The 144,179-nt window shown below is 37.4% G+C and overlaps 3 protein-coding genes, 1 long non-coding RNA gene and 1 other non-coding gene across 6 annotated transcripts; 3 read left to right on the plus strand and 2 right to left on the minus strand.

Annotated features, from left to right (window-relative positions):
* Nucleotides 1-1,533: 1,533 nt before the first annotated feature.
* On the minus strand, nucleotides 1,534-89,167 carry PDE3B (phosphodiesterase 3B). The gene is made up of 16 exons (XM_051804391.1): nucleotides 87,965-89,167; nucleotides 24,032-24,082; nucleotides 23,634-23,879; nucleotides 19,943-20,085; nucleotides 16,987-17,093; nucleotides 16,581-16,791; nucleotides 15,967-16,040; nucleotides 15,348-15,451; nucleotides 14,450-14,584; nucleotides 12,241-12,352; nucleotides 11,379-11,492; nucleotides 9,103-9,302; nucleotides 7,031-7,234; nucleotides 6,473-6,634; nucleotides 4,679-4,928; nucleotides 1,534-4,339 (listed from the first exon to the last, which is right to left on the minus strand). Exons 1-16 carry the CDS (start codon nucleotides 88,937-88,939, stop codon nucleotides 4,113-4,115), a joined length of 3,315 nt encoding a protein of 1,104 aa, XP_051660351.1. The 5' UTR covers nucleotides 88,940-89,167; the 3' UTR covers nucleotides 1,534-4,112.
* Nucleotides 59,056-59,245, minus strand: LOC127478542 (U2 spliceosomal RNA). Its single transcript, XR_007907266.1, has one exon. It is a non-coding gene; the product is annotated as a U2 spliceosomal RNA (small nuclear RNA).
* Nucleotides 89,168-89,340: 173 nt separating the features above from the next.
* On the plus strand, nucleotides 89,341-93,080 carry LOC127478530 (uncharacterized). Its single transcript, XR_007907264.1, has 2 exons — nucleotides 89,341-89,696; nucleotides 92,666-93,080. It is a non-coding gene; the product is annotated as an uncharacterized LOC127478530 (long non-coding RNA).
* Nucleotides 93,081-108,826: 15,746 nt separating this feature from the next.
* On the plus strand, nucleotides 108,827-117,517 carry PSMA1 (proteasome 20S subunit alpha 1). Its single transcript, XM_051803933.1, has 10 exons — nucleotides 108,827-108,936; nucleotides 109,905-109,949; nucleotides 112,224-112,325; nucleotides 112,827-112,930; nucleotides 113,736-113,824; nucleotides 114,074-114,144; nucleotides 114,982-115,111; nucleotides 115,776-115,855; nucleotides 116,572-116,676; nucleotides 117,171-117,517. Exons 1-10 carry the CDS (start codon nucleotides 108,934-108,936, stop codon nucleotides 117,225-117,227), a joined length of 786 nt encoding a protein of 261 aa, XP_051659893.1. The 5' UTR covers nucleotides 108,827-108,933; the 3' UTR covers nucleotides 117,228-117,517.
* Nucleotides 117,518-119,403: 1,886 nt separating this feature from the next.
* On the plus strand, nucleotides 119,404-140,004 carry COPB1 (COPI coat complex subunit beta 1). 2 transcript variants are annotated; one of them, XM_051804251.1, is made up of 22 exons: nucleotides 119,404-119,544; nucleotides 122,622-122,773; nucleotides 123,485-123,714; nucleotides 124,431-124,600; nucleotides 125,238-125,352; nucleotides 125,960-126,052; nucleotides 126,558-126,695; nucleotides 127,669-127,788; nucleotides 128,234-128,341; nucleotides 128,435-128,581; nucleotides 128,996-129,141; nucleotides 130,133-130,229; nucleotides 130,798-130,958; nucleotides 131,632-131,752; nucleotides 132,119-132,346; nucleotides 132,524-132,703; nucleotides 133,764-133,908; nucleotides 135,387-135,506; nucleotides 135,949-136,094; nucleotides 137,379-137,468; nucleotides 138,230-138,385; nucleotides 139,669-140,004. In XM_051804251.1, the coding sequence occupies exons 2-22, from the start codon at nucleotides 122,683-122,685 to the stop codon at nucleotides 139,726-139,728; spliced, it is 2,862 nt and encodes a 953-aa protein (XP_051660211.1). In that variant the 5' UTR covers nucleotides 119,404-119,544; nucleotides 122,622-122,682; the 3' UTR covers nucleotides 139,729-140,004. The 2 variants fall into 2 exon arrangements, with proteins under 2 accessions (XP_051660211.1, XP_051660212.1); XM_051804252.1 differs by lacking the exon at nucleotides 119,404-119,544 and adding an exon at nucleotides 122,235-122,257.
* Nucleotides 140,005-144,179: the final 4,175 nt, after the last annotated feature.

Consider the following 144,179-nt stretch of genomic DNA (forward strand, 5'->3'; position numbering starts at 1 on the left):
TTAATTTAAGACCAGATAGGGAGCAGTTAACAGTTGTGTTCTTTTGACAGTTTTATCTCTGAGAATCTACAGTATATTTTTTATAGCAAGTTAAAAGCTTACTTCAGAAGATATTAAAAGGAAAGTTCTTCATTGCAAAAATGAAAGCAACTCATTACCTCATTTGCCTTAACATCGACATGAATGAAGCAGCGTGTTGTGAAGAACACAATTCTGAAGAAAACTGGAGGAAAAAAAGCAAAATAAATACTGTCTTGATCATACTTTTTGTACCTCATTTAATCAACTTCCTACATTTATTTTATCTCATCTAATCTTTATGGTCCGCAAAAAAAATCAATTTTCTAAAACTTGCACCACTACTTAAGTTCTGATAATTCTATCATTGTTTTTGTTACTATTTTCATTTAATCTTTAACAATCCAAGTATTCTAACTTGCCAAGGATATCCTGTTTCCGTACTATTTTGAATATGAACTGGTTTGAGACAATAAATAGTGTCTCTCATCACAATATCTTTTGTATATCTGTGTGTCTATATCATCCTTACATCCTCTTCTTCTCATGCTCTAAACAAATTCCATCCTTTTGCTCCAAAACATGCCTCTGAGACTGAGATTCCTAATCTCACACTCACCAGTGTATGAGAAACTTCTCAAAAGTATTTTGGACAAATGGGAAAGTTCTGCCATGTAAATGTTAGTGCCACACAGAATCACAGACTGGGTCAGGTTGGAAGGGACCACGGTGAGTCATCTGGTCCAACCTCCTTGCTCAAGCAGGGTCATCCTGGAGCACATGGCACAGGATTGAATCCAGATGAGGATTCAATTCTCCAGTGAGGGAGACTCCAACCTCTCTGAGCAATAACAGACACTGGATTACCTCAAATTCTGTGCCTGCTTTCAGAGGATCCAGAAGCCCAGGCTCGACTACACCTGCCTAGGAGGAAGCACGAAAGCTAAAAGCGAGCTCTTGAATTCTGCTGACTCCTTTTGCTGATTCACCTGCCACAGTTGTGGTTAAAACTGAATGCAAGAAGTAGAAAGAAACAGTTCTATGCACAAAGCAAAGCAGGTGTTACACAAACTTGGTTAGTTTGAACTTACCTTAAGTAATGTTACACAATTCCTTTCATTTTGAACCTTAGACTCACCGTTTAACTTTGTCATGGAGGAAGAACTATGGGAAGAGGATCCAGGTAATTCATCTTGATGGTTCTGTACCTCCATAATATCCAGAGGTCTCCAGAAACACAAGGAGAATTTTGTCCTTATCGAAAACTTTGTAGTCTAGTTCTGTATGCACTGTATGCATGGGAGCAAGTAATCTGACATACATTGCAAAAGAAAGCAATGGGGAGATGGGAGACTCAACTTAAACCTGAAAATATTATGCATAAAACGTGTATCTGCTGCATCAACATAACTTCAGTGTAGGCTAATTTGGTCCACTTCTTGAACAAAGAAAAAGCAATGTTTCATTAGAAAGTGTTTAAAGTGTGTTCTTCAGTGTGTTCTTCATTACCATGAATTGAAGTGCGATCACAGATTTAATTTGGTTGCAATTTCTCAGTGGGTTCCTACCAGAATAAGAGTAGGAACTTACATGGAGAGATGTTCTTTTTGACGACAGCTCAGTCAACATTCAAACACCCTTCCATTACCATTTTTGAAAGATTAAGACACCTTTAGTTAAAGTTACATCCACTTCTGCAAACATGCCCTGAACCAACCTTTGCTGACATTTGTACATTCTTTTCCCCTTCCTCTTAGAGTAATAATTAGTCCCACAATATGCATACATAAATAACAGGCATTTTAAGGTGGATTTTGAATACATTCATAATTAAAAATATCTTTGAATCAAGCTTATGTAACTTGAAAATATCTAATTGGAAAAGCACTGAGGTTTGCTACTTCTTACTGAATTTTAAAATTGCTTCAGTATTTCTACAGAGTTTAAGGGAAATCTGAGATAAGAAAGTTGCTGGGAAAGGTTTCACATGATATAAATGCTGCCAGTGCTTTAGTAAAAAATAAAGTGTTACGTTTACCTTCTTATTATTTTTTTATTTTTTTAATAATAATTTTTAAAGGGAAACTAAAAATGGAAACCTATCATGTCAAATAATAGAAAAACTGTCAAATAATTAGACAAACTAATTTGTATCATGTTTTTAGGTAAAGCAAGATGATACTAAACAGTATTAAAATGGTATTTTATATCTACAAGCACACAGGCTAAATGCAAAATGCTGAGAATACAGCATACTGAAAGGAGTTTCTGTAGTCTTCACATTATCTGTTAGGAAAATATATGACCAAGAGACATACAACTGTATGATCAATAAGTGCCAGCTTCAATAGTGCAACATTTTATTAATGACAGAAATATTTGTTTTTAACACTGCTCATGTTACAAAAAAAAAATGCAGTGATAGTAATAATGGCAGTAAAGGGGGATTTTGCACTGAAGATATAAAATAGCAAAGCATGTTTCAGTGGTCTTTTAAGTGGATCAACAAAAAGTTTATTAGTGAAAAATGGAAAAAAACCCCTTTCATTGATTTAAACTGGCCAATCAAAGAGCAGAATAAAAATTTGTGTAAAATGGTGTAATACAATGTACTCAAGGTTATCTTAGAAATGTTACCCTTTTTTTTCAAGTCAACTGATGTAAATGTAAACACAAATTGCTAAGATACATTTAGCAATGGCACACACGTGCATTTGATTTTTATTGAATTCAACTACACAGCATATAAATGTTTAGTACTAAAAGGTGCACTTTTAAAACTAGGTTTATTTGTGGCTTCCTTACTTACTTATAGCCTAGATTTATGCCTTCTTTTGCTTGTTTGTTTTCAAATTAGACCTACAATGGTAGTGTTCCTAATAATACATTTGTGTGGAATGTCTAAGTTTCCTATTTTAAAACTCAACAATCTAAAATGTAAAACAGTACCGTGTTGTTTTCAAAACTTTACACAAAATTTTCACATTCTGGTTTCCATATGTGTATTTCAGGATGTACATCAAATTTGAAAGGGATATAAGCTGTGTCTGTGATGGAAGAAAAGATGTGGGGCAAATTAAAATAGCCATTTTGAAACAGTAGTTAATGTATTTTTTTTTTTTAAAAACCCTCTTTAATTCTCCTAAAGCTTTACATACAAAGAATAAATGAGATACGATCTTATTTCCTTAAAATTTAATATTGGAAATCGGTGCAAGATAAAAATCTATGATGTAGTTGACTTGTTTTTAAACGTGAACCTGAGTAAGGGCAGGAAATATAACATGACTTCTGACTAAAAGAATAAAATTCCTTCATAATTTAAGTAGCGGAACAGGTTTTTAATGTTCTACCACAAAACAGCAAGGCAACAGATGATAATGGCCTTGTATTCAATGAATTATCATGAACATCCACTGCAAACCTGAATATTTTCTGCAAAAATAAAACATCAGATTATGCACAATAATAAAAAGCATCAGAAATAGATGCACCTGGATCTTCTTTTCTCATTTTAAACCACAAATATCAGAATTCAGCATTTATGTCACAGTCCTTGAACAGTTGCTCTGAGATGACTACATTAAGCACACTACTGCACTAAGTAGACACCCCACAACAGGCTTGCACTGCAACAGTAACATAGTTTTCATATAGGCACAGACCTTTTCTCATTCATGTTCAAAAACAACATGAAATAAGCAACTCAAGACAATATTAGGATTCATCCTGCGTTTCCTGGTTAGCGAAAAGTTCTTGCCACTTTGGTAATTGAAGTCACTGAATGTTTTTAAAAACTGCAGGTACCTCAGGGAAAAGAAGAGTTCCATATTCAGCAAGGCAGCATTATATCAGGATATTTTATACCAACTAAGGCATAAAGAACTTTGCATCAGGGTATACAATATTCAATCTCTGAATAAAGTTTCATATTCTGTGTGGCGAAAGTGCATAGGAGTGGGATTCCACTAGAGTAAAAAGAATCCTCTCACAGTATTAAGGCCTTTCAATTTTATGCAAACTGTTGTCAGGCTAAAGTCAGCACAGTGGAAAAAATGTAGGCTGTCATCATACTGGACACCACTGGAGTTTTCTTAGCACGTCTTGTCTTCTCCTAGTTGTCGTTCATCATCTTCATCAGCTTCCTCAATAACCTGAATTTCGTCTGCTTGAGGTAAAGATGAGATTTCAGTCAGCAGTTTAGCTCCTTCGGTTTTGTTTTTTTCTTCCTCTTCAATGACTTTCTTCCATATTTTGTGATTTTCACTGAGATGGTGTATTAGCTGGCAAAATATTCGTCTACCTTTTTTTCTTTGAACTTCTGCAAAATTATAAGCATATTTGATTGTTTGACATTCAAAGCAATTGTATTTTACACATAGAAAACCAAAGGCACATTGCAGAAGAGATGTAAGTTTGAACAAGACATATGAATGCTTATTATGAGTATTTAAATAGTGGCATGGCAAAGGACATCAATGAGTTTCTGTTTCAAGTTGCAAGTCTTCTGGTAGTAACAAAAATTTTATTGAAAGAGTAAAATTTATGAAGCAGCATAATAGAAAAACCTACAAAATTTGCACTACTCAGTTTCAACTGTCATTGCTGATCTGAATCTATTAAATGACAACTATGCACCAATTGAAATACAGAAACTTACTTAAAATAAGATCATCTTCCATTTCTTCATCATCACTCTCTAACTGTGCACCATCATCATCTTCAGTACTTTCTGCATCCTCCTCCTCTTCAACAACCCACTGCCCAGGAAGCAACCCAGCTGCATTGTAGGAGTTACAAAGGGGACCAACTATGTGAGTGATGAAAGATTCTTGCAGCTTTGCAAGCTGTGGAGAAGAACGATCCATGAAGGGGCTTATAGGTAATCCAAGACTTGCTTCCTCATCACCCTGAAAAAGAAGTGAAAAAAATTATCAGAATTTCTCACAAAATTAACTTTAAATTTTTTTTATTTTAAAAATTACTTGTAAGGAACCAAGGAACTACAGTCTACAGCTTCCTCATAAGGGGAAGAGGAGGGCAGGCACTGATCTCTTCTCTCTGGTGGCCAGTGATGGGACCTCAGGAAACAGCGTGGAGTCAGGGGAGGTTTAGGTTGGATATTAGAGAAAGTTTCTTCACCCAGAGGCTGTTTAGACACTGGAACAGGCTCCCCAGAGAAGTGGTCACAGCACCAAGCCTGACAGAATTCAAAAAGCATTTGGATGATACTCTCAGGCACATGGTGTGATTCTTGGGGATGGTCCTGTACAGGGCCAGGAGTTGGACGTGATGATCCTTGTGGTCCCCTCCAATATCAAACTCAGAATATTCTACAGTTCCCTGAACCATCACATGGATTGTATCTTTTTACTGGAGGCAATAACAGTACAGACTAAGTGAATAAAAATGTAATTAGGTCAATTTCAAATAAAGACACATTACAGCTGAGATTTGCATAGTCCATAATATGTCTTTGCTGTGAGATATCCTTGTGCCTGTTATTCCTCTGCATTTACAGGGCAGCTTTCTTCTCATTTTATAAACTGGAGAAGAAAAAAATTGAACAGCTGTTCATAGAAAAATCTGAGTTATAATCATCTATTTCAGCACTTCCATGGACCTGACAGTTTTATAAGAAAAAGTTTGTTTCATAAAGGAGCAACTTAGAATACTAAAGTCTTACAGTAAGTGTAAACACTTCAGATTATTATTGCTATTACCTAAATCTCCAAAGGACTTTTATTGTTTACTTTTATCTTCCTAGTTTGAAAAAATATTTTTCAGTCCCTGATTGTTGCCTCATAAATAGTTAGCTCCTCAGGAAGGTGACTAGAGAAAAATAATGGAGAATATAGAATATATTTTGGGGGACTTATAGAAGTTGTTAATATAAAAATAGGCAGCAAATTTTCAGACTTTTTCCACTTAATCTTGATAGGATTACTTATCAAAGTTCCCTTTTAAAATTGTTATACACATTTTAATACTGCTAGTTACTCATGTATATTTTTAATATTTCATTTTCAAAGTTTTGAAATATCCTCTGTCTTTGCACTAAGACTTAGCTGAATATACATTTCCAGTCTTGTGCATTTTGTACATATTCTCTGACCTGGAAACATATCTGTGAATTTTACTTCCCACAGAGGAAGAATTAATTTTGGTTTATCAGCATTATGCTATGGAAAGAACCCCTCCCCTCCAAAACAACCCCTAATATCTGAAAAAGGGACGACATTGGCCGGGAACTTGCTTTGTAACACAGTTAATAGAAACTGAAAGATTATGTACGTAAGCTACCTATGAAAAATAAAATTTTTACTATTCCGAATGAGAAGATGGAAATATCTTACCTGAAGATTTAACACAAGAAATTATGCTTAATTTAGTTAAACCATTGGTAAAGCAAAGAATCATTAAAAAAAGAGTGGATTACCCTTTCCACACCCACCTGTTCATAAAATTCATTAACGATGCCTTCTGTCCACTTCAGATGCAGCTCTCTAATTTTGGCTGGGCCATTAATATCTGCCAGTTTGATGCATATTTGACAGGCCAGTAGTCGATCGTTTTCATTGCTCCATTCTATACCATTACTGTTGATATCATTGACCTGGATTAAGCACATACATTTTTAAAAATTAAATTAAAACTATTCATCGGTGGGTTTGGTTTTGGTTTCTTTCAGGTTCTGTACAACAGAGACTTGCAATAGGTTTTCTGTATCACTTTTTGTCTTATATAGGAAAAGAAAAAAAAAGGTTCTTTATTATCTCTCAGAAGATGGAAGTGTGAGACATGATCAGGGTCTCCTGTAAATCCCTATGTCACACCTGCTGGGTTTATTAGGCAATCTACAAACAATCTACAATTTACTTGTACAAAGGAAATATTCTATTTGCATTTTAATAACTTAAATGCAAGTTATTAAAGCTAACAACTACCAAGAAGCAATGATAACATGAGTATATCAGGACCAGAGCAGTGCAGATGCTAAAATGTAACAAACCTTGGCATTAAATTCTGCAAGGAAATCAAAATGCTTCTTGAGGTCTGTGGCAAGGATTGCTTCAATCACTAAGAAGCGAAAACGCTTGAATTCTACGTGATCGAGATTTGATAAAAAGTTGTATTCTGGTCGTGATAAGAAAAGATTCCAGGCAGAAGCAGCGTGGTGATTTTCTAAGACTGATCTGTCATTGTAGAGAACAGCCTACAGAAAAACAAACAAACAAACAAAAAAACCAGAGGGTCATAAATGATGAAGTCAAGTTTTTAAAGTTATAATTAAATATTTTGAAGTTTAAGGGCTAGTTAGAAACAAGTCTTAGGTAAAACAAAACAAAAAAAAAATTGGAAATTATGTTTTACCTTCTAATTTTAGGATTAAGGTGACACAAAACTGGCAGATGAGGGAAAAAACCCAAACCAAACAGTTACCAAAGTTTCTTCCTTCTTTACAAGCTCTTAACAATATCTTGGTGCCAGCTACATTCAGACTGTAGGCACACATATACAAACCACTTAAAATGTAGACTTTGGAATGTGTGTATGTGGACCAAAGAAAGATCTAAGTATATCCCTTTAATTGCTCTTAATTCCAGTCTTCTTTCAAAAAAACCCCCAAACCACAAAAACTAACAAACAACCAAACACAAAAAGAACTCCAAAGCATATAAGAACTGTTGTTAATGGGAAATGGTTATCACTAGTTTTCAAAGTGCTATGTTTAATACTGATGCATACATTTTAACTGTAAATGAGTTAACTAAAATATTAAAACAGTAATAGATTTTACTCACAACTTCCATGTTTATATGAAACAGCCTAGAAATTAATTAATTGAATATAAATTAGATAGAACCTAAAAAAGTCTTTGAAAAACTTCAGAAAGTATGAACAAAATGAATGTTTATATCTTTGAAAATTGAAGATGAATGTCTGTGTTGTTTATTTTTGTTCTGCGTTGTATACTGTTTTCTGCAGAAATACTTAACTACCAATATCCTAAACTCTTTTTGCATAAGAAATTACTAAAAACTTATTGAAAATTACATTTTAAAGTCTCTATCTGCTGACAAGTCATGTCAGTTTCTGATTTAGTGCTATTGATGTTGTGGTTACTATAAGTTTCTTGTCTCTAACTTATAAAAATACATACAAATAGCCATCATAAGTATTCTTCCTCAGACAATATTCCACCCTTAAGATAAAAATATGTCATCATGCAGCTTAGGCATCTTTTCCTCAGTGCTCTTCGTTTCAATTCTTCCCTGCCCTACCCCGATTTTCTATTTGCTGTTTCATTCAGATTTATTCTCCTTTACCTCTTCTTGTCTTTGCCTTTTAGACCCTGAAGTACATAGCATCTCCTTCCTCAGGTTGCTCAGAGTCCCATCCAACCTGGCCTTGAACACTGCCAGGGATGGCACAACCCGTTCCAGTGCCTCACCTCTCTCACAGTGAAGAACTTCCTCCCAATATCAAGCCTAAACCCAATGTCAGTTCGAAGCCATTCCCCCTTGTCCTGCCACTACATGCTCTTTTAAATAATTCTTCTCCATCTTTCTTGTAGGCCCCTTCAGGTAATGGAAGGCCACAATTAGGTCACTCCAGAGCCTTCTCTTCTCTAGGCTGAACAATCCCAATTCTCTTATTAGGTGCTGCAGTTAATTGGATTATTAGAGGAATCTAAGTTTTCACAGTAATTGCAGGTAACATTAGATTTCAGAGGACTCCCAAAATGTAAGATATCCATGAATTAGCTGCTGAGACAGTGCTAGGGTCAGCTCTCTATGAAATAATCCCCTACTCAAACCTGCATTGATTTATGTCATTATTTTCAATTTAGTAAATTGGAAATTGTTTTTACATGCATACACAACCAATAGGTACAAACCACATCAGAATTTATCAGGGAAGAAAAATAAAAACATTACACAAGTACAGTTCAAATTAATTTCTCAATTTCTTGAATTGGGCAAATGATCCTAAGCAGGCTACAGTAGGCATATAGAAGAGAAAAATTTTCTTTATTCTGATTTCAGACACAGTCAATTTTCTGGTTAAAGAATGTCTTACCTGAGGTGCATTTGTGGCCACTAGAAAAGCATTTGTACGACCAGGATGATCATAATCGTGCATGGCAGCCGCTACATATAAAGCCATCAATTCCAAAGCAGGAATGTTTGATGCCAAACAACCATAACTGTCATCAGCAATAGGACAACTTTTTGAAGAAATATAGCTGACTTGAGCAGGGGCAATACCACTGGCTTCCTCTAAAAAAAATTGAAAGTACAAAAATAAAATATTTTTAGAACAGTATTTCATTTGTAATTCATTTTAAATTACTCAACCAGACACTATTGCGAACATAGTATGGTTATCCTTGTAATTAAGGAGCTGAATAATTGGCAGAGAAAGGCTCATACTTTAAAAAAGAAAAAGTCTTACTATTGTTTATAGATAAACCCACACTTTTGAATAAAAGTTGCAAGAGATTTGCCTTGGTCCTCAAAACTGTGCAGTGCCATAGAAGTCATGAGAGGAAGCCACTTCTTTTTCAGCTACACTTGTGCTGCAGAAAAAGCTGTTTCAGAGGAATGTTCCAGCAAGCACAAAAGGCAATCTAGTGGAACAAGGGACACTGGTCCCCTAGGCCATGTCTCTTGACTGCAGTACAGTTGTCTTTTAGATTAGAAAACAACAATAATGATCCAAGACTTTCATTATTAAAATGCACTTGTAGGTATTTGTTCCATGGAAGGGAAAGAAGAGAAGGTGTAAAAACTAGCAGAAGTGTACATCTCAAAGTCCAAACTACAGATCTTGGAAAATCCACATGGGTACCTATGGTTACACATTACTGTTAGGGTCATATTTTTGCCTTCCCCTTATTGTTGTGCTGCTAAAGAGCTCCAGCTGTCAGGCACACCTGGAATTTCATTGCCTTCTTAAAATGACAGCACTAAGAAAGCATTCTACAGTTTGCCTCCAACCAAGGAAAGATCAAACAGCATCTCCCTTAGTATTTCTATAATTTACCCATATCTTGAACTTGCAGGCCTATAGGAAAAGCTTGGGGGACAGTGGAAACTACTGCAAAAGGAACTAAGGGCATTAAGTTAAAAATATTTGCACAATAAGAGATTCAAAGTTTCTAATTTACAAAGTCACTACTTTAAAAAAAAAAAAAAAGAAAAAAATCCAGTAGCTCTTATTTCATCAGCACAAAATAAAAAAGGAACACTTTTGCATTAATAGAATAAGCAAGGATTAAAAATCCTGGTAACATTTAGACTGGAAGAGTTTCAAAGCAATAAGACTATAATTTCTTATTCTAATTTTACTTTTTTTGTAAAAGAGAACAAAAGGATTTTTGCCACTTTACTTTCTTCCAGTCAAGTGTCCAGTCTCAACACATTTAACACTTAGAAAAGGCAATGGGGTGCAATCAGTGGACATGGACAACCTGGGAAAAAAGAAAGGTGACTGCAGAAGGGCTAATTAGTAAGGGAGAAATAACATATTCTGTACAGTTCACAATTTACTCCTTAAAATTCCAGCCCTTTAAAAGCCGTGACTTGCATCTTGTCTCTTTTTACTGTACATATAAAACAGAGCATGCCTGATTTCCTCATTTCATTTTTCTGAATTAGAAACCATTTACCATGAAAGTCTATGTTTAAAATAGTTTACTTACAGGATACATTTCAGTAAAAGCTACAAATTTATATTTAAAAGTTAGTTTCATGAAGTCAGAGGCAACACAAAAGCAAGGTTCATTGGAAGTAACTTCACACAAGATCTGAATTTGGAGTCTATTTCTCTTTCAAGGATGCTTTTATGCAGTTATTGTTAGGATAGCCATGTAATGCCTGAAAGTCTGCATGTGATACCTAATACAGAATTCAAAAATAGTCATTTTTACAATAAAGCCATTAAGGAGAACTTCAATTAAGTTAAATACTTTGGTATCTTTTCTTTGGTCTATTTAACTTTCCAATAAAGTTAAGAAATATTAGTCTAATGTACTTCAAATGCTAAAAATACCCTAACTGTGGCAGAGTACAGAGGTTTCATTCAACACAGAAAATTTATTAAGTGAACCAGTACTCTTGGCTAACAAACTAACCATTATTCATCTAATAATTTTTCTAAAAGTCAACTGCATGATATTTCTGAACGGTGTGTGCTAACTTTGTGATTTTTCTACAGCCTCACATTAAAGTACAAAAAAAAAAATATTAGTGCTAAGAATAATTATTTTCTTCCAGAGTAATTTGGTTTACCTATTATAGTTTCACTGAAACATTCTCCAGCAAAACAGAAAAATAACCTCGGTGAATACATACCCATTTCATTTTCCATGATATGCTCATTGTGAATTTGCTGAAATCCAGGAATGGGCCGTGTGGTGAGATACCACACTGCATGGAGAACATCCGTGGCATGTATACGATTGTGATCTGAAAATTATCAAGATATAATAAAAACATTATGTGAAATATAATCAAAAGGAAGAAAAAAAAATCTAATGTACCAAATGCATGTGAGATTTTAATATAAATTAAGTATAAATGAAAATTTGAATTGAAATCGTTAGTAGGGGCTCTATGTATCACCAAACAATTTTAGGAAGCAAGGTAGACAAACATCAAACATTGTCTATGCACACCTTACCCTACTTAGGAGTCAGGAAGGGATTAAGTGACCTTTTAAATCAATGTGGTAAGTCAGTGGAGTGGCTGGCAATCTGATACCTACAAGCACCTGAGTTGGACAAACATCCACGACATGAGGGAGTGGGAGGGTGTGCAGGGCAAGTGTGTTTTTTGCTTTGTTTTCCCATAAATTTGGCTGCCCTAGACAGCAAGATGGATAATTACCATCAAAATTCTCTATTTTCTTATTATTTTACTAAGGAATTAACCCAAATTTCCATATTCTCCCAGTAAATTCAGTATGTTTGATTCAACTACTCAGTCAGATTCTTTAAGATTATTTTCAACCAACATATTAACAAATTCAGTTTTAGAGTCCACCCATTTTGTCCTGCAGTTCATTCAATCAGTTCTAAATTCTGTCAAGTGTATTCATTAAAAATGTACTAAGCTCAGACACTGACTACTTCTGTATTAAACATTAAACAAATACACACAGTAAAGGAAATACACTGATATATACAAAATCCAAATGTAATTGGATAGTACTTACAGGGAATATCTCTGTAGCCATTTTCTAGTGCACGGAAGTAATTCATGAATTCTTGGGATGGAATTTTGAAAATTTCAAACAAGCCAGTGTCTTGAAACAAGGTATAAGTTACCTAAATACATATTAAAATTAAGTTTAGTCTGAAAAACATACCTATGCATATTCTGCTTTTTTAACTTTAAAAATATTAATGTTTTAAAATTTTTCTTGCCAACAGAGATGGAAATTACTGAAATTCCACTACAGATTATCAGAATGCTACTGTCATAAAGATATATTTAATTATTTTTTTAGCACAAAAATGTGGATTTTTATTATCCTCTCAATGCAGAATGATAATAAAAGTTTTTATTTCCTAACTGATAAATTTATGCACAACTGATTATTTTTAATATTTCTCATTTTTTTTTGTCAGGTAAGTAACTCGAGCTTTTTTTCCATTACTGACCTAAAAAAGAAGAAATCTATATTCTGACTTATTATTCAAAAATTCAAATTACTTAACTGTGGCAGCAGTCATCACTCTTAAAAAACCCAAAACAAACAAACAAACAACTCAACAAAACCACGTCTCAACATTGTGTTTGGTTTTGACACTTCTGGATGTTTTTAACAAAGGTAGCTGGTAAAAGAAAAAATATTTCAAAAATGTACTAAGAACATCCATATATGTATCTAAACCATATATTATGGTTTACATATAGAACTTAGCGAACCACCTCATCTCCCCACAAGGCTGCAAATATTAAGAAAACGTTTTAAAACAAGTGACTGCTGCTCATTTTTACAACTTTTGTCCCAAATACACGAGACAAATAGAGGTTCCAAAGTGTGGGAGGTGCTCAAAGGAACAGGAGAGCAAAATGAGGGGGCATCACTCCTTCTACCCATTCCCCTTTCACAGACCCAATCTCAAAACCTTAAAATAGATGGTAAAATTCAGTTTTTAATTGTCTGTTAAGTAAGACTTGTCTCAGATGCTTGCAGCACAACAGGCAAAAGGACTAGGATGGGAGAGGGAGGAGGAGAAATCATACACATACACACAATATCAAGGAGAAGTGATACACAGATCCTGGTAGAGTCAAAACCTGTACACTAAAGTACTTAGAGGTTTCGACTATCCCCTAGACTGCACAAAAATGGAATGCAAGCCAATGGGGATCACAGAGTACTTGTATCCCGCTGTAAAAACACCACTCAAAAGTGGATTGTGGCATTCTAGTCTGTACCTTAACACTTGAACTAAGTCAGGTGACAAAAGACCTGAAAACATTTGATCAAACAAGGCTAACTGAAGATTCAAAACAATACCCAGAATATTGTGCGCTATGAAAGAAAATACAGTGTCTAATAACAAAAATGAAATTATCCCCATTGTTTTTTCCTGACTTCAGCACAGGTGCAGGCTTGTGGTTCCAACTGCACCGAAGCGTCTCTAACTTGTTTCCTTCCAGCTGGTTATTCCTAACACTGATCTTGAACAAAAATTACATGCATTCTACTCCAGGGTGGAAAACTAAGATACTGGCAATAGAAATATTTTGTAGGCAGATGAGAAGTAAATCCAGCTCTACTATAGCTCCATGGTTGCTAATCCACTATAAAGAAAGAGAGAGAAGCTTCCAGGTGACATTGATAAATGAGAGAAGCTGGGAAAGAGCAAACAGGATCATACTTTGCCAGTAGACTGGCTTCAGCACAACATGAAACTGCACAAAAGAGCTTAATAGTAAGTCAGAAAAGGGATACTACATGCAGAAAGCAGCATGGGAACAAAAATCCCATTGTTTGTAGGATCAAGAGGCAAAAGACTGCCTAAAAGATCACTTCTCTTCCCCCACAGGTGTAGCGCTGGCAGAAATATTTTACTGAAATAAAGAAAAAAGAAATGGTTGACAAACAAGGTAGTAATTCTGAAAGCAGGAGACAATTCTTCACAGGAAATGGCATATTATGACAAAACCTAGTCACTGTGAGTCTAACCTACTTTTACATTGAGAACAAAATTCAGAAAATTTGGAACAAGTTGTCTATAGACAAAACACTTTTTATGGTTTACGAGATGGAGCACACAAGAAATCATACTTCTACTTGTCAAGATAGCATTCATATATATGTTGACTGCAAAACATCTTCATGGTTTAAATAAAATATATAAACACAACAGCTTTACAAACCCTCCCTCATATAATAAAAGACAACAAACCTGGCTAAGGATCCTTCCAGACTGATCTCCCATTTCTTTTACAAGGTCAAAAATTTGGAAATTCCAGTTGCTCATCTTCTCCATTAGTGAATCATGGTCTAATAACATTGTTTCTAATGTATAACTCTGCTCCACCTGTATGAGATTAAGATACTTTATCATCCCTAAAATAACAATGAAAACTAATTTATCAGTTGAGCTGGCAAAAAAAAGCCAGGAAAATGATAAAACTTTAGTGAACTTATTGAATGGTGCCGTAACTACAGCCATGATAAAATCATAAATCAATAGTACAAATAGCACAGTTAAGGGCTTGACTTTTCCCATATTGGGGCAGCAGATTCCAGCGTTTTCTGAGACTGTGTTAAATTTTCCTTCTTACTTCTTTTTAAACAAGATGAGTTAATAAAACAGAGCAAAAATATGCATAGGCTAACCAGATATTTACTGAGCTTTACCAGTTCATTATTTGAACAAGTTTTAAGAGACCTGATATATAAATCCAAAATTTTACTAAAGAATAAATCATTTGTATCCCTGTTTTTCCAATCAACTGCATTGTATCAACGTTCATTTGTAAGTCTTACTGGAACTTCTGAGAGAAAATACTAGTTGATCACTGTTTGAGAATACTCTCAATATTAAATATGCACAAATCAATTTTGATCAGTAAAAACTTCATACAATGACCAGCTTTCTTGTCATTTGCTAGTAAAATTTATGCAAGTTAGAAATAAACAATTGTTAAATAAGAATCTGAATTCCAACAATGCATCATTTCCCTTTAGAAATTACAATTTTAGCAATGCAAAGACCTCTTCACAACAAGTTAGAAATTATAAAGGAATATTGTATTGATTAAAGTTATTGCAAGCTTTTTTTGCAATTACATGCTTACAAGCAGATTATTTTGTGTTTGATCGATCATTTCCTTCCTTTCATCTTTTTTCTTCTCTGTATGGTGGAAAGATTCTTTTGAAACATTAGCACTTCCAATTTCACCTGAAAGAAAACACATAAATACTACATCAATAATTTCTTTGTGAATTACTACTGTCTAATAATTTTTCAACTGATCATACAGATAATTCACAGAAATATAAGTAACAGCTTGTTTCTAAGCCATTTCATTTAAGAATTATACAACAAAAAAGTTGTAACGGGCAAAATGGATTAGACAAAACTTATCTGAAGATTGAGAAAAGCTAAAACTAACTTTTTATTTGCAAAAATCAGTTCAGTGATTAGTTTAGCTGAGTCGGCAGAGAACTTGTGTGATATATGGAGTACAGAACTATAAAGGTATGAGTGGAAGCCTGTTTTAAATCCTTACTATGAAGCAGGCAATATTTTATGTTATCTTGATTATTCTAAATCACAAAATAAAGTAAAATATATGCATATGAGTTAAAATATAGGAAAAATTTTACATAGAAATATAAAAATTTTAAGTTAACTGGCCTAGAAAAAAAAAGGAGCAAGTTGATATCAAATATTTGTCTATTTTGAAATCCCACCTGATTTTCTGTCTCTGTGTTCTGCAGATTCTGGTTCTGGTGTTGGAACAGGCTTGAGTATCTGACGTCCACAGCTTACAGAATACATGAAAAATATTTACAACATTCAGTAATTTTCTTCTTTTGCTACTGATGTCTTCTACTGAAAAATATCTGCAGACTACTTTTCTTAAAAAGGCTTTTGAAGGTTCCTCCAAGTGACCTTAGTATTTTCTCCTAAATTTGGCACACAAAGATTTAGTCTGTGCTACATAATCAACCATCACCTCCCCCGGACTCACCTGCATGCATTAATAAAGTAGACCTCATTACTTAGAAAGTATTCAGAAATACAGAATTCAATTCCCAAGTAAGAAGTCCTTCTTTTCTAAAAATCTATAGAATATTGTTACTCTAAAATTACAGCTGTTATGAGGGATGGGCCATTTCAAATCAATGACATACACAGACCATTCTTTAGTTACCCCTGGATAATACAGTCACAGATTATTATGAGATCATGTGCCCTTTTTCCAAGCCTAGCAGATGCATAGGTGTTGCTATATTTTTTCATTTTAACTCTATTCTTTTCAACACACATGAAGTTACCAAGTATGTAACAGAGTTTACAGTACCTGCTACACATATAACCTACAGGTGTTTTAACTTGCTGCTGAAAATCTGGAGAGCTAGATGTGTATCCTGGAGGCTTATGTATATTAATGCTTGGTTTTGTAAGGAAATCAGCAGTATCAGGAAATTCTACAGGTGACCAGTTGCTGAAAGCCCCGCTGGAGACAGATCCATGACTGGGTGAACCCACAGGACTCAGACCAGGCGAAGCACCTTCCAAAACAAACATTACGTGGGGTTCAGGTCACAATAAAAACGTCTGTTTACAAAGACTAGATTTAAACAACATGAACATGCTGATATTATTTTAGTACTACCTTTACATGAAAAAAACCCAGCTGTAATACATGATGTACTAACTACTGTCTTGTAGCATGTCACCAAGCTGCATAAATTGCATGATCTTACCTGCTCGTCTGGGACCTATATAATGAGTCAACGTCATAGAAGATGATCTTTGCTTTGGTATTGTCAGCAAGTTTGCACCAAAAGACCCACTTGAATGAGATCCTTGGCTGAAAAGAAAACAGTAAGAATTATTTTTTTACTTTCCTAGTTTTTCTTCCATTTTTATTAAATAAAATGCTTTAAAAATAGCTATATTGTCCTGTCACAGATCCGCCACCATTCAAGAAAGACAGAGTATTAGAAACATCAGCTAGACAATATATGTCAATTATAGGGAATAAAAACTGCTGGGTACTGGGTGAAAGCAACAGACAATTTTATACAGTCCTAAAATGACACGATAAATATACTCAGACCAAGTGCAATAGGTTTTACTTCTAACATGCTACTTTTCTCAAACATTTGAACAAAGCAGGCTATTTTCTAACAGATCTGAGAACATTTAGAGGATTGATTACTTTGGAAATACCATCAAAACCTTACACAGCTACAATGATTTTCAAATGAATTTTGAATGCTTAATTATTTGATTTATTACAAACTTAGAACTAAAGCTGGTTTTGACATCAAGTCAGATTGTGCTTCAGTAGCTGAATCGTCCAACTCAATAGTTGAATCCTGCCATCTGCTGTTCTAGGCATGAAATTTCACCCCAAAATTCAAATTTATTCCTTTAGCAAACAAAAATGTAATATGCAATTAAAAATAACTGTATATGTGTACTCAAAGTGAGAACATTTAATGTAAAACTAACTCTTTCTCTTCAGTGGGGGAAAACAGTGTTTACTGAAGCAGATTTAATCTTGTTTAATCAGATTGCAAACAAAAGTCAAACACAGAAAAAATTCTTAATCTCCCATCATTTGTTTAAATATATGAATACAAAAAAATGAGTTAAAGAATAAACATAGATTTATTTCTGAGTATATCCAATTACTGGAGAGGGTCCAGCAGAGGGCCGCAAAGATGATGAGGGGTCTGGAACACCTCTCTTATGTGGAGAAGAGAAGACTGAGAGGGCTTCTCATCAACAGATATTAATATCTCAAAGTGATGCCCAGGGACAGGATGAGGAGCAATGGCCATAAACTAAAACACAAGAAGTTCCACCTCAACATGAAGAAGAACGTCTTTACATTCAGAGTGGCAGAGCACTGGAACAGGCTGCCCAGGGAGGTTTTGGAGTCTCCCTCCCTGTAAACATTCCAAAGCCATCTGGACACCTTCCTGTGTCACCTGCTCTAGGTGAGCCTGCCTTGGCAGCGGGGTTGGACTGGATGATCTCCAGAGGTCCCTTCCAACCTTAACAAATCTGATGCTTGACACGTTGGTCAGATTTCAGAAATGTTTGGGTTGAAAACTAGGATAGATTGATCTTTTGACTGTTTGTACATTGTTTAGCTATCACAGCTCACATGTATTACTTTAAAGCACATAAAAATGCTGCAAGAGTATTTAGTGTAGGAAGACTACATATTAGGGAAGGTCAGTTCATCTTGAGCTAGTGTTTGAATGAGAAGCCAGATCAAGAATTCACATACAAATGAAACAGTAGATATCAAGATTTGCTTTTAAGTACTGTCTGGATGGGTAAAAAAAAATTGTGAAACATTAAATCAAATTTTGCAGCAATATTAATTTATAGTACCACTATGTAATATCTTTTTCAATTCAGCAAGAATTCAGTTCAAAGCAGTCAGCTGTTATTTTTCTGACAATTTAAGCATCTGAGTCAATGGGACAAAGTGCTCCAGGAATGCAGGAATGGCAGGACTGCCTCTTGGCAGCAGGAACAGCTATGCCAATGCATCTATTTCATCTAACCTTATCAAGAAAGTAAACACCCATGGGGGTTTGGGAGATGATTATGTGTTGGAAGTTAAAGGGAACCTGATAAGAACAATTGTTGGAAGGTGCAAAGAGATAGGGACAGAGCAAGTGTTGGCAAGAACTCTGGAGGGCAGGACACCAACCATAAAACAGTGAACATGTCTTCTAGGTGAGGGTGTTTTCCATATTGCTACTTTTAATCAGGTGGGCTTAAGCATATTTTATTAAAGCGGAAAAAGACATTGCAAAGGCCAAATTATTTAAATGGTTCACTTCAAAATTAAATATAATACCCTTGGATGCATGTATCTAAACTGTCATCCACCATTAATAATTATCAATTATCAGAATAACTTATATTTGCTTTTTTAAAAATGCATCTATTATACTTTTCTTATGACCAAAGAAAAAAAAACAAACAAACTAAAAAACAACCAAACAAAAAAAGCAGAACTACACACATTTTTACAGATTTCAGGAGCAAAGCCACACCCATTTACACATTTAAATAAAACTAAATGTGTGAATTTTCACTCATATACAATATTAAACAAAAAGAAAAAAAGCATTTATTTTAATCCTAATTCAAAATGTTATCTTAATTCTGAAAATAAAATTTTATTTGCACTGTATTAACTAACAAGCAAAGAAGAGATGACTACCTTAATTTACCTTACCACTTGCTTGATGGCTGCAGGAATAATAAATGTTGCAACACACAGAACAGTGACTACGAAACACAAGGAAGTTGTATCACCTTTTTAATTATATATGCGTATATGGAAGTTGGAGAGTGACACATATTTTAAATAAAAAGAAGGAGGAAGTCAGTACAAGTTTAGAGACTAAACCAGTTTGTTTTGCAATCATGTATGTTCGGCTTTCTTTTTTTTGTTTCCTACTTAAACTGTTATGCAGGCCTATTTGTAATGACAGAGCACGCCATTTAACCTCAGAATGACCTGATTTCTACTCAAGATCAGAGCCACAAAGCACAGTATGTAATTAACTTTTCAAGTTTATACTGGCAGAATTTGGAGCCTTAATTAACAAGATTTTACACCAAATACTTCTGCTGCCAAGTTCCAGCATTATTATTGCCCTTAAAATGTCATTCATTGCCTACCTTGATGTGCTATACTCCTGATGAGATCTCTTGCTGTTACTCCGTTCCCATCTCGAAGATGCTGATTCTATAGGTGACACGCCAGAAACTCCAGAAGTTCGTCTCAGCTGAGGGGTTGGCAGGCTACTCCTGCTATTCAATCCCTGTTGAGTAATTTAACCACAGTTAAAATCTATGTAATTAAAAACAGATGTTCAAATTTTATTTACGGTTTGTAAGGGCTATTTATTGTTACTTTTTACAGTGAAACAGTAAATATGGTATCTTACATTCACTCTTACTGCTCAAGAAAATAGAAAAGATGCCATCTAATTATTTTATTAAGAATAATTACTTTTCATATCTCTTTTTTCTTTCCCCAAATTAATATAGGTAGTGATAGTAATTTGCTGTAGGATTATGGATTCTTTTTCTACAACCACAAAGCTCTCCAGCTCTCAGGGTAGTCTGAGATTTTGATAACTCAGATGCTGAATATTGAATAGCGCAAGTACTGTGGAACTTGTGGAAAGGGTGATGTAGAATTCACAGGGTCAGTTCTGATTCATCAAGGATCCCTCTCTACTTCTCTAGCAGTCTCATAGCATTCAGGAAGCTTCCAAGGCACCTCACCACTCCCAGCCTGGAAGCTGCAGCTCAAACATTGGGCATCACCACTTTACTTGAACAAAAAGCCCTCTGCAAAGAGGGGCAGTGGCATTCCAACAGTCCTGTGTGGAAATAGCTCAGGACTTATTACCTCTGCCTTACTGAAATACCCCTGAAAAGCATATCTGTGTTTAAATAGCAACTAGTAGAACCTAACTAATAGAAAGGATAGGATCTCTGAACTGAAATTGGAAATGAGGAATAGCATGCCTGTATCCATTGTACAGAGAGCCTATACACTATGTTAAAAAAAAAAATATATGTATATATCTCACTGCATTAAGTCTACAATCCACTTGATAACTCGTGCCTAGATCTGACCATTAAGCAGAGGGAGGGAAGGACGGGCAGGGGAGAGAAGGATGGGCAGAGGAGAGATTCTTCTGCATAATAATGATGTGTGTAATTAGATCCTGCATAGTAAAAAAGATGTCAGGAAAAAATTGTTTAAAACAAAAATCCAAGGCAATATTTGCAGTGTTGAGCAAGGTCAGCAGGTTTGTGTGAGGATAGCTGAACCTTGCATAGTAACACTTCGAAGTCTGTCAGAAATAATGACTTTGCAATTTTAACCTTCATCAGAGATCATATGTGACTCACAAAGTTATTGCATATTTAAATAAAAAAAAAAAAAGGTGAAACTGTGTCAAAACAAATCAGTACAGTTTCTTACCCTGAAAAATCAGACTACTCTGAGTCCTTGATACAGGATATGCCTTGACTCTGTTTGCTTTGCTGCAAAAGTGCAGTCAGAGCCAGAAAGGTGGAAATGCACAGACAGAATAGGACCACCACATCATCCACAGAAACCTACAGCAGTGCTTAACCAGCCCCACCAGAAAGGGAACCAGAGGAGCTTGCCATCACACAGGAAAGTGCTCTCAGGTTGGAATGGACCTCTCTGCCAGTGGACCACAATCCAACCTGTGTGCTCTATGCTGTTTGGAGAGCACAGATGAAAATCCCCAACACTGGAGGAGAAAGGTCCACTCCCAAGTGCGCATGTTAGCACAATATGGAAAGAAGGCCAGAGCACCTGTGCTTACTTTTTCCTCTTCCTGGCTACTCTGAGAATGAAGGAACACTGGGGATATGGCAAACATCCAGAACTTCCCCTACTAGTTACAGAAGCACAGAATAAACAAAACACGGGTAGCAAAGGACTAAGGAATTCCAGATCCCTCTATCCTAGGAAAGTCACTGGTAATCACTATACAAAGGGGAAAAGTTGCTCTGGAAATAAAACTTACACCATGCTAGAAATCAAAGTTATTATGAAAGGACTTTTGGTTACCAGCAACAACAAGAACCATAGAATCATAGAATGACTTTGATTAGGAAGGGACCTCGAAGATCATTTAGTTCCAATCCCCATGGACAGAGACATCTTTCACTAGACCAGGGTGCTCAGAGCCCCATCCAGCCTGGCTTTGAACACTCCCAGGGATGGGGCATCCACAACTTCAATAGGGCTGTCATTATAACTGAATGCACTTTGGAAGCCAATCAGGGAAGAGAAATAAAAATGTACATAATCCTCAGCAAAAAAAAACAACTCATTTGAAATCTGGAAGAGATTTTCCATATTCCAAATCAGAAAGAGAGAATGGGAACCTCTCAGCATAGTTTGAAAGGTACCATTTCGAAGAAATACTCTCTCATTATTTTCTTTGGTGTGTCATAATCTGGAGTTTGTGCTCACTTACTTGGTTTTTGAAAGAAAGAGAAATCTTGTTCTTACAGTAATATACATAGGGGGAGATCTTTTGGCTTACCCTTAAGTCAAACAATCATTAAAACAGTGGTAAACACTGTTTTATCCATCATGTAAATTTCTGTACAGAAACCTCCCCAAACTTAAAGGAAAAGTTACTTTTAGGAAGGAGGAAAAGAAAGTAGCTGTGAAAAAACAGAGTCTTCCAATTTCACATATTCTTCATAACCACTCTTCAGCAAGGAATAGTTTTCCTTTCAAACAATTCTGACTAGTTGCATAGAAATCTTAAAAATTAAAAGATATACTAATCCTTAGTAGTTTTTAAAGAAATCCACAAGAAAAAACATGATGAATGACTTTGATCCCTACCCAGCTGATTTCTGCAGATATCCATGTGACATTCCAAGGAATTTCTTACTGCAATGGTTCAGCAGGATCTTCCAAAGAACAACCCATAGACTGAGTTTTCCCCTTCCAGAAATATGGATCCCAACAGACATTTCACAGGCAGGCTGAATCTGGCTCAAGGTAGTTTGTCTGACTCCAAAGTACTAAGCCAACAAATTGATTAATTTGGGCCCAGCTGCCCACTTCCTGGAAATATAAATCCAGGGCAAGGATATCCCAGACCAGCCTCCACAATAAACAGCCTCAAGCTGCCAATACAGGGCTACCCTAGAATTATTAGCTCTGGTGCCCTGCAGCTGAGTTTCTATATTTTAATGTTTTTCCACCACATTCTTTAACACATTGTATAGTAACTACATTCTTGCTTTCACTTATTTACCCTAGATAATGGAGAAGTGACAGCAGATTTAAACACTGGTCTCATAATGTGATTTGCTGCACAGAAAGAAGCAATATTTTTCCTTTTACATGGCTGATTTGCTTCTGTCTAATGGCTATTTTGCTGTCCACGAGAGTAAATTTCTTGGGGTAAAAAGGTCAGTGAAAAAGCCGCAGTGACAGTAATTGTTAGGTAAAGAATGTGAGAGAATCAAGAACAGCCCTGTTTGTTCCATATCATGAGAATATAACATCTTCAGTTTATATTTGCTGTTATTTTGAGGAATTATGTGTTCAGGGTGCACACCAGTGCTTTTTTTATCTGTCTGTCCACCAACCACTTGAATTTGCATTTTGGTACCTGTCACATTACATTCAATGTGTTTTCACAGCTGCTCTCTTTTGACCTTAAGGTACCACAGGTACTCTGTAAAGAAGCTACTATGCAAACAGGAGCATTCTTTCCTGATGAATTTTCCTTTTTTTTTTTTTTTTTTCTAATTGCAACACACACATGAATGAAAATTAAAATCGTTTGACCTTGAGCAGCTTTCGATCTTTTTCAGCAGGATCCTCTATTTCAGGACAGGGGAAGAAACCAGGAAATGGTGTGAATGGACTAGCCTTTGGCCTGCATGTGCCTGAGAAAGCACCAATCAGACTATTAATGCTTCGAAGGGAAGAAATCACATGTGGTGGAAGAGACGGATCAGCCAGGAGGTCTGTCAGCATGTTCCGAGCCTCATTGAGCACTGAAAGATCAACTCCATTTCCACTGCCAGCATTCTGGAATAGAGGGAAATGTTGCAAATTATTAACATGTCAAAACTTTTCACGGTATTCTCTGTTTTAAATAAGTCTCTTATCCATTGCAAATTTGAAAAATAAATTGAAAAAAATCAATGCAATATTATTAATTAAATGCATAATATACTGACCTGGTAATAGGGCTTGTACCATTGCTTCAAATCCCAATCCCAAAGTATCATCTGCAAAGATTAAAAAAAAAAAAAAGAGTAATAGGTGATATGCTAATATTGAAAAATAGCAATGACACAACTTGATTATGTGATGTAATGAAAAATGTTTCTCCCTTCATGTTTTTGTATGTAACTTGGGCCATTTTCTTAGCTAATGTCACCCAGCAAAAGCCCTATAGAAGAGTCTGAAGAAATTGCATGCAACAGAGATATCTTGATGACAGAGTAATTATATGGCCTTATTTTAATATTTCTGGATTGTTTCTAAATCTTTTAATATGTACACTAAATTAAGTGATGACAGTACTTTCCTACATCTATTCACCTCAGCCTACAAAATCAAACCTAGCCTAAAACCTGCAATATATTTTTTCTTTCCAGAACCATTCGAACAGTAGCAATTTCTGTAAATACCATGCAGAAAGCATTACATCAAATCATTCACTTTTTAAAAAGGCAAAAAGCTCCCCAGTACCTCAGGTTAAAAACTGGTAATTTCAAAAGCATTTTCTTGCAGGAGGTTTCATTAGGTTTTGCTTGAACATGGTTACAAAGCTCCGTGTTCTGAATAACCTCACAAAACCCACCAAACCCGCAAAAGAACGTCAGCAACACGATCTGAAGATACTATCAGCTTCAAGTACGTCAACAGCACTCACTTAATTTGTCTTCTATACTGACAAAAAAATGAAAACAACAGACAAGAAATGAAAGTCAGATGTCTGTTTTGTTTCAAAAGGTTTCAGCCTTCGTGACTTCCTGACAGGTTCTAATTATTCTCTGATGAATTAACCTGTTTGCACAACACGCATTCACAAATTAAACAAATACAAAGATAACCCTTTTTGTCCTTTTTTTCATAGTTACAGAGCACAAATAAAATGCCAATACCCCACTTGGCAGTTCATATTCTGCAGTCCTGGATACTTTTCTGCCTTTGTTTTTTATAGGTGAGAACTATGTATGTTCTTGTTCTTCTGAGACTAATAGTTCTTTCATGGAGAAAACACAATGTTCCAGTCTGGCACTTGTCCAGCAGAAGGTGCAGAAAGTGTCAATTGAAAAAACACAGGTGGACGTGTCAGCATTGCCCAGGCAAGGGCGGCACTTAAAGGCCCTTTTTCTCTTCAGTTATCTTCACTGAGATACCACTAAACCATGTTTAAAGTCAATAGTTATGACATCCACTTGCTATGAAAACTGAAGAGATCTATCATTAGGCATGTGCTTGAACTGGGAGTAAGTTATGCTCTATTAGAAATTCATGCTGGTTAAAGCAAGCAGATCAAAATAAGAATTAAGAATTTAAGTATTTGAAATGTTTAAGTGATTAATCTAGCTCCTGTGTCTCTTTTTTTTCTTTTTTTTATGAGGTGACTGTTAGTCTGTCACTGACAAGCATTAAGGTAATAACCAACATTATCTGGCAATACCCATTTTCCCATGACATATTTGGTTTTAGCAACATCTTCATTCTGAGGTTTCTCTTTCTAGATTGACATTTATTTACTGCATTGGACATCAGTAAATCTTTTGCTTTCATTCTGCTCTCCTAAGCTCGCACACAGAGACTGTATTAATCTGCTTCATTAACTTTTGACTCAATCAGCAACAAAGATCAGCTGTCCACATGAGTTTTGTTAGTTATATTAGTAACCTTTGATACTAATGGTCCACAAAGTTGCGTCAGCTTGCCCGCAATCTTGTAACCTCCTTTAGGGGACAGAACACAGGTTTCCCTCTTCTAATATTTTATTTTTCTTTTAAATGTACGGTGTGTTAGCTAATTTTATTAATTTATTGTAAATGAGCTCTTAATAAAAAGAGCCCCTCTTGCTCCAGGACATTTCTGTACCAAAACTTTAGCTGCAACTACTTTTACTCCTTTATTCACCCTTTAAGCCACTGGGAGCTTTTGTGTACAGGTATGTGTACACACACACATGCTCACATAAGCTATAATTGCAGGGGTCAATCTTCTTGACTAAAAAGGTTCAAAACCTTCCTTTTGACTTTAGACCTGTTATATAAAGAAATAGCCTCAAAGTCACAGAAGCAGAACTTATTCAGTGGAAAGCATTACTGCTCTATCTTGTGTCCCATGCTCACACAGTATACACAAGGCAAAATAATCTTCCAATCTGCTTCCAATGTAAAAAATGGTTTGATGTTTTAGATGGCAGGGCACCATTTTATTCACAAGTTTATTTAGATGAAAAATTTCACCGCTTGGATTCATCACTGAAAATTTTTTGTTGTCAATTAAACCAGAAGATTTAAGCTTTGCCACTGATTCCAATTTTATAGCAAAGGCAGCAAAACAATTTTGAAGTAAACATAAGTTTACCTGTACTTTCCTAACAACTTTTTCTTTAATTCAATATACACCACCATTAATTAGAATTCATATCTTCTGAGAGAAGACAGGTGTATATATTAACACAGCTAGCAGGCTGCCACAGTCTGTCAAATTTTCAGGGCTCGTTCCACGTGCCACACATCAAAGTAATTAAAATGAGCTGACGAAAATTTGAGGCAAAAAGTAGCAATCTTTTCCACTAAGCACAGAGGGGAAAAAAATGCAGATTGCCAAACAAGGAATATTTTTCCAGGGTAATTGCAACTTGGTACATCTCTACACCAAGCAAACCCTTATAGGTTACTAGTGAAAGGGGTGTTACCTTTCCTTAGGTGCTCACAATGCTCCACAAGATGGCACTCAAATCCAGAAAGCCTCCCCCACAAAAACAATTTGGGGAGAAAGGAACAGAAATCAGCAGCATATTCATTAACAGACCTTCTGCAGAACTGACATGGTTAGAAGGACAAGGAGAGTGAGAGTTTTAAAGGTTAACAGCTGATAAATTCTACTTCCGGGCAAAAAAAAATTCTCTGTTTAAAGAATTTACTCCTTACCACTAAAAGAATTGTGGTTCGTCTCTCACTACCCACCTACCTTAGTTTAATTAGCCTAACTCCATGCCTTGCAAGTTAAATTTGGAATACTAAACAAGCAGCATTTCTGGCATTATTTTTTGTTGAGAGTTAGACAGTCAAAGCTTTAATCACTGTGGATCATCAAAAGTTACAAAGTATTCCCAGTGTTGCGTTGATCTTACAATAGAAGTAAAAATTATATCGTTTATTTTGACTTACTGTGAACAGACCAAGAGACCTTAAATTAGGTCTTAGGCAGAGCCTCAGCAATTTTTGATTTTGCAACATGAGACTTGTTGCAGAAAGATCTGTACTCTGTAATACTAAGATTTTGTAATCCATTGCACATAACGTTCTTCCTCACCTCCTCCATCAAGAAACACCTTATCTAGGACTGACTTGAGTCACAAAACTTCCAAGCTACAACTTATACCTCTGCTTAGTAACTCACACACTTCAGCTTTCAGCGTCCATTGTCACTGGATCACATCACAGCAACCGAATATTTGGAAGCTCCTCTGAAAATGAAACTGCTCTGGGCTCTGATAGTGCAGATGAGCTGAAAGGTGAGAAATGTATAGCCCTTTCCCCCCCCGAACCATCTATGCCAAATTACCAGTCAGCTTGGAGGAGTTCTCATATCAGCCTGACTCTAAACCCAGAGTCTTTCCCTTTCACCTGAAGAGCAATGAACACACTTCCCTGGTTTTATACACTTGCCTGTCAAGCTGATAAGGATTTCGAAGAATAGCTAATAAAAAAACCAAACCAAAAAAACCACACGTGCCTTGGTCAATTATAATAATTGCATCTATTTAACATCTGAAATAAATTTCAACATGGCTTAATGAAGACAAGCCAGCTCACAAAGTACAAGTGACCTTTTCTGATCTGGCTGCCATCAGCCATCAATGTCAAAATGAAACATGTCACTCAAGACAGGCCAAGAGTGTCAACAGAAGGAATTTACATCACTGAATACTCATTTTTTTAGAGGCTAAAAAAGTTGCTAAAGCTCAACAAATTCTCCACAAAGTTGCTGTTCCAAAGAATGAACACTGTATTCAGTGACATAGGTGTTGAGTCAAATCTCAGGAGTTTTAAATATGTATCCCTAAGTGGATATTTGCAGGAAAATTGACAGTAGGCATCAGATACTGCCCTTGGCTTATGTTTTCTCAAACAATAAAAACATTTCCAAATATTGCAGATGAATTGCCATGTTATTTGAACACAAGAATATCAGCCAAACCCTTACCAAAACTTAAGGATGGCACTTTTGCAAAGCACATGGTAGCAACATCAGAAACATGTTGAAAAAGTACACAAGGTAACAGCAATAGAGGCCTTCCCTAATACAGCTTATAGCTCTAACAGGAACAGGAACAAAGCAACGTTAATTTTTACAAAGAAAAAGGGAATAAGTGCTCCTCTGAGAAGTTTATAGTCTAAGTAAACTAAAAACAGATGAGAAATGAAAGAAGACAGTCAATGAAAACCAGCAGGGCTTCAGAGGTTTTTGTTTTGTTTTTAATTATTTTTCTATAGAAAAAGTTATCTTTCCTATCACAGCACAGCCAGTGTTTCCAGGGCCTGCAATAGAAGTGTCTTTCAGAAGAGAGTTGATGCCATGGAGGGTGGAGTTCTTTCAGATCTTCTTTATATGAATACCATGACTCCATTTGGCTAAAGACATGCCTTAGGAATATTTTCAACTTCTAAAGGCTTAAGCATGATAAAAGAGTGTGGATTTCACTTTTCTCAAGTTAAAACCCACTAAAATTACTAGAAAAGTGCACTAGGCATTTTTAAACTTTTTTTTTTTTTTTAATTTTAATGCTGAACTCAAACTGTGTTTGGCTAGATAATTGTGGAAATATGTTTTCAGGATATTTTAACTTATAAAATACAAAATCATATCAGCTTAGTTACTCAAGAAATATTTGTGTTGTGCAAACTTATACTAAGGACAATGCTCATGCTTACACAGAGATTTAAAATACACAGCTACAAAAAAAGATGTTTCAGAGCCTAAAAAAAAAATCTAAAAATCAATCTTAAAAGTCAAATATAACTAATACACGCACACTGTCTAAGGCTACACACAATATTAAGATTTGTTGCATTGCTGTATGATTGCCTAAACCTAAACCAGATTTAGTTTCACTGATGATACTTTTCAGGAGATTCAATGTGTGCTTTAATGCTTGTTAAGGAAATAGAACTTGTCCTATTCTAGAATACCCATTACATTCCATGCTCCAAAACTTTAATGGAGAAAAACGAGCACAAAATTGAGTTTCTACTTCTGACTGAGTCTTTCATTGATCAAATATAAAGAATTCCTAGTTGCTAGTAGCATCTGTTTGACACCATTAGGCATTAGCTCCGTAAATAAGTATTTCCATAGCAACCAAGCATAGAATTAACTAAACAATGAAACCAACACCATAGCAACTTGATTCAGAAATCAACTCTGTGCAAATTCACCTCATTCAAAAGCAAAATTCTACAACTAGATGAGAAATTAATTTATTGTAAAGTATGAAAAAGGTTACATTACATATCCATTTCTTTTCATGACTGCCTTTCAAACAAGACTAATGCTCGATTCATTGCTTTTATTTCTAGATTAGTCTTGTGTAACAGCTTACAAGCAATTAGCGTTTTTAATCCATGTAATTTAATGACCCCAAAAACCAAACACTGCACTATACAACCTAGATTCTTAGGGGTTTTATTAATTTATTAGGGTTTTTTTCCCCTCTCTCTGTAGGAAAGGTAGATGTTGAAAAACAGTATGTTGTTAAGTAGTTAAGTTGTATTCGGTGCGAACTAAAGGTGATGCAACCAAAGAATGACTCTCAAAGTAGAGGCAGCATTATTTAGATAACACAGACAACGTTCTGTTGTGAAATCTTGCAGGCCAAAACAGCAGCCACTTGAGTGGATTATTGTAATAAAGACAAAACACAGCACTCACTATGATACTCCAGGCATTTAGAATCATGATGGTATTTCTCCACTCACTAAACCTTCCCATGAAAATAAATGGGACAGGAAAAAAAACTAGGATATTTTTGGAATCCTAATACTTATCACTTCCTGACTCTATATACAATTTATTTATCCAAGGTTGCAAAATGGCCAGTAGGTTGTGAAGTCTGCAGATAGCCACAATCTTTGAATAGAAACTGTGTGTGCTTTCCTGCTTCTGAGGTTTGGATACACGTACTGACGGAAACAGTCACATCCCCTGTCCAACGACTCAGCTGTGGACTCTACTGCACTATGTTATGAAAGGCATTGCTTTTGCTTTTTTAAGAAGTCCAAAATCTTCCTTCAACGAAAAGAGATTTGCTTCTAATTAATTGCTTTAGTTAATACTATTCTCTATACTAAACAGTACCTGCAGTATATTTGGCTGGACACATAAGAACAACACTGGAACACGCAGGTGTCTGGCCACTATAATGTTTTCACCAAACCCCACAGCATTCTGATCTTCCCTGTAAATACAAATCTTTCACAAGAGCTGCACCTAAGTAAACTTTAACAAGTGACTTTAGAGTCTTCATATGTTTAGTTACTATTTTCAGTAACTTTGCCCTCAGCACAGATATAAAAACAGAGCAAAAATGCTCTGCTGTATTCTGAAGTTTCAAATAGGCCTTTGTCAGGCCTATTCTTAAAGCTAACACTACTCACTGAAAGTAGAAAAGATTTTGGTTTTTGTTTGGTTGGGGTTTTGTTTCTTTTTTTATATGTTTGTTTCATTTGCTTACTTTTAAAAAGACATGTTACTTCTGCTTTTGTACCCAGGAGTATCAGCAGGTCAGCTTCTACTTTGTCTGCTGTACAGTTTTATTATTGCTTGATATTTGATCTGATGTGTTTTATATTTTTTTAAGATCTTTAATTGTTTCAAAAAGGTTCTAAAAGGTGTTTTGTCTATCAAGGGAAAGTAGAAGTGTTTTTTTTTTTTCTTATTATGTAGAGAATGAGAAAAAAACTGTCTAAAACCACACTTAGGTCATTTCCTGTTCCTTCTAGGTTTTGTCAGACTTGCACGTCAGAGTAAAGGCCAACCAGCAATTTATGGCAACTGGGGGAGGGAGGGCAGAGGGGAAAAAAAAAAAAAAAAGCCTGCTATGTGCAGATCCTTTAATTGCCCATTATAAGCATTTTCCTTTGGAGCATGTGGTTCTAATCACCATCAAAGAAAAGCAGTAGTGCTAGGTGGATTACTGCTCTGGGCCGGGACAGTTGCTTCCGTGTTCTGGCATTCTGTACGAACTTTTAGTGTCATCCAAAACCTAGAGCCTTTTGATTTTTTTAAAAGTTGTGTTTATTTTACAAAAAGCAAAAGTCCTCCCAAAACATCCTTTCTGCATTTACCTATTGGCATTATTTTACAATTATACACAGTAAAAGCCTTTACTGCTGTGTTGACACACTTGAAACAGATAGAGAGAGCAACCTTAAATTTTCTCTTTCTGTAATAGAAGGATGTGCTTATGCACATCTTATGACGAAATAATTTACTGTATGCTGATGTATTCTTAATGCAGTAATTAAAAACACTTAATAGAGATGAACCAATTTCTCCCTCTAGTGACTTAAAATTTTTCAATTAACTGGTGTTTTTCCACCTATTACACTGGAGATATAGGAATGAATCTCAGATCTTTTTCTTTTCAGCAAAGAGAAACTATTTCATATGACCACAAGTCTGGTGTTTTTTTTTCAGCACTAAGCTAAAAAAAAAGGAGATACTGAATTTTTCTCAAATAGTTTTCTCACAAATTTCACTTTAAAATCTCATAGAAATACTTACATTTTCCTCTCTCCCTTAGTGCCCCTCTAGAACAAGCAGCACAAAATTAAACTGTACAACTTTCTCAGTCAAAAATTAACATGAACTTGAAAATGGTTAGCATCAAATTAATTAGACCAAATGATCAACTAATCCAGTGTCTTGTCGATGGCAAGGGCAGCCACCTCAAGATAAGGATATTCTTAAGTAAGCAGTGCTAATTGTCACATTATTTTTTCAGCCTTAACAACACAGCCCAAGGAGCCATATGTCATATATGCCTTTGTATATTACAAAAGTCAACAGGTTTTTCACCCTCACATTTCTCTGATCACCTTTCCCATAACCGACACAAAATTCCACAATCCACAATCCACGACCCAATACCACACACAAAGGCATTTCACAAGTTCAATACAGATTTTGCAAAGTTCCCTTCCACTCTGTTGATGTTGAAGTTGTACAGTGAGGAAGCAATCAGCAATACTTTCGTGCAGTTCACCCACTGAACAAGTTGTTTTTGCAAAAGTTCATGGTTGTTCTCCATCTGACTTCAGGCACCAGAGAAATTTTTTCAGACTATGAGGATGCATTTTCAAATCCCTCAGTACAGTTCAGAGGCACAGCACCCTCAGAATAAAAAACCCTCTGAACAGCAACATTTTTCATTTGATTGCATTGTCATCTTAAGAATTTTTTATTTACAATATTGCCACAGGGTAAAAGCTTTACACAAATGAGTGTTGTTTTCTTTCAATAACTTGATGGTGATCCAAAAAGAAATGTTACAGGGACTGAAGTTAAGAGAAGTAAGCTGATAGAAGCTGGTCAAGGCACTAAAGATGTTATAAGAGGTAGCAAATATTGCTGCAGTGCTCTGGTTGAAAGTTATACATGGGGAGTGAACTGGCCACATCCTCAGCTGCTCAAGTTAAAGAATTATAAGCAATAATTTAAAAACGGGTGAAAGTATAATTATGAGTCTGATTACAGGAGCAATTGTGTTAGTGAAAGTTAAATCAGTATTAAGAAAAATGTCTTAATGGACAAGTTTCTGGTTGAAGTGCCAGGACATACAAGATGAGATCTCTTCGGGGGAAAAATATTGAAGCTCTGAAGAATGTAATTGCTCTCAGGAACAGAGGGGGATGCAAATTGCTGCATTCTACAGAAAGTGACAATTTACTTTTCTCTCATGTATTCATGATAAGTAGTACTTTATTTGGCAGCTTCATAAGCAGCTGAGAAAATACTCAAACGCAGCAGATTTGAAAGAAAGTAGAATTTTTTTTTTCCATGTAGTAACATTGTGATGCTGTTCTAAATGAAAAAGAAAGAACAATGATGCTTTCCCACTTGTTGTAGCATTAGACGATGACTAAATTAGATCAAACTACTTGGGGAGATCCACTTGTCCCCAAAATGACAAGTCTTTCATATGTTTATGTCATGCTTATCTTGCATGTTCCAACTGAACAAAAGATCACTTTTGATTACCACCACTAGCAGCACAGACAGGGCCACGTACATCATCCCACCTTGCCTCATAAATTCACTCATCTAGGGAGAAAACATGCAGTCAGACACCTCTGGCAGTGGCTACCGCTCACTAATCTGGTGAAAGAGTTCTCTATGAAAAGACTGAGGGATGAATAAACTCAGATTTCATTTAAAAGATGGAAAAAGAACCCCAAATACCTGAAAACTCCAGAAGCTCTTGTGAAATGCTGAGGGCTCAATAAGGTTTAATAGCACATCCTCCTGGATGTGATTCACTTTGTGTAGATGTAAGCTGAATTTCACATTCTGCTAATATGGTAACTAAAGGTGCACTTAAAGGAAAGAAAAATCATCTCTGTACCACAACCAATATCTCCTAAACTAGAGGTTCTTTTCTTCATTGGCCTTTTTGTATATTATGTTCCATTCTGCTGTTCAAACTATCACAGGACTCTTCCACACTTGAAGACATAACTGTACAACCCACTACAAAGGTAGATTGTATGCAAAAGCCTGTTTTCACTAGCCTGTTTTGCTTTACTCTCTAAGCTGCTTTGCTACTCTATTTGTAAAGCAGAAGTTACAATTGCCTACATCATTCTTATTGCAAAGGTTTCTGAATACTGTCAGACAAAATTCTAGTGCAAAAGAGGATTGTGAAAATTAGTGAGGCTGACTTGATCCCTAGTAAAAGTAACCTACCAATTTTTACCAACCCCTCTTTCAAAAAAAAAAAAAAAACAAAACACACTTTTTTTCTAGAACAGATTTTCTTATGATTTTGATGTGTGAAATTGTTATCCAAACACCCTCTCCCCCCCAAAAAAAATCAAAACTTATGATATATCAGGTTGAGTTGATCTTAAAAACACCCAGACAACACAATTTTTTTTCTTTCATTTTGGTAGCATGAGTCAGATGGAGAAACTAATACGAAAGAAGGAGGTCAAGATGGGTCAAGTGTCTTCCAGTGATCATAAGACAATAACTTGCCAGTCTTTTCTATACAAGCAGAAAATCATTGGGATGTTCTTTTAAACTGCAAGACATTTATGGCAAAATTATTACAATAGTGAAAGTTACATAAATGTCTGCAGAGAACAACATTGGCAGTGAGAATATCATTTGCCATTTGGGACAAGTATTACTTACAATAAAGTTGCAGTGTAGCATGCCCCATAAATCCATCAAATATTACAAATGCAGCAAAGTAACTTTTCCTTGGGGAACAGTACTAATTTTTTCATTTCTCGGCCTTTTTCTTACAGCCTTTAATGTGTTTCCTATGAAGTCTCTTTCAGACTGTGTTTTTAAAATAGATGCTAACAAGATGAACCTAAAAAAACAAGTCTACACTCATCTGTGACTAATTCTATGTTCTTATCAACAAATTCAACTCTGAACTAGCATCTCCTAGAACTTGCATATGTTTTGATTTTTTTTTTCTAAAGCAGAAAAAGGGAAAATGCCAAGAATTTTAACCATAGAAAAACAACGGGATGATGAGACTCCCAGCATTATCTGCCTAGAAAAATACTGTCCCAATGAGACAAGCAGAAGAGCTTTGATAACACCTATCAGACCATTGTAATTGGCTATTCCATTTAAAAAAAAGAAACATCAATCTTTATTAAAAAGGCGCAGATTAGGGTTTTTTAACTGAAAGCTATGCAACTTATGATTAAAAACAAACATTTTTTTCCATTATGGAAATTATAGATGGCATTCTAAAATCAAAACATATAACAAACATCTCCTACAGCATTTACTTACAGTCTTTACACTGAAATGTAGTAATTTCAATTTTTTTATCCATTTGAGTATTTTTAACATATCAGTTAACTTACAACATTCAAAATGTATATATTAATCAAATACCCTTGTAAAGCACATAAAATTAAAGTAGGAGATAGACTGGACAAAATAAATAATCCAGTATTTAATTGTTTGATCCAATATATGAAAGAAAAGGTGTTATTCTAGTAACCTTCAAAGGAGTAAAATCTGTACTCCATGTTATAACCAATGACAAGCTGCATCTTGTACCATGGAACCAGAAACTAGCAGCTGTAACATCAGCTTTTAAAGGGATCCAGAAGAACATGGGGAAACTATCAGAGAAAATGGACAGAAACTGGTGGAGATGGGATGGGGACGGGACCCTACAAAATTAATTAATAGTTGCACCATTTAAATGAAATATTGACAAAAATTGGTAGGGTTTTCCTACACCAATACCATGACAGACAAATCTACTGGTCTTTTTCTAACAGACTGCACACACCAATAAAAGCAAACCAGTCAACCAGTGTACTTTGATTAAAAAAAATCAAACAAACAAATCAACCCACAACAAAAATCTGATATGGCCTCCCCTCAACGGTCCTGAAGAAATCACATTTACATAGGAAGAAATGGATGGCTCTTCTCTGAATTAGCAATTTCTTAAAACATAGAAGTAAAGAATAAGAGTAGAAAGTTCACAAAAAGAAAAAAATTGCCAGTAGACGTTTCCTCAAAGATCTTAATCAGCCCACTCAAAATTAATTGAAACGGCAATAGCCATCTGAAGTGTCAACATGCACTGATGATACAAAAGTCCTGAGGATATTCTGAAATAGAGTTGATTGTGAAAAAGTATCAATAGATCTTAATATAGTGAGAATAAATAGAAATAGGACATTGCTGAAATTCAGCACTAACGAGTAAATGCTGAGAGCAAAAATAAATTTTGAACTATTTATATAGAAAGCTGGGCTAATATTACATCAATAGCAACCAGAAAAGAGATCTTGAAGTCCTTTGCATCAGCCCAATTCTCAAAGAGGTTAAATTAAATACTATAAAAGGAACATCAAACAATACAGACAGAGCAGTGTCACTGCCTATATCCATGCAACACCCACAGCCTGAGCTGCATAGAGATACAGAAGTATTGAAGAAATAAAAAAGGATGGGCTAATAAGTGAAATCAAAGATATGGAGCAGCCTCTGCTTTGAGGAGCTACACAGACTAGGATCCCTCCAGCATGAGGAAAACAGAGGGATTATTACAATGCTCTATAGTTACCAGTGTTATGGAATGGTTAGTCTGTGCTGTTCAGAAGCACGTGAATGGGGGCCATGTAATTAGACCATTTGGCAGTAGGCTTAAAACAAGCCAAAGGAGGTATTTCTCACATCCTACATAATTAAATTATTTCAGTCATTACCACAGGTTTTTACAGAAACTGAAAGTAACCATAGATGTTAAAGAACTTCACAGAGACTGATCAGTCCATGGCTGCTCACCACGGCCCAGACATACCCTCTTCCTAAGGATGGTCCAATCCATAATATGACAAAACATGGTAGAGAACCCCAGACAGGAAAGAACCCACTTCTGAAACAAATGCTACTACTGTTATTAAAGATAAAAAACCTGGGTTGGGTGGACCAGTTTGATATCATCTCCATATTAAGGTAAAACAAGTAATTATAAAAATGGGCCCATCTTAGCAATCTTCCTAGTTGCATCAAACCATACCATCCTTTCATATCCTTGGGAAGTTTCCTACTGAGGCCTGCTTATAGAATTGCTCCTCTCACCCATCTTTGAACTACAGGTCCCCAGATTCTTTCTTTAAATCCCACAGAATCACAGAATTGTTAGTGTTGGAAGGGACCTCTGCAGATCTTCTAGTCCAACCTCCCTGCCAAAGCAACATAAAGAAGTTCTTTCTCAGGTTGAGGTGGAACTTCTTGTGTTTTAGCTTGGAAAACCTTCATTACATTTCCTTTTCAGACTGTCTGTATTTTTATATACAGGTATGTGCATGCATATGTATGCACATACATGCCTATATATATAATGTGTATACACACAAATTCTACAGAAAAGGGTATATAAAGTATCTAATGACATTATAAAAGCTTTTAAAAACATATCATTCTATTAAAAATATTGTCACCTTTGTCATACTTGAGCATCAGCAAACTAAGTAACACAACAAAATAAATGAAGAAACATACTAAAACATCATCTTCCATAATGCTTAGAAAATCCATTGGAAAAGCAAGTTACAGAACCTTTGCTTTTTCATGCAATGCATCTCAATTTTATTTCTCTTACACTTTCAAAATGGAAGCATCTGGTTGGCAACTAAAAATGATCAGAAAGGTTCAACAGAGGCAAATAAGGGGAAGAGCAGAGCTTCAAGCAGCACGGATCTCCAAGGAAGAGAATGCAACATAAAATAGTACAATAAACACAAAACTGAAGCCAACAGAGCTGAGAACTTGCTTACAATTATACTTAACTAATCAAACACATGATGGATCTGTTATTAGCACATCCAGCTAGAACCTACTTTTTAAGATCAGAGTAAACTGCAAGTCTAATCTGAAGATGACAGGCACTGTCACAATCATAACTATACCTGCTGTGAAAGGCACAAGGTATATGTCTCTAAACCAAACATTATATGACTCAATAGCTTAAAAGAACCCAAATTCATAAAAGATGTGTAAGAATTCTTGCAGAGATTAGCACTTCCCTTAGAACTAGCTAGAGACCTTCAGAAGCTGCATTTAAAATTTAAATGTGTTTATTACTAATTGCACTTCTAAGTGAAAACAAGTTCAGTTATTTCCACATTCTTTATCCTCCAGTAATTTTTAATATTACTGCTTGGAAAGAAATTAGATGAGCAGCATCTTGAGGGAAGAGAAAGGAGAAACAAGGAAAGAGTAATATTCTGGCAAGATTCTAAATTACCAGTCCTTAACTTATTTTCTTTCAAGAGGATTACTTAATATTTTAAATGCATTTTCCAGACTCCTCAGATTGTCATATAAAATTCTATGACCTGCTCTATCTACATAGGTGCTTATTTTTAAGTTTGACAGTGACAGCTGATGATCACATGAATGCATTCTACTGCACTGAATCAGATAACCTGAAAGAACAGTTTTGAAACATAAGTTTACATGTCCTCTTAAGCAAAGATTATCATATGATAGGGAAGGTGGAGAACAGTAAATCTTCAAGTGAAAGGTATTTATTCTTTTGAACCATGTTGGATTTACTCATGCCTATCACTAACATTTTCCTTATCCAGCTGCAAATAGCATAATGTAAGGTTAAACTGCTTTAATCCTCATAATCAAGCAGGAAATTTTTGAAGAAAGGATAACCAACATAAGCAATGTCTTATCCCCTGAAAAGTAGTGGTAAGTAGATACCAAATATTTGTCTCTTCACTCCAAGTATATTCTAGCAAATAATCTGTAAGAAAGAAGAGAAAAACAAAAAACAGTATATAGAAAAAGTTCTATTTTTATGCTAGTGGAATTGGAAAAAAAAAAATCACAAAAAAATCACTGACATATAAGTTTATATGTCACGGATACCATTGAAAAGAAAGACACAACAAATGAAAAGTTTCAGACAAACAGAAAACGATTTCTTCTACAGTACTTTTTTCACCTCTCTTTTTTTTTTTTTATTCCCTCTTTTCAATCCACCTGTTTATACTGACTAACTTTTTTGTATTTGTTTCTGCCAAGGACAGTCAGCTGGCCTTGATTAGATCAGCAAGACATCACATAATTGCCATGCATACTGCCAGCGATTTTTTCCTAGAGATCGGTCAAGAGGAAGTGGATGGCAGGGAAAAATTAAAAAAAAAAAAAAAAACAAACAAAACAAATGACCAAAAAATCTCTCAAATTTTGAAGAAGACAGATCTTACTTAAAAAAAAAAAAAAAAAAAAAAAAAAAAATCACCTGAAAATTGCCCACTGCCTTTGCTGCTTCTTTTTTTCCTTGCTTTCATATTTTTTCGAGAAAAAAACCTGAACACAGAACAGTCTGCCTTTATTTCAACTGCCTCTCTTCACCAGAGCATTATGATTCAAATCTTTCCAGGTCTACCTGTGCAGTACTTTCTCAGCCTGTGAAGACAGTTATCCTAGAATCACAGAATATCCAGAGTTGGAAGGGACCCACAAGGATTATTGAAGTACAACTCTTGGGCCTGCACAGGACAGCCCCAAGAATCACACCATGTGCCTGAGAGTTTTATCCAAATGCTTCTTGAACTCTGTCAGGCTTGGTGCTGTGACCACTTCCCTGGGGAGACTGTTCCAGTGCCCAACCATCCTTTGGGTGAAGAACCTTTTCCTAATATCCAACCTAAACAACCCCTGGCTCAGCTTCAGGCCATTCCCTCTCCTCACCAGAGAGAAGACATCAGTGCCTGCCCCTCCACTTCCCCTTGTAGAGAAGCTGTAACTGCAACGAAGTCTGCTCTCAGTCTCCCCTAGGCTGTTATGCAGTTATCAGTCAGAAATGGTAAAGCTCACCAATTTAACCTGGAATAGTAAGAGGTCTTTAAACTCTTCTTCCTTGGGAGCTCTGTGATGGCAATTGCCTCTGTTCCCTGTGCTTCAATTATACCACCAACTGCTGAAAGTATGTTTTAACACTTAAGAAGTATGAGCAGTTATATTAAGGTTTAACAGCAGATGATAAAATAGGATACACACAACACACTTATGAAATATTAGGCCCAAAGGGATTCATTTTGCTCTTTAATTACATAGAACAGAAGAGATCATAATTTCTGCACCCGTCCCATAACTACCAGCTGATTTACTCTGGAACCTATTTTTAATGATAATGTCTGGGTCTTATCACAAAAGTTAATTTTAGCTGAAAGAGGGTATGTGTGAATGAATATTTTAAATATTTGCTCTAGCTCATGTCATATGCAGCATAGTTAAGGTTGTGCTAAATCACCTCATCTATACAGAGCACAGAAAACCCATCCTCCAAATATCAATGTTATTTTAAAAACTAATTCTGACTTGAACACGTACAGCAAGAAATCTGTCTTCAAATTCCAATTCCCTACAGTATCTTTTGCACATACAAAGAGGAGTTCTGTAATCAGTTTATCAGAGCAGGAAGGCCATTGTCACACCTCAGCATTTTTCGCCAGGAGTAAAGTGAACAAATCTTGCATTTCAAGAACATTAAAAATATTGTGGGTAGGAGGATCAACAGATATGTCATAACCATAAAAGCTAAACTAATTAAACATTTTAACACCTAAAAATTACTTTATGTATAGTAGTATGACAGAGACAGACAGACTTTGGTTCTCTGGACAGTTTGTAAGCAGAGTTGCTCCCAAGTGCTTTACAGTAAGGCAAGAAAGCAATGAAAGAGAGAATTAACAGCAGTCCATGCACAAAGGCAGCTTGGACCAGTATTACAGATCAAAAGCTCTAACACAGCTCAACTTAAGAGAATTGTCTCCCCAGGGAAGAAGCAAAAACTATTTTCTCCAAGCTAAATTTCGTTAGAGACCAACTCTTTTTCAGATCCTGTCTTCCCCTCATTTACAGCACACCCTAACTGAACCTGAGTTAGATTTAGAAACCTTCCCAGTTTGTCACCAGAGCATGAAAGCTTAGGACTGCACTGAAGAAATTATTAATGTTTCTCCTAATAATCCTTTGTTGTCTGGAGTATGAGTCCAGCTCAAATATCGTATTTCTGAAATACACGCCTTATTGCAAAGGTGTATACAGAGACATGAAACTCCCAAGTAGCCTCTACAGTAAAGATGATTCTTAAAATCCACTGGAGGATTACAGATGTGGTCAACAGTAGGTAAGAACCTCTGTGGTACAAAGCAGAAAAGACTAATTTACTTAAAAAAACCCCACAGCAGTATGGGAACAAAAGAATAAACAGACACAAAAAGAAGAAAGCTGCTCTGGTTTAAAACTGCTGTATAGTTTTAAGAAGTGGTAAATCTGGGATTAGACTTTTGGTTTATGCCAGTAAGAAGACACACAGAAAGGCAAGGTTTGTGTGTGTCCATGGGTCCTGCTCATGCAAGAAATTTTCTAGTCTCCAAGACAGTGTTATGTGTTCACCTATGTATTGACCATACGAATGAAGAAGCGCGATAACAGAATTCTTAACTAGAAGGAAATTGCACAAGTCTCATACTACCCCTTAGAAGTAGTTTTCTATAATTCTAGCTATTAAACTTCTACATGGGAACTGTGAGCATGAAGTCCAGAAGAAAAATGTTATAAACAAATATGTCTCGAACACTTGAGTAGCCCCTCGAAGGTTTTCTGTCATATGCTATTCCATTTCCTCTCTCGCTACTGCCCTTAAAAATGCTCTTACTCTCATTATATAAAGGATATTAAGGTTCTTTCCTCTTTCTGATATGATTTTTTTTCACAACCTTCTTTCATATAGAAGCATCACCAATGGTCCTTAATATAATTTAACATTTTCATGCTGATTACACCATAGTGTCTGCACCATCCTAAAACTCTTTTTAAAAAATAGGAATGACTGTAAAATGTGCTATTTAGACACTTAGAAAGAAATTTATCAGGGTGTACAAGAACCACTTTGAAACATCATCTCATCAGATTCACTCTCATAGAATGGTTTGAAAAAAGTAGCTGTGCCCTAATTTATGGGTGCTCCTCTTACAAGCCATCTGCCTCAAGGAAAACAGCTGCCAGTGATGCAAGCTGGGAAAGTGGCCAATCTGACTCACATGCAACTATATACCCAAGAGAGCAATTAATAAGTCACAAAACAGTACCCAATTATGCAAGCATTTTTGAATCTTGGGGCTCAGAACAGGGCTGAGAGAGAGCATGAGATCGCCTGAAGGAACTCTCAGCATTCAACTACAACATATGGATGCTGCAGCACCATCCAGTCTTTCCTTCTTAGCAAGTGTCTTCGAAAACACCAACCCAGATGCCAATATTTAAATTGCAGGAAAATATCTTAAATAATTTCTTAGGCCCTGAGACTCACATAATGCTACCTTTCATTCAACAAGCACAGGGGACTTATTCAAGAGAAGAGAGTCAATAATTATTTACACAAGTCATATTATTTTGCCTATCCTACCTATGTGAAGGAATTAGAACAAACATTATTTCTATTGTCTTCTTTCAAACATTACTACCTGAGTTTCATATATTTTGTTCTTAATTAATAATTTTAAATGCAATAAATTAATCCCCATCAACCATGAACTGAAATGCAGCCAGGGATACATTTTTTGGCAGGTAGAATGCAAGATTCAAGATGAGCACATTTGAGTAAGTTTTGACAGTTTTATCCTATCAAATTAATTTTTCCATTCTCTTTTGTTCACAGTAAGTTTGACTAATTGTCAAAATATATGAAAATTAAGGTCTACACATGTTTCAGTCTCTGGGGGCCTTCTTCTCATCAGGAAACAGTCAGACTATGTTAGCACTAAAAAGATTAGTCCACACTTGTGTTTTTTTTTCAGATTAACTGGAGGACCTGTGCATTAGGAGACTATCTCCAGGTTTATTAAAAAGAATACACACCTATCCACATGCATAATGTAAAAATCAAAACAGAAAAATTACTAAACACGTAAATATGCCCTATTTGGTAGCAGTTCTCTGTTTTGTTTCTTAACATAGGCAAGAATAGTTTGTTTTTCAAAATATTATTGCAGTATCACTACTTGGCAACCATTATTACAGTAGGAGATAGTCTAAAATGAAGAACACAACTATACCTCTATTACAAGCTCTATCCCAACATTACTTCCACAAATAAGTGTTTAAAAGGCATATTTTAGTTTCAAATGTAGAAAAGCTAAGATGTCTAAATCAGTCAACTCCCTACTTTTTACTTTCTCTATCCCCCCTCAAAATTGACATAATTATTCATAAAACATCGCAATTTGTTTGCACCTGTGAAAAAATTGAAAAATATCCATCATTATGTTCAATAAAGTAGTACATTAGAAATCATAAGATCAAAATTAGTTTGGCAAATTTTAATTCCAAAAGTGTAAACATCTTTAAAGAGCCACATAACGGTCATATACTTACTCAAACAAGCTACTTGATTCTAAACATGATGACATGTTTAGAATAGACAGGGAGCAGCAGGAGGAAGACAGAACCATAAAGAACTTCACATCTTTAGAAACCTCAGGATAGCAAGGCAACAGGGAAACTCCTGCTTGGTTACCTGGTACCTGCAACGTAGTTAAAGATTTACTAGAAGGAACTCTGTTCCTCATAATTTTAGCAAATCTTTTGGAAAGGGCTCATTTAAGATGAGAAAGTTAAGAAACAAAAATTCAATAGCAATGTCTCAAAATTCATATAATGAAATATTGTATGGTAAAAGAGCAAAAGGGAAGAGTCAACAACAACCAAAATTTTAAATTGAAACTAAGGTTGCCATGCACTTATAATGCTTCTGAGGTCTTTCTCCCACAGTAAGTGCTCTCTGGTAGAGCACACATAGAAGTTTGCAATGAAATCATTAATACCTACAATTCCAAAACTCACAGCAACTGGATCATCAGTAAAATAACTACACCTTTATCAGTTTTTTAAAATGATGCAACAAGTTCAAAAGCTAGCAAGCAAGAGGGGACAGATGTACAGGCAAATACAGAGAGCACAAACACTCTCCTGCACCTTTCTGCCTGCAAGGCAGAATCATATAAGCTTCACTTCCTTTGGAAACTCAGTTAAAATATATATTATATCCCCAATACTATTTACTGAATAAACATACTTCTTCCTCTACAGGAATTGTTCTTTCTGCTCTACTAACTTCTAAAAAATTAAGTATAACAGTTTAAATCTACCTGTTGCATGAATCTAGAACGACAAAATTGTGAATGACGTGATAAAGTGTCAGGGAACCTCCCCAGAATATTTAAGGGATGTAAAGGAGCTGTAATCTATCTCCTGCCACTGCACCATCTTTCTATTCCCATATCACACAGAAACACTGAGGCCATGCAATTACCTCTCAGTCTCAGATGAGGTCAGCAGCTATCTCTGACCTCAGCCATAGTACAGTTTGGTTACTTGTACCACCCTAAATTTAGCTTGGGAAGCCATAATACAAAGTGCACTGTCAGTACTTGCAAATGCATTTGTCGCATTTAAGTAATGAAACAAAAACAATCAAAAACTTTACAAAATATTTAAGTAGGTAGTAACTCTACAAACTTTTATGGTGCAAGATTTACCCACCTAACATCTGGCTTTAAAAAACCTCCTGTTACTCATACAAACAGTGTATACACTTGTCAGGAATGGCAAGGAAACCTGACAGGACAGAAGTGCCTGTGTTGAGGCCTGTCATTTACTTGGACCATGGCATGAAGTGTCAGTTGAGGAGTGACCACTTTAGAGCCTCTAACAAACAAGCAGCCATCTGTCAGACACTGACATCCTGCGAGTGCTTGAAGGGCATTATGAACATCTCTAGCCAGCCATACCAGGGCACACTTATGAAATTTTACATTTTGCTTCACAATACTTTTGATTTTACATGCAGTTTAAGCCCATAAATCATCATTTTGTATAATAACTGAAGAAAAGAAAATTCATATTTATGCAATATAAATGTGGTTGGTACAACTTGTAAAGAACGTAAGATTTCAGTTTTTGTAATGAAGTCTGTTTGAGCAAGGATCAAGTTTAACTTGGAAAGTGAGATGAAAGTTACAATTCGCATGTAGCAATAAAATTTAAGTGTATAAAATGACTAAAGAATTATTTTCTAAAATTTTTTATCTATAATAACGCCAAGCTCTTTTTCCTTATACACATATTTATTTTTATTATTTTTACCCATCTCCTCCCCCATGAGTACTTGTGTGTTTAAAGAAATTGAAACAAAGACATTTGCAGGAAAAGCAAAGTGCTACAAACTGAGGAAGGTCAAAAGTATTACATCAGGACTGAACTTTATTCCACAATGACCCATTTTAAGCCTCACTATCATATTTCAACAGAAACCAGTTGAATAAATTTTACCAGTCACAATGTAATGGCCCATAAAGTTTTTTAAAATCTACAGACCTCAACCACTGTGTCATTCTATGAACTGCACCAGTAGGACTGGCACACAGCAAGTCTATAGTTCCAAATGAGATCAAACAGATTTTTGAAATTTTGAGCATTTTCTAATATTTTTTTCCCTTCATCATATCATTTTGTGAAAAACTTATAAGAATTTGATTGTATGTCCTCATCTGGATATATTGAATAACTTTAGACTTTGGACAGAAGTTGATTTCTTAAATATGATCCTTTGGGGAGATAGTGCCATATCACTTCAGAGGTCACACCACTGATACATATATAAATATATATATTTCAATAGGAGCTCTCTGTCTCATTTGCTTTTCTATACTAGGTATTGCATCTTGAAACAAAAAAAGAGAGTATATAATTACTCACTATTAAAACACAAAACAAATACAACCAATAGTTATTTCCAGTGGTATGAAAATATACAGAAAAAGCCTACAGGCTGGTTTTTCAATTGATTTCTTAATTTTAATTAAAAATTCCAATGCCACCTTCCACCATTCCTCTTCCACTTTTATTGCATTGATCCAAAATAGATTTTTAAAATTTACTTGATGGCTTATAGTTATTAGATCTGCATGTGTCACACTACAGTTTTCTTATCCTTGAATGAACCTTTCCAGAAGCAGACTAACGATGCCCTTCCCGATGATGCTCCTGAAAAACTTTCTTACATTCAAAATTGTCAGATATTACTAAGGATAATACCACACTGCAATATCCATGCTGGTCACAATTTTATACTGAGCACTACTGAATTCAACTACTGAACACTAAAATCGAAGAGGGTTATTTGAAACTTCAAAAGGTCTAAGGAAGTAGCCTATTTTCAAGCTACCGTTCTGACAAACTATCTGAGATCCCGAAATTAAGTAACTCAGGAGGCTTAATGCTCTCTCTGAACTCATCAGAAAGGTGCTAAGGCATTGGGCAGATGATGCCCACAGGAAGCTAAGGCTGCTCCTGCCATCAATCAGCTCAGGTAACAGCAGATTGTGAACCACTCCTCATCTGCTGCAGCAGAAAGAACTAAATGCATTTAAAACCTTTTACCACAACTCTGTCATTTCAGACATATATCATCATGGCCATTAGGTAATTTAAAAGTACTTTAGGTTTCCCAAATCTACATGGCACTACACTTTTATACTGAATTGTAACATAAAAGACCTTGAATTTGGAAAGCAGTAAGTCCCGCATCCAAACAGAACTTCAAACCTGTGGGAATGTTTCAGGGGGCCTGAGAACACAATGCTTGGATTATTCATCAGCTGATACCTCGGGGTTGATGATCTCTCTCCTCAAGCATATACTCAGTGATTCCTCTTTATGGAATCATTCCAGGCTGATTATGTACAATGACTGTCAAATACAAAATATTTGTTCAGTGAAACTACAAGATCAGTCAGTAACTACAGAAAAATTTTATGTATTCCATCAGTTTGATACGTTATGGAAAAAAATTTTTAAAAAGGACACTATTTTGGCTGGAAGATACTTTCTACAAAGCACCAGCTCCCTTGTCTATGGGGCAATAATATAAACTTTTGGTCCTCTCGAGTTGTTAATTTAATTTTTTTTTTTAAGACAACCAGTGCCCTCTTTCCCTGAAGATTTTATATTCCCAAAGTAGTTTCCTTAAATCCATTATTAAACTGAGAAACTGCAAAAAGAATCACATAAGCACCACCCCTTTTAGAACTTGTAGACACGCTTTTTTTTTTCCCAGAAAACTTGTTAGTCACATTTTATAATATTATGACAACAGAGACCACTTAAGTGGACAGATTGACAGATAAGAGAAAACCAAAATATTTTTCCTTTGAGAAGACAGCAGTCTGTACTTGGACAATACCGAAAGCCACTGCCAAGCAGAAACAAGTTTAGAGGTCAAAACCAAGTGCCAGTAGTGCTATCTTGAACAATAATCACTGTATGCACAGAATACTTCTGCTGCTGCGTTAATATTTCTTCTGTGATGAAGGGAAAATGCAGACTGAACCTCATAGGATTGCCAGATGTCCAGTGCAATTAAGATGTTGTGTTCTAGTGGTCAAATTCAAAACCTTATGAAAAGCATTTACAGTATGGCTTTTCCTGTATTTCTGTAGTAACAGTTGTTTTTCCAAACACGCAGAAATCAAGGCTATGGAGCATTCAGAAAAGTAGTTGTTGTGCAGATAAATTGTACTTTCCATGCACAGCCAATCTATGTATGTACAGTTTAGTTCTCTGTCATTGTCCCAGATTTTCACATCTAAACTCTGGCAACCCTAAAATACTGCCAAATTTCTACAGACAAAGAAACAGTTTCTTTCAGCTCCAGATGTGATTGTGACTAAGGAGCTACTTCTGACCTCCCTCCTCTCTCCCACTGACCTTGGCAAATTACTTGTAAAATGGGACTATTTATATTCATGAGTTGCCCTCTCAGAACTGGTTCATTACTGCCTCATTACTGTATACAAAACCATTACTTGTGGTAAAAGATGCAAATTTGACTTTTTTTATACTATTAGCTTGCAAATGTTGAACCAAATTGCTACGGGCTTGTAGAAAGGAAAAGAAGTTAAGCTGTTGAGAAATCAGAATATTACATAGTGAGCAGAGACAATCTGTCATTCTGAAGAGCACCTTTACACCGATGGAGGTGGGGAAAGGCTGAGAGACAGTTCTTCACTCACAGTTTAAAAAACTTAGAGGCCAATGGAGTAGATGACAGAAATTGCCTGCCACAGACGTAGAGACAGTTTTTCAACTAGACATTCTCTAGACTTCAGCAATTTTAACCTAAACCTTCAGAATACGTGTAAAATAGTTAATTATAAATTAATTAATTTAGAACATCTCAAGAGAGTTTTGCCATCAGTTTAAAACTGCCAGTCAGCCGTGAAACTATTGGATCAAATAGAAATTGTTAACTGAACCTGTGCTCAAACCAAAGCGAAATGCTGAGATTCCTAACATTAATGTTGCAATAAATTAAATTAACCCATTTAACACTCTTATATGTGCTGTGCAAGCGGTAGCCCAAATTTCTTTGGGGTATTGTAAAGAATGTGCAAAGTAAACTCTCAGAAGTTATGGAAAAAGTAATAAAAACACTAAAATTATAATAAACTTTTGAAGCAACATGATAAATCAAAAACTCTCAATATATATCCATCTTGATTCCAGGAAATGTGAATTACCTGGTTTCTCAAGTGGTAGAAACAGGTTGACAGTGAATGACTCAAATATGAGGGTTGCTGCAGTTTCCTATGGAGGTGACTCTGCCCCACCTCTCTGGGACATTTTTCTCAGCATTAGAGCCTCTCAGACATATCCATTAAGCAATTAGTGTGGTGAGAGCTGCTGTTTTTCAGCTGCTCCATCTGAAGCCTCTCACTCTTTAAAAATCAAAATACTTCACGTTATCACCCCTCAGAGAAAACACACAGGGAACGTATTACTACACTGGAAATAAAAGCAAATCCATCGGCAATTACTGCAGAACAGCTGATGTACCATAAACTAGCCAAGCCATAGCAACATACCCACCCACACAGCTTAATGATCACGGGATAAAAGGTTAACTTGGACCATTTTAGAGTAAGGAAACAATTTAGTGTTTCTTTCTATTCCACACATGTAGTGTGACCTCGTATGTTCTTTACTGTACACCTTCCAAACTGGAAAGAGAATACAAATTAATTTTCTAATGAGTTTTCTATAATGATATTAAAAAAAAAAATCTTCTCCAAGACAGATGAAAGCATTATGATAAATATTTTAAAGACAGACAAAGACAGAAAGACAATTGAAACAGGCTGTTTATCGGTATAACAACGTTTTAGCAGAAAAAGATTTTTTTATAATTGAGCTTTTACAATCAAAAAATGATACTTTCTTGTCTTACTTGCAACCTTGAAACAAAACAAGGCATAGTTTTGTCTCATCAACTACAGAATTTATTTCATATCTTCAATTATTAACACCGATTATTTTCTCTGAACACATCCAGCTTACACCTGGAAAAGAGATAAAGGATTGCTGGAACAGGAAAGGTTTTATCCTGTGCAATGGAAGAGAATTGAGGGCTATAAGTATGGTAACATTTCAGGTAAAACTGTAAAGCATAAATGCAGGTTTCTTAAATGCATCACATGCTTTACTGCACATAAAACTGCAATATTTGAACTGAAATATATAAAAATACACTACGCAGTACAGTATAACATACATGGTATAAAATTCATATATATATTTGTAATAAAGTTGTATGGTATATAATCAACACTCACAATGCCCTAGACATTAAAAATATTGTGGTTAATGTTTTAGAATCACAGTACCACTGCCACGTGCTGATGTACTAGAAACAAAGATTTCAATTCATGACTGAAAGAACTTGCTCTATTGCAGCAGAACAATTAATTAGCTGTCACATTCCTTTTTGGTGATGCGTGTAAGTAGTTCGTCATCACTCATTCAAGCAAATGGAAAGCATTTCTCAAAATTCCGTGTAGAAAACGTGTCTCTGAAATTCTCGGCCTCATAAGGTAGCCTCAAGTTTGATGCAATAATGATGTTTAGAAAACATCATGCTATTGTACCTCTAAAAAGAAAAAGAAGCAAAGGCAGTCAGTGTCAATATGCTAAGTAGACTTAGTTTCAAGGGATGAGCAAATGAAGTAGAAATTTTGCCTGTCAACAAGGAGTGTAGCAAGTGAGAGTTGACACAGTTGAAAAACAATGGATTAGGTCCACAGACAGAGCCCAGTACTCAGCTGCTTTATTGTCCTGTGCACAGCCCCGTAATTGCTGAATGCAGTTCAAAACGCTCTATTTTTCACATCCTCTGTCTTTGGTACAGTGCTTCCCATGATAGCACCTGAATATTCTTATAAAATTAGTAATTAAATGCTTGTAAAATATTGGAGTACTTTACTGATCAGTAACTCAGATTTAAAAAAAAATAATTAAAAATAATCTTGCTAAATTTGAATGCCTGGCTGAATGTTCAGTTTCTTTCACCACAACATAGACTTTAAGTCACTCAAAGTACAGTTGATAGCCCTTGGTTACATCAAGGAGTGGTTACCATTACTGCAAATCAGATCCATAGTCACAAAACACAAACCTAAAACAAATAACAAAAACAAAGTACCCACATGCAACTAAAGAACCACTTGGGAAAAATCAGATTTTAGCGGCTCATCAAGGATCTCACACACACAAAGAATTTTCAATGACAAAGGCAGAATAAAACTCAGTTCTCCGATGGAATGTTCAACTGTCTGCAGCCTAAATCAACCTCTTCTTTTTTTTCTGACCTCCAACTCATTCTTTACACTTACTTAGGGTCACAGAGAACTGGGAACTACAGCGAGAAAACAAAACATCTCATTGCTCACTGTGTTGAACCACAGATTTCAGGATTTGGAGGGCAAAGGTATATGGAATTGTATAATTAGAACTGGCAAAATCACAGACACTTTTATTTTTTTTTAATCCTCCAGAAACACAGGTCACTTTAGCTTTTTATTTCTACTACCTAATTGTTCTCAAGGCAAACCAAAACTCTCAAATTACATCATATGTCATCACATTGATCGAGTGACAAGCCACCAGAAGACCTGTCCCACTGGAGCAAGCAACAGCAGAAGTCAGATTAGTATCTCTTATTCAGGTGACAATTAGAAAGCACTCAAGAGCTTTTTTCAAGTGCTTGTTTGCAGCAGAGGGAGATGGTGTCACTCAGGCTCCGGACTGCCACATTCCTCAGCAGGCACAAATTTCTGCTTGTTCTGTCAAATACAAGATTTACAGCCCTGTCTATTCAGCATCAATGCAGACCCAACCCATAACTCCTTATTCCAGTTTCACTCTTCAGGTGTCTCCAGCTATGTTTACTTCCCAAGCTTCTCACCATAACCTCCTTGTCTAGCATGTCAATCTCATTACTCCAGACATAAAATTATCCCATTCTCATTCAAGCTCAAACCACCGTTTGAACCTCCTTTCCTTCAGTCCCAACTTCTTCCCTTCTGCTTACCAAAACATTGGACTTATTTCCTTCTCCACACCCATATCCAGTTCTTATCCCTACTGCAATCAGGCAAGACAAGGCAAGGGAGAAACAAAGCACAGAGGAAACCATTCTCCTGTTCAGTTCTGGGGCACAGCCCAAACTCAGAGATGAAACTATAGGCCAAGTCCACTTCAGATCAGATTGTACATATTGTGATGAAATCTTCAGACACTGTACTATAAAAATATAGCTAGTCCAAGAGCAGAATTTTAGGAAGACAACATCACAAAGATCCTTGCCATTAAGGCCATTTCTCTTCAACTTTCAGACTTGGCCGACAACAAAGGACTTTGAGACAACATTCAATGAGAGAAATAGAAAGAAATAATAAGGTAGGCTTAATCTATATGTCAACTTAGTAGCTTTCAGTCTGGAAAATAGAGGAGGATATAAGTTAGATTATAATTTAGAAATCAATTTACTAATCAGTTTTGGCTAGACAGGCTAAAAAGAAGCTTGACTTCACTTCAGAACCATGTTTCTAACCTAATAAATGTTCACCTCCTATGTGCAGAGCTAAAAAATAAACCATACAAATACCTACTCAAATACATCCATATTCAGTCCAGGTTTTACATTTTCATGATCTGCAGCATTATGTAAAAACGAGCTTTATGTACTCGTATTTTGAGTTCCTCGAGAGTGACTCCACACATTCATACTAACAAAATACATCAAATAAAAGCAACTCCTCTATCAAGATGTGCTGTCACCTACACCAGCTTCTCCTGTCTTTGGCATTCCAACCAAACCAGATTCTTCCAATTGCTCAAATTCCTAATAACTGGCAATTCAGGTGACAAAGTGAAAGGTGCGCAAACTTTAAGAAATCCAAGCAGACTGTAACAGATGAATCTTTATTATCTACAAGCTTGCTAGTTCCTTCAAAAAATTCTCACAAGCTTGTTTGATGCAAGACTCACAAAAGCAAAGTTGACTCTTCCCCAAAACGTTTTTCTCTGAAGTGAGTCATTCAATGTTTGTTATGATTTCTACCAATTTGCCTGCCATGAAAATTGTGATTATTGGCCAAAAGTTCTTTAGAGCTTTCTTGGAAACTTTCATTAAATGGCATGACATGGGCCAACTTGCAGTCAATGGGGACCTAATTAAATTTAAGTAAAAAGCAATTGGGCTGTTTTTTCCTCAAGTTTCTTGAGAACCTTGGGCATGCATTATCTGGTCCTGAGAATCTGCTGGTTTTCTAGTAACAAAGGTATTTTACAACACTTAAATTTGACTTAAAGTCTCTGAAACATTACCTGTAAATTTCCAGCACAGGCATTTTCTCCAGGTTCTACAACAACAAATGCTATCAAAAAGAATCTTTTCCTACCGTGATCTACTTTCGTATGGATGCTCTTTCTATTTCTGAGAGCTTAGTAGTCCTATAGGCATTCTGTGAGGCTTCAAGCTTCTAATGCATTTGTAAAAATATTATTAAATTTTTAATATATGTTCTACAAGTTGTTCTTCAGGTTATTTTTGATCTGCCTTGAACCATTATGTTTTATCTGTCTGGTTTAGATACAATTTTTTTAAGAATGCTTACTTTTACCTATGAGCATTTTTTAGCATCTTGTTTAATCATGGCATACATATTTTTATCTTTAGATCTTATTCTGAAAAATAGCATGCATTTGTCTCAAGTTTCCAGTGCAATGTCCTGGAACATTCTCTATGCTTTCTGTAGGGATTTTACTTCATTTTTCTTTTCCCTTTTAACAGTTTTTCTGAGCACAAGTTTAACACATCTTTTGCTTTCCATTGCTCCAATATGAATTCTGAATGAACATTGACACTGCAATCATTACTATAGAAATGTTCTCTGATTGCTATTTTGAAGGAGATCCTAAATATTCCTCAGGAAGAAATTAACAGTTATTTTTCCTTTTCTGATTGGCTGCTCCAATAAACAATCATTGATGGTATCTGAGATTTAATCTGAGCACCCCACCCTCATGCAAAATCTGAACAATCTACATAAAGATATATTTAATTAATGTAGTTTTAAAATTAGTAAGGTGCCAAAAAATGCAGGACCTTTGAATGGAGAAAAAATCTTCGGTTAAAATTAATATTGGTATTACCTCCAACTCACTCAATCTCCAACAATTTACAATTATCTGGATTCTTTAGACTAGTGAGATTTTTCACTATTCTAATTAAACATGGAAGTCAACTTGTAAAAAATGGCAGGAGTGTTCTTTGTTTTGTTCAGACCAGTTTTTAAGACAGCTTTCACAAACTATTCTGCTGTTTTATGTCTACCCATGACGCCTCTATTAATTTCTAAGTTTCTTGATAAAGCCTGGTGTAAGGGACTATTTAATTTTTTAAGTCTTGTAACACAAATCCAGTGCACTGCTGATGAAATGGGGAATTACCACAGACTTTAGAAGTACAGCTTTCCATTACAGAATGTTTAGTATTGAATCCTTAGTGGTCCAGTCCATCTAACAGCTGCTTCAACCCATATAATAATGAAGCTACTAAGAAGCATCAGAAAAATTCTGGTCTCAAAAGAGATGGTATTGCCTCAATCAATGGAGGAGAATGACATCTAGCAGGACCTTTGTTTGTGGGGCAAGGTTTTGGTAGTGGGGGGAGAGGGGGTGGCTACTGGGGTGAGAGGCTGCTGGAAGCTTTCCCTGTGTTTGGTGGAGCCAATGCCAGATGGCTTCAAGACTGACCTGCCGCTGGTCAAGGCTGAGCCAGTCAGGGATGGTGGTAGCGCCTCTGGGATAACGTATTTAAGAGAGAATAAAACTTATGGCATGGCAGCAATTGCAGCTGGAGAAGAGAGGAGTGAGAATATGCGAGAGGAGCAGCCCTGCAGACACTGAGATCAGTGTAGAAGGAGGGGGAGGAGGTGCTGCGGGCACTGGAGCTGAGGTTCCCCTGCAGCCCGTGGTGCAGACCAGGGTGAGGCAGCTGTGCCTCTGCAGCCCATGGAAGTCCATGGATGCAGATATCCACCTTCAGCCCATGGAGAATCCCATGCCAAAACAGGTGGATACCCAAAGGAGGCAGTGACCCCATGGTAAGCCCATGCTGGAGCAGGTTTCTGGCAGGACCTGCGGACCCGTGGAGAGAGGAGCCCATACTGGAGCAGGTTTGCTGTTGGGACTTGTGACCCTGTGGGGGACCCATGTTGAAGCAGCCTGTTCCTGAAGGACTGCACCCTGTGGAAGGGACCCGCCTAGAGCAGTTCATGAACAACTGCAGCCTGTAGTAAGGACTCACGTTGGAGTTCATGGAGGACTGTCTCCCATGGGAGGGACCCCATGCTGGTGCAGGGAAAGGAGTCCTCCCTTCGGAGGCAGTGGCAGAAACAATGTGATGACTTGATCACAACCTCAATTCCCTGTTCACCTACACTGCTTGGGGAACGAGGCAGAGAACTGGGAATAAAGTTAAGCCCAGGAAGAAGGGAGGGGAAGGAGAAGGTGTTTTTAAGATTTGGGTTTACCTCTCATTATACTACCCTGATTTGACTATAATAAATTAATTTCCCCAAGTCAAGCCTATTTTGCCCATGGTAGTAACTGATGAGTGATCTCTCCCTGTCCTTATCTCAAGCCACAAGCTCCTGTCCAGCTGAGGAGCAACTTGATGAGCAACTAGGATCTAGCCAAGGTCAACCCACCACAGCCCTATCAGATGCCAACCTGTTCAAGTACTGAAATCTCAGCTTGCTCTGTGATTGAGCACCTTTTCTACTCTGTAGTTCCTCTGCTGCATCATTTTTCACTCACAAAAGCCCTTAAGTTGCACTAATTAATTAGGTAAATGCATCAAACCTTTCTTCAGAACAGGTCTATGGAGGAACTTCAGAAATATTTCTTTAGTTCAAGTACTTGGGTAAACTGAAAATCTACCTGTAATCCTTTATGAAAGAGAACAAAATTTTATATGATTCACAAACTGAGAATTTTAAAATAGATTTTGCACTTACGGAGTAAAACCATTTAAAAATTCTAATGTGACTCATGTATGCAGCTTATTCATTCTCTATTACATACTTAGTGTGTAGTGAAGGACAAGAATCATATGGTATCACTTCTTTCCCCAGTTTAAGATGTGCAAGTTTCTGAGAGTTCTCCTATACTCCTTTAAAGGAAGACACAGACTTATACAGTTAAAAAAAATATGCTTCAAAGCTCATTCTGTTATGAATTACTTCAGCAGCCTCAAATCAACATCCAAAATCAACAAAAGTTTCATACCAGGTGGGGGTAAGAGAACTAAATTAAAAATATCAACAAGAGATTTAATTTTTTAAGAGTTTAGTCATTGACATTAAAGGCAACCAATGCAGCAGTCAGAGGGCATTGTAACACAGAGGTAAAGCATATGAACATTTTCCTTCAGAATTCACAAGATGTAATCAAAATGCTAAGTTAAACATCAGAGCAACTAGGAGTTTCTGTTGTGTTAGGAGAAGTTTTCAGGTTTCAGCGATATTTGAAGGCACATGATTTGAACACACAGTTGCTATGACTGCTGTGCTACAGAGAGAGAATATATTAAAGGCATCTAAAATGCCTGTTTGAAAACACTAAACATTTAGTCTGCTCCTACCACCTTCTGAAACATAAATTTAATACATGTTGATAAGTTTACACTAACACAGTAAGCTAACAGACTGTTTGAGGTACTGGTTAAAGTAATAAGAATCTCTAGTTTTTTGCAAGTTTAATCCAGTGAACAGAAAGATGGGACATATAAAGTTGTATGGCCTATTTCTACAATGACAGAAGAGTTATGAGTAATCAAAGGTACTGAGATGTTCCTAGTTCATTCATACAAACTAACAAGATGTAAGAAAACCAGAGAACTACAAGCTAAAAAGCTTAGGCTGTACTAGCTCAGTAGCCACAGTGGCTGGAGTTCAACATTGACTCAATACTTAAATATTTGCTCAGCTCCTTTCCCAGGATTCACAGCCTGAGAAGAATTATGTGCTACTGCAAACATGCCCTCAGCAGTACCTGCACTAGTTAGCTATGTCTACACAGAATTTCACACCAACAGGTACATAGTCTTCTAGGATAATTCCATTTGAAAGGAACCTCAAGGGGTCACAAAGTCATAATAAGTCAATAGTAGATGTTTTCTATGAAAGAATAAATGCTATTCTGTATCCCCATCTCACCTTTATACCAAAAGGAGTAGTTGACAATTTTATTTCCCCTATTGTGATAAATTCCATTTCAAACCTCATTTGTGCTAGGGTTAGAACTCCAAGTATTAATAAGCAATGAAGTTTTTGCACTACCAATGGAATTTCCTTTGCAGCTTCTGTAACCCAAAGTAGGATGGCAACCACTGGTCGCCCCAGGTAGTTTGGGGACAACTGCTGTACAACGTGTAAGAGAATCAACACTTTGGCAAGTCAGTTGCTAAAATAAGGCAATGAGGCAAAACTACCAAGAGCAGAAAGAGAATAACTAATATTTCAGAAAATATGCTATGAATCCGCTCTACGAAGACCATGTTAAAGTGATTGCATCCAAGAAAAGAATAACTCAAAAGGAAATCTTGAAATAAAACCCATATGTTCAGATTGCCTCCAAGGACTACACTAGGCATTAATACACCAAGTTGAAGCTAATTCTTTCAGATACCATGCCCAGCCTACATACAGACCTTTCTCTTTTTTTGGCAGCCATATGTGAACTATCCCTCTTAGAAGTCTTTATTCTTGGCTACAGACACAAAAAGCATCTTCAGCACTTATGTACAAATATATTTGATTTGTAACTTTCTAAATGCACCCTATTAGCCAACTTTCCTATTAATTGCTGTCTAACACATGGTAACCAAAACCAATGTGTATCTGCTGAAGTCTCCTAGCCTTTCTGAAGACACCAGCTTTATATTCGTTCCACTATATATCTGGGAAAAAAGCAAAAGTCATATGGAAAGCAGGAAGAAGACAGTTACATGATCAAAGACCAAATGGATATTTTCATAATCTTTGTATAAACAAAACAACAAAATCTCACTGTTAGCCAATTATCAGTGAAAGATTACTCCATTTCCAGCATTTCATACTAACATCACACATATTCCAAATCTATTCCACTTCCTTATTGAAAGCATCCAGCAAATAACTAATCAAAAAGTTATAAAGAACCAGCATGGGTATTCCTTGCAAGTCTAGAGACAAATGCTTCTCAGTTTGTCTTTGTAAATTTACAGAGAAAAGGTTTTGGATCAGAACCCAGTTACAGTTTCACGAACTAATAGAACATAAAGGACAGTAACTAAGAAACCTGAGACATAAATTATTTTTATAGGCTGTACTGCAATTAAGAAACATAATAAATGCCTGTTGCTTTGTCTCAATTTAAAATAATTATGGTAAACTCAAGTGTTGTCAAAAATTTCAAAAACAATATTTTACACTCTTAATTTAATAAGAGGTTATAGTAACTGTTTAAACTGTTTAACATATTAAAGAGCTTCATTTAAAAAAAATCGTTATAGAAATTAAATTTATTTTGTATAGCATCCCAGAGCAGCATTTTGAAATAGGACTGTTAAAAGTTCCCAAGTTATAAACAATGAGTTACTTCTAAAAATATTTAATTATTATTTTTACTGTTAACACATGACTTAACAAGGAAACAGTGACCGTCTCTGGCTATAAACGTCTATTTTGGATTCTGTGGTGGCCGCCTTTTGAAGTCAGTGACAATGAAAGAATTAAGTTTAGGAATAATCCATTTATTCACAAAAACATACCAAGTTTGCTCTCTGAAAACAAGAGTAGAACCTGCAAAACAAATATTGGTAAAAACCCAAACTGTGTGTCCAAGTGCACCCATTTCTCTGTAAGTGGGTAAAGACAGTTAAGGTAATTTCAACTGATCTCACAACACCCAATCAACAACTTTCCCCTGCAAAAGGAAACCTGTGTAATAGCGTGGTGTGACATCTCAGTGAGTGTATTTTTCTGCTTTTCACTTGTCTCCAGGTGTTTTGCACAAGCTTTGAGCAGCATCAACCCGAGACAAAAATGTCCTAATGGCAGGTAGTTATTAACCTCCAGGGAACAGAAAAACTACGCATTACTGCAATGTATTCAGCCTGAGAATACACAAACTCGTGAAGTTTGATGCATCAGAGTGGTCTCTAAATCACCTTAAAATAATTTTTAAACAAATTAGTTATTGTCATTGCTAGCTGCCATGCACATTGCCACACAGAACTCCTGATAGTTAGAAATTCTGCCCAAGGAACTGGTCAGCAGAAAGTTAAACACATTAGGCTACCTTTTTACAATAACCAGAAGCCATTAGAATGGACCAGGAACAACTAGTCCAAACCAGAAAGAGACAGTTCTTCCCTAATAGGTAGTAAGTAACCTGCTTTATCAAAGATATGCAAGAAGTTTAAATAGGTTCAAACGAAAACTGGGCAAAGGGAGAAACGTTCATAGGTTGAAAAGGGACTGAACTGCACTTTTAACTATATAGCTAAACCACGTTAGAAAGTCCCCTGAGATGAAAACAGGTGGAAGTTGGGAGAGTGTAGGAAGGTGGTATGGGAAAAAAGAAAGAAGAGTATCATATGTTATCATATTTTTATCCTTCCATCAGCTTCTGATTATGGCTACTTTCTTTTCCCCCATGACCTTAAATGCATTTAATTGCACATTAGGCCCTGCAATGGACGGGAAGATGATAAGCAGCAACTTGTGATTACAGTTTTTATTGATTTTTCCCCTGGTGTACTGCTTCTAAAGACACTGTAATAACAGGCAGATGCATAGGATAGGCAGAAAGAGTTCCAACCCATCTTTTGGCCCTAAAAGTCTGTTTAATATGATATCTTCAAGTCAAAGATGTAAAAGATATTTAACTGTTACTAACAGATGTTAAACTTGACCTTAGACAAAAATCACAGGTTAGAGACAGAATATTAAACTGAATGAACTCTTCATCTGAGCCATTTTTATGCTTTTATATTAATGAAACTCACAAGTAACTTCACCATTTGTTTAAGAGCAGTTTGCTGAATTAAATGTCATCTCCTAACTCTACCTTTCCTATTAGAAGTTAAAATAAAAAAACCTTATAGTAAGAAAATATGGTAAAAGGGAATGAAAATTCAGTAAAGACCCAGAAGAAGAAGCAGTAAGGGCAAATGAGCAGCAGAACCTGCAGCTACTTAACTTTTTTCAACCCGAATTAAATTCCATCATATCGTTCTGCACAGTGGAGGTTTACAAGACATGCTCACACATGAGAGGGGCTGGGCTGCCATCCAGAGGGACCCGGACAAGCTGGAGGAATGAGTGAACAGGAGTCTTATGAAATTCAGCAGTGACATACACAAATCCCTGCATCTGGGAAAGAAGAGTCCCCTGCAACAGAGCAGGTCACCAAGACAACGACACCAGCACCCAGTGATGCATAGTGGGAAGATGAGTGGCAATGCTGAAACAAGAAGTTCAGACTAGGTGCAAGGAAAAAAATGTCTCACTATGAGGACACACAGGCAGTGAGATAAAGTAAAGCAAAATGCCCAGAGAAGCTGTGCAGCCTCCATCCATGAGGGTTCTGAAGGCAAGACTGGATAGCACAATATAACAGTACAGGAAATGTCAAGATTGATAGGACTTCAGGACTAGTATTCGCCACGGCCATATTCAAAGTGGACCTTATTTAGCTTGACCTTTTCACCTTTATGCTTGCTAATATTCTCCTATGTCCCACAGGCATTTACTTTAATGTTAATCTGATTTAAGTTAATTTGGAGCAATTTTTCTCTGTTTTTATTTAGTTCTGAAAGTCGCTGCTTCTATTCTTCAACCTGAAGAAGAGATTCTGGCCATTTTTCTTCCTATCTTATTATGTCATTAAATACTACTACCTCCTATAAACTTCTTAGTTTCACTTTTTGGCCTACCATGACTGCAGTCCCACTACTATCTCCTTTACTTTCATAAAAAGATTTTCATGCAAAAAGTTTTTGCTACAGGTAATTTTTATTCATTGTGGGTGTGCTGCAAGTATAATCAAGGACAAAAAAAAGTTCACAAAGGTCAGTAAGCCAGTTCCACTCCAACTCCATTTGACACAAAGGCATGCAGTAAAATATTCCAAGAGTATCATTCCAGTTTTTCCAAATTTATAGGTTCTGGCCAAAAATCTCTAAGTAAATATGTTTCACTTAAACTGGAAATTGCAAGCCTGCTTTCACTTCTAACCTTGAGATCAGGTATGTGAAAGTTTTATGTTATGGCACATAGAATGAGAGTTTAAATTCTCATCCTAACTGTGCTGTAGGAAAGAAGTAAAACGGCTGCCCCTTTAAAGCAACAGCAAAGAGAATGTATACCCCTCCTTATCGTGCCCTGCAAACGAGATACTGTGGCATATGCAACAGAAGATACAGCTGCTAATCAAAATAAAATACATTTAAAAAAAAAAAAAAAAGAGTAAGGCATTGCAAACAGCATGTATGCTTATTTCAAGCAGCAATCTCTTTGGCCTAATCTAGTTACATACTTTCGTCTTTTCTAAGAGTCTGCCCACAGCAGATAAACACACAAACCTTCTTGTGCTGCACCAACTGACGTCAGCAGTCGCTTAGGAACAGCGTTTGGTGCAAAAGTGGTAGTACCGAAACTATGTTTACAATTGAAAAAGAATGAAGTATGCAGAGCTCGCCATAGCTTCAGGAAAAAAGAGATACAAATTTATAAATGTAAACTACAAAAGACCTTTTTTAAAAATTCGTGGGACTTTCAGGGAATGTTTATCTGCTTAAATATCTTCCGGTGAATACAAAGAGTAATAGATTTATTTTTTTTTTTTATGTTCAACATTTCAATCTTCCCAGAAAAAAAAAAAAAAAGGAGGGGGGGAAAGAAAGAAGTAGTCATTGGTTTCGTCAGTTTTGGAATGTAAGCTTTGAGCTTCTTTCATTTCTGTTTAATCTGTAAATGAAAATTCAAATCCAGTAACAACTTTATTGGGTAACTGTTTAGAGAGACAAAGCCCTGTTGTTCCCACAGCAAGAAAACAAAAGATCTCACAAAACAACCTGCACCAGTAGAAATAATCATCCCATCACTATTTTCTAAGTACTCAAATGTCCAGAAAGTCTAGCATCTAAGGAACTTAGAAGTGCTCTACTTTAAATAACTCAGTGCAAAAATTATTTAGAAGACCCTGAAAAATAAACAGTGTAAAACTGTACAGATGCAAAGCTGTTTGCTACAGCCTCCCAAATAAACTTAATTTTACAATTACAGAATTTTAATTTAGAAAGAATGTGTGTGAAGTCTCTAAGAACAGGCTTACTTATTGGTCCAGCGTATTTTATAAGTAAAGCCCAAATTCTGAGTACCCTGATACTTTCCATTTTTGACAACATATGATAAAGTTTCTAACCACTTGTTGCACTTTTGGAAATCCATTGAATAAGAAAAAAAATTGCATTGTTTACACAAGTTTAAAAAATGTTATTTAAAATATAGATATATATATTAGACCTCTAGTAGGCATTCTCTACCTTAAGTCTATGAAAATGAAGCAGTTCTCTCATCAGAGCTGGGCCTAATAGGAATGCACTGTAATATTGGACATCATAACAGAGGGAGTCTGTACCTTGTGTGCTCACATTCCTCCTGCTGGCTCTGAGAAAACATGAAGGAAGAAGCTAAAACTAGACTGGCCAAAAAAAGGACACTGCAGAGAAGGACACTGAATAATATGGGTCAATATTACAAAAACCAGAGTGCTTATTTACATATTCTTTTGACATATTTCCAATATAAAACCTCACATTCAACAGTCACTCTCAACCCCTCAACAGTAATTAGTTACTCAGAGCTGAGAGGCTGTGCATGCATTTATCACAGTTTTTTGCTGCACACATCTCCAATCAAAAAAAATGCATGGGAAGAGAACACAGCCTGCTTCTCCCATTAAGCTAATATAAGCTTATCTTATAAACTTAATATATAATATAAGCTTAATTCAGGAAGGTTAACTGGAATATATATCAAATGGAAGTGATCAAAATCAGGAACATTCCCCCTTCACTCTACCAAAAGAAACCCACCGCCCATATGCAAAGTGGAAAAACTATATAAAAGACAACAGGGATAATCCTCTTTTTTTTTTTTTTTAAATACTGAATTCCTGACATGCAAACAGTTTTACCAAATGTCTGAAATGAAGACAAGGAAAAGGAGCAGGTAAAACCAACTTATCTGAAGCAGGTAATCTGTGGTTCCATTCATCTCACTATTTTTTGGTCTGCTATGAGGATTGGGAGAAAGCTGTTTCTGTTATTCCAAGGCACCCCTAAAGAATATTGTCTCTGGACAAAGTCCAAATGTAATTTGGGCCAAGAATAGCTATATGATCCCAAACTTAAACATTCCTAGACCATCCAATGGTCTAAGTAGTTTATCTGGAAGTCAAGCAGAGAGATCTGAAGAAAAAATAGTTCGACTAAACGCAGCGAAACCTTACTCATTGATTCAGGCAGAGTTCAGAAATTGCTTCAGCTTGCTTTCTGATTTATATGCCTGTACTTGGCCTCTAAGTCAACTTTTCCAGGATTCTAAATTTACTTCCCATCACACCTCTCATCATGACAGCCGAAAAGCAAGTTTCCAGTCTTCTAATACCCTTGGGAAACAGCATCGCTTTTCTACTGCTGTATCTGGAAACAATCAAGGTGCTGAAGGGAACAACTGGCCCTTCAAACTACTGCTGTACTTTGAGAATTTTTGAGGGGCTAGAACACAACTCAACCATGCTTCAATGGACAGCACCAGCAGGAGACTCTGTTGTCTCAAGTCTCACTCCTGGTAAACCTTTCAAACAGAGACGTCCACCTGGATAATCTTTTAAATATGACTTGGGATAGGAAGTAAAGAGCCAGAAACAAATGTCCAGTTGTTATCAGAACTGCAGCCTATGCACTAAGCACAACCTTCACAGAATTCTAGTTAGAATTATGCTCCTACAATGCCAGTTTTGTGTCCCATAAAGAGGTAAGACTTACTGGGAGATTAATTTTGTTGTTCTAACAACTGGTCTTGAAAACAGCCAAGTTTTAAGCAAGTGTCTTTTTCCTTTTTCACCCTCTCCTTCACAAATGTTAGCTAGTTAATTTTAAAGCTAACAAGAAAATTACTTCACTGCTGATGCAAACATGCATTTGAGCAATGTAATAAACTATAAACATAAAAATCATCTTATCTGCAAAAATAATGTGAACTTGGAGATACATTGAGAAACATACTTCACTCACACATATATTCAATTTCTTAGAGGGGGAAAATAACTCTGAGCATCAGAAAAGACTGAGGAAAATAAGTGGGAATCAACGTTAACAAAACTTCAGGCTCTCTAAAGTCATTTTGAGAAAAGAAAATCTATGAAAACTCATCTTTTCCTTGAAAAGCAAGCTTCTTTGCTTCATCCTGTTATCTGCTGTCCATTTTACTATTCAGGGCTCCACAAGAATAGTCTGTGACCTGTCCTTTTACTTCTTAATAGGCATAACACAAAATAAAATATCAGTGACACAGCTTGCTTTCACATCCAGCAACAGCAGTGAATCAGGCCTCTTGCCAAGTCAAAACTTGTTCGAGCACCTCCTCCAAAAAATGGCCATCACCACTCCTATCTAGTAGGTTGCTACAATGAAAAAGAAGTGATAGTCTCTATGAGAAAGGCTCAGAGCATAAATAAATTAGCCAATAAGTCATCATTTCATTTATCTCAGAGCTGTCATTACTAGACAGCTTGTTTGTGTAACTGGTAAAGACAGAAGAACAATAAATCAAGTCCTACAACATGATAGGAAATAAACTGTCATGTTTCACTGCATAGAAGATCACCTTCCCAAAACTCGAATGAACATCACAACAAGGAATATCAGAACAATAAACACACTTTTTCAGGAAAAGGGGTAAGTAACTCTGTGAGGAGCACAAATGATGAAACCCTTGGACCTTTTGTCGCATGACTAGATTAGCTGGCAACTTGGAGTGACACTTTTATCCTCTGTCAAATTTCACTGAATTAAAAGATATTGGGGATGAATACTTCAGGCTGACAAAGTTGTGGTTGTTCAGCCTAGAAAAGAGAAGGTTGCACAGACACCTCATAGCAGCCATCCAGTATCTGAGGGGGCCTACAATGAATCCAGAGAGTGACTCTAGGGACAGGATGAGGGAGAATGGCTTCAAACTGAAAGAGAGGAGGTTTATATTAGATGTTAGGAAGAAATTCTTTACTGTGAGGATAGTGAGGCACTGGAACAATTTACCCAGAGAAGTTGTGGATGTCCCATCCCTGGAAGTGCTCAAGGCCAGGGTGGATGGGGCCCTGAGCAATCTGATCTAGTGGAAGGTGTCCCTGCTCATGGCAGGGGGGGTGAAACTAGAGCATCTTTAAGGTCCCTTTCAACCCAAACCATCCTATGATTCTATGAAAGACTGCATGACAAAAAAGGTTATTGAATTAAGCTATGACATGTGCACATGTACACTACAGGCACCTACATAAATTTGCTTGTATTTACGGAATGTGAAGGTCGTAATTCAATACAGGGTTATCCACCAAATAAATTACTCTATAGATGTACATCCAAAAAGAAAGTCATAATAGCCACTGCAGAGACAACCTTGAAAACAGGTATCTGTGGTAAGGGAACAAAAATTCTTTACCAAGTCCAGATACAATCATAGAATCACAGAATCATTAAGACAGAAAAAGACCTTTAAGGTCATCAAGTCCAACCATCAAGCCAGAACTACCACCATGTTCACCATTAAGTCATGTCCTCAAGTGCCCTAACCACATGTTTTTTGAACAATTCCAGGGATGATGACTCCATCACTTCCCTGGGCAGCCTGTTCCAGTGCTTTACAACCCTTTCCACGAAAATATTTTTCTTAACATCCAATCTAAAACTCCTCTGGTGCAACCTGAGGCCATTTCCTCTCATTCTGTCACTTGTTACCTGGGAGAAGAGATTACCTCTCACCTGGCTACATCCTCCTTTTAGGTAATTGTAGAGAGCAATACAGTCTCCCCTGAGCCTCCTTTTCTCCAGGTTAAACAAGCCGAGTTCCCTAAGCCACTCCTCATCCGACTTGTGCTCCAGATCCTTCCCCAGCTCCTTGTTCTGGACTCACTCCAGCACCTCAATGTCACAACCTTCTTGAACTGAGGGGCCCAGAACTGGACACAGGATTTGAGGTGTGGCCCCAAATTTGAGGTGTGCCGGGTACAGGGGAACACTCACTTTCCTAGTCCTGCTGGCCACACTATTTCTGATACAGGTCAGGATGCCATTGGCCTTCTTGGCCACCTGGGCACATACTGGCTCATGTTCAGCTGCTGTCAACCAGCACCCTCCAAGGCCTTTCCACCAGACACTTTTCCAGCCACTCATCCCAAAGCCTGGAGCACTGCATGGGGTTGTGACCCAACACGACAGTGTATTTTATTAGTGTTTAACAGGAAAATAAAATAGGAAAAAGGAAGTTATTTCTTCAAGACTTTTTGTCTTGTATTATAAACTTTAGGGATACATTTACATAGCTAAAAAGATGCTTTAGCTTCTTGTAAGGACCATGATTTCAAGAATCTGTGCAGTTCAGCACTAAAGCTTTAACAATGAAAGATGTTTAAAGGAAACTCAGCTTGGGAGATCACAAAAATTAGTTGGTTAAGACTAGAAAAGGCTACTTATAAGAGAAATGCTGATTCATTCACAGAATTGAACAGTTTAATTGATTCACTTTTCAATTAAAAAAAATCATATTGGTCCTTAAAAAGACTGATGTGGAAACTTCAGACTTACAAACACCATAAGACTGAGTCACACTACATGATGTTAAGTCTCACTATCACACTTAAACAGTTTTAATTAATTGCCTCAGGACACAGAAAATGAAGTACTGCTTTGCAAACTAGAAAATGTGGTTTCTCAGTGCATAAAAATGACTACAACTGCTTAAAGAAAAACATACTGTACAGTTCATATAGGTTATCAAACTAGTCAGAATACTAAGCAGTTTTACGTTTCAAATGTCAAAATGCAAAAGCTGTCATTTAACTTCAATTATTTTTGATTATATTTTTGGTATTGACAATAATTTTACACATATAAAAGAAGTTGTGTAGCTGCTTTGAAGACACAAGATTTCAGTGTGAAAATACAGGGCATTTTACAATATTTAGACACATCATAACAGTTCAGTCTTTAAACACACAGATCTGAAAATAGGGTGGGAAAAACACATATGTTCTGTGAATGTCAGGCATTCTAGTTTTCTTTTTTCTTTTTTATAAAATTTTGGCATTCTGGGGCATACGGATATTTTTTCTTTTAAACTTCAAAGTAAATGGTCTAACAATCATTTCTAAGTAACCAGCACAGCAGAATGCAGCAATTCTTCAATCAAATAAAACCAATAAAGCTAGACAAAGCACTTACAAGAAGCTGTGGAATGAATGGTCTTAATTATAATCTCAGTATTCCTAATTTTCATATTGAAAATTTGAAACATTTTGAATACTCAGTTTAAATTTTGTGACAAAATATTGTCGTCTAAAAATGCTATCTTTAAGCATTTTGGAAAAATAAGAATCCTTTACTTTATAAGTGTTCCAAGAAAAAAGAGACTAAAGCTCTCTTTTATATAATGAAACCTAAAAAATACAAATATATTATAGCTTTCTTTAGCATTTGCACATAGAAAAAAAACCTGCAATCTTATTGTGAATCAAGCTATATGTTAAATACCAAAGCAAACACTTAAGAGATTCTGAAATCGCTTCTGTTTGATGCATGTTTCTGATCAATAGATAAAAGGGTAATCTTTAATTTTCCTCAACTCACACAGGACTGTAACCAAGCTAATTAATTAATTAAAATCTGCACACAGGACATTTGCATTGAGAACAAAGCCTGTAACTTACAAAAAAGATAGGTTTTTGTCTGGAGGCCCCCAGACATTGTGGTTTAGAAAATAAAGCAGGGAAATCGGATTAGAATTGCCTGCTCTGGCCTTGGGTTATGTCCCTGAAGGCTTTGACCATTTTAGCAGGAGACATTGGTTAAATTCACAAAGCATTCAACTCTTGACAGTTCATCAGCCACAACAAGGGGTTTTGGCAAAATATTTAAGTCTTGTGGGCTACTTTTCAAAATGTTCAATTTATCAAAAAGATAATTGGCAGAAAGGAATTCAACACAAAATATCCACCCATGTTCACCCAATTTCCTGAGGAGATTTCACAGTATGCTGCAAATTGTCTCAACTGTGCCATTAGCAGCACTAGATGCAGTTGTTTTAGGGGCATCACAAACAGTAGTCACTGTGCCCCTTTTCTCAAGATGTTGTAGGGTCACTGTAATGGATGACTGCTAAGATCCACACTCTTCAAAAGTTCTTGCCAAGCTGTCTCAGTCAATAAATAATTCTCCTCAACTATTTCTTACAATATATTTCTAATAATGTTTTCACTAGCCATATTTACCAAAGATGTTACAGAACACATGGAGCTCTGAGTAACCTGATCTAGTGAAAGGTGTATCTGCCTACACAGCAGGGTGGGAATAAGATGATCTTAATGTCCCTTCCAACCCAAACCATTCTATGATTCTATGATATTCTGGGAATGTCCAGTGACAGAGGACCCTGCACATCCTTCATACTTCACACTGCATTTTCTTGTACAGTCACTAGCAAACAAATAAAGTCCTAAAAAATGTTTATTTGTTATAATAAAAATAAAGTGTTCTAACTCCATCTTCTGGCTAGGAGTAATTGATGTGTGAAGATAAAAAATTATCAAGCGAATTCAGTTTGACATCAGGCTTTACTTATAAACTGTAGGCCTCTAAAGTTTCTTCTTTGTGTGATTAAAGCTTTCTCTCCAGTTTATTTTTCATTTCCCTCTCACTTCTCCCAAGTTTGAGTTTGATCTTTGCAAAGCATCTATGTAATCAACATTTTTGTTAAAGTTTTGGTTAAAAAAATGTGAACTTAATCAAAAGCAAATTTCCTCTCTATCTTCCTGAACATTATTTTAAGAGAAAATAATCATAATAACAAGGTAATGAGAAACTGTCCTTTTGTTAGGAGAGCATCATTAGTTGCACAATGCAAGATTTAACATTTCAGGTTTCATAAAGGAGTAGAGCTAACAACTCAAAACAGCAGGTCTGCAGACGATTTCCTCTTTGATCACAAACCTCCAACAGATGGAGGAAGAAAACACAAAAAAGTTCACAAGAGAAACAGATACCTGAAGTGATTTGTGTGTACTCCCCAGCAGCTGAATTTGTTCAAAATCTTAAGTGTGGTGTGCCTGCTTCCATTTCTCCATTCTCAACATCTCCTGTAAAAGTTATCACAGTGGCTAATGCCTTTCACACTGGTGGTTCTGCTGGGGTGATGGACAGAACATATAAGCAGATAACTCTATAAAATGAACATACCATGGACTAAGAGCTATTATGAAAGGAATAAGTGATACATTATTGAATAGCACAATTCCACATTATGGAAAATGGTAAACTGGAAGGAACAAAGTCATGGGACCTGTTTGTCCCATGAAGTTCAGTCTGGGCTTGAACTGTGAGAAACTGACATTTTGATCACATTTTCCTATTTCTTACCGTCACATATGTGAATTTTTGGCAACATGAAAATTAAGAGCCAAGGAGATTTACTGCCAAGAGCTGGATAGAAGCTTCCTTACCGTAGCAACCTATTTTATCTGAAATTTCAGGTACCAACAAAAGTCAAAAAAAATCATCACATAGAAGTATCAAAGAGGGATAGACATAATTCCTGACCCAGTATGAGAGGACTTCCACTTCTGCAGTTCCAGGTCATAGCTTTTCTTCACCACCACATTACATATTTAGTTTTGCAGATGGAAGCATGGTGAATTGATGAGAGTCCAAGACTCATAAGGTGACTCACAGAAGTGTTGTTACAGTCTTATGTTTTCATCTTACTTCACTCCAAAAATTATGAGGAATTTTCACATAAACAGTAGAGTACTAAAACACTGTTTTAAGGGAGTGTGAAATACTCCGCTATTTGGAAGAATCTGATTCTCATGTGCTCTTTACCAGTTCATCCTGTTCTCACTATGAATGCAAGATAATTCTGTCTCTACCACATGATCTTAAAGTGTTTTTCAAATGAACCCTCTGCCTCATTTCTGTGCAAGTCTCACTTAAATATTTAAATTGCACCTTTCCACTCAAGGTCTTTGTAAAAACTTTGCAGAAAACGTTATATGTTGTAAGCCTGGTACCACAGCTGACTGCAATTGTTTAATATCTTACCTTTTAGGTCCCTGTTTGCCACATATCATCTCTCCAGTGCTGAAGCATTTTTTTCCTTTACTTCAAGTAGACAGTGCAGAATATACGGTTCACTCAAGACACAGAAAAAATATAGAGGTTTTTGGGCATGAGGGGATGATATTTTGACTGATTTATTGGGAAGTTCTAACACATCCATTCTTTACACGGCAGTGCCATTAGTTCCCTTAAATCAGCACAACTTGGCATTGCCACAATAAAGCATCAGTCCTGCCCTCTCTCAGCTGCTCATTCCCATCCCTGGGTCTCTCCCTCCCTTACACAGCAAAAGCATTCATGCAGACACGTGGCAAGGAGCTACAAAAAGAACTGATTACTTTTAACGTGGATTAGTTCCCCAATTTAGTTCACTGTGTAGTCTCATGAATGCTTGTGTCAGCACAATGGGGGATGGTGTTAGGGCAGGAATGAGCAGAAAGGGCTGGGAAGGACCACTCCTTTCAGTGTCAGTGCCATAAAGCACTCAGGGAATTGAAACATTTGAGCAGAGCTGTTCAGATTAGAAACGATATGTCCAAAGGTAAAAAAAAAAAAATTCCCCTTTTGTAACTACATAAAAATTAATCTAAATTGGACATAGTTCTTAGCATCAAAAATTTTTTATGCTCTGACCTCAGAACTCATAATTTTGATCACCACTTGCACTGCAACTGTACCTCCCAGCCTACAAAACCTGCTGTTGCACCACATATTTTACTCAGTTCTGCTGCTGGTATTATGAGAAAAAAAGAGGCAAAAAAAACCCCTAAAGAAAAAACAAAACCAAAAAACAACACACTAATAATATGTGAAGGAACAATGAGGAAGACCTGGGGGGAAAAGTAGAATATAGCAGAGACATATCCAAGAGGTCAGCATTCCAATTTTTTAAAAAAATAAATAAAGGAGAAAAAAAAGAAAGGAGGTATAGAAAGGTTACTGAGAGCACTATATTACTTGATTTTAAAAGCCATTGAAATCTTGACCTCCAACATGCATCTTAGCAAAAACCTTTCCTCTAAATAGGCACAGTATACAGAGGATAACATTTTAAGTCAAAAATGTTTATAAAATTGCTACTGCAGAAGAGAACTGTAGTGAGACATGAAGACTGAGAAAAATCGTCTGCAACTGTAACCTAAGGCAAAGAAAAGGAGAAATGAGCTCTTCATTCCACAAGATTTTAGCAAACTGTTACATTTTATTGATTAGTTAAGGACTCAAATTCTACGTGGACACCAAACACATAAAAAGCCTGACACTGAAGAAACTGGAAACAAGTCAGTCACTTGGACACAGAAAATAAATAAACTGTGAAAATCACAAAAAAATAAACTCATGACATGCCAGGAAAATTTAGAAATGGCTGTGGCATTTCTCTGTTATTCCCCCTAGCTCTTGTTCTCTGAAAATCTAAAACAAAGAAGCCCAATGACAGGTTTACCGCAGGCTGAAGTTGTGATCTCCTGGAGTGGAAATGTAAAGAAACTTCCTATTCCTAGGAAAGAGGAAGACTTTAATATCAGGAGAAAGGGGCTGTTGAACAGAATTAAGTCTACATAATTTCCTCTATTGGTCTTAAGGATCACATGGAAACAAACAAAAAAAACCCCTTACTAACAAAGATAGTTTGAAAATAAAAAGACCTGGAAGAAAGTTACTCAAATTAGACAATTGGAATAATAATATTTTTTAAAAGGCTGCCTATCTTAGGGAATTCTAATGATCACATAGGAACATAACCATATGATGAAGCCATGAAACAAAGAAAACATCCCTTTGTGCTGCTCAGAAAAGCATGGAAACCTTCCCAATGCACAAAACTTTCCACGCAAGGTGATCTGACTGCTGGCCCTTTTAGCTACATACATAAAAAAACCAATGGATTCTCAGTCACTTCCTTCATGTCTTCAGTAGCATTTTCTACAAAAGACTTCATAGCATAAGAGTTGCAAAAACATTTTACTGGTTTGCTTTCCACAGTAAAAATCACAATCAGAAAAACGTGGAAGACACCTTAATCCGTGTTCTCTTTCATAGCACCCACCTATGTGACTGATTCTAAAAGATACAGAATAAACAATATTAGAGAAGTTGACTTATGAAGCTATAAGATTAAAACAAATATAAAGCAAATGTTTCCACAGGAACTGGGCAAAATATCACCAACTCTGCTGAAAAAAAAATTGCAGTCCCTTACTGTAATGCCTGAAAGATGGAATAGCCAAGTAGTATCCAGTTCTATCTGTTATTAGTCTTATCTTCTGAAACATGCATGTGCACCAAACAGTCTGGCTGAGAGTTCAGAAAACAATAACTGAATGTTGTCAGCTCATAAAAACACCTTGAAAATAGCTAACAAGTGGCAGAATAAAGACTAAATTCAGGTAATTAAACAATATTAAAATTTACATAGGAAAAAAATGTAGTACATGATCATGTAACTCCCTTTTCCTTCATTGAAGGAAACTAACAAGGCTTACAGGGTTAAAATACTAAACAAGGATAAACCAAAATATTTGATATGTCTCATGTATTGCATAACCTGCAGGAATTTCCCTAAATAAGTGGCAAAATTACTGGACATACACTCGTGGAACCCACCAGTGACCTGACGACACCTTAGCCTCCATTTTACAGTCCAGAATCAAAGGGTTACAGAAGATTAAGGACAAAATTGTGATCTCCAGATCTTTCTTTGCTAATATCGACATCAGCTGTTTATTGGTCATGCAGATTTAAGTCCTAACACGCATTGATTCCAAGAGTAGAACTTCATAACTTGCAGTTGAGCTGATACGAGCAGGCACCAAACACAGCACTAACTAAGCAGAGGCCACGTGCAACGTCTGAGTGAGGCTGGACAGGTCAGACAAACTACTCTCAACTATCAGCAAAACCGGTTACTCCTCCATTATAAATGGCATTCCAGTGCTTTAGCCACCCTCACACGATTTTCATTTTTATTTCTTTTCACTTATGTAAAATACAGTTGAAGAGAAACCTGTACAAAGATTCCGGGCCACATAGACAATGATCACTGTTTGGAATGCAGCCCCGGGGATCAACTGGCATACGGTCCAAAAAACACCCTAAAAATATGGGCTGCCAGACTCTTGCAGCCAACCTAATTTATCAAAAATATGCAGAAATTAAGATGCTCACTCTTTCTAAGCCTTATATTCAAGAGTTTGGGGCTGGGGGGAGGGGAAATTTGGGGTTGAGGTTGGGTGGTGGTGGTTGGGTTTTTTTGTTTTCAGTGGTGTTCCTTGTTTGGAGTGGTTTTCTTTCAATGGGGTGGGAAGGTTTGTTGATTCGGTTGCTGCCTTTTTTTTTTCTTTATTTTTTTAACACAGAAAAAAATGCAGTGGATTTTATGGAGGCATTCTTCCAAAATAATTTGAAAATCCTACTATTCAAACATTTAAAATATATAGAGGTTTTAAGCTTCATACAAACACAGGAATACATCTATTCTGAATTAACCCTGACATTTTAACAAGTCTGGCCTGCATGCTGTAATTCTAGTTTGTTAAAATCTAAGTTTATTCATGTGTTTGCCTATTAAAAAAAAAGAATAGAAAAATAAAAACACAAACATTTTTGGTTTAAGCTGTTGGTCACCATGTGCTTTTCCCCCAAAAAACTCCAGCCATAGCTAGCCATAAAGCAATACCCATATTAAGAACATACATCAATATTAAAGCAGTTACTGTAAAGTTGTTTACAGTTTCAAAGTGAAATGCAGAAGATATGATGATTTTCTGAGATAAAACACACACTGCTTTCAACACTAGCTGGTTTACATCAGTGGCTAGGTAGCCACTAGGTAACTATTAGAAGTTACTGAATTTTAATCACAACAGAAAAAAAAATATTAGAACAACACAGAATTTAGAGTCCCTTTCTTTAGATGTTAAGCCTCAGGCAACATTAATTTTGAAAACTGTGTTTTAATACGTGGCACCAAAAAACACGTCAGGTTATTTGCCTGAAAAGGTGGTGATATCCAAACTGCTGGTCAGACTTATGTGTACCTAATTTTGGCAACTGGGGAAGATCATTTTCGTACAGATCACCAAAATTTGATTATCCCTCTTTGAGAATCAACCCCAGCTACAACGTTCTTGAGAGAAGTAGGTTCGGAAAGTTTAAATAATTTTTCAATTTATTCGCTTCACAAATCCTCACGAGCGCCGTAGCCGCAGTCACAACCAAACGGTTTGAGGCTAAGCCAGTCCTTTCCTTTGTAACAGGCGAGTTCAGCTTGCAACACTATCAAAAATAAAAGAACTGTAAGCTAATTGCTGGCAAGTATGACGCAAGCGGTTTCCTAGGGAACAGCCCAAGTTGCTGAAGTGCCTGATCCAGCATTTCCTCATCTGTTTGCACTCACACCAGCAGTCTGACAATGTAGTCACTGCATCCTGTTTCACTCAGCAGCCAGAGAAACACACTGAGCTTAACCCTTGAGTAACATCTTTACAGTCAACTCGGCTCATCTCAAACTGACTCTTACAGCGAAGCTTTGTGCTGGCATTTTCATTTTCACACACCTCTGCAGCAGCTGTGTGCGCTGCTTTGCCTATTTTTAATTGAGAAGGAAAGCATGAGAAAGAAAACAATTTAAAATGAAATAAAAAAAAATACGTAACGTATCTTTTAATTTTCATTTGCACTACTGAAAGTTTCTGCCACAAATTAAATTTAAAAAATTAGTCGCCTACAGATTTTACATAAAACATTAAATTATATTTAACTCAGATCTCGAATATATAAACACAGAATCTTCCTGATTTAAACTATACTCAAAGTAAATTAGATAAAAACATCAAGAGTAACTCTTCAACTACTTCACATTGCATTCAAACAAATGTATACTCACATAGAAGTATATATAAGTAAGAAATGTGTTTTCAAAATATATCATTAAACAGTTACTGTATACACTAAGGAATACAAAAACCACATTTTGATCTAAAAAACCCTGTAGAGATCATGAGTCTCATCAGTGAGCTATCTTGCAGGGAAATTGCAAATTTTAGAGAAAAAAAAATTAATAAAAACAAATGCTGACCTATCTGGCCATATATTGCACACACACAATAGATAGATTATTTTACAGTTTATTTTCAAATGTGAATTTGAATTTGGTCATTTCGTGACATGAATAAACATGAAACAAACTATTTTCAGCACAGAGCTTTTATGTGCTGACATCGGTGCTTATCCGGTGCAAAAACCATAACCGCTTTTCTGTGCTCTTGGAATAGTTGTGGGCCACAAAGAAAGCAAGAAGGCAAGATAAAAGTAATTTTTTTATATTTTTTTTTTGGTAAAAAGTTCTGGGCAAAGCTTCACCAGGACAAAATGCACATGAAATTCACTGCTGAAAAAGTCACCCACTTTCACAGACTGATCTACCCAGTGCACTTTTAAATGGGAAATCCCCCTCGAGCATTCTGAAGCAGACAGATGACAGCCAGCCAGAACAACCTGTCACAGCAGCTTCCTGACCACTAAAGAGAACGTGAGGGTGCATGGAGCAGGCAATGGTAGGGACTTTTCAATATTCCTTTCTCAAAAGCTTTACTTGCTCAGGAGACCAGGTTCCCATCACACCACAACTGCTCTACGAGGAAATCTAAGACCTCCCGATTTTTCCAGTAACTGGCAGCCTCATTCTTTCAAATACATCGTGGTTTCTCCAGTTTCTTGGGAAGTTTTCATGGTCAAATCTAGTATCGTAATTTAACCATATTCCACAAAAAAAAAATATCAAGTTTTGGGCCAAAAAGCCCAGGGGTACAGACAGCCTGAAATAAAACTCCAAAGAACAGCATACAAGTATGCACTGGCAACTATACTTATGTAGAAAATAAGAAACCGAAAAGTTTACACTACATAATCAATGCTCTGGCTTAGTCAACAATTAACTATTTGTTAGCATCTCAGAGACATTGCTCTCAAAATACAGATGTTTCCATCAGCAGGCTTTTCTACTCTATTAATATAGTTTTTCTCTGCACCACTTCTTAGTTTCTTCCCATGCACCTGCATTCCTCTTTGTTCTGATGTTGCAGTACCCACATAATATGTGAGAAGGCGGAAGAAAAGAAGCAAGAAATGCTTTCTTCGCACATAGACCCATTTTCCTCAACTGAATGGAAAGTCAGACAAGAAAAAAAAAGTAAAGGAAGTAGTCTGGTATGTGTTATGGAAATTCCATAAAGAAATCAAGAATTTTCAGGCATGAATAGGTAGAAAACCTGGGATGACAAAAGGCATGTTGAAGAACCCAAATATCCCTGTAGGGGAGGGAAGTAAACCAGCACAGACTAGCAAGACTATTGATACAGGGTTATACTGGGATACGAAAGATTCCCACCCTAACTCTATTCACCAATGGATTAGGGAGTCCTGAGAAAAGTCACGAGCCACATGATGACTTTAGGTTATGGGATTCAAGTTTCAGACAAGTTTTCCAAAACAAAAACATAAAATGGTTGCTGAGGACAACTTTGACAAAATGAGTTTTTAAATGCCTGGTTGAGAACCCAGTGGAAGAACATCCACATACGAGATCTGTCAGAGGGCTAAAAAATACTTATATCTAAATATGAACAAAAGCACCAAAGGATTTAACCAATTAAGTTACATAACTGTTACAAAACAAGACCATTTTGCATAGAAGGTGAGCCTCTACAAGGGTCAGAAATCTATCCAAATATTAATGATATAGTACTTTCGCAATACTCAGAATTGTTATCTGCCTTATAACAATCCACAGACTATGGAACCTACCATCACAATATAGTTTTTTCCAGCTCTGTCTCCTGCTATACTCTGGGACACAAGAATTAAAATACAGCTCTGTCCACCAAGCTGGATAACCTCCCAAACGATGCACATGTTGAGACAGGTGTGGGGAACTCGTTGTTCTTTTTAACTTTGGCTTTTCTTGGCTTACCCCTCTTACTGAAATCTGCTGGGGTATCACTGCAGAACATGTCAAAGAGTGAATCAGAGCTAACGGGAAGAAAAGCAGACCTGGGACACAGCTGGGAATCTAACAGACACGCTGAACCAAAGTATTACTCAGAAATTAGAAATAAAGTTCAAAATTTCCTTGAAAAGAAAATAAAGTTCTGCAGAAGTCCAGTTAAATGTGCTTGCCTTGTGGATGTAAACAAAGTTCAAGGCATCAGGACAGAAAATATTGCTCTGCTTCTACTGACCCTGTTACAACCCAAGCTGTAATCAGAATGAAATACCTCAACCGAATTCAACATCAGTATTACAAAGATCAAGCAAAGATTTCTTATATCCCTAAAACATTGCAGGAAGGTACATCAACAAATACAAATCCTCTAATTTTTTCCCTCAATTGTGAAGGGATCCAAGTTGTTCAGTATTTATTTTTTGAGGCCCAGCTATTATCATTAGTCAGTCAGCTACTGTTGCTAAAACTACAGCACTGGAGTCAATACCACTCCTATTTCTCCCTTCTCACTTGCTTATGACAGGAGAGAGCCAGGCAAAACATAAACGAGATGGCTAAAGGTTTAGTCTTCTGAAAGAAAAAGAAAAATAACACACAAAACAAACCCCAAACCAACCTAGAAAACCTTTGTCCCCTCCATCCAGGAAACAAACAAACCTTGGATTGTTTTCAGCTTTGAAACTACCGAAGACATACAGATTCTCTTTGGGCAGCAAAGAAAAACTCACATACTAAGAGCTCAGATGTCACATATAAACTTGCAATTATGTTTACAGAGAATGAAGCAGACGAATGAGCACCTTGTATCTAACCTGCAGAACTAAAAGAACAAAATGAAAAACACAAATAACTTCACCGTATCCTATACTATCAAGGTAAAGGATAAGGTCTGCATGACTATGTAAAAAATAAATCTATGTGCCTTCTTAAATGCAGTCAAGTCATGTCTGATTTTTTAATAATGGGCAGTTCATGTACTGAAGTAAGATAGTCTAGAAATATTTTAATTCTGTAAATGCAAATAAATATTTAATTCTGTTACGTTAAAATCATATGTTACCACGTCTTCTACAATTTTTTTTTTCAAAAAATAATTTGATTGCTAGGTTTCCAAAAAAGTAAAATATTTGGAGTCAGAACATTTTTATGTCTCTGCTGAAAGAGACACTTGTAATTTTGGACCAAGTTATGGTACTGATCTTGTAACACACAGGAAGAGAAAGAACACACCGGTGTTAAAATTATCTCAAAATTTAGAAAAGATAAAGACAGAAAGATAAAGAAAAATGACATTTCAAAAAGGACAAGCAAATAAACAATTTACTATTGAGCATTAAACTCCTGGAAAATTATTTTCCTTGTACTTTCAAGGCCCAAATAATTAAAAATAAAGACGTGTCTTCTAAAGGCACACCAACCCTCTCCATCACCAGACAGGTGAAAGCAACATAGCACTAACAATGTATTTGAGACTGTTAACACTTGCTACTAGAGAGCTAGAGTTATAAATTACACTAAACCCTGTGAATTTTTAAACAAGTAAGGACTATAATCTCAGTCCTTAAACACTGCAAAACACATGTTCTTTTCCACTTGAAGGCTTAAGTACTCTACTGACTCTAGGGAGCTTCCTACTAGAATAAGTGTTAAGGTAAGCACAGAAGACTTACAAATCTTTAGCAATGAGATTTTAACAGCAAATAGTCTCTTAAAAGAAAAATTGCATAAGACTAAATATACCTTTATAAGTTCATCTTTTGCAGATGCCTGAAATGGCATCTTTATTACATGAAACACAGTCTAAACATTTCCTAAGGTTTAAGACAATTTCCTGAACAAGGAATCGATTTCATATTTACATGTACAGTACCAATCTCCAAATCAATTCATCTGGAAATTTTATCCCTAATAATATTAATAATGGGTCCTTTAACTATTTTTGGTTTTTAGTCTTCATAAAAAATTCTTATCCTTCACACATACACTGAAATACTCTTTTCTTCATAAGACGTTTCTGCAGATGTCTCAGATATGACAGTCATCGTCCCAGAGGATTTAAAAACACAAGTCACACTTAAAAGCAATAGCCAGCATCTGCCTCTGCTCATCTACTCCCACTTTTTTATTTTAATCTCAACATCATAGAAGATCACTTGCAAACTTATTACTTGCAAACTTCTTTAAAATTCTTTGGCATCTAATGAACAGTCTGCCAGTTATGAAGAATAAATTAATTAAAAACAATGACAAAAACAGACTGGTCATTAACACAAAAGCTGTTCCAAACTCTTCTTTCTGAACCAAACTTGTTCAAGCAGAGACTGCAAATAGAAGGAAAAATGAGACTTTCGATATTACCAGAGCATGGAAACATCCTGCTATGGTGAATAAAAAGTAGTAAGAAATGCTGATATAAATTCTAATTAATGCTTTCTACAACTACATAAAAATAATTTAACAGATATTTACAATCAAAATACTTCCAACTGTGCTTTACCATAACAGCAAAAAGCTGTTATTTACATCACGGTAATAACTCATTTTAACTGCAGAGAGACATACTACAGCTTTTTAATCATTGAAAAAATCCTAAGTAACATTCTACAGTTTTTTACTATTTAAACAAAAAAAGAAAAACTGGAAGATGCCTAAACATCCGTGTGCATAATCTATGGAAATTCTACCATTGCAAGATTCATTTGAAATCAGCTTGGTAAGCATATTTCAGTGGTCCCCAAAAGGATATTATGCTGCCCTACAAATGCAGTTAGCTGAACAAGGCCAGAAAGGGTGACAAGACAAGCTTGTTTGTGTTTTTTTCAGTTAAGATATGAAATATACTGCTCTATCCTATATTAATATATTAGGAAGAATCAAGTCCCTGTCATCATTAATGATTTCATTACCCCAGTCCATAAGCAGCAATACATAGTAGGTACATCTGTGTTTCAGTGCCCTTTTGTATGGCCAATCTCAATGGAAACAGTATAACTTGGATCAACATTCATCTTTCCCTGAGCAAAATAAAGTCTGTTTCTTGCAGATCCAACTACCCAAGAGGAAAACTGTGCCTTTACTTCTTCCAATCTGAGCCAATTCCCTCAGGGCAGTCAGTGCCAGAGCAGATGGTGTTTCACAGGCACAGCAGGATCTAAACTTTTTCAGCCTGCTAATCACACAGTCAGGTTTGAACACAAATTTCCCTCCCCTACTACCCACACATAAGAACACAAATGCTTGTATCTACATAAAACACAGTTTAAATTAAATGAAATTTAATTTCATGCTATGTAATGAGGATAATTCTAAGGGAGGGAGAATGCAGTGGGTACTATGGAATTGCAAGAGCAGGTAACAAAGAGTTTGTGAGTATATTTACACACTACACTGTCTAGGTGGCAAATCAAACTAAATGAAGGCTACTGTGAACATTAATCAAAACAATAATCACTTCTTAAGACTTCTCTCAAAAACATTCCTTTTTTTTTTTCAAGTTAGCATCATTAAACTACACATATGACACAGGGTTTTATTAACTACTAACGATGTTCTATGAATACAGAGATCAAACCTTGCCTCAGAAAAAGCTCACCAAAAGTCAGTTCACTTTCAAAATTGCAAGCCCAGCTAAGAGGCCATCCCTGCCTGTAAAGCACATGCAGTGTGAGGCTCCTTTCCCACCACACAGCCCTCACACAGAAGATAAGGAGGTATCTGAGGATTACTGTTTAGCAGTAATCTAAAAAACAGTAGATGTATCAGTGATTTCTGTGAAAGGATAGAAACTGTTCTGGAGAGCCAGAAAGTATTAGAAAAACTCACTTATACTTGTTCTTCAAAAACCATCTACTTCTTATCCTGTATTAGTAACTTAGAGTATCCAGAAACTTTCTGGAATTTTTCTAAGAGAATCTACCAGACAGAAGGAATAAAATGATATTCCTGAAGTGGCAAACAGGTGTCACACAACAATGTTTAAGAAGGAAAAGCAATAAATTTAAAAACCCTAAAAATATATTATGATTTAACCTGTAATATCAACTGAATCTGAGGAAATTAAAAAGTCCCCCAATGTAAATACAGGCCTTTAATTTTAGGTCACATTGAAAAAAAAAGTCATGCCAAAGATGTAGATATTTAGCCTAGTGTAAGAATGTCCTTTTTAGCCTTTAGTTTAGCTCCAATCCTTTAAAGGGGGTTAATTAAACAAAAATTAAATGTAACATGACCAATAATGAAGGTTAAAGAGACACTGTAACCCATAGTGCCACAGTTAAGCCATTATTCCAATAAAACTGATGAAACTTCCCTCTGCTAGCTCTAACTTCCACACACTTTCAGAAAGGTTTATTCTGTATTATGAACTTTGCTGATAAAACCATACTGACAATAGATATAAACAGGCAGGTGTGACACAGTCTTGCTGTATCACCACCTATCAGAGGTACAGACAGAGTGAGGTTAGCACTGCTGGTCATCAATGTTCTGCATAACAGCACTGTTTTTCATGAATACTGAACAAACAAATGAACAGATATAAAAAATAGACTTGCATATCTGTGCCCTAGTCTGTCCTCTCCCAATAAATTTGCACTTTGTTTCAAAGGAACGTGCTACGTATAAAAGCTATGTATGAAAAACTAAAGGATGGCCCAACATATAAAATCTTAATCCTGGTCACCAGCTGCCTGTGTTTATATGAACTATGTCCTTTCCCAAAGCTGTATGATCCATTTTCAAATATAAAACTACTCCAGAAACTGTCACTTTGTTTCAGCAGTCACGTGTTGTTGTGCCATCTCTAGTTCCTAGAACAGTTTGGTTTGTCACACTCACCAGTAAGGCCATTCACTTAACTGGCCTTCCTTAAGCACAGATCTCTCTGACCTGTTTCTTTCACACTTCCCTTCCCCAAATGCCATCACTTGTCAGTTTGTTCCTAACCCTGTGAACTCCAATTTACTAACATCCATGGCTCCTGTCTGTTTTGAAGGCTCTAGTACACTTTTACTGCCACTGGATCCTTAAAGTTATTGGTCCTTTTTATGCTTCACTAACAATCAATCATACATTACACAGTCTGCCCTGACTAACCCAAGCTCTAGCTTTACCTTAAATTTTCATTTCTGCTATTGAGTTGCAGGAAAGTCCCTTTTTTGTTTTCACCACTTAAATTTATTCTGTTGGGTCATTCCATCTTCTAAGCATTGTTTTCACTCATTATAAAGGACATGTTGAAATTCAACATTTCCTTTTATTCCCCTTTATTCTCATCTTCAACTATTCTTTCAGCTTGCTCTCCACATAGTGTTAGCCTGGAAAAATCAGTAAGATTCCAGCAAAATATTCTATGTCTGCAGCCTCCTGTGGTCTGTCCTCCCTCCTCATTGGCAGGCAGAAGTTTCTCAACTGTTTTCCTCAACAAGTTTTTGCATCAACAATAGAACAGACTCCATCTCCCAGTTTCCCTACCTGTAATACTTATCTTTACATAAAAGTAAAAGATTTACTCTTTCCCATCTTCAGCAATAAGTATCATCTGATAGTTGCAGTTGGCTTTGTTCAGAGATTTGTTTGAAGGGTGGTAAAGCTACATGAAGTTTTCATTTTTAGGTATTGGAAAAGAAAAACAGGAGGAAAAAGGCTTTTTTAAAAAATATAACTTTCCTATCAAATGTCACCTAAGGCCCAGGCTTTACCAGAATCCCCACCTCACCCCACCTCCATTCTGGTATTCACTCATGACATGAGACACTGTCATGGGGATTCTTAGAGTCCAGCTCACACTGCAGACTTGCTCTGTGTTGGGGCATTTTCCACAGGGTCCCTTCACTTCCCACTCACCTGTTTTTCATAAAACTTGCTGCAATTTGGAACTTCTAAGGCCTCGGTATTCAATCAGTTCTGTTGGTCAAGTTCAACTATTAGGATAGTACTGTCAGGCATATACGTGCTCAGACTTACATTGTGTCAGAAAATGAGTCTTTTTCTCAGGAAGATATACCCAACTCCTTGCAATTCTCTTCCCTTTCATATTTAACCTCACAGAAATATACTGTTTACAAGCCTCAGCATGGAGGCTGTTCGCTTTGTCATTCTAGATTCTTCTGGGAACCTTTTGTTCCTCATCTATACAAGTTTCTTTCATAAATATAAAACATCTTCCTGGTCCAAGCTGAATATTAGTCCAAGCTGAATATTATTCTGCTAGTTTTCTTCAACACAGGCAATCATGCAGTTCTTAAAACCATCTCTCAAAGTTTCTTCCATTTCTTTCCTCCACCAAATTTCTCCAGCATTTGCACTGCAGTTGTCTTTGATCTCCTTCCTTTCTCCATTTACATTTTCTTTCCAGGAAAACACACCTGAAGAAACAGCCAAACTCCTTTGCTACACTGGCAACTTACAGTCATGCTTCCCTGCTTTTTAGTTGTGCAGAATATGAACTGCCACCAAGTCTTGGATATCTGAAAGCCAGCTCAAGGTAAACTTGGCTAACAGAGTTCTTAACTGCACTCGGTTTCCCTAATATACTTTTTTTGTCATTCTCTGTGAGCCACTGCATAATCCTTGGGATCACTTCGCCACAGGATACCATCTTGAACTCTGACCTCTCTATGGACAAACCATACTCAAATCATCCTTTCTTTGTGGTATAATACTTTAAGAATAAAACTATATAACCAATATAAAAAAATGGGGAAAAAAAAAAGGATGTAACTCTTACCAAGAGTCTTCTCATTTCACATTTCATCCAGCACAAAATATTTAGTCAAGGTCAGAGAGAAACAATAGAATCCTACTCATCCAAAATACGGTTGCAGAAAGTTTTCCAAGTCTGCTGCTTTCACCATGTAATCCTTCCCTTTACACATTCCTCACACTCAGCTGCATCCCATTGAAACTAATTACATTCACAGCTCAACACACATTGCTACCTTGATTTTTCCCCATAAGACAAACCTGAGAGACATGAAGATTCTGTTAACAACAGAAACAGATCTTGACATGCAGGTACAACTGTGGTAACAGTCGTTGTAATCTGGAGGGGGAAACTTAAAATATCAAAGAGCTAGTTTGTCAAATACATAGCAAAAAGAATGACATTTTTTGTTATTTGCTGCAATTAACAGGTAAAGGCTGACATGTTTTTGGGCTGCAAACAGTATTTGAATTCAGCAATTATAAGACACTCTAAAATACACATTAACTGACAGCTTCTGTACTAGGAAGTTTATACCCTGAATATTTAAGGACAAAGTATAATTTGTTTCACAAATAGGAAACAGACGCCGATGTAAATTTCCTAAGCAAATAAGGAACTGCATTAATTTCAAGTTACACAAATATTTTAGACTCTTGAAATCAAGCCCTTATCTTCCCAGGGTAATACATCAGAGGTACGAGATAGCTTGGAACAGAAGCTGGGGAGAGGTAGCAGCCAATCCAACAACCTAAACACAAGACAATTCTTCCTGCAATTATCAGAGTGCAACGTGAAGGCAGTCCTTGTCCATGAAATATCACAGCTTTCCTATGAGTTTTAACCTGATCAGGTAACCAGAAAATGTATCAGCTCTGTTTGCAGACTGTTTTGGACACTTATGTGTATTTAATTAGGAAGGCCTATTCTTTACTGGAGGAAAAACATGAATTTTAGAAATCACATATTCTTTCTGGATTCTGAGAAGCTCCTGTGTTTGATTTCCTACACATAGTTGTTTGCTCTCTCATGCAAGCTCACCATCAATTTAAAGGAAAAAAGTTTTACTACCATATTTTTCAGAACAGTATTTACAACATCTGCAACACTGACAATCACCTTTTAGATTCCCAGTTCTGATTTGGCTTTTAGGCAAAAAAGAAATTATGAAATTAAGTGCTAAATATGCAACAGCCAATGAAGATAAACCCTTTGATATCAGTAGCAATAGGTACAGCTAACAGATTAACATCCCATTAACACATGCAATCAAAATATGACCTACACAAAATTTGAAATACCAATCAGTCCTGCAGTCTTACTACAATTCCTCCCTGGGTCCAAGACGAACACTGAAGTAAGAATATAAAAGCTTGTTTACTCCTAAAGTAACATGAATTTCTGGGAGCAGAAGTGTTAATATAGCAGAGTTCAGAAAAGACATTTCAATTGCCTGACTTTTAGACTTAATTTGATTCATATTGTTTCCTTCTATGTGTATTTATATATTTGATAATGGCATTTAAGTATATGTACATAAAAATTTAAAGATATAATTATTCAAATTTCTTTTCTCCCACCTCAAACTACATTGCCAGACATATGTACTGCAGAGAAGTTACACACAGCAGGAATCTGCCGACTTTGATGGCTAAAGTTAATATGGGTGTTCATATAAAAGGTAAGAATAAAGGTAAACTAATTTCTTCAACCCTCCAGTGTTATAGTTGCTGCACCTGTTGAAGTGCAGCAACTAAATCTAAATATTTGTCATGAGGACTGCTCAAATTAGCAAACTTTTACAGGATCGTGCTTACAGGGCCTCTTTCCACTTGTGCCCCAGAAAACAGCAAAAGGTATATCCAGTTTCTGTGTGCACACAGGACTGGTTCCACACACCTGTATTTTCATATTCCATCCTGCCTCCCACTCGATGCACACAAACCCCTTAGAAAATAATTTATTAAAGGGAAAAACCCCAATCAACTAAATATAATTATTTTCTTGTGCATTTAACTAGACAGAGAGCCCACATAATTTCAAATCAACGCATAACTGAAAATTTAAGGTCAATACTAATACTCCCTATTTTCCTCAAAGAATAATTAAAATCTACACAAGAGAAAATTTGTTCACAATGAGAACAATCAGCCATTGGATTAATCTCCCCAGGGAAGTGGTGGATTCTCCAGTTTTAAGATTTAGCTGGACAGGGTGCTGGGCCATCTTGTCTAGACAGTGCTTTTGCCAAGAAAGGTTGAACCAGATGATCCTTGGGATCACCTTCTGACCTGCTATTTATATTTGACCTAAACCTCTACATACAAGAGGTTTGTAACAATCACACAAAATACATCTAATAGAATCACAGTAACAACTAATTTATCAAAGTATTCCTGTCATGACGGACTTGCAGCACGTTCCTTGTACTGATGTTCCTAACAATGCTCATTAAACTCCCTCTTAAAATATTAATACTGGAAAAGAACCACTGTAATATTTTATAAAGATTTGCAAAACATGTAATCAGCCCTTAAAGAAAATTCACACAATAAATTCTCTCTGAAAAGCACTAAGTGCATACATTTCTTCTGTTTAAAGGAAGCAACATAAAAACCTTGTGCTGTTTATTCAAATAAAGTCACACATTATGGGCTTAATTCTCCCTCCTCCTGCTCAAACAATTGATGTTTTATCATCTCTGCTATGTCTGATCTCTCTCCAAGTCAGACAGGAGAAGATTTAACCTGTGTTATCCTTGTAAAATTGCATATAAAATACGGTACAGAACAAGTATCTGTGAATCCCATTTAAGCTGCTCTTAACAAAGTACAAATATTTACTGTAAAGCATAATAGACTATTAGGAAAATGAAGTCCTCCATATCTCTTTGTTGTTCACATCTAGTGATAACAAAGATATCCAATTCTGGAAGTCTACCAAACAGTTACATTTTATTATGAACATGTATGATTTAAGTACCGCCAATAAATTCTACATATTTAGTTACAGTTGACATTTATGATGTTACTTAAAGAATAATGAATGCCCTAACTTGAAATATGCGCATGCCTTTAAGAAGGGAGTTGAACGTCAAAGGAAGCTTTTAGTAACATGCATATGAACAAATATCTTCTATCATCTAGAAAGGTTAATGAAATCACATTTTCTGAGATTTCTGTACTGCAGACCAACGTAACAGAAAAAGGGCGCATTTACTGTCTCGAAGGGAACAGAAAAAGTAAATTGTTATACAATATTCCCTACATATCTTAACTGCTAGTACAATATTTTAATGTATCTTTCATTGTATGCGTTAGATAGTCTACAAGTTACTGAATGAGTTATTTCTGAAGCCTTTTATAGCATACTTGCATTTTGACCTTTCAATACTGCTATATTAATTCTGCTGTGCAAACACAGGGGGGGAAAATGCTCGAAAACTACTCCACCGTTTCAGATTCACCTCGTATTTCCTTAGACCTAATTCACAATCAATCGTAAGAAGTGCATTACAGAATACACGTCAAAGCAAAGTTAGAAAATTTCATTTAGCACCCATGAATTTCAGCCACGACAGTAATAGACAGGGGATTCTACAGCAACAGTCACTTCCCAGAAACTGCTCACTTGCACGTTTATTGAATACACTCCCCTTATTCTGCCTCCTACAACGGGCTGATAATCCACTTGCAGCAGCCTCGGGCCAGTTCCAACACAACTCGATGTTCCTGCAGTTGACGTGCAAGTGCCCAAATAAAAACAAACTCCCCCCCACGCACGGGGGTTTACGCTACAAAAAACAAGACTCATTGAAAAGTTTTCCGGGAGGTAGAAACCAACAGAGTTCCATTCAAGAAAACTGAGCGTTTCGGGCATCCCTCCAGACCCTACTGAACAGCTCTCTCTTCTGTAAAAAGAGGTTTCTTAAAACCCATCAACGCAAAACTAACGTTAACTTAGGTGGAGCGAGGAAGAGAGGGTGAGAGGGAGACAGAGGAACAAGCGAGAGGCAGAAGGACAGCTGCCGCTCAAACAACGCCAACATTTGATAAATAATATCCCTCAAAACCTGGTCTTTCTTTAGCACTTGGCAATCATTTTGTCGGTAGAAAGCGGGAAGGACCAGAACTGCCGAGCAGCTAGAAAGCTGTGGTTTCTTTCTCTCGTAAAATCTGCCAGAAGCGGAGGAGGTGGGGGGTTTTGGAAAAGAAATAATCACAATAACAAGGTAACTGCTAGCTGAAGATGTTTGGTTTGAGGTTTTGTTCTAATCAATAACTACTGTTTAATATTTAAGATCACATAAAAAGCGAGCGAGCCTTCTGTCCTATAGCAAATACATTATTATGATTTAGCTCCCACTCAGAAATAAAGGACTATATCGATTGTACAGAACCGAGCGGAGAAACCCGCTAAGGGACTAACGTTTCCCTCCATTCCTCTAGCAGGAGTTTGCCAGGAAGCAGACATCCAGCACAGACGTACACAGCGGTTAGGAAAAGCGAGTGGCGCTCATTCCTCGGAAAGTTTCTCTCTCAAGTTTCGGAGAAACCTACCTGCTCTCTGGAAATGCAAGGCAACGAGGGTCTCCTAAACATTTTGCAGCTGCCGTAGTAGCTGGCCGAAGTTTCCCCTAAGGACACGCAGCTAGATCTCCTCCTTGGTCTGATCACAGGCACTTTTTCCTCCACGCTGGGGAGCCGTGGGTGGCGATGATGCTGGTGGTGCGCTCCTCGGCTGTGAGCCGAGAAGATGCCGTGCTCCCCGCCACAGAGTGCCAGGAGGCAGCCTGCCACCCCGGCCGTGCCGGCCAGCAGCGGTCTGAGGGCTGGGGGGAGCGAGGGGAAGCTGGCGAGCGGCACCAGCCACACTAGGCTGGAGAAGACCAAGACGAGGAGGCTCCAGCGCAACCTCAGAGAGCTCTGCAGCAGGGTCAGCGCTGTCACCGAGCCCAGCACTGTCAGGAGCCTTCCTAGGAACATCTGCGGCTCCTCTTCGTGCCCCTCCTCGGGCAGCAGCCACTGCAACGCCACGAAGTCCCCCGAGTAGCAGCACACGGGCAGCGCCAGCAGCCACCAGCGGGGAGTGCCGCCGCCGAGCTCCCCGCGCCGGCCGCCGGCCAGGTAGCAGGTGAGGAAGAAGAAGGCACAGGCGATGCTGAAGAGGGGGCTGAGGCAGCGGGACAGGCACAGCAAGGCGTGCAGCGGCCGCGGGCTCTGCCAGCCGCTCCCGTCCTGCCGCTCCCGGACGCTGCCCTGGCCGGGAAAGGCCAGGAGCGAGAGGACAGCGGCGGCCAGGACGCCCAGGGCGAGCCGAGCCCGGGAGGAGGAGGCGGTAGGGAAGAGCAGTAGGGAGAGGAGGCTCTTCGGGGGGTCCTGGCGCAGGGGGGTCGCGCAGCTCTTCACGTATCCGTTCCGCAGGCTCTCCGCGGGGGCCGCCCCGCCGCCGTCCGGCTGCGGGCAGGGCTGCGGGGCTCTGCCGGGGCCGTGGGGGGAGGCGGCCGCCGCGGCAGTTTCTCTCTCTTCCCTCATGGTGGTCGGGGACGCGGGAGGGGGGAGGTCGAGGGAGAGGCGCGGGTCGCGCTAGCTGTGTCCCGGCCGCGCCTCCCGCATCCCTTCTCAGGAGGAGGGCGCCGGGCTGAGCCGCCGCTCGTCCCCCGCGGGCAGCGGCGTCCGCAGCATGGTGGGTGAGGACGGGGGAAAAAAAAAAAAAAAAAAAAAACAAAAAGAAAAATAGAGAGAAAAGGTAAAAGTCTCGCTCGCCCGTCCGCGTTCCCCCAGCGGATCCGGCGGCGGGGACTCGCGGCCGCCTCCCAGCGCTCGGCAGCGGCAGCGGCCGCCGGCGCAGCCCCGGCGGGGGTGGGAGTGGGGCGGGATCAGCCCCCGCCGCCCGCCCCCCTTTCTTCCCTCCCTCTCTGTCTCCCGCCTTCCTTCCCTCCCTTCCCAGGGCCCTGCGAACCGCACTTCCGGCGATCTTTTTTAAAACATAAATACATATGTACATATATATATCGATCTCTATCCCGCCGGCCCCCAGCTGCCCGGGCCACAGCGCATCGCCCTCGCCGGGCGCTCCCGGCTGGAAACGGGAAGGGTCGGCTGGGGAAGCGATGAAGGGGCAGGAACGCTGAGCTGGCGCGACTTTGTGTTTTATCTTGTCCTTTTGCTTTGAGATGCCGAGGAAAAGTTGCTCGTACGGACTGTAAAGCACACGCAGAGTATCGAAGTGTTTCCCCTCTGAGGACCATCCCTTTTTCCCTTTTTTTTTTTTTTTTTAAGCACCCGAGAAGTAAGTATGGATTAGAGTAATTGTCTGCACTCTTTTTTTTCAGTCTTTGTTAGTAATGTTGCAGATTAGACCGCGTTGCGCGACCAGGTTTATTTGCACAGCTAATCCCTTTGGAATGGATCAAAATAATCATTTTGGAACAGACTGTTTGGAAGTGTTTAGACTGCTGGAAGGGCAAATACTAATGGCATTTTTGAGTAACGCCTTTGCTCATTCATGCTGTTTGTTTCTGAAAAACTATTTAGCACTTTAGAAATTTATTATAACTGTTCATCTTTACCTTGTTACTTGAAACAAACGTCTTTTGAGCCATGTTTCCACAAAATATTGTGCTGCTTTACTGAAATTGGTTCAGAAATCAGTTCAGGTAGACCAGTGACTGCACTTTTTGCTTGTTTATTGAAACAAGGAACTCGAACTGATTTGGTGTCATGCTTGTGATTCGCTTCTTTTGGACAGCCTCCGAGTAGCAGCTGGTTTGGGGAAGCTGTGGGGCGGCAGGAAGTGCTGCTGCAGGACACGGGCCTGAAAGTCGAGCATGATTGCTGGCAGAAAATTCAGTATGCAGTGGAAAACGAAGTAACTTGTGTACATAAGATGGAAATAAGTAATGATTTGTTTTTCAAAAGGCAAATCAAACTGATGGATTTGAGTAGTGCAGTACACCTTCTTCTGTTGGAAATACTCCTAGACTCCCAAAAAAGAATACAGTTTTGTCCCGACTTGGTACAATTAACACAGATTCTGTACCATTCTACTGGTACTAAGAAGTTTTTGAAAAGGGGAAAATGTGAAGTTCCTTTGGAGATTATATCCATACATTTACTTGTATTCATGTGTTAATGATCTCAACTGGACCACAATCAAGTGTTTATGTAAATGCTTTCATGGCTGAGATGTATCTTCTATTATGCATATCCTTTATTTTTCAGTTCCTTTGAATTTAGCTATAAATAAATACATTCCAGAAATAATAAGCTGGTGTAGTCTTCATTGAAACATATTTGGGGATATCTGTCTGTAGCAGTGGGCACTAGAAAATGCCTAAGGAAGACTACAGAGATAGGATGTCATATGATCCCTTATAGCACAAATGCAACCATCTGTGGCTTTAGCACTTTCTGAATCAGAAGTGGTGTCTTATTCTTAACAGTTCTCAGTAGGTTTTTATTCCACAAATTTCCCTGCTGTTTTTTCTTTTGAATCCACATAGGTTTTTAACATCTGCAGAGCAGTGCAAGAAAAAAATCCTTGCTCAATTCCTATCTATCTTAACTTATATTCTTCTCATTTTGATAGAAACAATGAACAGTTCCTTTTTAGTCACTTTCTCTCCTCAATTTATTATTTTATATCTTTCCTCAGTCTTGTATTTATTTTCTAAGCTGACGAGTTTTGATATACTTGATTTTTTTCATGTCAGTACTATTTTTTTTTGAACACTACTATATGCTTTTAGAGAAGAGGAGACCAGGAGTTATACCCAGTATTCAAGACACAAGCACAATTGAAATAATTATTTTCATGTCATTATTCAGTTCTTTGCTTATAATTCTCGTCACTCATTTGTTTTGCTTTGCTAGGGAAGTGAGAAAGCAGATAAACTAGGTATTGTTGAAAGTTGTTCTGTTGAACATTGAACACTGTTTTCACAACGTTAACTATGTATGTCCCAGGCTCTATTTTCTGATTGTTAATATCTACATCCACTAGATAATTCTATAGGTAAGATTAGGATTTTTTCTGTGTTTACATACAGTTATCTGCAGTAAATTTCACCTGCCTTTGAACTCAGGATTCTGAGGCTTTAAGCAGATTCCTTTAGCCAGCTCTAGCTTTACTACCCTCAGTAACTTTGCATTAACAGCATACTTCACCACCTTACTATTTGTTTTCACATAATTTATCATTAATTAATTAGCTTTTATTTAGTGGTATGTGTGTGCAAAAACACCCTGAAGAAATGTATACACCAAACAACAAACAAGAGAACTATTATGCCTCCAGAAAACCCATACAAGTGTGGTCCACTTAGGGAAATCAAAAGTCTTAACCAAACTTGAGTGAATATTTGGAGAAACACCAGCACTGTACCTTCTCTTTAAAGTTTGTATCGTGGCAAACACCATGGCTGTTCTGTAGAAACACGTGCTGCAGCCAGCAGCTGGAGCTGCTTGGATCATCCTGTGCTTATCTGTGTGCAGTGTGCTCTCCTTTAAATACCAACTGCCGAGATGTTTGTATGTCTGCAGGGCTGAAGGCCTAGAGAAACCTGTGTTGGTTTGTAGCCAACCAGATGTAACGGGAACAAGTGACTGAAGGATATACCAAGGTGCAGTTACTAAGGGAATTACAAATGCTCAGGTGAAAGAGGCTTCTCGTGCCAGTGTATTCACAATGCATGATGTCAGTATCCTTGCAACGAGGTGTTGTGAATCCATTTGTCGTGTCTAAGGCTGGGAAAGAGAGATCCAGTTGCCTTCCACATAAAGCGATGTTAAGTCACAACATTTTGATCAGTTTGGCAGCAAAGACCAAGTTGCTACGAGTTTTATCTTTTACTTTTATTTGTCAAAAACAGGCCAGCCCACTGCAAAGAAAACTGGAAAGGAGTAACGAAAAGTAACTTGTTTATTGTATGATAAGGCGTTTCTAGTGGATGTAGTGCTTGTCAGTTTAAAAAGCATGGGTGATAGCACTGGAAAGATGGAGCTGCTGTGATAGGCCACAGTTAGATGAGATTTCCCGTTTCTTGTGTAGAAAGTTACTTCTACGATAATCTTTGACAAACTATCAGTGAATAGCAGAAATATTGTATCAAGCTAATGAAACACTAACTCTGTTTAGAAAAGACAGGGACACAAAGGTTTTCCTCCCCCCATAATTTTGTTTTTATGGAGAGAAGCAGCAGCTTGCTGGCTTCTAGTATTTTATCTAGATGCTTCTACTATTGTATTTTTTAAATCTAGGAGATCAGCCTCCTTGTCTGAACAAGCTTGGACTCTTCAGCAATGGACTAACATCTACATCTCCAGATAAGCACATAATGATGTGGACCTCTACAGCTGAAAAGTGTTTTAATCATACACAGGCTTACTTTAGAGGTGAAATTGTCAATGGTTTTTAATGATTTATAAACAGAATTTAATGATATGGATGTGATTTCAGTAGTCAGGCCACGTGTAATCTGCATATTTGTTCATGTAAAATTAATGGTCTAATGCTTCATATTGGCTTTATGGAAAGTTTTAATGGAATTGCATAACTTTTTAAAACACATTTTTATGTAATATATTATGTATAAATTTTAAAAATGTTTGAGAAGTTGTTCAGAAATTACAATTTTAAATAAATTAAGATGTCTTCGGCTATTTTTCCCCCTGAGTTTGGATGTTTATTTCCTAATAAAAATAAAGATGATGGGCTATCAAGTTCAACAAATAAGGGTCAAAGTTCTGGCTTTAAGGTATTTGAGAACTGTGTAATTATATATGATACTTGTTTTTTTACATGAGCTTATTTGGAGAATAGTGGTATAGTTTGGGGGAGGGGGTGAAAATAAAAATGCAGTAATTCATCAATTGTCAGATTTAGTTTTTTTCACAGCTAATTATTCAAGTACAATTTGTCATCCTATATTATAAGCAAAACTGATGGTTAATAATAAAATAGAAGATAAGAGACTTTCTTCATATGTAGCATCTCTATAAAAAGTTTATTTTATGCTGAATCATGTTTTATCATAAAAGCTACACCTTCAGTGAAATAGCATTAAAGTTCAGAATACATACTAATATTTCAATGGCAATTCAGTCCTTAACTTGCTAATTGAAATTTCTGTCTTGAATTGAAATAGAGGCATTTTATGGACTCTGCTTATTAATAGAGCTAAAGATTAAAATCTAACTAGGTTAAATCTAACCATGGTTTGGTTTTTCAGAGAAATCTGACTTAATGCATGAGCATTAGATGCTTAAATATATTCTGAAAAAAAAAAGACCAAAATTAGTCCAAGTCAAGTCATTTATTGGGAAGGAGAGGGGAGAGAAAAATGAGCTGAATCATTTAGTCAGCTTCTCTCATTTCCAGATCTTTCAGATACCCATTTTATTGACCCTAAATCATTAAGACAGGTCCTTGTTAATAAACATTCATTTAAATTCTGTTAAATTGCTAAAATTACATTATATTGTCAGCAGGCATAAAATAACCCAGTAAAGAAATTGTGCTGAGTTATACCTCTTCAGTGTCTGGCCTGTTTCAGCACATGCTTGAGTATAATCTCAACAGTTGTGTTTGGCTGTATTATTCCATTCAGTTTTGTGTATGAAGCTCTTATAGGCCTTAATGCATTCAGAAATTCATCATACTTAATTCTTTCTTATGTCAAGTGTTGGAAAAACTTGGACCTTGAAGAAAATAGTATAAACATAGTCAGTAATTGTTCTTTTCATAGTTAAACAAAACTGAAAACTTTGACTTGAAGTATCAGGCTGCAGATGTCTGAATAAGAGTGGAAATACGTAAAATATCTTACCTCCTAAATAAAAAAAGAAATCTGGACTCTTAAGCCTTCTTCTCTTCTGTGATGTTTGGATATGAATTTTACTTTATCATTCAAAATAATGGTGGCCTAATAAGACAGTCTGTGTAAGCAAATCTCCAGACCAAAACATCTAATTCCCTCACTACAAAGAAGGAGAAATGTAACATAATCCTGTAATTGGTGACTTAGTAACAATTTCTGCTGGAGATTCAACATGAGATTAAAAAACAGCAAAATTATGCAATTAAGCTGATTAGCTCATTAATGTGGAAGTGTTTTGTCATTCTAACCACAGAAGGAATTCATCTGAGTGGAAAAGTAGACAGGAATAAATTTTGGTGGGAGCCAGAAATTGTCTGGGTTTTATGTGATAAATTTATGTGGTTTATGTCTGTCCTCTAAAACCTAAGCACAGCACCAGCATTTCTCAGGCTAATTTTATTTTTATTGCTTGTTAAGACCAAGTTCATCATGCATTACCTGAGCTGTTTATGTTTTTCAGGAAGACATGACACGCAGTGGAAGTGTTCCAGTTTCAAACAACTTGCCTCAATAATCTTTCCTTTTAAAGTCTACTTTTGTGGCTAAAAATTACTTTCGTTCCTCATATAGTGCAATGGGACTGTTTAGCATTTGTAATCAATACTGTGTACAATTGCAGTAATTTATCAGCCTGCCTTTAGCATGTTAGCTGAAGATCCTGTTTGCCATTCATTCACAAAGTTGTGTTGGGCAAGGATTAGGTTGGATATTAGAAAAAAGCCCTCCACCCAGAGCGTGGCTGAGCACTGGAACAGGCTCCCCAGGGAAGTGGTCACAGCACCAAGCCTGACAGAATTCAAGAAGCATTTGGACAATGTTGTCAGGCACATGGTGTGGTTCTTGGGGCTGTCCTGTGCAGGGCCAGGAGTTGGACTTTGATGATCCTTGTGGGTCTCTTCCAACTCAAGGTATTCTATGATTCTGTGAATCACAGTTTGTTGAAAGCAGTACCCATTAAGACAACTCAGAGCCTGAATTTACCATGTGAGAAACCGCACACCAACTGAAGTGAAATGTGTTTGTAATTCTGGTGGGTTTGCTGCTTTTGTCTCCTCTGTATGGTACAATGACACATCAGGATTATTTACAAACATTGAGGGATAGTATTTAGTTGTCAAAGGCAAACAAATTCGGGTAAAGCAGACAGCAGTGTCACAAGATCAAGTAATGAGTAAGTGACTTGATCATTTACCTCAACTATTTTTGTGCTCAAAACTAGCACTTGTTACCCTGAGGCATGATGTTACAGTAAGAGGAGGAGCAGTTGGATGTGAAAATGTGTCTAAACATATCCAAGATGTGTATTTTTTGTCAGGTGATATTCTTTACAAGTAAGAATAAACAGGATATTTTAGAAAATATTGCTGACCTCTTTGGTGTTGCCCAAGTAGCAAACACTAGTCTATCATAAAAAAAACCTGTCCCCCTATTGTTAACAACGTCTGAATTGACTACCTAAGCCAAAATGAGGGTACATTATGGAAATTTTACAAATTCTGAATCTAGATAATTCAAGTGTATTTAATTTCAGTTGATTAGATTTTATGTGCTTATTTATAGCTAAAATGCACCCAGCACAAAGGTGCGCAAAGTAATGATGTAGAAACAATCAGCCACGCGCACCTGTTGGATCTTTCTTGCGATGAAAGAATAATAATTGACCCACAATAGCAAAAGCAACACATTTAGAAGGGTTTTTCCATTGCTTTGGAGTTTTTGTTTTTGAATTAACGAAAGCCTTAGAGGAAAGGACCTTGAAAGGGAGCAAACTGGACGCAGCAACAGATTTTAAAAAAGCTGATTAGGGAAACCCAGAAGCTGACATTATGATATCTTTGCATTTATGCTCAATTAGTAATAACTAGCTGGCAGTGACTAATGTTTAATATAACAAACTCAAACACTGTATCAGCAGAGAACTGTGTTTCAGTCATTAACTGAGTTATTATTTATCATGTATTTGCAATGTCATTTATACCGTTCTGTAATGTTTCCTGTTGTGATTGTTTAAACTATGGGTGACCTAATTGCCCTTACAACTACTTGAAAGGAGGTTGTACTAGGTTTGGGTTGGCCTATTCTCCCAGGCAACTAGTGACAGGATGAGAGGACGTAGCCTCAGGCTGTGCCAGGGGAGGTTCAGATGGGACATCAGGAAGAATTTCTTCACAGAAGAGGTGATTAGACATTGGAAGGGGCTACCCAGGGAGGTGGTGGAGTCACCATCCCCAGAGGTGTTCAAGAAATGACTGGACATGGCACTTAGTGCCATGGTCTGGTTGACAAGGTGGTGATCGGTCAAAGGTTAGACTTGGTGGTCTCACAGGTCTTTTCCAACCTAAATGATTCTGTACTTATGTAAGAATTTATGAAAGCATGGGAAAAATCTCAAGGGTTTTTTTTGACCTGAAATCTATCTAGTTCAACCTTGATGGAATTTTGGTTACATTTGGAAAAAAATTTATATCAATTGCAAGTTATATGAAACACATGTATCTTATTTTCTTATAACTATTAGCATAACATGGACTATGAACTGACTTACAGAGGTTTTTATTTAGTTTACATTCAAATATTTTTTCCAGAGCAATAGACATTGCATAATAAATTTCACTGATCCGGTATTCACTAGCACTGACCTACAACAAACTGCAGTGCTACGTTTACTTGATTATTTTTTATTACTATATTACAAATGCCATCTTTACTGGAATTGGCATGTTTATTAAATATGAATATTATACTATGCCAATATATTTCTAGAGAAAAAGTAGAGTGAACAAACAGTACAATTAGTAAATGAAGTGAACATGTACCTGTTATTATCCTTTATTATTGTTTACTTACTTACTGATTTGTAAAAGCTGCTGGTTTGTAATCCATTTCTCTGTGACTGCTGTTAGTTACAAGGACTCTAAAATTCATAATAATTACTGTTTAGTACCAACATGTACTAATGGTAATGGTTTGAAAGTTTGTGATTCCTGGCCACTTTAGTTTTTAGTACTTAATTATTGTAAGGCTTATTGTAATGTAGTAGTTTCCTAAATGTTGGTCTCCTAGACACATGCAACCTTTGGGATTTAAAACACTGCACACTGTTTTCATTAACTGATGTACTAAAATTACAAAAAAGCTACATACCAGGAGGTTATCCAGATGCCAAAGACACTGAGTGACACACTTCAGCTGAAGTTACTCACATCATGTACTCAAACTGTTAATTCTGAGGCACTTCTATATTAAAAAGTGAACATCAGGTGTCAGTTGGTATTGTTGAAGTTGGATTTATACAAGATTTTATGACCTTCAGTTTTGGCCTTGATTTCTTACTGTGAAGTCACTTAAATAGCTCTGATCATTAAAATATTACAGACTTGGCATGTTTGCTTCCATTAATGTTGAAAGTGAAGAATATATCTGTTACATATAAATTTAGTTTTGCTTTTATTTACTGTTGTCTCCCCTTCTCATGAGTGATGAGTTTTTCATGCAAGTTCTGAAAGGACTAGAGGGAAGAAGGAAAACAGCATTACACTTTTAAGGAAAAGTTTACTTAAATTATCAGTGCCTTCTGATATATTAGGGTGAAAAAGATCACAATTTTCTAAGCTCAATTTATATACATCGTAATTTAGGAATTGTTAAAAGGTACATGGGGCAGTTGTAGTATTAATCGAAATCCTGGAATGCATCCTATCTAGTTACCTGCCCAGCCATGTCTCCTACACAAATAGGTTTGTACCAAATCTAATGGTGGAATTAACATATTTCTGAACAGAAAAACGTTGAATTGTTGTAAAATATATTAATCTGGCATGTAAATTAAAATAACTAAGTAATTTTCAGGTTTTGAGTTGAAAGGCCTGGTTCTGTACATTGCCTGGCCAAGTAAAAAGGCCTTAGAGAGGATAGGCAGGAGCGCTGCTTTAGTACATATATTTTTTAATACCAAGGCTTTAGACAATAATGATCTATAAACATGCTTCTGAGACATCTAGCTAAAGCCCTTTGGTTTTATTGTAGATACAGGAATATATTGAATTGGGACATAAGCAAAATGAGTATATAATAGATTGTTTTACATATGTAAGGTAACAAGATTGCCAGGGCAATATGTACATTTTTTTTCTGTTTGCGTTAACCTGAAACACAGATAAATTATTTTTATAAATGGACATGATGTTTTAGAAGACGTTTGTGAAGTCAGGCCAAGATTTTCAAGTTACTTGAAAAGTTTGTATTAAGTGACACAATGACCTTCAGAAGTTTAATTTACGTGAACCACAACCAATAGAATGGGGTACTTTCCATGTGTTGTTAATTGCTTAATCACCTAACATAGTTCACAAACGAAAGTGTAAAATTTTTAGATATGGAATGCAAACAATATGTTCCAAGAATCAAAAGTTGTTTCTTCTGATAAGAAATCTATCATCTGTTTTTCTTCCTTCTCTACATTTTTTCCCTTTTTCACCTTGTTTTTCCATAGAGCCAGACTATAGGAACTCTAAGAAAGCTTCCTTGATGATTAATAGTAAGACAAGCATGCTTTGTTTGAATTAGGCAAGGATTCTGTATTCTCTTTTCAGCTGATCTATACTTCCTTTCTCCCTTAGAGCATTATCTGTACCTAGTGCTATAAGCCAGATAATCTCATTGATGGCAGCAGAGTGTGCACAAGTATCAGCTCCCTGCATAATGACAATGGGACAATAAGCACAGACCTCTTTCTGCTCAGTTGTTCTCAAATGTTGACTGAAAATGCTTCCTTTTTTCATACAGCACCTGTGGGTTGTAGAATTCTGACTCTCACCCTTGAAACTTTTTCATTTTTTTTACAGCTAAGAGGGGCTTAGCTACTGCTGGCATTATTAGTCTACTTTGTTTAGGTTCTTCTTTGGGGTTTTGAGAGGTGTATTGATCTTGGCAATTGTTTCATCGTCTCAGACAATCATTCCCATTGCATTGATAGCCAGTATTCCTGAGCAACTTTCTCTTCATACCCACTGAGATCATTAGCACCAGCTTCAAGAGCATTTGTTAATTAGGCTTTTGGGTTCTTAAGGATGAAGTATCATCAAAAGAGCTTACTATCCCACAAACAAACTATAAAATTGCTTTTGAGCATTCTGTTTCAGTCAGAATGGGAAAGAGCAGTACTCCAGACAAAGACAAAACCCCATACCTGGGACACCCTGATTCCCGAATAAGACCTTAGTAGTGGGCGAGCTCCATGACCACTGTGGCAGCTGGAGAAGCTTGTCAGACCTGCAGCATCATGTTATCTGTTTTCCAGAGCCATGACACAACCTATTGCCATATTACCATGTACTTTAGGAAAAGATCTCCCTGCGGTCAACATATTCACCTCTGCTCACTGCATCATAAGCACTTTCCAAGGCTACTTTTCTGAGAACTCATGACTGACTTGTGCTCCATAAAAGACCAGACTTTTCAGTCTCATTTCAGTTCCACATTAGGAACTACCTTGTGCGCTTCTCAAACTGTATCCAGAAGGTCTTTGACCATCTGGTGACCTTTATCAGATTACTGTCTAAAGATTTTTGCCAGAAGTTTGACACTCCAATTATTGAGGGTCATATATCATCTAGAACAATCCTGCAAGCCTCACTTGACACAGCAGGGACAGCAGTCTGTGGTTTCACCCCCTTCTTATTTCTTAGGCAATTTTCTTGGCTTTTGTGTTTCCAGGGAGAATAAAGCAATTATAAAGAAAGAGATTCCTTAGTATCCTTTCCAAAGAAGCTTTATGGCCCACAAAAAGGTGTGACCTGGGACATCATACCAGAAGTAAGCAGAAGTGGTAGGAAATAACTTACACTTCTACTAGGTGTTTAGTGAAGTTTTGCCCTTATTTTAAAGTATGGACTTTTTCATGGATGAGCCTGAGCAACATTTTTATTAAAATGTTCTTCTAACTACCCATTCTCCCAGGTCTTTGTAAGAGACATTTGCTTTCTTGGCTAGAAGTTGTGTCTGGGTGACTCGAGATCGGAAGAAGGTATGCTGTCCACTCCAGAAGTAAATATATCAGGTATCAGACACTTCTGAAATCTGCCTGGTTCTTGAATGAGCTGGAAAACAGATTAGGTCATTCAAGCATCCATATCACATGCAGGGAGCCCATGTCGAGGTACTTGAGACTTTTCTACAGGAATGTGGTTAACCAAGTCTCATTCTTCCCGTGGATGTGAATAGGAAATGTCAGTCTTTTTACTACTGAATGGATTCCAAACTCTTTTGTAATCATCATTAAAGGAGACAAATGCATTCATGTCCCTTTTTTTTTTTTTTTACTGCCCAGACAGTTTTTTTCCCCCTTCAGAGAAATACCCTAATTAATAGAAGAACAAATAGTAGATTTAATTTTCCATGTGACACACGGCAAAGCCTATTTTCTTTTCCTTGTCCTCATTGTCTGGACTTCTGCTCTATTTCCTGTATGGCACTGGGTTCCTCTCACAGCTCAACCTATTTGACTGCTTTTTCAGTACTGTACTTCCAGGTTAGTACCTTCTTTGGGGTTTTTTAATACTATAGTAACTGCATCTTGAAGGGTTTGATAATATTTTTTTCACCTTTATCTACCAGTTTTCAAGTAGGTTTTGAATATCATAGTTGTTTTCTCTGTTTCTGAATACTTTCGAGTGGTCAGAGATGGTAATTGAGCTTTGAAGTACTTGTGAATATTCATCACAGGTCCTTTATAACTTAGGTTAATCTTGGAAAGAGTATACATTAAGATAGAAAAAGTATGGAAGAACACATGCAAAGCTAGATATACATTAAAACTGAGATACATTTTATGAAATTCACATTCGCTTCACTTTGCAGAAGTGGTTGTATAATGAGTTCATCCATGGCTAGAAACCAGAGAAAGTTGGGCAATTTGATACCAGTGCTCAAAAGTCTCTTAAAGAAGAGGTAAATCCCTCCTCTGCCATGAAGTACTGCTGTCATTTTACTTGTAAACTACTGTAGCAAAATGTTGTATTATTAAAAAAACTTTGTAAAAATACAAAAGTGCATAATGACGTTGTTACACTGCCAATTCCTGTTACAGTTTTAAATTTCTTTTCTTCTTTGTGGCTAACCAAATTTGGGCCAAAATCCAGAAGACCATTCACAAATATGTTGCTGGAGGGAGCCTAAAATTCACGAGGCAAATGCTATGGTATGAAATTTGAAGATATAATCACATAACCACCAGCTTTCAATAAAAGCAGAAATCAGATACAATTTATACACCTTCTTAATTTGATTTAAATTTGACAATACCCACTACGTGTTCAAGATCTAACTAAAACTGAGGCTACACTGAAGTCAGTTAAAAAAAAATCATTGATAATGTTGTAAAGATTATTACTCAGAAACTGGATTTTAAAACTCAGGTTGAATATATTCTGAAGGAATGTTTAATGAATCTGATTTGCATTAGAAACATATACTGATGCCACTTTAGTAAAAGCTATACTATGAAAGGGAAAGCCATATACTCAGGTGAGACTTGGTAATTATTGATAGGGAAGCAGCATCACGGAATACTTCAAATTACACTGTATAAGTGATTTTTTGGATAAGATCCTAAACAAATGAACTTAATGTTTTGCTTTAGTGGTAAGAAGAGTATTTTTGTCTGAAGCTAATCTAGATAACATTTGCTAAGTGTTGTGCAAAGTTAATAGTGAGAATACAGAATTTGATAAAAGGAACATTCTGTTTGAGAGTAACTTATTTTGTAACTTTCAGCCATGTGATTTTACACAATATTAAAAGAAATACAAATCCATCCATATTCGCTGCTCACTGGGAGACAAGAAGGTACCCAGAGCTTTCTGGTAATTGTATTGCCTTAATACATTTCAAATTGCACAACAAAAATGGACAGTCTCTGCCACTGGTCACTTCAAAATCCTAAGGTACATCTTCAGTTTCCAACCTGGAAAATATCGTCCTGTGTTTATTAAATATTAGAACACAGTTGAAAGGGTCTATACAAATGCAGAAATAATCTTCCGATTTCACAGTCTGTTCTTCTTTTTTTTTTTCTTTTAAATTTCCCTATTCCAAGTATGAAATCTTCCGTTTGGTAATAACTTTTGTCTGAAGAATTATTATTCCCATTCATTTAACGATGTGATAAACACATCTTTAAAATATTTTGGTACCACAGAACCTCTCGCGAACGAGACATCTGTAGTCACAAATCTATTGGATACATACTTCTTAAAATCAAAACCAGATGTGCAGATGTGTGACCATATACTGATATGCTAATTACTAAGGCAGAGGTTTTTAGATACTCACTGGCTGGATTCAAGGCAGGGTTATATCGAGGTGGTCTGGAATTAATTTAGAGCCCTTCAGGCCCGTCTTTTCCTAGACCAGGCGTAGGAGCCAAGGGTTGCGCCAAATACCCTGGATTTAGAATTATCCTTAGATCAATGGAATTTGTTCACAATTTAAGCATGTATGATGCAGTGTCTGAGCTCCGTGATCCGTCAGAACGATAGCAGACAATGGATGCTGCAGTGCCAGGAGTTCTCTCACATTTGTCAGGACAGGCTTAGGTTTCTGCTTGCATTGTTGTTAGTTTAGGAATACATGCAATAAATATGGCGGTGCCAAATAAAATTTGTACTGTGAAAACAAGGATGTGCATGACAGCAAAGCTGTTAAAATCCATGTAGCAAAATTAGAAGCTTGGCAAACAGGAAAAAAAAAAAAACTAGCTGATGACAGCAAGACTTTTTAAGACTAAAGCCTACTCAAACATCTATTTTTCCTGCTTATTAATTCTGTATTGTAGTCTTTCCAAATCAAAAACTGAATCCATGTTAAGAATGGGCTGAGGCACTTTTTGAAAAGTGTGGTCTACAAATACCAGAACTGTTGCCTAAACAGTAATTGACTATTACAATAAGTTTAACTCTCCCATAGAACTTGAAAATGCCTGTAAAGAGAAGTGTCACGTAAATCCTTAATGTTTTGCCATGAATAGTAAGTCATTTCCAGGGCCTTTTCTCTCCTTTTTTTTTTCCTTTTAGTTTAATATCCTCTGGCAAATCTGTTTCTGTATATGAATGTATTTCCATTTTTCAAGCAGAAACTTTTGGCAAAAACATTGAGAACATTTTAGTGCGTAATCTACATATAAGTAGTCATTGTAAAATATTTATGGAACATAAATACATTACTAAGAAGGTAATACTTTGTCTAGCCATTAATTTAATATGACAATAATATCTGTCATAAGGAAATGGGATCCATTAGTGGTCTCACGGCTTACAAAGGCCTTATTTCTGTGCCAGTCTGTTATTTTCTATCTGTGCTGACAACTACACTTAATTGCTCCATAGGCAGAAATTTTGAAAAATTTCATTACTAACATAGCTGATATAGTATTTATTCATGAATCTGTGCATCATTCATGGTTGTCTGTCTCAAAATGTTACATATCCACTGCTGAAGGTTTGATGACACTTTGGTTTTAATTCAGTTATACTCAGTCAAAAATAATTACAACAATATGAACCAACAGAGCAATTAATATATTTGAAAGAGCTTATGGAGCCATATGTACACTAAAATGGATTTTTTGTCCTCAGAAACTTAATAACTGCCATTCTTTTTCATTGAAATAAAAAGCTTAACAGATTTTCCTATAACTGCAATAATATATTTCATAATTCTCCATAAATTATGATAATAGTTCTTCAGTTATATTTTGATGACTCAGACAATACTATGTACACTGTTTAAACCATAACTTCTGGGCTAGCAAGCAATTTACAGCTCAAAATATATTTTTCTTGTACAGTAAAATTATTTTTTACAGAAACCCTTCCTCCAAGTGAAGAAATAAATTTCAGGTCCAAGAAATAACTAGCAATAATAACCATGTAAATTTATCTATAAATATATTTTTGTTTTATTCAAACGAGAACTTAAAAACTATTTCCATGACCAGGATATGCTACAACAGCTCCACTGTGTTGAACTTTGTGCCCCTTGTTTGTTCCAGGGCTGGACAGAAAGAGCCAGACCCTTTTCTGCAGTTCTCTTTCCACAGGGATTATTTTAGCCTGCTTTCAGCATTGCCAGCCAGCTCTGATGATCAAGCAAGGTTAGTTGCCCTATAGGCCTGTCCTGAAAAGGTCAAATGACGTCAGTTCACAAAAGCTATGGATTAAAAAAAAGTAGGAATAGACTTTAAAATGTACTTAGTTAACATTTTTCTGGACAAAATATTCCAGTGGTTTTAATTGATCAGTAGTTTAAAAATGGTAAAAAATGCCTTTGACAATCTGAATACAAGGCTGTCATGGAGAAAAAAAATGTCTGCACCTCCACAGAAGTACCAGCAAAAGAATAGGAAAGAAATCTGGCATAATTTAGAGAGAGAGGTTATTTTTTCCTCTTTACAGTACTAAATACAAAATGATAGATTTTTTTACTTTGTGAGAACTTCTGAGATCATCTTTAAATGATTCTAAAGACAAGTATGTACATTTATAGCAGCTGTCAAATTTTTATTCTTAGCCTTAATGTAGTCAATGAGAATGTCATAAAATATGACGTGTCATACGCAAAGGCTTACAATTAAGTAGTCTTTTTATTAATGAAGTAAACTTATCACCTGTATTAAATCCAAATATGGACTGTTCACATTGACGAGGGAGGAAGACAATTCTCAGAATAACTTAGTCAAAATGTTCAGTCCTGAATGTATTATGACAGCAGTGCTATTTGTGGGTAACCACTTGTCCATCTGACAGGAGTGGCTCCCTGATCTCTCCGGGATCTATCCTTTCCCTTCTCCAAGGGGATGCAGACACTGCCTTCATTTAATCTGTCTCTTACTCTAGCACAAAAGGTTTCTTTCTTCATCTTTTGCAGTCTGCTGTGCCCAAGTAGCACAACATGCAGCCCCTGGGAGCGCTACCAATGACCTCAGCGTGGCCAATCTTTTACCAAAAACTCCACGTAACTGCAGGAGCGTAGCACACAGCAGTTAATGCAGGCTGACGGTGAGTGGCATCCCGAAAGGGGACTTGATGGAATGTTGTTTCCTCTAGTGAATCAGCAGGAGAGGAGACATAATGGCCTTTCCTTTCAGTTGCTGTACATCAATCTCTGCAGAGCAATGCCTGTCATCACTCAGATGTCAGATGCTGTTTATAACTTTGCTGGAAACATAACATGGAAAAAAATGGTATCATTAGTTTCTCTTGAGATTGTATATGCATGTTTTAGGTTAACTGCTTTCACCGCTGCACGCTGTTCAAACATTGTTTTAGCAGTATTAGTGGCTTAGAAAGTTGTTTTATCTGTGAATTTGGCCAGTTGCTCTCTTAGTACGTGAACAAAAGACCATGATGTGTTCAGGTGCAAAGGTTTCCACAGCACAGGTATGATATGTCTCAGAAGTACCCCCTTGTCTTTGCTTGAACCTGCCGTTTTTAATGACACGAGTGCTGCAAGACAGAGAAGCATCACATCTGCTCAGCACCCCTGTGCCAGTTCTGTTTGTCACCTTTCCTTGTTTATCTGTCATTTAGACTAAAGACTTCTACTCTTTACTGTCATTCTTAATATGAAGCTATTCCATAATTCGAATCCTTCTTTCTGCTTTTCCCAGTGCCTTCAGTGCTGCCACATTGTTTCAAGGTGGGAAATGAGTCACGGCCGGTGTTCAAGTCTGAATGGTGTCAGATACAGCATGGATTTATAGCACTTTTTTTCTCCTTCCTAATCATTCCTAACATTTAAACTGGCCATTATGGAACACTGAAGATGTTTTCCTACATCTGTCAATTGTGTATTCATTGCTCTGAAATGATCCTGATTATCAGGTTGCCAACTGTGAAACTAAAAGTGAGAAAATACTGTTTTCTCCTAACGTAGATGTTTTATAAGTAGTTTATTTAAATATGAGGGTAGTTTTAGTTTTACTTTTCACTCCTGCAGACTTTCATATTGTGATTTCTCGTTGAAATGTGTTGATTGCTGTTCACCATTCACTTTTTTCCTCTATGATTAAATTTGTATTTTTTTTAATCTTCTTTTTCTATTAATTCAAACCCTCTATAGAACATATTAAGATTGGTGTTAGGACTGTTACCAAAGAAAACATCTGATGCATTTTTCTGCAGCTTTTAGTATTATAAAATTAATACCTGTGATATGGATAATGGGGATATCTTTGCAGTTGTTTAGTAATGGATCAGATAACAGCTGTGACAAAATCATTGTGAAGTTGTGACCCACGTTGCCTCATCAATGTGTCTCATAACATGGCTTGGAGAAAAGGGCATTTTAACCATCTTGGTTACTCAGCACTGCTTTTTCTGCCATGTCTACCTGTATCCCTGTAGCCTTTTGTCATGTGGATTTTTTATCTCCTATGAAGCTGTCCAAAGCTGTCAGATCATTTCATGCTGGCCACTGTACCACCATTAAATATAGCAAGGGTGACATGTTCTCAGGTGCAGAGGTCAACATAGTGCTTATGCATCACTTAAATTTTAGTGAGATTCTCATTTGAGGCCTTCATTCAAATTTTCTTACAACTTTGGGTGACTGACAAACCACTAACATCACTAACTTCAGTAACTGCCACATTAGGGTAAAATATACGCAAAATGCTTCCTTTCTGGTTTGATGCCTTTGTTATCTGAAAAAGAGCTACTTGATTTTTCCTTGTTGATTTTGCCCTTCTGTCATTTTGTATTTAAATATTGGTTCAAATACATCGATGGGGAATAGGCTGGGTGCTCTTTAACACCAGCAAACAGAGACGTGATCAGAAATACATTTCAAACCCTCTGGCTTTAGCCCTGCCTTTAGAGGTCTCATACTGAGACTAAAGGGCAAGCAGGAGCATCCAGAAGGAAGTGAATTACTTCCTTCCACGGTAAGCATTTCCCCTTTCTAGAGATTATTCCTGCCTCTGACATCCTCTTGCGCTGCTGCCTTGGGAATACAGTAACAGTTGTGCTGCCTGCAGCACTGGAGAGCAGCTGGGGCTCCATCCCATGCCACCCTTCCGGCTGCCACGTGACCTGAACCCGTTTGCTTTAGAATAAATTTTTAATAGATGGACATCTGGTTAGTTTGGTTTTGAATATGGTTTGTGTTTTTTTTTTCCTATGCATGTAATAAAGGGAAAAAGATTACTCTGGAAAATACTTCAGTTTTCGTTTAATAAACCTGCACAGTAGTTCATATAGCTTCCAAAACTTCTTCAGTTATGCAGCTATTACCAATATTCTCTGTGAAATTTCACAGATCCTGCCTTTTTATCACTAAAATCATGGCTCCTAACGCCACTTGCTGTATAAATACAGCACAATACCGAGACTTGGCGTGGTTTAGTGCTCTATTAAAATTAACACGGTTTTGCCAAAATAAGAGGAAATGTCTGTCTATTGTTCTGTGGCTGTGGGCGGAGTAAACGGATCTTTAGGGAGTCCCTTATTGCTGTAGGAAGTTATTGCAGAATGGCATTGAGCACGGACTGCAGGAATATTTACTGAGGGCTCAGGGAAACTTGAAAGCTCTTCAGCTCACTTAAAACGTTTATATATCCTGTTTCAGCGCCCACCAAGCAACGCCAAAGAGAGGAAGTTATTTCAGATCAAATGAACTTCTATTGTTAATCAGAAAGCTTAAAATTAACAAGCCAGATAATTTAAGTTAGTCTGTTTAGTTTGTTGGTTTTTTTTTTAATTTTTATTTCTTAGACAACACTGTAGCCCTTTCCAGTGAAAAGAAAGGAGAAAATTCTCCACTGACAGGAGAATTTTGCCTGCAGTAATCAAAAGGTTATATATACTAGTTATATACCAGTTATATATATATATATATATATATATATATAGTGTATATATTGTATATGTGTATATATATGTATATATATATAAAACCAGTGTATTACTAGTTATATATATGTAAATAGTATATAAATAGTATATAAATTAGTATATAGTTTTACATATATTTACTAGTTATACACTATTTATATAGTGTATAACTATATATACATACATTATATATATGTATTTATATAAAACTACTACAGAACTAATTATATATACATGAAACTACTATAGAACTAGTTATATATATAATATATATATGTATATATATATATATATATATATAGTAGTTTTACCAATGATATGCTAGTTCGACTTTACTGTGACTTCACCAACTGGACACTTGTTTTAAAGAAATAAAAACACACCAGTACAGTATTAAATTCATTCTCTTTTATCTTAACGCTTGGCTCTGTTGATCCCGCGGAGGAGTTCCCGTAGTGCTTTTTAACTCACTTTTCAGTTACAACTATACAAAAACACTTCACATCGTCCAGAGCGAGAGCTAAAGTACACAGTTAATTTTCGCCGAGCACTTGTAGCGCTTCATCCTTGACGGCAAAACGACCCATTTAGAAACTTAATTAAGAAACACACGGCAGCACTTTCCTAACTCACCGGTGGGGGCGCCACTGCGCATGCGCTCGCCATCGATGACTCGGAGGAGCGGCTGGCGCTGCCTGCGCGCTCCCGTCCCGCTCCCCCGTCGCTTCCAGGAGCCGCCGGTGCCGGGAGAAGCGGGAGGATGGTGAGGGACGGCGCGGTGGGGCGGGATAGCGGCACAGCGGGATAGCGGGGGGGGGAGAGGGGTAGGGACCCCCTCGGCCGGGCTGCGGGGCCGGCGCGGGGGAGGCGGGAGGGCGGGCGGGAGGAGCAGTGAGTAAGCAGTTCCCGGGCCACGCGGGGCCGCGGGCGCGGCCGGGCCTGGAAAGGAGTGTGGCTGGAGAGCGGGGCCTGCTGCGGTCCGGGGACTGATGCAGCAAGGGCCCTGTGGGGGTGCGTGCAGATATCTCTGCAGGGGGCTGGAGCACCTCTCCTACGAGGAGGGACTGCGGGAGCTGGGCCTGTGCGGTCTGGAGAAGGCTGAGAGGGAATGTCAACAATACACACAAGTATCTCAAAGGCCGGTGCCAGGAGAATGGTGCCACACTTTTCAGTGGTACCCAGAGGCAGGGCGAGGAGCACTAACCGTGAACTAAAACACAAGAAGGTGCACGTCACCACAAGGAAGAACTTCTCTGCGCTGAGGGTGACAGAGCACTGGAACAGGCTGCCCAGGGAGGTCATGGAATCTCCCTCTCTGGAGATGTTCAGAACCCACCAGGACACGTTCCTGTATCACATGCTCTAGGTGAGCCTGCCGTGGCAGGGAGGCTGGTCTGGATGATCTCCAGAGGTCCCTTCCAACCCTAACAATTTGACAAAAGGAATTGAACAGAAGGAAGAATTTTTTCGCCAGAAGGGTGATTAGATGTTGGAATGGGCTGCCCAGGGAGGTGGTGGAGTTACTGATCCTGGAGGTGCTTAAGGGAAGACTGGATGTGGTACTTTGTTGACACGGTGGTGTTTGGTCATAGATTAGATTCAATGATCTCAGAGGTCTTATCCAAACTAATTGATGCTGTGATTCTGTGAAAACAACCAGGACTCCCCTCAGGAACACTCCTCCTGCCCGCTCATTAGTGGCACTAATGAGTTTTGTTTTCTCCATTCCAGTTTCGCAACCAGTATGACAATGATGTCACCGTGTGGAGCCCGCAGGTAAAGCCTTTATGTGCTTTGTCACTGGGTTTTTAACTTGCTTCTTGGGTTTTCACCACCTCACAGGCTGTGTAGGTTGTTGTCAGGTGCCTGAAGTTCCTGCAGGCTGCTCCTGTCTCCCTTTGTAGGCTGTGGGTGTCTGGAAAGCCACTGGCACATCTCAGGACTTCTGGTGTATAAACCTGAGTGGTGCTGAAGTGTGCCCTTTCACCTCAAAGTGCTTAAGGCAGTTGCTTTCTGTGAGGTACAAAATAGATGCTATCACCTTGGGAGTTGGACTAGATGATCCTTAAAGGTCCCTTCCAACCTAAACCATTCCATGGTTCTATGATCCATTTACAGATCTGTAATAAGAAGTTGGTAAGTGAGGTACCAGAAGCATGAAAATAAGCTTAAATCTTCCCACTGTTAGGCCCCTGCTAGGTCATTCTCTCTTTTGTCCACTAGATAATACTGGAAAGGAACTATTTAGTTTATAATTGGGAATAATTTTTTTCCGTTAATCACTTCATTCAAATTGTTCGGGGAAAAAAAAAATCAAATTGTTAAGAGTTGGTATTTTGTGCTTGAGTGAGAATATGCCACTTCTTCAGGTGGGATATAACAGCAGCTGTTTTTCTTTCTGTGCACAATTTTAACTGCCTTGTAAGCCCCTGTTTGAATGCCTGTGTCCACAGGGTAATTTGGAGCATGGAACCTGGGGTACTGACTTCTGTGGTACAAATTCACAGATCTTCATTTTCTGTATTGAAGTGGTCACAAACATTCACGTGGAATAAATTCCACGTGTAAAGCTTTTAACCTTGAGAGCTAGAACTTGAAAGTGGCTAAATGCCATATCATTCTGTGCTGCAGTTTGTGCTTCAATTCTGAAGTCTATGCAGATGTGTGTCCCTAGTTTCCCGTGTTGTGGACTGTCAGGGAGGCTTCTTGCTGTCTCTGTAGTTAAGATTATATTGAGCTTTGCACTTGAATTTGAAATTTTCTTACCTCTGAGTTAGTTCCCCACGGTTTATTGTTACTAGAAACATACACTCGGTGTTCTGAAACTTACATAGGTTGTGTTGAAAATAAACATTCTGGAATTCTAAAAGCAAGTGTCAGCTCAGGTGTTTAATGTTGCCTCTCCTCTCAGTATGGACATTTTAAGAAGGGATACTTATGGAAAATCAGAGCCTTGGAAAATGACTCATTTCTATATTTAGCAAAACTAGAGATTTTGAATCCAAATAACAGATTTTGTTCCTATAAAGCTAGTGTACCATTAGTTTATGGGTTTGTACTGCTACTGAAAATCTTCATCATGTACTACTATTGTATCTGATACTTACTTTCCCTACATTGCAATGGAGAGTGTTTCATGTTTTCAATCCTATATGAGGACAACCTTGAATATTTGCCTGTTTTTTTTAGTCAATAGCATGATAGGTGTAGATGCCTTTGTACTGTTTTCATCCTTAATGATTGTGTTTCTCTGGCAGGTTATGTATCAGAAACTTTAGTTTTAATGTTTTTCATCTTATCTGTTACTTAAAAAATTACTTTTAAAACTATAACATTCTCTTGAGACTTTTAATAGATGTGGCAAAGTCATCCAGCTGTGGGCTGTTCTTGCAGGGCAGCTCTGCCCTGTCTGTCATGGGCTGGAGGGCAGAAAATGAGACACTTTGCCCTCAGTGGTGCCATTAAATGGACATTGTCACATTTTCCTACAAAGCTTCTGGACACCTCTGCAGAACTGTGGGGACTTGATTTCCTTTGAGACCTCTACTCCTCTTTCAGACTTCACTGCAGTTGGCCAATAACTTGTTCAGAAGTTATTGGGGAATGGATGGTGAGACACAACAATTGCGTAAGACTCGTTTCTTCAGGAAACTCGATTAAAAGTTAAGTGTCCAACTTCAGCTGGAAGTTCTGTCTTTGAATCACATCAGGTCAAATACTGATTCCTCTAAAGACAGTGACAAAAGTCTCGTGATTCTTATGTCAAGATTAGTGTCAAGATTCTAGTGTCAAGGTTATTCACCCTTTCTTTTTAGTTTTCCTGTTCCTCTGTGTGCAGTAGTGAGTGACTTAGAGATGGCCCGGTTTCCGTGGGTTAGTGGTGAGGTGTTGCAGAAGATAATGGTGGAGATCCGTTGGTTGTAGGTTTAAACTGTGACGCAGAAAGTGCCCCTGTTGGGGTGGGGAATCAAAGGTCTGAGAGTCCAAACCCATTGAAAGTTGATTCAGAGGATTAACTTGAGAATGATCACCTTTGATTTGTTTTTGTAGGGCCGAATTCATCAAATAGAATATGCCATGGAAGCCGTGAAACAAGGCTCAGCTACGGTGGGGCTGAAGTCCAAAACACACGCTGTTCTGGTAGCTCTCAAGGTAACTTCAAAACTGTGTTCTTGGGACAGTAATGTTCGTAGAAAAGTTTGGGGTTGGCAGATTAGCTTTGTGCAGTCAGAACTTCTATGTGTAATGTAAATACAATCCCAGTTTCCTTTTGCTTGACTACCAGTATAGAACTGAAATATTTTCAATACCCATGCAAAGCAGATTTTCACAAGTTGGTGAAGGAAATGAATGGAAAATTTTTTTTTCCCTTTAAAAGATGATGTCCTCTTTTTTTCATTAGTTATTAAGTAGTAAATATATTCCTTTCTTTTCCCAAAGCTTGAGTGAGTGTCTGTTTTTTCTTCCATTCTGACAGGTTCCTACTGAAGTGAAATTAGGTTTTTCTTGTCTTCTGTTGCAAGTTTATAAATTTAATTTTTTTTTCATTGTTTCGTGATCATATTCAGTTCTTGCTATAAATGTTAGCAGATTTCTCCACGGTGCTTGTCAGACTGTTCAGTTTGCCACATAGCTTTCTCCTTTTATGCATAGAGAGCACAGTCTGAGCTGGCAGCTCATCAGAAAAAAATCCTGTACGTTGACAACCATATTGGTATCTCAATTGCGGGACTTACTGCCGATGCAAGACTCTTGTGGTGAGTATCCTGGTTGTTGACATAACACAGTTCTGCAATAACGAGTGAAAGTTCATTCAGACTATTGCAAATGAGATTTTCTGCTTGGCTATGGATTAGTCTTGAGCTGCTGCTTTGTTGTACTATGCCAAAGACCTCAGTGTGAAATTCTGGCAGATTTTTAACTGGTTGGCAGAAATCTCATTTGTTTGGCCCAAAATTTTGCTCCTTGGTTTTACTGCTAGTGAGACAGTCCTGTCTGGTTTCCTCAGCGTGATGGGGTTGCCAAGCAGTCTGAGAAAGTGCATCATTTCTTTCCCTCTGGCAGCTGCTTCTGTGTACACACACTTTAAAAAGTTACTGAACACACAGAGTGCTGTATGTGTGGGCTTCAGAGGGGCTTGCTTTTACCTGCTGGCCACAGAGTTTGATCAGGTGAGGTAAATGTACACAGAAGGAGGAGTGTTCCTCAGTTTGAAAGGACAAAGAAGGGGTAGGAAGACTTTCTAAAATAAATGTTACAAAGCAATGTTACCATTTGACTGTGGCTTTTTTCCATCTGTTGTCTGCGTGAACTTCTACCTTCTTTGCATTTGTCTGGCTGAAATACTTTTATACTCTTTTCAAACCTGTGGTCAACTTTCTAAATAACAATTATAGGTCATGGTGAAATGAAATTATGTAAAGCCCTTGACCCTTTTTCTCAACAAGCAGAGCTGAAACAAAAATGTTTACCTTAACAGACAAGTATTAAGACAAAACTTCATTGTGTCTTTGATCTATGCATTGGTTTAATTTTTTTCTTTTTTTATTTTTTGCTTTCTAGCAATTTCATGCGTCAGGAGTGTTTGGATTCTAGGTTTGTGTTTGATAGACCTCTTCCAGTTTCTCGCCTAGTGTCACTAATTGGAAGCAGTATCCTTTTTTTTACACTTGCAATACTTTCGCAGCTTTTTACTTGTTCATAAAGTGATTTTCATATGTCACAGCTTAAAACTCAAGTTGGAAAATCTGATTGGAAAATTTTTCTTCATTCACACTGCTCATGTATTCATTCAGAGAATATCCCATAAGGATGCACTTTGGTGCATCTGTGTTTGTCTTAGGAAAATGTTCTGGGTAATGAACATGTGATTTTGAGACTGTTTCCTTAGCCTTCTTCAGAAACCCAGATCCCGACGCAGCGTTACGGCAGGAGGCCGTATGGTGTGGGACTGCTCATCGCAGGCTATGACGTGAGTAAGCTGCTCTGGTCCCCAGTGAGCTGCAAGGAAATGGGATTAGTGAAACTTTGTGCAACAAGTAGATGTTAAGAGGGAAAGACGGAAGAGGCAAACTCATCAAAATTCTCGGAATAAGGAAATAATTGTCTGTATCTTAGCCTAAAACATAGCTTTTAGAAGTGTTAATACCTACACTTATTAGGTATTTTAAGGTGCAATATGAGATACTACAAAAAATCAGGGTTTTTTTCTGTAAATGTTTTGCTGTTGATTTGGGATGTTTACAAACTATTATTCTGAACACTTTCTATTAAAAAATGGATGTGGAAATCATCACTGGCCTCTCTCTTACTTGTTTAGCAGCAAGAGTTTGCACATGCAGGATCTCTACCCTCAAGATTCTTGAAATTTTGAATGGCATGGTTTAGTCTACAGCCAGTTTTTACTTTTCTGCAGATAAGACAGAATGTGTTTAAAAAACCTGCTGCAAGCCATGAAGGAGGGAGATTATATACATAAGCACAGTATAGAAGAGAGAAAGAAATGTTTTTTGTGCCAGCCATCCTGTCTGCATAAAAGCTCCATCTTAATGAATGAAGTATGGAGAAAGAGTTGGTTTTGGTTTTTTTTATTTATTGGTGGGGGTTTTTTTAGAATAAGTTTTGAAGGAATTGTATAAGAACAGTGATATGATCAGCAATATAAAATATGTTTTTGTGCATACATACGGCTGTGCTATATACCTGAAGCAAAACTCTTTCAGAAAATCTCATGTTCAAGCAGCAGAGACTTGGTATGAATTTATACATTTGTTTCACATTCTGTTGGGTTTTTTCTCTCTCTTTGTAGGATATGGGCCCTCACATCTTCCAGACTTGTCCCTCTGCAAACTATTTTGACTGCAAAGCAATGTCCATTGGTGCTCGTTCACAATCGGCACGGACTTACTTGGAGAGGCACATGACTGAGTTCACTGACTGTGAGTAGTGGAACCCTCTCTAGCTAATGGCTTTCATCAACTCTGCAGTTTATTTTCTGCTACTGCTCCGTTCTTTTGCATTTAGTGAGATGAAGATAAATTTTGGGAGACAAGTCTGGCATAACAGTAAATCTGCGTGAGAATGTTACAGATTTTCATGTCTTAACACGTGGATGCTTTTATTGCATCTAGTGAAAAGAGAAGCTGTGCTCAGGAAGGCAGGGAAAAAAGTGAAAGGCCTCTGACCTGTTTAACTCAGGGGAAGTGTAATTCTTTCCATAGCAGCGTATGTCAGTGCAAGTATTTAGGTGGTGCATTTAAAGTGTTGAATTCATTGTTGTATGGAATGATGAGGAGGAGCCTATTGAATAGCTTCTTGGGGGAAAAAAAAATCAAAGCTGGAATATCAATGCAGTGGAGGCACTGGAGGCAAGGCAAGTGTCAAAACCAGATGCACTTGACCTCAAATATAGGGGAGGGATGGTTTCTCAAGGAATGCTATTATAACCACCTCTGTGCTCAGTACCACGAGGGAGAGGAGCTCTGGAAGACAAGTTAGCCCAGCTGATTTTGTAGTTCTCAAATAGGAATAGGAAGAAGGTGAAATGAATGTCCAGAGATAATTCCATATAGTCCATAACTGTCTTTCTGATTCCATTTTAAGGCAATCTAAATGAGCTAGTTAAACATGGACTGCGTGCCCTGAGAGAGACTCTTCCTGCTGAACAGGATCTGACCACCAAGGTAAGTTCTAGGTTTTAGGTTTTCTTAAGGAATTTTACTGCCATTGTTACTAGAAATTACTGTGACACAATTCTTGTGAAGTTTGTCTGACAAAGCACTGAGACTTGAAAGCTGAATAGTGGTAGATAATATAATCTCCATTTAATGTCACTAGTTTATCTACCATTTCTTAATTATCTCACATTTAAGTTTCTTAACAAAAATGATGCTTTCACTAAATAAGACATTATTTCTCTGGATGCTTCATTCTATTTTAAGCTTTGATCAGTGTTAATAAACATTACATGCAACTAGAATCACAGCCTTGCTTTGTGAACACAGTCAGTCATTCACTGGGAGGTGAGGGAAGGTAGTGCACCAACAGTTGGTTGAGTATCCAGCATCAGAAAGGTGTACAAATTTCTGACAGTGAATTGAGGAGCTGTTGAACAAGACAATTCTAAGGATATCCATTAGTTGGTGTTCTGCTTGTGGCCTTTTTCCATCACCTTGTTTTTTAGAACACTTAAACTATTGAAAATGCAAAATGAGATTAAAATAAGGGGTTTTGAGAAATTGTGTGTATTCAAAGGAAAACTAAATGAAAGAAGTTGAAACCCTTGAATGATTTTTACTTGCTCGATTTTGAAACATGATAGCTTTTGTAAGTGAAATCTTACAAAAAAGGTTAATTGCAGAAAAACACTTCTCCCTGCTTTCAAAACTTTGTTTGACAGAATGTTTCCATTGGAATTGTGGGCAAAGACATGGAGTTTACCATCTATGATGATGACGACGTAGCGCCATTCCTGGAAGGTCTTGAGGAGAGACCACAGAGAAAGGTGTGTGCCTTGGATATAAATGAATAGGCTTTGTTGAAAGATGACATTTAGATATGATCTATTATATTTAAAATAAATTTAACTCTACTACTCTAGTGGAGTTTTAGAAAGGCAGTTTTTAAAATTTGAAGTTACCATATGAACACTGTATAATCTCAGCTGGAAACTTGGAGGCTTTTTAAATCAGTTTATGCTGAATTTATGCCAGGCTGTTCCAATGTCATCTTCTTTCCTCAACTTTGATCAAGTACAAGTTTTCCCTGTTTTGCAACAGAAGTGGCTGCTTATGTTTCTCATGCCCTTCACATGATGCCTCCATAGTCTCCTAATTACCAGCTCTGTCCTGCTCATGCTTAATTTGGGTCACACTGCTTTTTAAGCTGTTTGCTGACATGAGCAGCATTTGCCACTTGTGATGCTCAAATCAGGATAAAGCTGGTTTGTCAAGTGTTGTCTTCTGCCTTCCTAAAATATTTGTTTTTCCTCTCTTTTAGCCGGTTCCACCTGTAGAAGAAACTGTGGAAAAGGCTGAGGAGCCAATGGAGCACTAGTGGGTGGATGAGTTCCTCTGTGTTAATGTATAACAATACAGGAACATTTATCCATTTGCTGGTAACTTTATCCTCACCTGTATACATTTTCTGACGCTACATTCTGAAGATTGCTCTTAAAGACACCAACCCACCTATCCTTGAAAGGTAGACAGGAGGTCATACTTGGGTGTAACTGCTTGGACAAGAAAGGTGTAATCATTTTCTAAATAGTACATGATACTGTTTTTTAAAGAAAAGATACTGTCTTTAACTCATAAGGACAAGTGGAAATAAATCACTTTCTTGGACTCTGCTGTGGGTTTGTTTTTATTTTAATCTGAACAAACAGCAATTAAAATACTTGTGTCATATCAAGATGCCATCATGTGTCTGACCACTTATCAGAGTGAGTGTTTACTTGCTGTACAGAGATGTGGTGCTCTTGGAAACTGTTGAAGTGAGAGGACCTTAAAAAGCCTAAAAAACTGTAAAATAGTTGTGGAACAAACAGAGGACGGCATGTTTCCCTGGGTCAGCTTGTCTCAAACTGAACATGAAAAGACACTTGTGATTGTGAGTGTTAACCAAGAGCGTTGCAGGCTGAAGAAGTGTGAAGCTGCCAACCAGGTTTTGTTTGCTTTTTTCGGGGGGGGCTGACTTAGTCAACCCCAGCTCATTTGGAACTATTCCTTTAGATCCATCAGCCAGCCAAGGGCAGCAAAGGGCTTTTAGCTCACTAAGGGCTGAAACTGAAGTAACAAGAAAGCACAAGAAAGTCCCATTTCAGGTCCCCCGAGCTGTGGAATCTCTGCATTCCTGCTGAATGAACAGGTTCTCTGGGGTTTTGTCCCTTCACCTTGTTCTGCACCTGGTGCTGTTTGGATTTAAGCTGAGTGCCACAAAATTTGGGTCTAACAGTGTCTTCCTCAGAGAATCCCAGAGAGTTGGTGCTTCCTAGGTACAAAATAGGTGCAACGCCATATTTTAAGCAAAATGAGCTCAGTGTTATTTTTTTCATTTTCCATGTCAGAAATATAATTATTCTCACTAATGATTGCACTGAAAATTACAAGAAACAGCTTTTTGGGGTGGACCCACATAGGGACCTTATAGCCTGCTCACTGTGTTTTAAAAAAAAAGTTGCATCTTGTTTAATTAATAAATTAATAAAAATTAATAAAGCATGGTGCTGTTTTGAACAGGCTTTAAATACTGTCTTGAATCCATGTAAATAGTTCAGTCACGAAAACAGCTAAATAATAATGTCGGGGCTGTGTGTTTGGTTTTTAAGCACTGGATAAAACTGCTTTTATTTTTTCTAAATTTATTTTTATTCTAGTTTTCCCCTATTCTATTTTTCCCCATTATTTTTCTATTTATTTCTCCCTTTATTAATTTTTCTCCTCCTTACTCATTTTTTTCCCCTCTCTTCATTTTTTCCCTCCCTTATTCATTTCCCCCCCCCCTTAATTACTTTTTTCACCATTATTTATTTTTTGCCCTTAATATTTACTTTTTTTCCCCTTGGCTTTTTTTTCCACTTGGGTGTTTTTCCCCCCTGTTTTTTTCCCCCCCCCTTATTTATTTCCCCTATCTGTTTTTCCAATTACTTAGTTACTTTCCCTAATTATTTACTTTCCTCAGTTATTTGTTTTCCTAATTATTTATTTCCCCTATCTATTTTCCCCAATTATTTATTTATTTCCCCTATCTATTTCCCCAATTCTTTATATTCCCCGATTATTTATTTTCCTCAATTATCTATTTTCCTCGATTATTTCCCCTATATCTTTTCCCAAATTATTGATTTTGCCCAATTCTGTATTTTCCCCGTTATTTATTTCCCCTATATATTCCCCAATTATTTATTTTCTCCGATTATTTGTTATCCCCGATTGTTCCCGCAATTATTTATTTTCCCAATCACTTACTTAGTTCCCACCTTATTTATTTTTTCCCCTTACTATTTCCCACTCTCCCTTTTTTTTTTCCCCTCTTATTATTTAATCGCTTTCCCCTTATTTATATAACTATTTCCCCCTTATTTGTTTATCCGCGCGGGGTTTTTAACCTCAATTTTAGCTGCTGTTTTCGGGTGTCCCGGCAGACCCTCGCGCCGCGCGGGGGGGGAAATCCCGCGGCCGTGACGTCACGGGGGAAGCCCCTCCTCGCGCGGGCAGGGCGGCACCGCCCCTTTCGCGCGTGGGCGCGGGGCGTGTCCCTGCGCGGCCGCCGTAGGCTCGATGTGGCGGGGCGGGCGCGGCTCCACGTCACCATCGGCGGAGCGGCCGCGCCGGGCTCAGCTCCGCTCCGGCACCGCCCGGCGCCGCGCTCGGTACGGGCCGCAGGACCCGCCGCAAAGGCCGGCCCGGGGACCGAGGGAGCGCCGGGCGCCGCGGGTGCGGTGCGCCCCGCAGGCCCCGAGGCCTCAGGGACCCGCCGGCAGGGCCGCGGGGCGGGTTTGGGGGGGTCCGTGGCGCGGGGGGCTCGCGGTTTGCTCGGGGGAAGGGCGGGCGGTGGCATCGAAGGGAGTTTTGCCTCATGGGTAAAAAACCCCACGGGTTTGAGCTGGGAGTGGGTGCCTGGGACACGGAGGGTGAAATATCCCCAGGGCGGCTGTGGATCTGTCGGGATTTGTTAGTAAACGGTTTTTTTTGCGCTGTGCATTACGGATGTGCATCAGTAAAGCGATGCGTCCGCAGGGATTTGTTTCACGGGGTGCCCCCGTTCCCGAGGCTCCGCAGGGATGTAGGTGGCGAGCAGGCGTGGCTATTTCCTTCGCTTGATAAAGTGTAACTTTCGATTTCCGCTGTAAATTTCGATTTCCTCTCCTTGCCCAGAGAAGCTGTGGATGCCCCATCCCTGGAAGTGTTCATGGCCAGCTTGAATGGGGCTCTGAGCGACCTGGTCTAGTGGGAGGTGTCCCTGCTTGTGGCAGGGGGGTTGGAGCGAGTTTAGGGTACGATCTTTAGGGTACCCCCCCGAACCAAACCATTCTGTGACTCAGTACAGGTGGTCAGAAATTTTGTTGCTGGAGCAGCACCTACATCTGTGTCCGTGGGGCCTCTCTCTAAGATCAAGCTGATTTCAGGACAAGGAGGAAAACTGGGTGCTGGTTCTCCCTGCCACGTCTCCCAGCTCTGTGTTTTAGCAGAGTTGTTTTCACTGCTGCTTCTCAGAGCCTAAAGTACACTCACTTATCATGCTTCAGAGACATGTTTGACTGCAATTTTTGAAATTTCTGCAGTTGAGGTCTTGGTATGAGTAAAGATACCTGGTCTGCTTTCGCAAGGCTGTGCTTTGTGGTTTGTGTGAGTCGTTCTTGTAGGTGAAGGTGCTGCAGGGCTTTGAGGCAGGAGTTCTGGCTAACAGCATGGAAAAGTAAGCAAAAAAGCTGCTGCTGAGGCAAGAAAACAGTTGTATTTCTACAAACAGAATCAATAAGGTTGGAAAAGACCTTCAAGATCGAGTCCAACCTTTGACTGATCACCACCTTGCCACACCATGGCACTAAGTACCATTATACCATGGCACTAAGTGCCACATCTAGTTTTCTCTTGAATGAGTTGTTTATGTAGATATTTTTAAACAATAGCCTTGAAGGATCTAATCCTTAAAATAAAGAATTAATAACAGAAAGAGGCGGCATTCTTTGAAAAATTTGTATTGCAATTGTTTTCTGGGGTAGTTGCTGTGGTACTGTTTTAGTTTCTTGTTTTGTTGTGTAGAAAGAAGCAGCAGCCCAAGTTAGCACAATTTCCTGCTCACTGTTCAGTTTGAGGTTCCCTAGGTGCCCATTTGATGAGAAATGAGACTTTGGACCTGGCACCAGCTTGTGTGCTGCCTCAAGTGCTCATTCAAACACTGCAACTCCATGTCCCAACTTCCCTCTCTCCTCAGAGCTGTTTGCAGGGAGGTACTTTTAGCCATACTAGGGATGGGTGTTTGTTGGTCTGCTGGATTTTGTTTGTTCCTGCTTCAGTAATAACATAGGAGTGGAGAGTTTACAAGGTTTGCACCTCAGAAGTTGTCTGCACAGATAAAAGAGGTGATGTGGGGTGTGAGCTGGTGTCCCCAGACAACAGGCTTCTTAAACTGGCCTGTTATTGAAAGCTTTATGGCATGGAGGTTTGGCCCTGCCATCATGGAACCTCGAGGAAGAGCAATCTGCAGGGAAAACACAGCCTTGAGTTGGAGAGTTGGGTGTTTCCATCCTTATGTAAATCACAGCCTTTGGTGGGGATCATTTGGTTCAGTTCCGTTGGTGCTGTTATTAGTAATAAAAATTGTATAAAACAAATATGCCCTTACACATTATTTGACTAATGTGTGGTATCATAATTTAGAATAAAAAGGCATCTTCCCTGTTTTAATCATTTGTTGAACTCAGTCGGAGACTTCCAGAAAATTAATAAAAGCTTATTTGTTTTGACACAATTTCTGTAGAAAGTACAAAATTGCTTATGTAATAAAAAGTAACAGTTTTCTCTGCTGGGCCTGTCAGTGTGGCAGACACACTGTGTTTTTTTTAGGTTGATTTGATCCTAGATGTCTATTATATAAGGAATAAACAAACATGAGAATGAGAATTGATAGAAGAAAAAGGTTGATTTGATCCTAGGTACCTATTATATATGGAAGAAACAAAACATGAGGCTGAGGATAAGCTTAATTGGTAATTTTATTACCTGAACTGTCAGCCACACATCAGCTCTGATAGATCTGTAACCTTCTCATACTTCTTCACCATAAAAATACGTACTTTCCTCATTAATGTCTAGCAGAGATGGTAGAGTTGAGATGCTCTGATGATCCTTGGCAGGCAAAATGCAATCCTACTTCCCTCTCCACCATGCTTTCTTTTCACCCATCCTTGGTTTCTGCTCTGTTGGATCTTGTACTCATCTTCAGAGCTTCCTCCATAGGCTGATTCAACTTGCTAATCAAGTCAAGAGAACTGTATGACTGTATCTTTTTTTTTTTTTTAATGTTTTAAAATCTTTTAGCTCATGTCAGTTCACCTGGAGGGGCACAGGACTGCAGTGAAGGTAATGGGGATATGTAGCCAGGATCAGGGAGTGAGTATATGAGGGAGAAGCTGCTGCATCCTTTGGGCTACAGTCAGGTGCCTGTTCACTTCTGTTAGCCCTGGCTGTATTGGGAAGTAGCCTGAAGCATTGGGAAGATTTCTTTCTTTTACTTTTTTTATTGTCTTTGGAAAATCTCATACTCTTCATCTTTGTGGTGCTAACAGGAATATTTTAGTGTAACAGAAAAGTGAGAGGGCTTTTGAATGTGGCTTCTCAAGAAACCCAGTAGTTCATTCAAACCATTAAGTCAGTTGTGATAATGTTTTCGTGTTTGTTGATAAAATCTGTTAACTCTGGGATGGCTTTGTTTGCTTGTTTTTAGGTCGTCTGATATTTGTGTCAAAATAATTCTTCCCTTGAGAAAACTCCTGTAACCAAGAACCATGACTGCTGCAGAGAACGTGTGTTACACGTTAATCAATGTTCCCATGGATTCAGAACCACCGTCTGAAATCAGCTTAAAAAATGACCTAGGTAAGTATGGACAATGATTGAAGGATACTCCATCTCACCTGAATCGTGATATTCTCTCATTGTGCCTTTCTGAGAATATTGTTTACATTTTATAAACTCAAACAAGTCAATTTGATGTTTATTTTCTGTTGCTTTTTGAAAGGTGTACGTTCCTCTGTTTGTTGTGGTTTGAGAAACTTCATGACATTATCTTATGTATTTTAGTTTTGTTGTGTGTGTCCCCCCGTCTGTGCAAAATTTGAATTTTTTTTTTTATTTTTTTTTTTTTAAGTTTTAAGTAATACCAGTTTGGGCAAGGGCAGATTTAAGCACTGTAATAAGCAATAGGTTGTGTTGTCTCTTGTTCAGTGCACTGCAGAATGTGCTGGCAGAAACAGCAGTGATAGTGTCTAGTATATATATGTATGACAACAGAGCACATTGTAGTGTCCTGGTATAAAAGGCTGTTTAAATTTAAGTATTAAAACAGCCTTGGAATTCGTACTCCTCCAATTCCAATTTATTGATCCTAGAATTAAGTCTCAACTCCATGCTTATTTTTTAATGTCTCTTACTTCCTCTTTATCCTATAATAAGAGGGCATGAATTTTATTAGTATGCTCTGCTGCACTCCTTCAGAGAGGTTTGTGTCTTCTGTCGCTGAAGATTGGTATTCTTGTTAAACTAACTGTGACATGTCAGCCTTCCTGACTTCATTTCCTCCTCCTCTAGAAAAAGGAGATGTCAAGTTGAAGACTGAGGCCTTGAAGAAAGTAATCATTATGATTCTGAATGGTGAAAAACTGCCTGGGCTTCTGATGACCATCATACGTTTTGTGCTGCCTCTCCAAGATCATACCATCAAAAAACTGCTGCTTGTCTTTTGGGAGATCGTGCCAAAGACCACTCCAGATGGCAGGCTCTTGCAGGAAATGATCCTCGTGTGTGATGCATACAGAAAGGTAGCCCACTGTTTATTTCATTACTTGTCTGGATCTTTACAGCAAGTGGATCACTTTGTGTTATTTTGTCGATATAAAAGTGGTTTATACTCAGCATTTCCTTCCTAGAAGTGATGTCTCAGTGCTTCAGGGCTGGATAACTGTAGATAAGCAGCATGGCTACTGACAAGGGAATTTTGTGTTCTTTTACTGTTATAACTTAACAAAAATGTAGTTTCTCTGTCAGTGAATGTCAGAGGTGAGGGTAATGTAATTACTGTCTTCATGGTATCTTGGGACAAGCCATGGCTCATAAAGGACACTGTTTTTGGAATGTGGTATATTTGGGACACTTCTAGTAAAGGCCTTCAACTTTGGGAATGGGTTGGAAGCAGATGAGCTAACACACACTAAAGGTTAGTATCCAGTGTGTGGAAATGCCCACAGGCTGAGCTTTCACACCCATGGTAATTGGGGAAAACACATACGATGCAAAAAAAATACTACAGGCTTTGTAAGTGTTACTGCACAGAAACACCTGTTTTTAAATATTGGTACATATTTAAAACACTGAGGCAGCAGTGTTTTAAGAATGTATTTAGTGAGAAGACTGAGGTGTCACTGTGGGTGTTGGGAACTTGTACCTTCGGAAGGCTGTGTGGGAGAAGGCTAGCAAGCCAGCAAGTGCATTCATCTGGAGAGTCTGGCATTTCAAATATGTTTCCTGTTGGTTTTAGGATCTTCAGCACCCAAATGAGTTTATCCGAGGCTCTACTCTCCGCTTTCTCTGCAAGCTGAAGGAGGCAGAGCTGCTGGAGCCTCTGATGCCGGCCATCCGCGCCTGCCTGGAGCATCGGCACAGCTACGTGCGCAGGAACGCGGTCCTGGCCATTTACACCATCTACAGGTAAAGGCCAGGAACAGTGGGAAACTGTGGGTGCAGCTATAGTGATCTGCATAGTTTTTAAGATCTGAAACATTTATTTATCAATCACTGGTGTGGGTTTTGGGCTTCTTTCAGTTTGTTTGCTTTTTCTCCTCTACCTAATGGACTTCTTTGGAGAAACAAAAGGTACTGCTGCTGCTTTCTCAAGTACGATAGAAGTCCTTATATTGCAGGTTAATTTGCATGGGCAAATGCCTTTCTTGATGATCTAAATGTTATTATTTGTAACCATTGTCCACAACCATGAATATGGAAGAATCCTTGTAGGAATATGCATATATAAATTTATTTGAGCAGGACGTTTTTGATGTGCTGCAGTTACATACTAAACATTACTGCAGTTTTTACCTGAACCGTGTGGCTGAGTGTTGCTATCAGTTGTAATCATCGATGAGGTAATGTCTTAGCTGTCATGACAACAAACAATTTTTTAAAGCTCCTTGAGTCTGTTTGCTGTTTAAATAGCTGCACAAAAGCTCTGTATCACTCTTTTACTCTTGAGTTTTTGTAAATGTTTGTCTTCAGGGTATGCACTTAAGCCTTGGGTTCTACTCCTTATCAGTAGCTCTTTTAATTAGGATTTTTTTTTTTTTTTAAGAAACTTTGAACATCTTATACCTGATGCACCTGAATTGATCCATGATTTCTTGGTGAATGAGAAAGATGCAAGCTGCAAAAGAAATGCATTTATGATGCTGATTCACGCAGATCAGGTAAGAATACTTGCCCACAGACTCATTTGGTTTAATAACTTGTAAATGTACTGGGTAACTAGCCAGGAGTTTGTTGGTAGCATGAACTATTTGTATTCATAAAAAACCCCACGTTTGACAATGTTAATACTTTTTTGGGATATTTGGTACCGAAAAAGTTAAAGTAGGTCTTCAGTGCTATCTTCATTTTAAAGGAGAATTACTGTGTTTGGTGAAGGCATATGCTGGTGCCGAAATCTGTAATTAGTTTTGGCAAGGGAGCATAACCAGACTGAGAAGTGCTCTCTTATCTACTGTTTTATAGCTTTTGTAGCTGCATGAGAAGGAAATTGCAGTTTCTGTTTAGTGTTTTGGATTATTTGCTCTACAGGCAATTGCCTCTTGTGCCTGATTACCATTAGTTTTGTCTCTCTTTTGCAATGTGCAGACAGAACAGATTAATTTGCTCTTCGGGTTTACAGTGTTTTCCTAAATTGTTTTAATTTCAAGTTGAAGGGTCACATAAATGCTGTTTTGTAGTTTGATTTTAGAATGTGTTTTGATTTAAAATTCAACTGAGTGAGCAAACTCAGTCTAATTTAAAATAATTTATCTTTTATTTCTGTAGGATCGAGCTTTGGATTATTTGAGTACCTGTATTGACCAAGTCCAGACATTTGGTGACATCCTGCAGTTGGTTATTGTTGAACTAATTTACAAGGTAAAATGGAAATGTTGTGGCACGTTAGATTGTATCAGACTGCTTTTTAGAATGGATAGAATGCTGCTGGAAAAGGTTTTATAGTCCATGTCAGGAATATGTCATTGTTTAATACAGCTGAATAAGATTTGTCTCTTGAAATGATACAGGCTCAAGTATGCACAGCATAGAGCAATATGTCTCACCTGATTTGCTGTGATGGAGACTGTGTATTATCAGTCTGGTTTCATGGGCATCAGCAGGGCATCTCTTACAGAAGCTGGTAGAGACTGTGCCTTTCCTTTTGATCTGAGATTTTTAAGACCCGGTGGCATTGCACTGAGTTGTCAAGAACAGCTTTTGAATAGCTTTTGTAATTAGATTTTACAGCTGTGAATGCCCCAGAAAAGGTTGCCATCTTTTGCTCAATTCTCTCCTTGTTGTAAGATAATGGAGCAGGTAAACTGTAGGATTGCAGTTTCCTTTTTTCTTTATGTGCCAACTGTGCATCCTTCTTCTTGTTGAGGTCTGTCATGCGAATCCATCGGAGAGAGCTCGGTTTATTCGCTGCATCTACAACTTGCTGCAGTCATCGAGCCCTGCAGTGAAGTATGAAGCTGCAGGTACTCTAGTTACACTCTCCAGTGCACCAACAGCAATCAAGGTATGGAAATGATGTTTTCAGATGTTCACTAGCTTTTAGTGCACTGAAATGGGTGCTGTGCGCTCCATGTAGCTTGAAAAAGCAAAGGCTTTAGTAACACTTCACACGTGAAGGTCTCTCTTAAAATATCTCTTAGAATTGGTCACAGAAAAAGACTGAGACTGCTTTGCAGACCTAGAGCTAGGGGACTTCGTGTCACTTTGGTAGGGGACAAGCATGATTACTGTGCAGACTTGTACAAGGGTTGGTACCAACCTGCAATCCTCTTGGCATAGTTAGCAAAGCAGACTAAAGCTGAAGATTTTCAGAGATTGAATTACTTTCTTTAGTCTTTATTCCTGTTTTCAGACCAAGGGGGAAGCATAAATCAGTGAAGACTGGTGTTGGTTTCTAATTGACCTGGGGTTCCTAGGTTCATATTTGTACAGCTGATTATTTAAGAGCACTCAGAAGTTTTGAACTTGTATGGAAATTTCAAAAATAAAATATGCAAGTCTAGATTCAGAGTAAAAGACTTGTAAATAGTAGTTTCAAAAGGTCAGGGGGAGTATGAATTCCAACATTCTTGCTTTGGTATATCATTTTTGTTGAGTAGTCATTAAAACAATATCTAGATAGGTTAACTGCCAACTGTTTTAGGTTAGTTTTCATGCCCTGTTGTGTACTTCACAGCTGACCCAAAGTATGTCAGGTAATCTATCTTATTATGTCTTTCTTTGAATTCGAAATCCAGTCTGTGTGTTGTAAGCTGATGCAGTTGTGAGCCTTCCAGTGTGATTTTTGTAATGTAGTGGAATCCATTTATAATGGACCAGAAAATTTTAAAGTCTGTTCTCAGGTTAATTTCTGTGCCAAATCAGAGTAGCTGCTTTAAAAGTAATATAAAAGGACTATTTTCCAGAATTTCTCTCAGAAATTTGCTGGTTTGTCCTCTTCATTAATTAAAAAATTATTTTGATCCTTTTAATTTTAGGCAGCTGCCCAGTGCTACATAGATTTGATTATTAAAGAAAGTGATAATAATGTGAAACTGATTGTCTTGGATCGGTTGATTGAATTAAAGGAGCATCCCTCCCATGAACGAGTATTACAGGTATGTGAGCTGTATCTTTTCCTGCAAGCTTTAGGAAAGAAAACCCTTCAATAACAAAACTTTCAGGTTTTGTGATATATGGAGAAATGTACTTCTGAAGTTTACATTTTCTGTTGGAATGTTTTTGGTAGAAACATATTGGATGGACTTGTATGTTTATGATTTCCTGCTTTTATTGTCTGTATAAGAATTATCAATAGCAAATGCTGTCCTGATCTTAAGGTTTAATGATGTAGCTTGCATGGTAGACTTCTATGAAAATGTAACATGTATTAAATGAACATTGATAAGGTCCTAATGCCTGGGATATGTTGCTTGCTTGTCAGCAGATTACATATTATGTATCCAGAAAGGCTTTGAAAATCATTGAGGACTGAAATTAGAATTGCATGAAAAGGAAATAAGTTAAAACAGCAAATTACTTACAATTTTGTTATTGTTTCAGGATCTAGTTATGGACATCCTCAGAGTGCTGAGTACCCCAGATCTAGAAGTGCGCAAAAAAACCCTCCAACTGGCTCTGGATCTTGTGTCTTCGAGAAATGTGGAGGAGGTAAAATATATGTATTTTTGATTCATTAAGCTTTTTTTTTTTCTTTTGAAAAGTATGTCACTTTTTTGAGTTTTGTTTGATTTTTTTCTGCAGCTTGTGATTGTTCTGAAGAAGGAAGTGATTAAAACTAATAATGTGACGGAGCACGAAGATACAGACAAGTACAGACAGCTGCTTGTTCGGACACTGCATTCCTGTAGCGTTCGGTTTCCAGACATGGCTGCAAATGTTATCCCAGTGGTATGCAAATGTTTAATTATATTGTCATTAAATAGGTTCTAGCTATACCCAAAACCTAGAGAATTGCTGAAGTGTTCCTCACAGTGGCGTCACAGGAAGAAATATTATTTTTAATCCCTAAAGAAATACAGGACTTTTGATGCTGTTAACATTTGTCTTCTGAGACTTTACTTCTAAATGCTTTTGCAGAACATGAGATGAAGAGGCCCTTTACTTAAAATGCAATAATTTGTATCATTAGAAAACTAATTTGGGATTATGATAATTGGTAATTGTTTGGAAGGCTGTTTGTCTTCAATTTTGTTTAATGGAAGACACATATGCAGTTTTATTTTTCTGAATGTACAAGGCAAATATTATTGTACAAACTTATCTGTGCTGCTGTTTGTGCTCATGTTCACTCTTCTGTGCTAGCTGATGGAGTTCCTCAGTGATAATAATGAAGCAGCAGCTGCTGATGTCTTGGAGTTTGTGCGGGAAGCAATCCAGAGATTTGATAACCTCAGACCTCTTATTGTTGAGAAGATGCTTGAAGTCTTTCACTCAATTAAATCTGTCAAGTGAGTCCAAAATACAGTATCAAACCAACATTGGAGCACCTTGTGGCTCACTCTCATTGAATGTATATTGCCTTTAAATATGTACCAAAATTCTTGCAAACCCCACACAAAGAATAACTGAAGCTGAGATATTTTGGGAGTAGATGATTTCTAGGTACAGCCTTCTTGTACAAAAGTAATTAAGTGCTTTTTGCATTGAATGAAGAAAACAAATTCAAATTGCATTTCTATATGCAACTGGTAATTGTATTTCCACTTGCTAGGAGATAATGTTGTTGATGAAGACCAACCATATAGTGATATATTTGTTAAAACAGAGTTAGTAAGGCGTTCGCTCTTGTAGGCAACTGGAAACACTTAGGCTAGATTTATTAGAAAACCCAGTCTAACATAGACCAGGCTTTGCAACCTCCAAAGCTTCTTTAACACCTTTCAGGGCTCTAAAAACTTTCTTTTCTGGTGGATCTGTAATGCTTAAGTCATATGAGAACTTCTCTGTATGAAGACAGCACTCTGTCATTCTTGTAATACACAGAAAACTCTGAATCTTATCTCCATCATCATCTCTTTAAGTGTGAAAAAAAAAATCTCTGAAGCTTTGGTATTCTTTTCCTAATCTTCATTCATCTTCTTGTTTTTCATTTTCTCCTCTAAAATGGAGAAATTAGTTTGTCTTAGTTAAGTGGAGAATTTACAGCTGACTTTATTCACATACGGTAGAGTTATTTCACCCCGATCACAATGAAATTTAATTTTGTGTATGTCAGGATTAGCATAGATAGAAATAAATTTGTACCAGAGAATATATCTATTTTGATGTACCTGTTCATGAGCTTACTAAAGCTGAAATTGTTTTTGATCAAACCTGCTTTTTGTCACGTGTCCTTTTGGATTTGTCAAGACTGACCTTTACCACTGAACATAAATCACTTCTTGATGCTAGTTTGAATTTATGATGAAAACATGACTTAAGCTACTGTTCTTGTCTTAGGATTTATCGAGGAGCATTATGGATCCTTGGAGAATATTGCAGCACAAAGGAAGACATACAAAGTGTAATGACAGAAGTGCGTAGATCACTTGGAGAGGTGTGTGTGTGCTTTGGTTTTTTTTATGTTTACTAGCTCTTTGTGGTTTTTCTTGACGTTATGCAGTGGGTTTTCTAGGAAGAAGATATTTTTAACAGTGTTTTGGGGACTTGGGATGTGTCAATGGCACTGCACAGGAAATCTTAAGTAAAAAGAAGTTAGGGTTTTGCGTTCATGATCAGTTTTCTTTCAAGTCTCATACTTGAGCTGAGAATAAGGGATATCTTTTAAGAGGGGAGATGAGAAATTCCTTATTTCAGAAAATTAAGGCTGCTTTAAGGTATAATTTAATTATATTCAGTGGCAAAGAAAGAGTGCTTTAAGTGGGTTGTTCTGAGAGGGATTTAAGACAATCTGTGCAATTTGAGCTTTATTGCATGAGTAGGAAACTTCTGTATGTATTTCAACATCTGCTTATCTCCTCAAATTCTCACAAAACTGTTGCATTTTAGCTGACTTTTTGCTTATAAGAACTTCAATAATGCAGGTAATATTTATTAAAACCTTCTGCAGAACAAAAATACATCTTTTATTTTAATTGTAACAATTATTTCCTGCTCATTTCTAGATCCCAATAGTAGAATCTGAAATCAAGAAAGAAGCTGGGGAGCTAAAACCTGAAGAAGAGGTGTCTGTGGGTCCAGCCCAAAAGTTGGTTACAGAGATGGGCACTTATGCAACACAGAGTGCTCTCAGTAGTTCACGACCTGCCAAAAAGGAAGAAGACAGGTATTTAAGACTTCATACTAGGCCAGGAATGACTTGGTTGATTTTGTGGGGCTTTTTTTCTATTTGAGTTGTATTTTCTCTCAGACAGAGTTCAGTGGTTGAGGGAATTTCCTGGTTTAAGGTATTATCCCAGGTAGATGGTAGCTAATAGGATGTTGCCCGATTGCTTAGGATTTGTAGTCAAAGCTTACTGTATCAAAAAGGACTTTATTAATTATGATATCCTAAATTCTATTTGGTTTTTTATGTGTAAAGTTCTCTCACAATTTTAGTTGGATACAGGGATGTTGCCTTTAGATTAAAACATTTTCTTCTCTTGATATCACCTTGCAGTACTTAATACTTGCTATAGTTTATTTTGTTGGTAGGTAGAACAATTGTTATATTTCCTTAGTTACTGCAGATGGGCTACTTCATCTTGACTAGTCATTATCATCTCAGTGCTACAATAAAATTATTATACATTACACCTCTCACTCCTTAGTCAGTGTGGAAATGACTATGTGACTTGTGAATGTATCTGGAAAAAAATACTTTGAGAGGGAAAAAAACCAACCTTCTGGGATGTTTCACGCTTGTTTTGCTTGTACAGTGTAAATGTTAAGGTATGAAGAGAAGTAGGCTGAAGGGTGTCATCCAAAACTAGTTTTCTGATGATGATTTGTCTTTGCAGACCTCCATTAAGAGGATTCCTGCTCGATGGTGATTTCTTTGTTGCAGCTTCCCTTGCTACAACTTTAACCAAGATCGCTTTACGATATGTGTCACTAGTTCAGGAAAAGAAGAAACAAAATGTAAGTCATCTCTTGTGTTTTCACTGTACATGCAAGGAAGAGCTGGTTGTTGCCTCTTTTGATTTTAACAGATGCAAAATGGGTTAAGTCCGAAGTGAAGTGCCAGTTATGTGATTGGATAATAATGATAATTTAGGTCACAAACAGGACATACTGTTCTCCAGTCACTCTATCTAGATAGTCTCTAAATCATGCTGGTTGGTTTCTAAATAACAAGTACTAAAAAAATAAGTAATTCTGCTCAGACTTTTTATGATTTAATTAATGTGCACCTTTTTATATGTAAGTCAGAAATAAACATTTCTGTAAAACTATGGAAAATGCAATAACCTTCTTCCATTCTCTTTACTTTGTCCTTCTTCTCAGTCCTTTAATGCTGAAGCTATGCTGCTGATGGCCACTATTCTCCATTTGGGAAAGTCTTCTCTTCCCAAGAAGCCAATTACAGATGATGATGTGGATCGTATTTCCTTGTGTCTGAAAGTTTTGTCAGAATGTTCTCCTCTCATGAATGACATTTTCAACAAAGAATGCAGGCAGTCCCTCTCTCATATGCTGTCAGCCAAGCTAGAAGAGGAGAAACTTTCCCAGAAGGTGAGCTATTATAAGTGTGTAATCAGAAACACTTGTAGTTTTTGATGGATGTTCACATCCAAACTGGTCCAAGAAATGTCACCATTTGACTCTGTGTAAGTCAGCCATTATTCAGCTGTGTTTCTGTGCTAAGGGGTGGAATTCAGTGTGAATTCTTGAATTATTCTCTTCCTGCAGAAAGAATCGGAGAAGAGGAATGTGACAGTTCAGCCAGATGATCCCATTTCCTTTATGCAGCTCACTGCTAAAAATGAAATGAGCTCAAAAGAAGACCAGTTTCAGCTCAGCCTTCTTGCAGCAATGGGAAACACACAGAGGAAAGAGGCTGCTGATCCTCTTGCTTCCAAACTTAATAAGGTAATGGGAAATTAGTGTTTTAATTATATACACGTTGTGCTGCTTATGCACAGGATGAGCTTTGGGAATCTTAGGCTTGAACTAAAGAACAGACAGCGCTGGCTGATTAAAAAGGCACAGGTATTTCCTGGTTGGAATCAAGACACAGAGTAAAGCCCTTGTGCTTGTAGTTGTTACCTTCTTCACGTGGGGAGGGAGGAATAAGGAGGAAACTTGGAGAGTGCTGAGCTGGTGGAATGTGGAGAAGAAATTGAAATAATTTGCGGGTTTGAAGAGCCCAGTAAGGTTCACAGGGAAGAGAGTAAGGACATGAGTAGAGATTAAGAACCCCTTTCTTTCTTTGGCTGCTATATCCTATTACCAAGTGCAGTGCATCCTTATCTTTAGACCTTTTTTTTGCTCCTGGTTACTAGGACCTGCACAGAAGGTCCAAAGAGAAGAAATCTCTTCATTCATTCATCAGTTTAAAAAACAAGCTTTTAAAGACTGGTTGAATTGTTTTTAAATTTAAAACTACCTTTTAATTTTAAGTCAGCATTTCTTTGTCCTGCTGATCTTCTTAAGAATAAATGGCCTTACAGTTCATATTTTAGCAACCTAGCAATTCAGAATACATTTCATCTAGAAAGGTTTTACAGTTGTAATCTGTATACAAAAGGATATGTGAAGGAAGGATGCAGTTAGTGTTCATTTTTATTAAAAATATGGACAATCACTGTGTATTTATTTGTAAATTAATGAAATCTATTTGTTTTGGAAGACTTATGCAGGAACTCTAGATTTCCTAAACATCACAACTTCTTTAAATACTGCTTTCTAGGTAAAATTTGTGGTGATTTTTTGAGGTGTTTTTCCCATTTTTCTTTTGCTTTCCGGTTTTTCTTACTACTGAGTAAATTCTGTAAAATTAAAAGCTCTTTGCACACTTGCTTGTTTTGAAGGCTCATATTAAAGAATAATGGATTTAACTGTACTTCATTCTTATTTCTTGGTGATTGTTTGACATGATTCTATGTTTAAAACTGTTCCATGACATTAAACACCCTAACCTCTGCCACAGGTTACTCAGCTGACAGGTTTCTCGGACCCTGTGTATGCAGAAGCGTATGTCCACGTCAACCAGTATGACATTGTGCTGGATGTGCTTGTTGTCAACCAGACCAGTGACACTCTGCAGAACTGCACCCTGGAGCTGGCCACGCTGGGTAAGGAGAACTGGTGGAAACAAAGCAACCATGAGGTGCTGGGCGTTGGCACCCAGTTGTGAGGAGTTTCTGAGACACTTCGAAATACTTATGAGTTTATGCCAGTTTCCATTTTGGAAGGATGTTTTTGAATGCCTTTCAAATGTGTTTTTTTATATTTGGTGGAAGATTTTTGTGTGCTGGCACTGACAGTACCATCTGATGATACAAACTGCAGTCAGATTTTGTATCTTTTCATGGCTTTTTCACTAAGGAAATAGCATTACATTTTCCCTTCTCCTTTTTCCCTGAAATATGGACAGGTTTTTTGATATACTTATTCCCCATTGTGCTGTTCTTACAGACATCAAAAATAAATTTCCAAAAAAGGACAAAATCTCAAGTTGTATGGGGCACATGTCAGGCAGAGAAAGCCATCTGCCCTGGGGGGTTTTTACACTCAGACTCAGGTAACACTGCATTAAATACTGCATTTACTCAGCTGAAACCATTCCCTGCACCAGCAGATGTACCAGAGTCTTGCTTTAACAATACTGAAGCTTCATTAACTTCTTTTAGAGGAGCGACTGGAGCAGATAATCTAAGAACAGTGACCCTTTTCTTATTAGTTGTCCTCTACTTTGGCAGTCAGGAGTTGAAATATGTTTACAATACACCAGGAGAACACGTTACATACTTTTAATTATTGTAAATATGACTGGAGGGGCATAACCTTTCTCCCGAACTTCTAAATCATTTCATCAGACTAATGATGGAAATGAATAAAATGAATATATTACTTAATATTTTTCTATTTGTCAGCTCAGTTAAGTGGAATTCATTTCCCAGGTGATGTCTTCAGATGTGGTGCAAGAGCTGACTCGATGCATCACTCCTGTGTGTAGAGCTCATGCTGTTCATGCTGCGTTCTCAAGTGGCAGTTTAGTGGAACTAAGGAGTCTTTCACAACTGCTTGCTAAAGGATTAGTAAAAATGCAACCCTTAGTGCTTCCTTGGAGCACTTATATTCAGAGTCAAGGTGATACTTTGACCTGTTTATAAATAACTTAGTGCATGTAATACTGGACGTTGAACTTTGGTTTTGAGGCACTTGACTATAGGATTAGGTCTTATGATGTTGTCAGTGATTAAAACACAAGGTAGAATTAACCATTTCCTTGTTAAAAAAATAATACTATACTCAATCCAAAGCCCACTTAAGCCAGTATTTGCATTTGTTTTCAGTGGGGTTTGGGTGAACACAGTAATATTTTAACCAAAATTTTGTATGTAATGTAAATTACTTTGTCTTACAGTTAGCAAACTGTAAAAAACCCCACATCAATTCCAAATCAACTAATATCTTTATGGTGGTGGTTAGTGCAGCTCTGTAGATACAAAAATTGATTGACAAGAAAATAAAGTGTTTTTTCAAAAATCTAAGCTTGTTGTGTACTGCTAATGTTCCCTGATGCCCATCTCCCAATTTCTTTACACAGGTGACTTGAAACTTGTGGAAAAACCATCTCCTCTGACACTGGCTCCACATGATTTTGCCAACATTAAAGCTAATGTCAAAGTCGCTTCAACAGAAAATGGAATCATTTTTGGTAATGTTGGTAAGTAAAAGTTCAGTATGCAAAATTAACATTAATATGAAACATTTCTTAACTACTTAATGAGCCCAAAAATAATTACAGCTTCATATGCTGGGAAAAGAAATGAAATGGTCTACCATGCATGAATATTTTGTGGTGATTTAAAAAAAAAATCCATATTGCTTTTACTTAAAATCATGGTAGAACATGCTACCTTTAGAATGATTGTCAGTGTGATACTTGAACCCAAGCCTCTGAGTTTGGAACAAGTTGGGCAGCCCTGCCTGAAAGACCAACACACTTAACTCAGAGTTCTGTGGCAACTGGGTAAAGCTCTTGAAGAGGACAGAGGTCAACCATGAGACTGAGCAAGGGTTGAGTGCTGTTAACTGGCAGGTGGTAACCTTATTAAGTGCAAATTCACTTTTTTAAACATTAAGGTGGTTTGTGTTTTATATTGCAGTGTACGATGTCTCTGGAGCAGCCAGCGACAGAAACTGTGTGGTTCTCAGTGATATCCACATTGACATCATGGATTACATCCAGCCTGCTTCTTGCACGGATGCAGAGTTCAGACAGATGTGGGCAGAGTTTGAGTGGGAAAACAAAGTTAGTTTTATTTTTTGTATGTTATTCGGGGTTTGTTTGTTGATGTGGTATAATTCTGTTTCTTGTTCTGCACCAACTCATTAAATCAGCATTATCTATTGTCATATAAACCTTATTCAACATCCACATTGGATGTTTGCCTCAAGTAGCTCTTTCTCTTACTGTTATCTTATCAGTTTCACTAGCTTAGCAATGCAATAACTAGGGTTTTTTTCTTGCAAAAGTAGTATTTGCATTGAGCTTTATCTCCTGTATGGAAGGTGTCCAAACTGATTGGTGACAGTTGTGTATTTTGGCTCAGAGATGGCAGCAGGTATAAGTTTATGCTGAGGCTGCAGAATGACTCATACTGCTCAGCCTCTCCAGTTCTGAATTGCACTGTGTTTTGGGTCACAGAGGACCTTTTAAAGGTCATTTAGTGCAGCTCCCCTGCCGTGGACAGGGGCATCTTCCTTTCACTCTGTCACTTTGCAGTACCGCTGTGGCATAGAGTTATGGATGCTGTGCAAGACAAACAAGGTGGTGGGTACACTTTATATTAACTGAGGGTGCCCAAACAGACCTGTTAAAAAAGGGTTTGAGGGACATAATCTCATACAGCAGAGCAATATAATTTAAGAATAGAGTAGAAACATTAAAACAGAATGGAAGATATTTTACATGAACTGTACTTTGTTTGGTACATATATTTACATGTGTTTGCTTCAGACTAGATTTAAATGTCTCAGGGGAAACTTGTGCACAATAAATTTTAAGACATGGTATGCGAAGCCTTAGAAATTTATAAAGTTGTGTTAAAAAGAAGATTATACCAGACCAGACCAACAATAATCAATATGAGGAAGCCAAGGCAGCTTTGTTGCTAGGAGGGAAAGATAAAAGTAGTTTTTATCATTAGTTAAAAGCAATCTTTGGACTAGATGCCTCTTTTTTTGTGTTTTGGCAATGTGCACACTGTATTCAGACAAGAAGTCCACTATTTGCTCTGGAGAGTCTACATGTTTGGCACAATATCATATTCACCCAATACATTTTGGAAACCAATACATTTTGGAAACCATGGTAATAGCATGAAATTCTCCATCTCTAACAACTGGATGGCAGGAGGGGAAGACTTCTTATGATACCACCACATAACGGGGAGTGCAGCCAGCTTACTGAGTGTGCAATTCCTCAAGGGGAAATGCAGTGGTAATCTCCTTTATAAAGCCCCAAAGGAGAGATGGTTTCAGAAATGCCTGAGGTGCTAATTAAAGTAATTGGCTTTTTTTTTTCTTCTTGAAGGTAACAGTGAATACAAATATCGTTGATCTAAATGAGTACTTACAGCACATACTGAAGTCAACTAATATGAAATGCCTGACTCCAGAGAAGGTGAGCTATTTCTTGGAGACTTTTAGACACCCTTTTTAGTTTGTGTGCTTAACCATTTAATTTGTTCAGCATTTGTTATTAATATTATTAGAAATGCTTGCTTACAAAATGAAATGGAACATATACTTCAAAGTTTTTAAATGAGTGGTCTGAAATTACTAAAAGCAAATTAAGTTACCAGAATTCTGTGTTGCTTAATCAGCTGTTTCTTCCCCAGTTAGAAAGTCAGAATGTCCGTTTTAATTCGTGGTAGCCAAGCTGTAGTATAGACTTAATGTCACCATCTGTTTCTATAAAGGTTTTTTTTCAGTAGCTCCAAGTTTCTTCCTTCTCTGCCAAAATTTACCTTTCTTTTGCAAGTTTAGCCTTTTTGTTGTAAAGCAAAATAAATATATACAGTATTTGCTATTAAGGTATAACATGTATAATAGCTATTAGCTAATACACGTATAGCAGCCAGACAAGATCTATTGTTACTGTTTAGCTTCTTTACCACTTTGCTGTTGGTTAAATCCGACCATAAAATGCCATCTTACCTTGTTTTGAGGAATACTGTAGGTTGCATGTTTTCCAATATTAATTCTAGAAAAAGGCCCCCACTCTTTCCCAGTGCACGATTCCCACCTTTTACGAAGTGTTGCGCAGGAAAAAAGAAATGTGAACGTTACATATTGACGTGTTAGCCTAGCTAACCTAGGGCAAACCAAAATGTGTTTAAAGGATTTTGGTCTTTCTGAAGAGTTCAAATGTGGTTTCCACAGGCACTTTCTGGTTACTGTGGCTTTATGGCGGCCAATCTTTACGCCCGTTCCATCTTTGGAGAAGATGCCCTTGCGAACGTCAGCATTGAGAAGCCGATTCATCTCGGGCCAGAGGCGCCTGTCACTGGTCACATACGAATCCGGGCAAAGAGTCAGGTAACATGGCTTATGTTGTCTCCTTGTCACGTACCAAATGTACCAAGCACTCTAAAAAACCTGCAGATTGTTGTATGTTAGTTTCTAGTGCTAGATAAATGGGGTTTTTTTGGGGGAAAGGTGAATATAGCAACTATATACTTAGTTTTAAAACTCTCTTTTGCAGATTTTGTGAGGGAGGAAAATCTTTGTAATTGGGTGTGATCATACCCTAAAACTGTGTTGTAGATCTTTTCTCCTAGTGTGTTACCATAAAATAGGCCTTTGGGCCAAGATTTCCTTATTTTATCTATAGTGCTGCAAATAGGATGTTATATTTTATTTGGTTTTAAATAAAGAGCAAATATGCCTCAGGGTTCCATGACCTTTTTCCTACTAAATTGCACATTTTAGTATCACACAACAAGGAAATTTTGTGCATATAGTTGCTGTTTGCTGGAGTTTTTTTAAAAAAACAGCAAAGCAAAACCCAGAGTCTTTTAGTAGGAGTATTTTCTGTAGGTATATCTATGAGTCTGCTTTGGATTTTAGAACTTCTGCCTCCTTACTAAAGATAAAGTATGGGATTTGGAATAAATACAGTAAAAAAACAGTGTAAAATAGACGTATTTTAAACAGGGTACAATAAAAGATTACCAGTGAGTTTTCACATTTAGAGAAATCATTTACTTTGTGTGATGTCACTGTAAAGATTTTGAACTGGTTTAAATTCATGTTTCTGATATGCTTACAGTGCCATTTTTACATAAGACTGCATTCAGTTACATATACCAGCATGGTTTCACCTGGAAATCATGCTGCTATTGAATATGTGGATTTATTCATGCAGTTTCTTATGAGATTTCTTCAGTTGCTATGCAGTATTAATGTGGTTCTATGATTAAATTATTTCTCATAGCTTTAGTGCATTGAGTGTTAGTACCAGCTCTGAGACTTTCAACAGCTGAATTTGAGGAACTGGACTGGCAGTTGTAATTTCTCCCCTGGCAGTCTACTTTCAACTGGTGGGAGGTCAAAAGGCTTAAATTTTTAATTCTTCTGATAACACATGTAACATTTGCCAACTCATTTAGGTTTCGTTGTTTCAATAATACATGTAGATCTAACCTTTACCTAGTGTTAAGGAAATGTGCAGTATGATGTGTACAAATAAGTGAACAGCTAGAAATTTCCATGACTTCACAGATTTCTATATATGGAACTTCCATTTTAATATAGATAAGATAAAGTCATTTCGAAGTGAAGTATCTGTGCCATGATTGTCTTCTTTCTTTTCCTTACAGGGAATGGCCCTGAGTCTTGGAGATAAGATCAATCTGTCTCAGAAGAAAACAAGTTTATAAATTTTACCTAACACCTTTTCAGGTCTTTTACAATTTAACCTTAGGTATGTGGCTTTTGGGATCCAGAACATCTTGTATTCTTCAGTGTTCTGTAATTGTAGAAGCCAAGCTTTTGAGCTAAAAGCATTCCAGCAGATAATTTATAGGTTCTCCATGATTGATATTGAGCAAAACTTTAAATCTCCAGGTTTTTTTTTCTTTGTCCTGGAAGTCATGTTTTCTTTGTCTCTAATATATACTGATGCTCACAGTACAATAAACAAATTATGCCAGTTACTGTTTTGTCTGTAAATTATAAGCTCTATACTATCTCATCAGTACTGAATATTTGGCTAGGACTATTTTGCTAAGAAAGTGGAAGTCTGTAATAGCTTAGGTGTTTACAATAATGACTAGGCCTGAATATGTGATCATGGCTCTTAAAATACTCTGGTATACCTAGGAGAATATATGTTTGCCATTTAAGTCAAAGGCTGTGTGTTCTAGAAGGTTGGTTTAGTAATGTAATAGCTTGGCACAGACAAGTTTGTAGTATCAGAAAGGAGGTTGTCAAAATTTGGCTCTTTCCAGCAAGTTGTAGAATCTTAAACTTTCTGAACTGCTTTTCTTACAGTGTTATCACAAGTAACATAACATTGCTGGTGGTGTTCTTGTTTTTCAGTCAATATGGAAAAGACAGCCAAGTGCAGTGTTAAAGCTGTTGCAGCATAAGCAGTATTTCAGTGAATGCTGCCATTAACCACATATGTGAGCTCAGGAAGGAAGGATTTAGACTGATTATAGTCTTGCAGTGAATTGAACTAAATTGAAAAATTGCAGAAAAGGAGGAATTGTAAGTGAAGGTCAGGTCAGGATGTGGAAGTCAGTTAACACCATTTGGTTCTAAATATTATGCAAATTAACAGTAGATTAAAACATATAACCATTAGATTGAACACAGTGTTAGCTGAATCTCTTAAGCATCAATTCTGAATTTGTTAAATTGCTGGAAGCAATTACTTCTACAGAAGAATCTCCAGAGCCAGCAGTACTCTTCCAGTTGGCACAAAGTCTGCTGCTGAAGTTCAGCAGCTGTGACCTGCTCCATTAGGACAGAAGAGAATTGAATTAGTATCCTAAAACATTTAAGGCCTTGGTGATGAAAATACCTATTTTTCACTCTGAATAAGCACAGGAAGGAGCACACATGTTAATTCTGAAATGAAAGAGTCTGGGCTGCTGTATTTTATGTGGCTAAAGGATGGCCCTAGAAGTGCGATGCAAAACCTGAGACATTCATGTAAAAATTTAATTACTTGTTCTTCCCGTGACTACTTTTTGCTGAATACCTTAGGTCTGCTTTTATAAGCATTAGGTTCACTTTTCATTTCAATTCTGTTTTTAAGCTTAGGTGTTAGAAAAAAGTAGTTTGCCCACAGTAAAAAATGGGGCAGATCTGTCAACAACTAAAACTTTGTACTGATGCAACTGTACAAAGCTGAATATTTAGTACATAAAAATCATAAAAGCAACAAAAGTCTTCTGGCAGTAGTTATTTTTTAAACCATTTGCCATCAAAGCCATGCTGTATCTAACAGTACTGAAGTCTGTGTTACTGTACTCCAGTGTGCACCCCTCTGTTACAGACAAGCCTGTACACCTGCTAAGGCCATGTTGTTTGTTAGATATTCTAGGTTTGAAATATGTGACTTCCAAAGTGTGTTTATTTCACTATTTTCTCATAGGCATACACCTCACACTTACTTCATACAATAAGAAAAAAGAAAGGGTCTGTGAGAAGCAAGGCTCTTGCCGTGAGTTTCTGTGAGCAGAGAAAATAATTGAAAGTAGCTTCTGAGGGCTCTGATTACCTGTTGCACTTCTGAGAGCATCGAATGTGGCAATGAAATGCACAGGTTGCAGTAACACTTGTTTTGTTTATAAACAATAGATACTGTTAACACTAAGTATCATGACAGTGCAATTTTAAAAGCCTTCACCTGCCATTGTGGGGGTATCCAGCTCTTGTATTCCAGCAGATGTTAGAGACAGTAAATCAGTAAGATAGTGCATTGTGGTTTTGCTGAATGACCTGTTTCTTTTGCATGTTTTGAAATCCCTTTTTGGCTCTGCCATTATTTTACTTTTTAATGAAAGCTCCAGCTCATTCACAACATGATACCAGCAAGAGCTGAAGCTCTGGGTAGGCAGATCTGCCTCGGTAATGTAGTTATGTGTCTGCATGATCCCACAGCAGTTGTATTCTGTTCTGGGAAGTTATGCCAGATTCACAAGGATGTAGTAGACATAATCAGATTGTGATCTTAACTGCTTTCTACCTCATAATTTGGGGATGGAGGGTGGTGATGGGAGAAAATCACTAGAGGTGTGTTGTGTGTGAGCTCCTGTGAAATTCCATGGATATTGGTATGCTGCTTGGGGGGGTGCATGTGAGGGACCTCATTCTGCAATCACTTTAAGCCAAACCAAGAGAAGAGAAAATCCTGTAAAAACTCCAGTGAGTGGTTTCATCTCTCCGTGAAGATGCTGTGAGTAGTAAGACACTAACAGAGTCATAGCTGTGTGTGAACTGACTGGTTTGAATGAGATGGATTTGCTGACCACAGCCAAGGAAAGGACATTTTTGGAGAAGGAGAATGACTTACAGTGTTTGTTATCGAAGCCTTGTTTCGGTCACAATCTGCTGTCCTCATTGGAGAGTAGAAAAACGTCCTGACATGTGCAGACATCCGAATTTCAAGCGACCCTTAGTCAGCTGGGAGGGGCACATAATTTTGTTTAGGATATCTTTTGCTATCTGGATTTTAGGGAAGGACATGAAAACACCTGTTTAGCAGAAGCTACCATGACTTTAGGATTCATTTTCCACCTGCCATGTGTTTCAGTAGCTCTCCTGCAGAATTGGTTTTATACAGATGTTTTCATTGAGGGTGTACATTTTTTCAGTAGCCTGAACACTAAAAAAAATTAGATATGTGTTTCATGTCCATACTTCAGAGGTGAAATTCCCTTCTTTTTTATATCTTTCCAATTATATTTTGTCTAAGCTTTTGCTCAGTGGCAAACTGATTCTGGTTCTGTGCATACAAAGGAATATCTTGCACAGACTATCCTATTTGAGGATCCACTTGCAGCTTTTTCATTGCAGTAAAAGCTCTTGTACAGCTGTGGATCTGCTGAATTGTTCAGAACTTTGTACGAGGAGGTTACTATAACCTGTGTTCTGCACACCAGTGTGTATTGCATACGCAGTGCTTGGGTTAAGGTGGTGTTATTCCACAGCTCTGATTTCAGAAACTTTGTTAAGAACAGGAATAAATTACCAGGAGGAGTAAATTGAACAAGAAAGCTTGCTGGTTTTCCATTAAAAGTTTTATGAAGTCATTGTAGGATGCAGTGCTGGCATAGCAGGAGGCCAGTTCTCTCCTATGCCCCTCCTCCTGATGTCCCTGCTGCTGTGAGTCAGGGCCAGGTTTCTTTATTCAGGGCCTCCTGAGAATTTATATTTGTCTTATTTAGTGATAACATGAAAAGCAGGAATGTCCATCTGGCAACAGGTGTGATATAGGCAACTCTCAATTATCTGGAAGAGGAAGGACTCTTCCTAAGAAAGCATGACTAGGAAGACTGGATTCATAGAAATTTTATGGGTAATGTAAAAAAAAAAGTCAGGCCACAGAGAAACTTAATTTGTACACTGATGTTCAGAAAAAAATTGTAAGTGGTTCTGTAGAGGCAGCTTTATGCACCTCTGAGAAATGTGAAGCCTTGTGTGAGGAGTGTTTGCTCTGTATCGTGCACTTTTCAGCACAGAACTGCAGCTGGAGTGTCGAGGAAAGACCCAGTCAGTTAATCCTACTAGTTAGCTGCACTCCATCACAAAGTGAAGGTGTTTTACAAATTCATTCAGGTTTTCACGTGTTGCTACACCAGGGGGTGCTATCTCGCAACGGATAAATTTTGGTAGGGTGTTTTTTTAGGTTTGGATTTTTTTAGCTGTTAAGGAAGAAAGTAAAGGATCTGCTACAGGGATCTGCTGCAATTTTCATCATATAAGCAATACAGAGTAATTTTGGCCCACTCTTGGGGTCACTTTCAGTTGTTTTTTGTGTATTTTTAGGTTGCCTAGCTAAGTGTAAGCAGTGCACGGCGATTCACAGCTCAGATTACTAATACAGTACATCTGTTCGAACACTGCCTTCTCTCTGGAGATTTTGCTGTCCTGAAACACAGTGAGAGAGATTTGACTGTAAACAGCTGGCCTGGGGAGGATCTCCTGCTTGAAAGACGTGATAACAAGTTCATTAAGAAAGGGATATAGGTGTAATATAAGAAATTCTAGCTGTAACTTTGCCTGTACATTTGTAATACTAATCTAGGCCATTTTCTGTTTGAGCAAAGCCGTAAATATCCCTTGTATTTCACTAGATATTCCTCCTGATTTTTTTTTG

This window comes from Manacus candei, unplaced genomic scaffold (assembly GCF_025592945.1).
Source record: "Manacus candei isolate 608988 ecotype Guabito, Panama unplaced genomic scaffold, ASM2559294v1 h1tg000060l, whole genome shotgun sequence".
Taxonomy (NCBI): Eukaryota; Metazoa; Chordata; class Aves; order Passeriformes; family Pipridae; genus Manacus; species Manacus candei.

Coding starts and splice junctions, on each gene's coding strand:
- PDE3B (XM_051804391.1), bottom strand. CDS start 88,939: ATGAGGGAAGAGAGAGAAACTGCCGCGGCGGCCGCCTCCCCCCACGGC. Junction 15,452..15,966: donor ACACAGAGACAGAAAATCAG/GTGGGATTTCAA, acceptor GTTTTCTTTCAG/GTGAAATTGGAAGTGCTAAT. Junction 4,929..6,472: donor TTAATGAATTTTATGAACAG/GTGGGTGTGGAA, acceptor CTTCTTTTTCAG/GGTGATGAGGAAGCAAGTCT.
- COPB1 (XM_051804251.1), top strand. CDS start 122,683: ATGACTGCTGCAGAGAACGTGTGTTACACGTTAATCAATGTTCCCATG. Junction 125,353..125,959: donor TGCTGATTCACGCAGATCAG/GTAAGAATACTT, acceptor TTATTTCTGTAG/GATCGAGCTTTGGATTATTT. Junction 127,789..128,233: donor CCCATGAACGAGTATTACAG/GTATGTGAGCTG, acceptor TTATTGTTTCAG/GATCTAGTTATGGACATCCT.
- PSMA1 (XM_051803933.1), top strand. Junction 115,856..116,571: donor AACAGGATCTGACCACCAAG/GTAAGTTCTAGG, acceptor TTTGTTTGACAG/AATGTTTCCATTGGAATTGT. Junction 116,677..117,170: donor AGGAGAGACCACAGAGAAAG/GTGTGTGCCTTG, acceptor CCTCTCTTTTAG/CCGGTTCCACCTGTAGAAGA.